General features: G+C 42.1%; 1 protein-coding gene and 1 pseudogene across 2 annotated transcripts in view; one reads left to right on the forward strand and one right to left on the reverse strand.

The window, feature by feature from the left end:
- The window catches only part of FOXP1 (forkhead box P1), a 1,279,200-nt gene extending 1,268,100 nt beyond the window's left edge, over positions 1-11,100 (forward strand). Inside the window, exons 20-21 of the mRNA XM_082265551.1 lie at positions 1,760-1,926; positions 9,445-11,100. Coding sequence (XP_082121677.1) covers positions 1,760-1,926; positions 9,445-9,589 — 312 coding nt within the window. The 3' untranslated portion in view covers positions 9,590-11,100. The remainder of the gene's footprint in view (positions 1-1,759; positions 1,927-9,444) is intronic.
- Positions 11,101-43,079: 31,979 nt separating this feature from the next.
- On the reverse strand, positions 43,080-102,744 carry LOC309561628 (large ribosomal subunit protein eL32-like; annotated as a pseudogene). The gene is made up of 2 exons: positions 102,475-102,744; positions 43,080-43,488 (listed from the first exon to the last, which is right to left on the reverse strand). The product of its transcript is annotated as a large ribosomal subunit protein eL32-like (transcript).
- Between the last annotated feature and the right edge of the window lie 41,435 nt (positions 102,745-144,179).

Below are 144,179 nucleotides of genomic sequence, written 5' to 3' on the forward strand. Positions count from 1 at the left end.
GACTTTATAATTTGTTTGGTTTGTTAAAAAAAAAACATGATGAAACATTAACTACAAAATAAAGCAGGGAATGTTTTTTTTTCTCTTGTGTTCTCTCTGATTATTAGAAGTCAAACAGTGACAACACTGAAAGGAAGGAATTGTAAATACTGTTCATTAGTTGCTTACTGTCCCCAGAGTCTTGTGAAATATGATTTTAAAGGCTGTTCTGTCTGTAGAATACTATTAAGATTACAAGCACAATTTACATTCATGAGGCTGAAAGGCAAAATGAAATGATCCTATATTCTATCAGATCCCTTCCTTAACGATGACTAATTCCAATTAGAAGGCTCAGCAGATTTAACATTGCATGTTTTTGAAAAAGAAATGCAAGCTTTTTATTGTTAAATAAAAAAAAAAAAAAAAAAAAAAAAAACCTTCTGTATATGTAAACCCCAAATTGCATTATTTTTGTATAGTTATTTTTCTTATTGGTTTCCATTCATTCAGATAACAGACTGAAAATGTGTCCTTGCCTTAGTTGCATGTATCATGGGAATTTTAGAATGCATGGAAATGCGCCTTTGGTTTATATATCTCCTGCAAAGTTAATGGAAAGATGCCATTAAAAATAAAATATCTAAAACAGATATATATGCAATACCACAATGTATAATGATGAGAGATTACATGAATGTAACACCAAAGCAATATGTTAATACTGTTAGCAGACATTGCCCAGGCTTTAGCAGCTGAGGCTAAAGAGTTATGCCCCGTACACACGTGCAGATTATCTGAAGACTTTTGTCTGCAGACTTACCTTTTCTATGTAGTGCAAGGGCCTGCTGGATTGCATACAAATTGAAAGTGTTTAGATTTGACCTCATATTATATGGTTTTGGTAAGTCTGCAGACAAAAGTCTTCAGATAATCTGCACGTGTGTATGAGGCATTACTGTGTCACTACTAAATGGTCAGAATTTTTTTTTTGTAGATTTGTTATGTTGAAAAATTTAAGAAATATCTAAAACAGTTGTTCCATGTTGCAGAAAATCCCAATACACGCCAAAAACGTCACCAGTGTTGCCACGTGTTTAGTTTATAACTTCCATGTTACTTATATTAGTAATTATCTTTCTCCCTTAAAATAGATCTAAACAGTAAACTAATGACTTGTAATTTTGTAAAGCTTAGTGAAACAAAGTTTTATTTTCATAGAATACAATTTTTTTCACCCTTTAATGCATCTCAGTGCTGTTGATCACCTCCAGCCTCTTTCAAACACTTCCTATCTATATGAAATTGCTTCACATATGGCTGTTCTTGCCATGGAATGGCTTCACAATAGTGACAAAAGAGGACCATGACTACACAGTGTGTACATGACCATTTGCTCTCTCCACGAGTAGCACACATGACAGGGTAATAATGCAGCACAATTGGGAGACAGTTGCCACCCTATAAGGGGAAGTGTCTGAACAGGGACTTTCATGGCAGGATCACCAGGTATTATTTTAATGAAAGATGCAGATTTAAAAATATTCAAAACAAATTTAGAAATACATTAACATAATAAAACTTATATGAAAATGTAGTGATTGGCTTTAAATCTATGTTAACTTCAGCTAGCATTGTGGCACATATTTGGTGTATTATCTAGGTGCAGATTTTATTGGATTCTGATACATGTGTTCCTTTTAAATAGTGGAAGATTTTTTTTCAGTCTTGGTTAATATCTGAAATTATTATTTTTTTTTTTTACTGTCTTTTGCTATAGGTTTCAATGGCTGAGAACAGTATACCTCTATACACTACGGCTTCCATGGGAAACCCAGCTCTGACCAGTTTAGCCAGTGCCATGCGGGAAGAACTCAATGGTGTAATGGAGCATGGCAACAGCAACGGCAGTGACAGCAGCCCGGGACGTTCCCCTATGCAAGCAATGTGAGTATCAGGCCTTGTGCAGTGAATTGTTAAACACTTGATTCATCAGTTTATGATAACTTACATGTGTACAGATTCTGCTGTATCTCTCACAGGCCAAGGTATGAAGTAGGTGGTATGGGGGATGCAAGGGTCACAAATAACTTATGATTTTTAACCTGAAATATAAGGAATCCAGGATTTGATGTTGGATTCAAAAGGGCCTGATTTGAGCAATGTATGTAAGTGAATTGGGGAAGAAAGGGATGTGGGGGCCCATTCAATTCTAGTAACAGGTTCTCTTGATAGCTCACCTGCTACTGACCATTACCTTCTTTATGCTCACCTGTTGCCCTATTCACCTATAGAAAACTCTGTGTAAGCATAATGTTGGTCTCTGTTGTAGCTTACATAGGGCTAAGGACAATCCTCTTGCCGCTATGTGACAAAATTGGGACCTGGTAATTGGCTTTTCAAACTCTGACAATCTCTTCATGAAAGAAAAGGAACGAGGGCCACAATCCTTCTATATCTAGAAGTATCTGTTATATTACAGTGTTTTGACTGGTGGATGGGCTGGCAGCAGTCTCTGTTGACACTCATACAGGGTTAAGGATCGTTCCCCTGCCGCCACACAATAAAGCTGAACCCAGGCAATAGGCCATTTAGACTAACCATGATATTGTGGAAGGAAGAGGAGAAGGTCATGCTTCTCTATACCTGGATGTACAAGTTGTATCAGGCTGGTTGATGGAGTGATATGAACCTCTGTTGGAGCTTACAAAGCTCTAAGGACCCTCCTGCAGCTGTCGCATTACAAGGCTGGGGCTTAACAATTCATCACTTACTCTCTGACCATTACATTATGGATGGTATGTCCTAGACACTCTGAACTAAAGAAGTAGCTTGCATAAGCTAGAGCATGCCTACATTACCAAACTAGTCTAGTTGAATGTGACTAACTACTACTAACAAAGTTCTACCATGTGCCCCAACTGATGGATGGGGTGGCAGTGGACCATAGAAAGAAAGTATCTACAATTTAAGTTACTAACCATAACTTACAAAGCCATCCATAAGTTGGCACCCAGCTACATCACTAATCTGTTCTCAAAATACCAACCAACTCATTCTCTTCGTTCCTCCCAGCACCTCCTGCTCTCTAGCTCCCTTGTAACCTCTTCCCATCCTCGCCTCCAGGACTTCTCCTGAGCCTCTCCCATCCTCTAGAACAGTGGTCCTCAACTCCGGTCCTCGGGGTCCACTAACAGGCCAGATTTTAAGTATTACCTTGGGGAGATGCAGACTAGAATACTAAAATCACTGAGAAGCAAATGAGATCACCTGTGATGTAATTTAGTTATCTTGCAAACCTGGCCTGTTAGTGGGCCCGAGGACCGAAGTTGAGTACCACTGCTCTAGAATGCTCTACCCCAATCTGTCCGACTATCTCCTACTTTGTCCACTTTCAGACGATCCCTGAAAACACATCTCTTCAGAGAAACCTATCTGGCAACCACCTAGCAACTGTACTTTTATTTTCTCCATCAGCCATCCCCCACAGTTATTACCTCTTGTATCTCTTGACCCTCCCTCTTAGATTGGAAGCTTTAACGAGAAGGGCTCTCTGATTCCTACTGTATTAAAGTGTATTGTACTTGTATTGTCTACCCTCAAGTTGAAAAGCGATGCGTAAACTTTCGGAGCTATATAAATCCTATATAATAATAATAATAATAATAAATTGAAGGCACATGCCTGTTACATTATCCTAAAAGGGTAAAGTGACAGGTTTACGTGGTGGAGGCTTGATAGGAGTTTTAAATGAGCCACAGTTCTTCGTATTTCTTATTGGTACTCTTCCCCAGCTGCCTAAATTTCTAGAAATAAACCAAAACTCAAATTTATACAAAAACCTTTAGCAACGCTAGTTGGAATGGTTTCAGCTTATGTCAGCCCATGAGAGATATTTACAAAGGTTTAAAAGCCTAACAAAATATTTTAGAGTTTTTATGTGCCCTTAAACTGCTGCGGCGTAAATGAAAATAGCACACAAATACATCTTTAAAGTTACTGCTTTCTGCAGGAAAGAAAGCTTGATTAATTGCAACAGCAATTTGTTTTTCCCTAATGCCGCCAAGATACATTTGGCGTAAAACCGCCACGCTGCATTCTCTTTAAAAACTGCAGTAAACAGTTATGATGCGTCTAATTTTTGAGCATCCCAATAAATTAGACTCAATCAAGCTTTAAATGCTAACATTATCTCGGCATTTACCTTGTTAGCATGGAAACTGTAGAATCTCTCTAGAAATTAAACAGCCTACTATGTTCATATGCATCTTTATGATGCTATAATGTTATGGCTCTTTTTATTCTAAGATCCAGCTTGCAGAATATATCTTAATGGGGGTTTGTAGGACTTTCATCCTTAAAGCTTCCAGCGCTATTTGAGGAGCAGCGTACTTCATGCTGTGTACGCCAACGGAACCCATTCCTTTTAACAGCTCTGAGTTTCACTGCTCTTCTTCCAGAGTGGACAAATAAGAGGATTATTGAGATGTGCAAAATTAAAAACAAAAACCTTTTCTCGACAAGGATGTACACTACAAAACTAATATTGACACTAGCTTATATAATGCAGTTAAACAGCATATATAGTAATAAATATGCTGCTTTTTTATTTGCTTATTTTTTGCTTCAGCAAGGGTTGAAATACCCTGTGCTGGCAGCATGTTGAAGAGTCAGACAGCTGCTCCCACACACAAGGCAGCCCGGGTCTTTAGCAGAGCTAATTGGTACTTTAACCACTTTAAGACCGGAAGGATTTTCCCCCTTAATGACCAGGCCCTATTTTGCGATTCGGCACTGCGTTACTTTAACGGACAATTGCGCAGTCATGCAATGCTGTACCCAAATAAAATTGACGTCCATTTTTTCCCACAAATAGAGCTTTCTTTTGGTGGTATTTGATCACCTGTGCAATTTTTAATTTTTGCGCTATAAACAAAAAAAGAGCTACAATTTTGAAAAAAAAAAAAAACAAAAAACAATATTTTTCACATTCTGCTATATAACATTCCCCAAAAAAAATTTAAAAATCAAAATTTTTTAACATTTTAGGCCAATTTGTTTTCTGCTACATATTTTTGGTAAAAAAAAATAGCAATAAGCGTATTTTGATTGGTTTGCGCAAAAGGTATCGCGTTTACTAACTACGGGAAAGATTTATGTAATTTTTATTTTTATTTTTTTTGTTACTAGTGATGGCAGCGATCTGCAATTTTTAGCAGTACTGCCACATTACGGCAGACAGATCGGACTCCTAATTGACATTTTTGACACTTTTGGGGGGACCAGTGAAATTACTACAGTAATCAGTGCTAAAAATATGCACTGTTACTGTAATAATGACACTGGCAGGGAAGGGGTTAACCCTATAGTTGATCAATGAGTTAAATGTATGCCTCATGCTTACTGACGTGTGTTGGGGGAGGGGGTTCTGTGACACAGACATAGATCACAGGTTCAGCTATGCTGAATCCTGTGATCTCCTCCCGTCTGTCACTAAGAAGATCCGCCTGCTTTGTTTACATAAGCAGATGGGTCTTCTCACAGTTTCCCCGACGATCGGGGAAGGGAGGCGCAATCCCCTCCTCCGACCCGACTCCCACTGTGCGGAAACGCGCCGCCGAAATCACTAGGAGTCCAGCGACGTAGGTCTACGTCGCTGGACCCAGGGGAGCTGCACTGCCGCAGTAGGATTACTGTAAGTAGTCGGCAAGTGGTTAAAAGCTTCAACAAAGCTTGCTAAAAGCTCTGCAAATGCTTTGTCAAAGCTTACTGTTCATGCTGCTCTAAGCTGAGGCCCGCCTGAAACAGGCCAAAGTGCGGCAGGCTATAGCTGACCTGTTGCAGCTTCTAATACATACTGTGAGAAGCACATAGTGTGCAGTGAAATCAAATAAAACAATTTCAGTATAGGAGTGGAACCTGTGCAAGCGGGAACGTTTTAAAGGGCTCTTTCACACAGTGAAGTCCGCCGATCCCCCGCTGAGCAGGAGGATGACAGCTGTTCTCCGTGCTGTGTGCGGAGACACAGCTTTCAGGTCCCCATGCATCTCTATGGGGGAATCGGATGGGAATGGACCGTTCTCATTCGATCCCATCTGATCCGATCCGCTGGACGGATGGAAAATAGGGTCTCCAGATTTGACGAATCGGATCGTATGTCAGCGTACATGTCTCCGCTGACATCCAGTGACCCATAGAGATGTATGTGGTGACCGTTCAGATCCGAACGGCCTGTGTGAAAGGTCCCAAAGACTTGGAAAACACTTTGCTAAAGCTTCCTGTACACACTGCTCTCATACAAACTGAAGCAAAGGTGAACAAGGTCTCATAGTTTCAGACTGATTCATATGGCTCCTGCATGTTGGCCATCGGCTGAGATTTAAATTTAAACAAAAAAATGGTCCCTTTGATTAGTAATTCTTTACCTAGCATTTGGCTTCATATAATATAATAATACTTTGCATCTTTTGGAAGAGTTATTGTTAACAAAGGTAAGTATGTGGTTGAGGGGGTGCAACCCAGTAAGCAAGGGGAGTAGGAGTTTAATTCATTAATGCTTCCTATTTTTAGGCATTGCCTTGGAAAGTCAATTGTATCATGAGCGAACAGGAGCTTTTCTTTCTGCTTCTCATCTCTAATGTTAGATAATGTCAATAAAATGACACTTCCCTTCACCGTTTCAAAGGCCAGGCGGTGTTTACGCATTTGCCGTATTTTGCATGACAAAAGCCACTCAGCAGTGGAAAAGTAATTGCTGTTTGTAAAGTCAGGCCTGTAAATATGATTTACGCTCGGCGTTTCTTTCTTGTTATCATAGCTGTTATGTACGATCAGCCCTATTCCCCCGTGGGTTATTCATATGCTCTTCCATAATGGGGAATTTGGCAGTTTGCATCTCCCAAGTGCGTCCTTTTTTGCCCACCATGAGCTAGGGATCATGTTTTCCCTTGTTTACAGCTGACAGTGTTATTATTCTCGTTAAGACTGGGCTCTCTTATCACATTGTTGTGTTGAGCGAGGCGTTTTTTTTCTCCTTTCTCCCCTTCTCCGTTTGTGTTTCCTGGCAGAGCTTTTCTTCCCTTATTGACAGTTTGTAAAAATATGCATTAATTTGGAGTTTAAAGCATGTATCATGGTGTCTCCTCGTAGTGTTGTGCTTGAAGTTGATTAATGATAGAACCTCACTTGGGGTCATCCTCTAGAGAGTTGGCTCACAGGTTCTGCATGTTAACTAGAGAAGCAGAACACACATTAAGCAATGATTACCCCCAGCCTCGGCAAACGGCTCCGTGGCCCGATAATTCCCACTTTTACTTTATGAAGTCTTGTTTAATTTGTCTGCCGAATGTTTGGTTGTGTCATAAATAACATTAATGAGTCTTTTATATTAATGACAATGATTAAATATGAATTATTCCTACTATAGCAATGCTACCTGGTATAATGGTGTTGTTGAAACCAAAATGTGAAAATGTAAATGTCCTGTGGGATCTTAATTGTTAAAACACATTATTTTAGCAGACTAGTCAATCCATATGTATATAGGTAGACTGAGGGTACTTTGTGATTAAAAAGAGGTAGCTGCATTGGTTGAAAAAATGTGTTAATTAATTTGGAAACATTAAAAGGAACCTTTCAGGAAAGAAACGGTAACTGTTGTTTTGTTTTTGCAGGTGCATGTTCCAGGGCTTCTATAGTTATCTTTGCCTCACTGCTTGATAGTCACTGATCTGGAACAAGCATGTGTATATTAATTTCCGTGACACCTTATATGTTTAAGCCGGTTCTGGTTTGATGATGCACCAAGCAGTGAGGCAAGGATAATGAGCCCTGGAGCGTATACCTACAAAAATAAGTCTCCAAATCCAGGTCCCATATTTTTGTCATAAGAGGTGTCTTTTGATGTACATGATTTAGAAGTATTTGAAATGAATCAATTAATACGGCTCTATATATCTTATTATAAATTAAGGCCTGGTTCACACTAGATGCGGTGCAAATTCACAGTTTGCAAATTGCAGCGGATTTGCAGAATCGGATTGCATGGCTGTGAACACCTATGCGATCTGATTCTGGCGCAGACACAAAAAGGGTCCTGCACGTGTTTAGTCTGAATGCGATGTGAATGTAGCCATACAGTTTTGTATGGCTGAATTTGCATCGCACAGACATTGCATGTGATCTGTACAGCAATGCGGTGCAAATCACGTGCCATGTCTGTCATCACACTAGTGGGAACTGGCCCTAAATCCTTGACCCCAGGGATGCAGTATGCTGACATTATATGCAAAATAAAGTGTTTTTGCAATCCTAACCTTTTCCCCGGGATTTTATCTGCTGTTCAAGCCTCTGGTATATTTGTAGGAATTGACAAAAATGTGTTCAGCTTGATTTAATGTTGACACTTAAGGGTCTAAACAGGAAATCCAAATACGTATTTATGCATGTCATATGAAAGGACCCAAGGTTCTTTTTGATGGCTCTTGTTTAGGCATTTTCTGTAATGGGGTGACAATTGTCTACTAATTATGCTCCCATGTTTAGCACACTAAATGTCAGGAGCTGGATCACATGCTGGTGGCACTGTGGTTCCCAGGGCAGAGTGTTGTATTTTGTGTCCAACAGCGAGCAGACCCCAGTAATTAGTTTTCACCTGATGCTGGCTGCTGGAAGGGTATTTAGGCCTCTCGCTCCAGTGTTTTGCTGCTGCTAGATCCTGTTTGCCTAGATCTTACTCTTGCTTCCTGCTCTGTACCTGCTCCCGTCTTTACCCCTTCTGCCCTCTGCACCTCCAGTTTTCCCCTGCTTTTCAGTGTCCCCCATTTTGTGTATATTGTATATAGTTAGTTTTTAGTTAGGCTTCTGTTTGTTAGTCATTAGTCAGGTATTATGTCACTGAGTTTCATGTTTGCTGTGTGCTGGTGTTTGATAGGATCTTGTTTTCACTTTAAATAACTCTCACTTAGGCTCGGTTCACAGCTGCCCGCAATCTGCAGATTGGTTGTGGGTGCGGGAACCACCCGCAGCCAAATTGCACTACTCCACAAGATATGTGGGGCTACCCCGACCCATGTCAGCCCACAGTGCGTTTGCGGGTGCAGGAACTGCAAGGAAGTTGCATAGACAAAAAGACCATGTGGTTTCCCTGTGGCTGCATTTTTTAAAAAAGGTGCATGCACCTTTTTCCTGCAGAAAACGCAGGCACAGCAAATGCGAATAGCACAGCCCACACTGGTGTGAACTGAGACTGAAAGTAAACACAGTGAAAGCATTTCTATAGTGAAAGCATACACATTCTCTTAGTGTAGCCATGCAGAACTGGCCAGCTCTGCTGCTGATTCCTGACTCTAAAGGTTTCAGGTTTAGATCTACTTAAATAAAATATATGGAAAATTACAATGTAATATTGATAATGTGCAAACATAACAATCTTATTACATATTTCCTTTCTTTTCTTCCCTTTAGGCACCACGTACATGTTAAAGAAGAACCACTGGATCCCGACGAGAATGAAGGGCCACTATCGCTAGTAACAACAGCTAACCACAGTCCTGACTTTGACCCTGACAGAGATTATGAAGATGAACCAGTAAATGAGGACATGGAGTAAAAAAAATAACCCATGCATTATTTCACAATCCTGAGAATGAAGACAGTTCAAGGCTTGGGTTACATCTCCATTATTGTACAGTCTGGAGATTTCCCAGCCTAATCTGAAACCTTTGACATGTGTTAACTCTTAGTGCCATCAAGTTTCCCATTTGGGAGTATTTTTGATTTTTCTACTTTTTGTTGAAGAAAAAAAGGAATTTGTACTCTGTGCATTGGATCGACTTGTTTGGTACTTGCAACTTCCTCTCTCACAGTCAACATCAGTGTTGTAAATTTGCTAAACCGATTTCACTTCTTCACATACAGCAGACTTTTTGGACTGTTGTTCTGCCAAAACAGACACTGAGGACATCGATATAAGCATGTGCGTCTAATCTGCAGGTCATCCCCTTTGCCCAGATTTTAAGGATTCCAATGGACAATGTATTTGCACAGTACTGCATGTAGTTCTGATTATCACTGCCTTTAAATCAATTCTTTTGCTTCCATATGGGATGGGAGGGGTGACCTTTTTATATATGTATGGGACAGAGGGAGAGGCATAGTAATTATCCCAAACTTCTTAATGTATTGCTTTTATTTTTATTGTACTACACCAATTTAAGTTCTGACCTCAGGCCTCTGCTTCAGGCCCAAGACCTCTTGGAGGCATAATGTTTTCTGTACTTTGTGATGAATGTTAATAGTTGTTTTTATTATATGATGCCGAATGTCTTTCAACTGTTCAAACATTTTCTGTCATGCATTGTACTTTGCTTAAGTTGCAATCACATTTCTTTCAGACACTCAAAACAAAAAAAAAAAAATCAAAGTATAAAAAAAATAATAATATATTTACCATTCCATCATAAAATTTCCCAAAACAAAAACTGCCCTTATAGGGAAAAGGATGATCTGGTAAAATTTGGTAAAAACAAGAATGAATAAAAGCCATAGAAAATGCCACAAAGTGGCACAAAATTCATTCCTGGATAGCAGTATTTACTAGCATAGTCAGAGCGAACCCAACTGGTCACAATACACATTAACCACAGCACAAGGCATTATGCAGCTCTCAACTTTCTCCATTATTGGGTACTTAAGATCTGGGAGAATATAGTATGTTCAGTACCGAAAAACACTTGTAAATTTAAGAAAAAGCTGACCTTGATCTACAGGTAAATGGCGTGGCTATCTCCTCCGCTTCTAGGATTCCCCGTGGTTGGGACAAGGACCTGGAAGGAAATAGTGGTTGAAGAGAAATGTCCATGTTATATATAAAAAGGCCTTAGATCTATATACAGTATATATAAAAAATAAGGCCAACAGGAGGTAAGATGTCAATTTGGCATACCTAGAAAAAGGCACCACTAAGGAAAGGAAATTTTTGGCAACAGTTCTTCTGTTTAAACATAAATTTTGTTTCTTTACTGCATCATTGTAAATCAGCCAATAGCAGAAGGAGGTCATTATCTACATGTAGTGCAGTAGTTGAAGCCGTGAGCAACATAGAATATTATTCCTAAGCCTTTGTGTGTATACAAAGCACTTTGTACTGTGACTCGAAAGGAGGAACGTAGATCAGGACAGAGCTTAGGTAGAATTGTGCAAGTGTGGATTACAACCTGTACAATGTAAAAAATAAATCAGGTGTGTGTTTTTCATGGTAAAACCAGATATACATAACGCTGTGCCAAATCCAAAAATGTAACAAGTGTCTAGGCAATCCCGTAACCAATAGTTTGTTTTGGTAAAAAAAAATATATATATAAATATATATATCTTTTTTTTTTGGTAAGGTAATCTTTTGAATGGCTGATTTTGTTACTGTCCATAAAATGGTAAATTGCAGGGCAAAACGTCGACCAAAATTAAAAAATTGGGAAGGCCTTTAACTGAAAAACTGAGAACAAAGTCTGAATACCTTGCCTTGGTTCGAACATGGCTGGTGGTCTTTATAAGCAATCAACTTGTGTTTTAAAGTGTTTTATTGTAAACACATAAAGGATGGCATAGCTAATAGAACTTCACACTTAGACCGCTTGGGTTGTCCACAGGTAGGCTTTTCAAAGGAGCCCTTTAATTATAAACCTGACTGGTTGGTGTGTGTACAGAACATAAAAGCTGGGGAACAAGAATGGGATACATGCATTTTGCACTGTTCAGGCTTGTTATGTGACCCCCCTGGATCTTACAACTTTGTCATCTATTTAAGTTATGCAGTGACATTAAAGTTGTTGTTTTTTTTTTTATTTTTTTTATTTTGCAGATGCAAAAAAAGTCATTGTTAGATTTTTTTATTTCTTTTTTGTAACATTATTGGTGCCATTATTAGGTGATACTTCAAGCCATATCTGCCCAGGATCTCTTTGCAGCTCTGTTGAGGAAGGTGTGATCCAACTGTGAACAGTTTTCATGGGACTGCCCTTATAAATGATATAACGCTCTAGTCTTTCACCACTGTCTTGCAGCCCTTATAGTTTTTTTTTTTTTTCTTTTAACCACTTTTTCAGAAGATTTTTTTTTTTATTTTCTTACATTTAAATCTCTTTGATGCTGGAAGTACTTGCCGTTGTTTGAGGGAAACAATTTAGGAGCCTCTCATAACATGTAGCACTTTTCATTAAAGTGTCCTGGCGAAAATGTTTTTGTTTCGACCCTGCAAGCATAAAAGGGATCTTGTTGTTCCTGGTAACAAGGGTTGTTCTTCCTTCAGACACTTTCATACATGAGGCGCCTGTTGTGAAAATCCAGAATTTAAGAACAGTTTTCAACAGCCAAGCTTATTGGTAGGGTAGGATTCTTAATGTGCATATAAATGATTTTATTGTTCATATTTCAGCAATGGCAAATGGATTAGTTTTATGGTTGCCCTTACAGTTCATGACAGCCCTACAACTACCAAAGATTTTACATAAAAGTAAATTATGTTGTTTGTGTTATGCTTTACCTGTATTTTAGACAAACCAAATATCCTCTTGTTGTTGATCAAAGGAGACACGTGAATCTAGAGGGGGATATTGATCATGTTTATGATTTCTTTAATAAGATTCTACTCCCATTTGTTCATTCCAAAATCAACCTATTTTCAAACCAAAGTATTTTTTTCTTTATTTTTTTTTTTCAATTCGTTTTTTTTTTTCCAGTGTGACAAAACCATCTACAAACTAATATTGATTGTTGGGAACAGTTTTACTGTCTTTTAGAAAGTTGGCATACTTTAAATTGTATTGCCCAAATTAACTTCCAGTTTAAGTCAGCCAAATGCATTCAAGGTGCATGAAAACAAAAAGGTGTTGAAGGCCCCTTTCACACGGGCGATCTGATCTGATCTGCCTGTCAGTTTTTCAGGCGGACTGGATCGGATGCTCTATGCAGCCCTATGGGGCAGCGGATGTCAGCGGACATATCTCCGCTGACACCCGCTGCTATCCGATTCCGATCCTATCCGTGAAATCCGGACGGCTGGAAACCCGTCTGGCGGATGGGATCGGATGAGAACAGACAGGCGGTCTCCGATCTCCCCATAGAGGACAACGGGGATCTGATAGCTACCTGTCCGCACACAGAGTGGAGACGGAGCTGTCATCCGCCTGCTCAGCAGGTATCGGCGGATCGATCCCCCCCCTGAGCAGAACAGACTCCATTCCGTGTGAAAGGACCCTTAAAGTTCTTTTCTCTTAGCAAGCAACCACTCCAACTACCAACCAAGCTCCCTTCCAACAGGCCATAGAGAAGAGGACCCTTAATCAGTGTGTGGAAGCAGAAGTCTCTCTGCAGAAGTACAGCACACTTCAGAGCTTTAGCCCTGCAATCAGCAAAGCTCATGTGTCCTGCTGATTGGAGAACTCAACAGGGGGTATGTCAGATCCTCTGCAGAGAGACCACCACTTCCAGAGCACACAGGTTCTTCTATGCAGTATACTGGCAGGGGACTGGCTTTTCCACTTAGACTGAGGCTGTTTTCTTTAGAAGACTTCTCACACCTCTTGTTTTGATGCACCTTGAGTGTATTTAGATGATTAAAAACTGAAAGTTCAATCGGGCTTGAGGACCCGTTGTCACTACGTGGGAAAGTCGCGTTCCATGCGCGTTTCCCGCACCGCGTTTAAAATACATCCCACTTGCGGTCTGCAGAAGGTGTCAGTGTTAGTCCCGGTTCACATATATGCGATAACAGACATCGCATGTGATTTGCAGCGCACTGCTCTGAAAATCACATGCGATGTCTGTGCGATGCAAATTCAGCCATACAGATTGTATGGCTGAATGTGCATCGCATTCGGACACAACTCACACAGGACCCTTTTTTGGGTCTGCACCAGAATCGGATAGCATGGGTGTTCACACCTATGTGATCCGATTCATGTCCGAACTGACAGTTCGTACTGCGATATGCAAACTGATCTGGGGGTGTCATTAACTTTGTATTGACACCCCCAGCGATTCGTATATGGCAGTGTAAACTGCCTGCGAGTTGGATGCGATGCAGGAACCTGCAGTGGATTTGTATATATGTGAACTGGGACTTAACAACACCACAAACACAGTGCATTTGCCTGCACTGGGTCGCATTGTACAGAAGTTGCTGTACGTTTGGTGCAGTCTGCCTCAATTTGAGCCCATTCAAATGAATGGGCTTTAAATCACACTGCACCCAGATCCAATGGGAATTGCAGTGCGTTCCTGCCCAATTCATGGTGCGAACGGGCCCTGAAACCTATAAAATGATGGCATCCGACCATTTACGATATTAACAGCCAACACATGCATTAACCACATGACATTTGTAATAGGTTATTGAAAGCCCTTAAAAAATACTACACACATTGCTCAACTGACAACTTCTTGTTCCAAAGAATACACAGATACAAGGTTATTTATGGTAATATCGGTTTCAGTTGCAGGATAGATGTTGTAACTCCTAGCAATTAGACTTTAGCTTCAAATGGTTTAACACAAATTCGATCAATAATGCTTATGTGTTGTTTTTTCAGCTAAAGTGGCTTTGTGCAGTTCAAACCCTCTTCATTTTTAAAATTGTATTTAATATTAAATGCATGTTTGTTTTCCTTTTTATTTTCTTTAATGTATATAAGCTATTTAAAAAAAAAAAGTTAAAACAAACAAAATTCCCAAAGCACTTTTCCGAAGATACCAAAACACAATTTGATGCAAAATCCAAATTTAATCAGTTATCTCATAATCTAAAAGGCAAAAAAGTTCTATAAATAGATTCATTTAGAAAATAGACATTTAGAAAACAGATCCCATACATGATACAAACAAATTTGTATTATTTTAAGTTTAAATAGTGGATTTAAATAATTGAATATATCAGCATACGAGTGGAAGTAAATTTATTTAAGAACCCCCTTCACCCCACTATGCCTCCCCCCCAAAAATATAAAATTTTCAGTTACTTTTGAGTTAGCGTTCCCTCCATCTAGTCTGTGTATGAAGGGTATATATTAATTTAAAAAAATATATATATACTTACTTTTAATTTTATTTTACAATGGAGTGGCTTGGTTTAAGAGAGAAAAGCTCAGATTATGTTAAAAAATATAGGCCAGTGTTCTTTTTAACAGCTGGTTCACTTGGTTCTTTCAAAACTCAGAAGAGGGGATAGAGAGTTGGTGGACTTTTTCATACTTGGCATGAATAGCTGGGCGTAAAAATAACTCGGCATGAGTAACAGTAAGCATACCTCAGTTCAGCCCTTTATGGAATGACTAAAACACAGTTACATTTCACTAAGTTGCACTTAAATGTATGTCTTGCATGCTTACTTTACAACAAACGTATAAAAAAAATATATAAGCATTCACTTTTACATATCATGCAAGTGTTAAGACTTGTGTAAAGACCAACTGAAAAACTCAGGCTTAATCATACAGCAATCTCCACTATGTGTGTATTTTTTCAATTTTTGCAAACATTTTTGCCATTATTTTAAGTTCCTCATAATGTACATAAATTGTCAACATGTCTGTGTGACCATTTGTATTTAAAGGGGGGGGAGGGCAAGGTTGGTAATATATATTTTTTTTCTTTTATTTCTTTTTACAAAACATTCCTTGCAAGGAATGGACACATATTTGTTTGTCAAACACCATTGCTTTGTTGTGCAACTGCTTTATATTAACTATACTAAAATAGCTTTGAAAAAAAAAACTACTGTATGTAACAATTGCAGAAACAAGCTGCATATGTACAATATTTAGTTATCCCTGCTTAAAAAAAAAAAAAATATGGATGACTTTTGCTGACAAGGTGGGAGAAATTCCCTGACTATTTTGCTTTCAATTTGTAACATAGTTGACAGGATTTTTTTTTTTCTATCATTGATCAATGATTTTGTACAGTTCTTGTGTTTTTTGCTGTTTTTATTTTTTATAATTTCCAACCCTTTTATGTTATTCAACCACTGCCTTTTCTGGCCGTCTTAAAAAAAAAAAAAATAAAAAAAAAAAAGGTTCATATGTTTAAAAAGTAAAAAAAAAAAATGTTTTAAAGTGTTTTCTCCTCCTGCAGTAAATATTTTGCATGATGATTCCTGGGCTCAGACATTCAAAAGTTTATCAGTAAAGTCTTGAACAATTATTGGGGAGTGTCATACTATTAAACTTTTGTATTAAAAAAAATACTTTACAAGGTGCCAAGATGTAAAGACAATTTGTTACATGTTCTTTTTTTTCTCAAAGAAAAGCGTACATTAGCAAAGTAGTACCATGTATCAGGTAAACTGCTGTCAGGAATGAGTCAAACAAGCCTTCTCTTATTTTTTCTGCCTTGTTAACAAAAAACACACAAAAAAAAAAAAAAAAAAAAAAACAACAAAGAAAAAGTTGCATTTCTGAATCTCACAAAATGTGAGATTTGAAATCAAGGCTTAGGTTGATTTATATCATTGAGACAATTTCTTTTTTAAACCCATATAGAAAATAAATTGATTTTTGGAGAAGACATGTCACATCTCAACAGAAAAAATAAATAAAAAAAAATGATGTGATTTATAAAACATAAAAAAGTTGCTTATATGTGGTTTTAATCCTGACATTGTTTTTTAATGTAATATTCTGTAACATACTTGTTTACTTTTATTATGAAGCACTTGCTTTAAGGTTTGCAAAACCAGATTTTCCAGGGTATGCAAAAATTGGCCCAACCCAAGTACACAGTCTTATGACAACTAATAAGCCTTGATGACAATGGTACAGTCTGGATAGTTAGCGTGGTGCTTCATGTGTATGTGCTGCCAGTAAACGAGATAATTTTGTTTTGAAAAGGCATAAAAAAAACTCATTCCTTACATCAACTGTAATTTCATCATTCCATGTCTGTTGATACAGACAATAAAAAAAAAAATGTTGTGTAGTCAGTACTGATTACTGACAGTATAGCATTCTCAAATGCAATAAAAATGCTGGTTGTTCACACTGGTAGTTTCTGTTGTCCTGTCTTTTGATGTTATTTAGTGTGCAGTGTTAAAAGAGCTTAAAAAATACTATATGCCACATAAATGGAATTGTAGGCATCCATGGCTACTTCACTGGTAAAGAAATCCTGTCAATGACTTATGCCTCGTACACACGCATCGATAGTTGGCCGTTTATTTTCGGCCAACGTCCGATCGGCCGATTTCCGGCTTGTTAGTATGATGCTTTCGACAACCGACTCCGACTTTTCGGCCGAAAAAAATCTGGTGTGCAGGCTATAAGATTTTTGTTGGCCGTCAACACAACGGCCGATTTTCCGTCAGTCAGTACAGATTTCGGCAGACAAAGATCAGATGAGCAAGACTGGGCATGCTCAGAGAAGAAAAAACACACGGAAAGTAAACCAGCACATGACATCACTTCTGAAGTTGGTTTTTGTTGGCCGAGAAAATTTGTGCGCAGTCTAGAGCACATTTCAACCAACACCACAACACTGGACAAAAGACGGCCGATCGGTCGGCCGATAATCGTTGCGTGTGTACGAGGCATTAAAGCTGAACCCAACTGTATCTGAGCACCACAAGCTGAAAACACTATTCATATCACTTTTAATTTTCAGCAAACCCACCATCCATGCTTTATTTCCTTGAGAAATTGCTTTAACAAGCACCCTCCCCCTAACTGTTGCCGTCTTAAGTAAGGGCATTTGATACACATTGCATTTACTTCCTGGAATCCATCTACTCTTAGACCAGACATGCAGGCAGGAGGGTGAGCTTAGCTGAGAAAGCCCCTCCTACCCATGAAAGGAAAAAAAAAATGTCAATGAAGACTCCTGGGATGTATGACAACATTCTGGCCTAGGCCAGGAACCAGGAAGCAATAGAAAAAAATATGTAAAAAGGATTACAAATGTTGATTGAGAGGGTTTAGTTCCACATTTAACCACTTTAACCACTTTACCACCGGAGGATTTTCCTGCTAAAAGACCAGGGGGATTTTTGCGATTTTTTACTGCGTGACTTTAACGGACAATTGCGCGGTCATGCGACGCTGTACCTAAACGATTTTCACGTCCTTTTTTTCCCACAAACAGAGCTTTCTTTTGGTGGTATTTGATCACCTGTGCGATTTTTTGATCACGCACTATAAACAAAAAAAGAGCGTAATTTTTGCAAAAATAACAATATTTTTCACTTTTTTTTATATGAAATTCCCCCCCCCCCAAAAAAAATGCAAAAATCAAAATTTTTTAACATTTTCGGCCAATTTGTTTTACGCTACCTATGTTTGGTAAAAAAAATTGCAAAAAGCGTATTTTGATTGGTTTGCGCAAAAGTTATCGCGTTTACTAACAAAGGGAAAGATTTTTGTCATTTTTGGTGTTTTTTTTTTTAACGAGTAATGTCGGCGATCTGCGATTTTTTTTTGCGGTACTGCGACATTGCGGTGGACAGATCGGACCCTTGACTGACATTTTTGACACTTTTGGGGGTACCAGTGACATTACTGCAGTAATCAGTGCTATATATATGCACTGTTACTGCAAAAATGACACTGGCAGGGAAGGGGTTAACTGTATTGGACAGGGAGGGGTTAAGTGTGTCCTAGGGGCGTGCTTCTAACTGTAGTGGGACATTGCTATTGGTGTAAAAACAAAGATCAACGGTTCTACATAGTAGAACTGTCTGATCTTCATTTTTACACAGGGAGAACTGACAGGCGGCTTGTTTACATAAGCCGCTCTGTCTTTCTCCCGCTGTACCGGCGATCGTAGTGTGTCACACTCCCGCACTCCTCCGTGAACGAGCCTCGGCGGGCGCGTGCTTGCCCGCTATTGGCTCTAGAAGGAGTGACAGGCGAGCGACGTAGACCTACGTCACTCTGCCTGGCCGGGGCCGACTGCCGCAATAAATATACTGTGAGCAGTCGGCAAGTGGTTAAGACCGGAAGGATTTGCCCCCTTCCTGACCAGGCCCTATTTTGCGTTTCGGCACTGCGATATTTTAACGGACAATTGCGTAGACGTTCAACGCTGTAGCCAAACAAAATTGATGTCCTTTTTTTCCCACAAACAGAGCTTTCTTTTGGTGGTATTTGATCACCTGTGCGATTTTTATTTTTTGCGCTATAAACAAAAAAAGAGCGACCATTTTAAAAAACAAAAACAATATTTATCACATTCTGCTATATCACATTCTCAAAAAAAAAAAAAATTAAAAATCAAAATTTTTTAACATTTTAGGCCAATTTTTTTCTGCTACATATTTTTGGTAAAAAATAAAAATCGCAATAAGCGTATTTTAATTGGTTTGCACAAAAGTTATCGCATCTAGTAACTACGGGAAAGATTTATATAATTTTTATTGTTTTATTTTTATTTTACTAGTAATGGTGGCAATCTGCGATTTTTTGTGGGACTGCGACATTGCGGCGGACAGATCGGACCCCTGACTGACATTTTTGACACTTTTGGGGGGACACGTGACATTACTACAGTAATCAGTGCTAAAAATATGCACTGTTACTGTAATAATGACACTAGTAGGGAAGGGGTTAACATTATGGGTGATCAAGAGGTTAAATGTGAGCCTAGGGGAGTAATTCTAACTGTGGGGGGACGTGGCTTGTGAAATGACCATAGAGACCTGTGTTTCTATATAGAAGGATCACATGGGCTCAATGATCATTCCAGGGAGAAGAACGGTCAGCTGTGTTTACAACAGCTGACCGTTCTCTCTCAGTGGGGAACGTTCACGGGTGTCAGGCGGCAATCCGAGCCGCCTGCTCGCTGCATCGGCTTCCCCACTGAGGGCGCTAGCCCCCTAACCTCCTGCAAGCAAGCGACGTACAGCTACGGCGATTCGCCTGGGAGTGGCTGCCTGCCATGTTATACGGCATAAAGAGGTTAAAATGCTCATTTGCATTGTTTTCTGTTCCAAAAGTGTTTTTTTTTTATGTACTTGCAATGTGCCTTTAAACTTGCTGGAATATTTACCTATTAGAGGAAACTACAAGAGTCAACACAGAACATCCCCCTCTATACGTGCAAATCTTAACTCTCTCTTCCGGGAGAGTCTGTGTTTTGCCAGCTCCCGAAATGCCCCCCTCACCTCCCTAAATAACCTTTTATGTAGATGGTGGTTGGAGAGTGAAGGGCAATACTATATACACTTGAGAGATATCTGTGAGTCTGCTGGGGCTGCACACAGTGCATCCAGAAGCACAGTGCTCACAGCGGTCTCAGAACTTTTGGATGTCTAGTCAAAGGAGGTTTTTGCATGTAAATAACATAACTAAAATACATGAAATGCACATAAAATCTTATGGGAAGATTTCTGTTGAAATGGTCCACTGACAAGGCCTCTTAATGAAAACAAAAGTGATCTAGGTTCCTGATTATTATGAATCAGTAGGGGAAAATGTGAGAGATTCCGTTGCTCACTAGCTTTTGAAGATACCTTGGGGGTTGCCATCCTTTCTTCAAGCAGAACTATACTTACCTCCATTCCAGCAATGCAACATTCTCAGGCTTCCTCAGTGGTGTCCATATCTTCTCGATGGCTGCTTCTGGATTTGGGATCTTCACCCAACTTCATTGGCCTGGCCTGGATGACATAACTCCTACACATACACATTAATGTGTGCTGGCACCAGACAGATGCCAAGAATTGTACGCTGAAAAAGAAAAAGTGATAAGAATTGGGTTTTAAAGGCCACAAAAGGAGGGGTGCTCAGTCATATAAAAAGTATAAATTTATTAGATCCACAAGGATAAAATACAAAATATATAAGACAAGACAATACATGGTAAAACATATATTCCTAATTGGAATGTTGAAGGAAATAAAAGGTCCGAAATATGCAATTGGGGTCTTCAAAGCCGACGCATTTCCCCACAAGCTTCTTCAGGGCTATATGGACCCTACATTGCGTATCTACAAAGATATACATACATGTATATATCATTCAAAATACATTTCATATATCCATTATGCGTTGCTACGGTGAAGAGCATATGGACACAGACCTGATCGGCTGCGCAAGCAAGAAGACATTTTTTTGATTGTACACTGAACTGCACATATGCAGGTCATTGTACAGTGTACACTGTTTCGATGAGAAAGGCAAGAATCTTTTATTGTAGAGGAGACAAAGTAAGGGCTCTTTCACACGGGCGATCCGATCAGATGCGCCTGTCAGTTTTTTAGGCGGATCTGATCGGATCCTCCATGCAGCTCTATGGGGCAGCGGGTGTCAGCGGAGACACCTCCGCTGACACCCGCTGCCATCCGTATCCGATCCTGTCCATGAAATCTGGATGGATGGAAACCCTATTTTTCCATCCGTTCAGTAATCGGATCGGATCTGTTGAGAGCGGACAGGCGGTCCGCTCTCATCCGATCCCCCATAGAGGGCAGTGGGGGCTGAGACACCTCCCTCTCCACTCTGCAAGCGGAGACGGAGCTGTCATCCGCCGGCTCAGTGGGGATCGCGGATCGATCCCCGCCGAGCAACACGGATCCGCCTACGGAGGCGGACCGTGTGAAAGAGCCCATAGTCTCTTCTGCAATAAAAAAAAATAATTTGGCAGGCATATTTGTTTTTTTAGTAAATCAATCACATAGCATACTTTAGCAACCCCAGTACACACATTAAAACCCTTTACATAAAGATGTGAAAGTAACAAAAAAGTCCCAAATTATCTAAAATTAGATGAGAAGATTTTATTTAAAGCTATTTCTAGAGGACACCTAAGAGAAAGACCCCTTTCATGTGGCCAAGTTGGTGCAGCCGCCGGATTCTTGCAGCTGGAATGATCGGGTGATGCCATCGGCAGCGACGCAGCTGGCTGTATCTCGGCTTGAACATCTGTCCCTAACCGCAGCTAACCGCTCTGAATGCAGCTATATGAGAACAGCAGTGGCCACTGCTGATTGCATAACGCAGTCATTCCAGTAGCAGGAATCCGCAGAGTCTTTTGAAGGGAATCTCGCGGCTGCACCAACCTGGCCATGTGAATAGAGCCCAAGGATTGCTGCAGAGTAGGGATAGACCGATATGGTTTTTTCAGGGCCGATACCAATATAGATATACTGGTCCCAACGTATTGGTATCGGCCAATATGGGCCGATATTTTGTACAACCTATGTCAGGGTCCAAGACTAGTGTTCTCCTCCTCCAACCATTAGGCAGTGATGCTCATGTAAGGGTAAAATGATGTCACATAGCATAATTCCATTTACAAATGTTATTGAATATGCCACTCACATATGTACAAAAGATATAAGCAATTCCACATTAGCAGATCTGCTGGCAGATCGGTATCTCTCACCCACTTGCCGTACGCGATACCCAGGTGATACCGCTCCGTCTCACAACCACTTCGTCTCTCACCCGCTCCGTCTCCCACCCACCCGGGAAGGGAAGTTGCAAGTGAATTTTCCCCAGAGCTTAGTGAATGAGGTGTAGCTTTGCTGACTTCAACAAATCACGCGCAAGCAAAAAAGGCAATTTTTTCTATTTTCCATGCGCGTGATTGGGTATTCTTTGCGAAGTGAAACTTCCTCACACTTCCTGACTTCCTTGCAAAGTACGTCCCTTTCAAAGTGAACAGCCCGTTTGCCTTTAGTAAATGTACATATACTTCGGACAAACATAGATATCCAGTATACTCAGACAAAAAGGTTAAAAAAAAAGGGCAGACTCAATTTTCTTCATTTCTGTTTCCATATGTTTCAATAAGTGGAGGTAAAAGTCGTTGGGAGTGATAGAATTGCTGCCATGTTATTGCAGTCCCACCATTATAGACTGAGACCCAATATGCTTCAGTTGTTGGCTGCATAACAAGAATGTAAAGCTCAGCCTGTAAAATAGGTAGTTAAAGCGGTATTAAACCCAAAAACAGATATTTATTGTAATTCAGTTTACCAATTCTTAGATGTGATGCATTTGTTTCCTTTTTTAGGCTTTTTTTCTTCTATTTTTATCTGCTGATCCAGCCAGTAAGTCTGTTGCTTTTTAACAGAAATGTTCTCTTGCAGTTACAGGGATGAGACAGACCATTTAACACTGACGGGTACTTAAATGATCAGCTTTATTTATGTAAAACCTTTATCCCAAAAGGAAAAAAAAAAAACGCGGTAACAGATTTACAGGAGCAGGACCCTTCTAACCCTCTTGTTGTGAATTGCGCTATTGGTTTATTGTCTTTCTTTATATTGTAAAGCATGGTCATATATAAATCCTGTATAATAATAATAATAATGTATTTACCACTTCTGGACCGGAAGGATTTGCCCCCTTAATGACCAGGCCATTTTTTGCGATTCTGCACTGCGTTGAATAAAAGACGAGGACCAGTGCGCTACCCGAAGGGTCTGATTCTAAATAAAATGAATAAGTGAAAATGTGAAACAGAAAAAGCTGCCAATCTTAATCGGTGTCCCCACCGTGAAATGCAATGTGTATAGTGAGCAAGATCGGCGCTAATTCAAATAAACATAGCTGAAGTCATCTCAAATAAATCGTGCTGAATATAAACCAATGTGAACCAATAATACTGCAAAGATCCTAATGGTGTCCAAATCTTTGCATATATGGTGCATAAACAGATGCAATCATAAATGACAGTGTACAAAAGGTTTGAATAATGATCCAAAATAAATCATGCTAATGCAAACCAATACAGTCTAAAAATGGTGAAAATATCTCAAACAATCGTGTGAATCGATCCTAACGATGTCCCAATCTGCACATGTATGGTGCAAGTGAAAATTTAAATATAAATGGCAATGTGCAAAAAGTTCAAATAAATATCCAAAATAGATCGTGCTGAACCAACAATCCTATGTGTAGCAAGAAGTCTTCCAATATGATATAAACCTTGATGGTCAAATTAGAATAATTGCAAAAACAAATCTTCTTCTCATTCAACTACAGATGGGTGTGTAATGGCCGCTTACCTCAAAACACACCAAAAAACGCGTGTGTGTAATCCACAAGATCTTTGACACTGTTGCAGACTGGATGGATGGTGGGATCCCTGAAGCCATTGGTCACTGATCTCCTCTGTTAACTGGCCACATGTAGATCCTTCGCTGTATGGACGTGCATCAAGTGCACCAATCGTGCCTTATAAGGTTGATAAAAAAACGCTCATGGTGCAATAACTTCCAGCTTATTAAAATAAAAAAATAGTAATGCACTTACATGTAGAAGATAAAAAACGAGCAAACGCTGCAAGAGCAGTACAATACTTGACTTCAGGTTACGTCACCCGGCTCCTCCCAAACTGCACTACGTTACATTAACTGACAATTGCGCAGCTGTGTGACGCTGTACCCAAATAAAATGTTTTTTTTTCCCCACAATCAGAGCTTTCTTTTGGTGGTATTTGATCACCTCTGCCATTTTTATTTTTTGCGCTATAAACAAAAAAAGAGCGACAGTTCTGAAAAAAAAAAAAACAACATTTTTCACTTTCTGCTATATAACATCCCCCCCCAAAAAAAAATTGAAAAATTAAATTTTTTCATCCTCTTAGGCCAATTTGTATTCTGCTACATATTTTTGGGGATAAAAAATCCCAATAAGCGTATTATGATTGGTTTGCACAAACGTTATCGCGTCTACTAACTAGGGGAAAGATTTATGTCATTTTTATTTATTTATTTATTTTACTAGTAATGGCGGCGATCTGCGATTTTTAGCGGGACTGCGACATTGTGGCGGACAGATCGGATCCCTAACTGACATTTTTGACACTTTTGGGGGGACCAGTGAAATTACTACAGTAATCAGTGCTAAAAATATGCACTGTTACTGTAATAATGACAGTGGCAGGGAAGGAGTTAACCCAGGGGTGATCAAAGGGTTAAGTGTGAGCCTAGGGGGTTTTTTCTAACTGTATGGGGGAGGGACTTGTGTAATCAACACAGAGACCTGTGTTTCTAAATAGGAGGATCACAGGCGCTCTGTGTTCATTCCAGAGAGAACAACGATCAGCTGTGTTTACAACAGCAGACCGTCAGTCTCTCTCAGCGGGGAGCAATCGCGGGTGCCATGGATCGGCTTCCCTGCTTCCTAATGGGGGCGGGTGCGCATCCGCTGGCGTGCGCGTTCCCCCCAGGAGCACTATCACAAACCGCCGTACAGGTACGGCGATTCGCGCAGCCAAGCCAGCCAGCCACAGTATATATGCAGCTGGCGGTTGGCAACTGGGTAACTGGAGTTCAGCTTATATTTCTTAAATCTGCAAGGACTTTTAACACTCCCAGACTGACAATGCTGCTGTTCAAATCTGCCCCCTGTGCTACTTCATCCAGAGTGTCTCTGTATAATACAGGAGGTGTGTTACTGGCCAGATCACCAGGGAAAACAGAGGGAAAAAGCCTAAAAAAGAAGCCTAATGCAGCCACCACATTTAATGACTGGTAAGCTGCAATATATGACTTTTGTAGTTTAATAAAGATGTAGGCCTCATGTACACTGTTGCTGATAAACGGATGTTTAGGACTAGTTGGGCTTTTTTTTTTTTTAGCAGCCCCTGAACTCTATCTGTTATCTTATCTGTCCATGTACACTAAGACGTTTAACCACTTGCCAACCGCCGCACGACTATTTACTGCGGCAGTTAGCTACTTACAGGCAAAGTGACGTAGGGGTACTACCCTTGCCCACAAACCTGTAGGGGGCGGGCGCGTGCTGCCCCGGCACGCTCCCGCCCCCGCTCGTTCCCTGGGGAGCCAGAGCGTGTGACCGGCGGCTCCGATGGCTGCCGGCCACTCGCGATCTCCCGCAGGAGAGGGAGAAAGACAGACGGCTGATGTAAACACAGCCGTCTGTCATTCTCACTAAAGTAATGACAGAGGCTATGCGATCCTGCTATGTAGGATCCTATGTCTCTGTGATTACATCACAAGCCACGCCCCCCCACAGTTAGAATCACACCCCTAGGGACATACTTAACCCTTTGATCACCAGTAAAGTTAACCCCTTCCCTGCCAGTGTCATTTTTACAGTAACAGTGAATATTTATAGCACTGATTACTGTAGTAATGTCAATGGTACCCCGAAAAGTGTCAAAAAATGTCAGTCAGGGGTCATATCTGTCCGCCGCAAAGTCGCAGTCCTGCAAAAAAAAAATCAAGGATCGCCGCCATTACTAGTTTAGAAAAATAAAAAATAAAAATGACATAAATCTTTCCTGTAGTTAGTAAATGCAATAACTTTTTCACAAACCAATCAAAATACGCTTATTGCGATTTTTTTTTTACCAAAAATATGTAGCAGAAAACAAATTGGCCTAAAATGTTAAAAAAAATCATTTTTACATTTTTTTTGAGAATTTCATATAAAAAAAGTGAAAAATATTATTTTTTCAAAAATGTGGCTCTTTTTATGTTTACAGCGCAAAAAATAAAAATCGCACAGGTGACTAAATACCACCAAAAAAAAGCTCTGTTTGTGGGGAAAAAAGGACGTCAATTTCATTTGGGTACAGCGTTGCACGACCGCGCAATTGTCCGTCAAAGTCACTTAGTGCCAAATCACAGAATAGGGCCTAGTCTTTTAGCAGCCAAACCCTCTGGGTCTTAAGTGGTTAAAGTCGTTTAGAGGCAGTTTGAAAGCAAAAAAATGCATTCAGACGGAAGTTTATTGGCATTTGAAATTCCAAATGCTTGTAACAGCGTGCAACCGCGTCTAAAGGCCGTAACTCACATTTATAAGCGTTTTGCTGATAGGTGTTTTGAACGGGGATACATTTCTGACCATTTTACAATGTAAAAACGCTTCTAAAGGCAAACGCCGCTAAAAGCGCATAAATGCGGCTTGTAAACGCAGCAAAATGGACGTTTTTAACCGTCGGGTACTAGCTGTCAAGTTCCAGCGTTAAGGAGAGGTTTTCAAATGTCCCGTGTACATGAAGCCTTACTGTAAAGATTCACTTTAAGGTAAGATTTTTGGTTTGGATTTTTTCATAGTGAGGGGAAAAGCTGCTCCAAAGAGAAAGAAACATACTGTATAGTGAATCAAAACTAAAATCTCATGTGCAACATATGAGGAAAGTGCTAGTGCAAATATGTGCTATCATAAAGTGCCTGTGTTCCAATAAATTAATATAAATCTATAAATAATAAATATTAAATATTCATAAAACCCCCAACTAATTATATGCCAGTGAACAATTGATGTGATGCGAAAAAGCAAATTAATCAAGATACATATTTATATATATCCAAAAATACAAAAAAACTCTAAATATTTTTTTAGTGCACCCAAAGTGCAGGTGCAAAATAAAAAAAAATAAAAATAAAAAATGTTGTAAAAGTGCAATGCATAAAAAGAAAAAAATCACCAGGTTAAATAATGCAATATCAATTTAAAGTTCATTAAACATAGTCCATGTTGTAATCCTCCTGTGACAGAAGTGCCAATGTGCTGATTAAAACAATTCCAAGGTGCTTACAGTGTATCAGTGAAGATCCTTTCACCACAATAATCAATGCGCCTGGGTAATCTCACCAGATATTTTGCTGGTAAAACCAGCAGCCATGCCTTATTCACAATAAATTCCACTCTGGACTCCTCTCTCCTTAATCTCCACCGCTCAGCTCAATCAAATGTAGAATCACATGGAGGAATAAAGAGGAATGCCACACATAGTGTTACACTGTATGACTATAGGTATTTTATTTGAAATATAAGTTCAAAACACTCACAATAGTTGGTGTCTACCAGACACTAGGTTGTTATATTATGTCCGCTGCTCTGACTGTCTATTAGCAGGGATACATTGTAGCAGTGCTTCCTTCCAATCAAGCGGTGCTGTCTCAGCGTCCTATCGCCACGCCCTACCGGTTTCGTCACCTGACGTCTTCTCCGGGGGTCCCTTGGTTTTATGAATATTTAAATTTATTATTTATATATATATATATATAATAATTTACTGGAACACAGGCATATATTATATATATAATAATTTATTGTTAGCACATATTTGCACTAGCACTTTCCTCTTATGTTGCACATGAGATTTTAGTTTTGATTCACTGAATATCCAATATTTAAAACACTACACAAATAATTATTATTAAGAATTATCCACCATTTAAAATAATATATAATTAATTATTTTTAATAATTCATTAACAATTCATTCAACAGATATTGTGCCCTAATATATTTCTTCACTGTTCACATAGCCTGCTATGGATTAATGGCTGCATCTCTGTTTATTTATTCTTAAAAACACATTTTTTGCAATTTTTCATTAAAAACCTGTATAAAAATACTGTATACCTTGAGACTCTCTTTTTGTATACTGTATACCTTGAGACTCTTGTCTTTAGTAAAATAAATACTAATAAATGTTATCTGCTTACAGGTTTTCTTGAAATGTTCTTGTCAATACCAAAATCCTAAGCTGTTGGCCCCATGCCCTCTATCACAAATAAGACTAGCATGTGACAAAATATAAGAGTCATTTATAATGTAATTTTCCAGTGACAACACTCCATCAGGAGCGGGTACCAAATATATCTTCATTTTATTTCTGAAGCCAGCAAACAGGAAAAAAAAAAAAAAAACGGGAAGAACAAAACAAAAGCATTGTCATAGGTAGTGCTCCTCGCAGACTCTAATGAAGTTCAATTAAGCTCTGCACTGAAGATGCTAAAGGTTAATTAATAGTGGAATCACTGGTGCTTATCTGATAACAAGAGAGCGTTTTCGCAAGATGAATCTGTGCCGCAGACCGTGTGTAGTTAAATACATAACCAGTCTCAGTTTTTTTTTTTTTTTCTTTAATTAAAATTAAAGGACAAGTAAACCCTAAGCATTTATGCAAGAGCCATATGACAGACGTGGACATAAACAGCAGTACTACCAAAATAGATCAGTCAGCATGGAAGCAACTAGGAATTCTCACTTGTTTAAAGACACACATTTTAGGCCCCCTTTCCTCATATGACTCATCTTCTTCCCCACCAGAGAGTTGGACAGTACTTTCACCTATACTACATGTAACAAGATATACATTGTTCTGGGTACCCCTAGTGTGTGATAGGTGTAGTCAGGGCCGGGACATGAGGGGCAGAAGGGGAGTGTGCCCTGTGTGCAGTTCTGAACTGTGGTGGTAAGGGGGAGGGTTGGGAGCTTTGGCCGTTCTGTTCTCCTGCACCTCAATGGCAGCAGGGACTGCAGAGTCACTCCTGTCTGAAGGAGCATGGGCCCAATAGCTGCTGAAAGGAGTATTCTGTGCTCTCCTTCCTCCAATATCAGCCTACTGTAGGTGAAAGAGAGCGGGTGCCTGCTGAGAACAAGCCTTCCAGGGTAGTGCTCTCCGGGTAGTGCCGCTGGGTACTGAGAGCAGACTGCCCTTCTTCCGGTCTCCCCTTGTCAGGTGACATATCCCACGACCAGAGCTGTGAAGGAGGAGAAACTGCCTTCATTCTCATTGGACACTGTACTGAGGAGGTCTGAACTGTGAGTATATATTGGCTGGGGAGACAACTCAGCCCTAGACCTCCCCTCTCTTCTTCAGAACCCCCCTCCCTTCCTCAGACCCCCCTCCCCCAAGAGCCTCTTAGCCTCCTCCCTCCCTTAGAGCTCTTCACCTCCCTTCCACCAGCAGAGCCCACCACTGACAATGGGAAATTTTCTCCTTCTAGTGACAGCACAGACATAAGGAACACTTTTACTTTCAGTGACAGCTCCGACCCAGGGGCATACTTTCCTTCAAGTGGACACTACAAATGCAGGGATAGTAACTGTTGTTACTATTTAAGCACATGCCACAAACATTACATACATTTTGGTGCATCATTCGGTATCACTATTGATCCCATTCCCCTCCTCCATCTGGAGGGTGGGAGCCCAGTTTACTATCTTTGCCCTGGGCAATGATGATGACCTTGTCCCAGCACTGGGTGTAGTATACTGTGTTGGAGCACAACATTTCTGGTCCAAGCTTGAATATGCTAAAAAGTTCCCAAGGACAGAAAAGTGGATTTTGTGGATAAAGGCTGAGAGCCCCTAGAAGTGGGAGGCCATTTTCCAGCCACCAGCCACTCAGTTGTAAAGAAAAAGGAATTGTAAGAAGTGGTTACTGAGGGGTATATTCTGCAAAGATGGCATCAACTTGAAACAGTTGTTGGTTGAGAGCAATGCCACATCGCTCAATCATTATTATGTACTTGTCACTCCTAGAAGGACTGCTGATGAGTAAGCTGTGGATGAGCTGTAGCCAAACAGAATGTGAACCAAGGACCCCATGTGCCACTGTGCTACAAAGGGCTGTGCTATTTATGGGAAAGTACAACATGAGGAATACCATGAGGAACTGTAAAACATATGGACAAAGTGCAGAAAATCTATGAGAAAAATCGATTCATACCTCTGCGTGATGTTTTTGCAAAGGGTCAATTCCTAGGTCAAAGAAACACTTGCAGCTGAAAATTGACTTGTGGGCCATGGACACGATACATTTACTGAAGAGGTTACAGCAGGCATTGTAATCTTATAACGCTAACAGAAGTGGGGGTGGTGATAAAGGCGTAAAGATAACCTGGGCTTTGCCCATCAGGCTTACATAATGTAACCCTGTTGCCAAACTGAAAGGGCCCATAAAAGGATACATACCTCTCCTGCCATCTATGTTGTGGAGTGCTAAACTGTTGAAATGGGATCCTCCTCTGAAGCCTTGCTCAGGAGCAGACACCTTTGGGAGGGTCAGTTTTCTGGTCCTCTGCATCTCTCAGTGAATTCTCCTGTAGACCCCTATGTCACTATAGAATACAGTACTTAGGAAGATGTCAGCAGGAGGATGCACTGAAAGCAAAAACGGGAAGCAGGAGAGATAAGTATTCTCTTTCTTCCTTACAGGCACGTTTTATTAGCACATTCAGGATTGGTGACTGTGACATTTTTACTTGCTTCATTTCTGAGATTCACATACCTTTCTTCCATTCCCACTATCATTTGGGTAAAAAGTAGCAACAAGAAAAAGAGCCAGGACGTCTGGGTAAGGGGGGACAAATGACTCACTCCCTTTTTCCAATATGAAAGATCTTGTGCTTGGTGGATGGCTGCTTAGGCACCAGCACTGTATCATGGGGCAAGGAGCCTCTTCAGCCTAAACAGGGCTTCCTCCCTCTGAGCAGTGAGGGAACATATGAAAGGTAAGTATGTGAAGCAGAAGAAGAATGGACAGGTTACAAAAGCAAATACTGCATCGGTGTGGAATTTCTGTTTTAACTCATGATTTAAGTTTTGAAAATGTTTACGGAACGCTTACATACAAAATACCCCAACAATGAAAACAAAATGACATCCTGTGGCAAATTGACCAGAGAGATCCGTGTGATAAATAGTTCAATGGATTGAAAAATTTTAATGAATACATGAACAAAATTAATATAATTAGCTCTATTTATTAAGGGGGCCAGGAAGGAGGCAGGGGGATTTTTGCAATGGGCATAGATAATACAACATCCCAAACCCTGGGGACACGTCAGAGTATGTACAACACCCCACCCCTTGGGGCACTTCAAAGTTTATACAACATTCCACCCCCTGGAAGAACTTCAAAGAACTTACAACACCCCACCCACTTGGGGTACATCAGAGGATAACACCCCACTCCCTTAGGGCACTTCAGACTATATATACACACACACACAACAACTCACCTCCTTGGGGCACTTCAGAGCAATACAACACTGCAGCCCAGCTTGGCACTCTAGGGAACATAAAACAACCAACCACTCCATGTTCTTCAGTGCTACAAAACTCTATTATCTCTGGTATGTCAAAGTTTATACTACACCTCAACCCTTGGGACACTTTGGAGAAAACAAAACACTTCACCCTTTGGGACGCCTCAAAGTGTATACAACACCTCACCCCTTCGCCCAGGTTCACACTGAGGCCGTTTTGAAATTGTGCGATTTCAGTGTCCAACTTTTCGGGGGTTTTTTACAGACATCTTATGAAGGTTCCAGCACAGATATCTCTGCAAATTGCCTCCCGAAGTCACCAAAAGTAGTACAGAAACTACTTTTTGGAATCTGTGCGGCGTCGCAAAGTCTGTGTCACGCCGATTCATATGGTGCAATTGGCTCCGATTTGACATGCGATCTGACATGTCAAATTGCATGTCAAATCAGATCAATGCAAACGTGCGGGTAAGGACATTTTAAAATATATACAATACCTTAACACCTTGGGAACTTGTAAACAATATCTCACCCTCAACACCTCAGTGCATACAAGACTCCAACCTCTCAGGGCACTTTAGAATATATACAACAGTAAGACCCCTTAAGACATTTCAGACCATATCCCAATTAAAAACCTTTGCATGTTTTTGTTCTATTTAATATTATCCAAGACCCTATTTTTGTAAATATAATCACTATCATGTTTGACTTTCAACCAGGGGCTCATAGGCAGCTTTTGGCCCAGGGGGCAAATACAACCCAGAGCCCCATGGTGCAGTGACTCTCCCCTGCCTCCATCCCAGGCTGAAGCTCCTCTCCTGGGTACTTTCTGCTCACAGTGCCTGCTGCACCGACTCTGGGTTCCTACACTGGCCGGGAATGGGCTGCAGGGGGGAGCTGGGGCAGCTCATTCAGGGATGGCCTGACAGGAGAGCTTTCAGTGGGGCATGGAGCCAACCTCTGCTTGGTCACGGCGTACACCATCCATGCCAGGGGCTGCTGCGGCCTGCGCTCTGTGCTCATCTTTTTTCCAAACTTAGTAGGACACCGACGGGGACTTTTTACTCACCAGGAAGCCTTTAGGCATGTCTGCGGTGGAAGCAATGCAGTCTTTTTATGGACCATCAGAGCAACCCTGGGGAAATTGCCCCCCCTGCCCCCTGGTCTAATCTTCCCCTACTTTCAACCATATACCAAGTTCTTAGGAATATCTGCGTCCACTGGCCAAGTAACTCCACCAGCTAGTTCAGCTTCACAATCTAAATATGGCCTCACAGGCTGCTGGAGCAATAAATGTTTAGGCCTCATACACATGGCTATTTAAACAATGCTTTTAGAAGCATTTTGTGTTTTTTCTTTCAGCCTCTAAATGCCCCTTAACACTAACCTATGTATCCATGCACACACAGACATGTATAGGTGTTTAGAGGCAGAAGAAAAAAATAAATTGCCAGCGTGTACAGGAGCAGATGCGTGTAATAGTGGCCAAAATTTGTTAAGCGCTGGGCATGTCAAGCTTTTAGGGATTCATTTATTTCAATTGCCAGAATAAATGAATATTCTGGTCAATGAAATTAGTAAATGCCCAAGTGCTTGAGACGCTTAAACCTGCCTAAATGCACGGCTATATGCACATTTTCCACCATATGCCTACTGAAGTAAAAGCTTTCTTTCTATGTTTACCGAGGATAACCTCAGCTATAACATGACCCACTGCTACACAGTCCCATGGTCGCTGGGAGCACATTCAAAGACCTAGCAGGTGATGCACATCAAAAATAGACAGCAACTATCTTATAACCTACTGGTTTCGGCTAAAAACATACAGGCCCACTATACCAAAAAAGATTGTATTCTTTTAACGTTATGTGCCCAATGCCTGCAATGATAAGATTTAGCAATATGAATACCTTGCTTTCATTGCTTTAATTGGTTTGTAAAGACAGACACACTGCCAGAGCTTAAGTGCAGCTCTGACGAAGAGGGCTTGTCTGTCGAAAATGTGTTAGTAGACCTGCACCCATTGCATTTTGTTGCAGATGCAGAGGAGGTCTTTCTATTCAGTATCCAGCTTCTGAAGGTATAAAGAGAGACTCTGGATCTGGGATACGATGTTAAGCTTGTATATTTAAGAGGTAATGTAGGAGGGGCTATGAACAAAGATTACTTGAGCCCAACTGATCTGTCTTCCTCACCATACCACAAAGAGGGGGACCCCCCTAGGAGAGGATGTTCATCCTAATGAGACATCCAAGTTTAATAGGTCAAAGAGAATACCAAATGAAAAATCTTTGGAGTCCAAAGTCTTCATTGTTCAATCGGTTACAACAAGCAGGGCAGAGGACTTTCAGTGCATTTTGGGGGCACATACTCCTCTTCATCAGGGCTTGGTGAAATAGCAGAATGTTACAGTAAATGGATTCAAAAGTACTCCTAAGCAAAGGAGGCAGAAGATGTTAAAAACAACAGTCAGTGCTGCTTTTCACAGTAAACGTAGTAAGAGCTCCCCAACCCCAACATTTCTCCCCACTGACCCCTTCATAAAGTTTCAAAATGTATTATATAAAGAGAAACTAAATGAATGCTACTTTAAGTGAAAGTACTATGAATAATAACATTCTCGAGAAATAAGCAGTCACTTCTTGGCACCAGTGGCTGCCATTACAGCAATCAGTTCTTTGGCGCCACTCCTCACCCTATAGTGTACTATAATGTATAGTGTACTCACTGGCTCTCCAATAGAGTTTGAGGCAGGAATACACTCCATACAAGACGTGTAACTATATATGTCTCAGAATGCAGAGAGTGAAAGGTTGAAGGGCAAACAATGCAAAGCATACTGGTAAGTTAAAAGAGACAACTCAAAGCCACTCCCGCTGGCGGCTGACCATCCAACCCTGAGTATTACGTTCTCGCCATTAGCCACCTTCAGGACCTAAGGAGAGCTCTACAGAGAATTCAATAGTTTAATTGGCGTCAATCAACCTTCCATCTTTTATTAAACACACAGTCTTTTACTGACTCCCAGACTGTTTTTTGACCACTTGGGAGTCAATATAGGCCACTTTGGAAAACCATGAGCCAAGACTTATATGTTCACAGGGAGACAATGCTACTGCAGAAAGAACTGTGTGGTCACCCTGTTAATGGATGGGGAAATATAATGGATCTACTGGCAGATTCAACAGGTAATAAAACTAGGATACTGGGGGATTCCGAAAAACAAAACAGACATGATAAATGCCATTTTGACTTTGCCTTTAGCCACTTTAAAGCAAATCTCTTGCTTTGCCCTGAATGGGAGTCTGCATTAACTGAACATGTCATTTTTGATTTTGCCCATACATCCACGTTAATTAAATATAATTTGCTTGTACACAAGTGTTTGCATTACAGTATTATATTATTAAAACAAGCTTCATGTATTAACGTACTGCAGCTAATTAAATCCTTGTGCTTCAAATAATCTCTTTTTCCATGTTTAATTTGGGTCTCTCACATTAAACCTGACAGTGAATACCATTAAATTAGTTTCAGAAGCAATTTTATTTTATTTGTCTATTTATTACAAACTGACCCCCCCTTCCTCCACACATTTTACCCTCGTAAACTTTCTCTGTAGTTATTGAGGGTCTGGCTCCCTAATGCCTTGTAGAAAGATCTGCAAAAAAAAAAAATAGGACTGCTAAAGATTTTATTTATTCGAACGAATAAAATGGACAGCTTTATGTGTACGCCAAACATCAGAAAATGGCTTAAATATAATTCTTCAATGTATATTGTTAATTTGAAGGTGCGCGGTCCTCTGGGATTAATCACGCATAAAACATGTAACGTTACTCACAGTTAAGTGACACTTTTATCGCATCATATTACCAAATTTCCATTGAAAATGCTAAAACGACTCGTCATTCCCTTGATAACGGCCCGAACCGTAAAAATGACCAACACAAGTGCCGGTGCTCCAGCCTTAAATTATGCCGTAATTAATAAGGACAGTTAAACTGTCGACTAGCAACAGCAATTTAGGTAAGCACATTTGATCAGCAATAAATTGTCACTACATTAAAATCCCAGAAATATTAACAATATAGATTCGTTGATGGACATAGGTGCTGATTACCCACAATACAATTTTTTTTCTCGTCTTAAACTACAGAAACGTGGGTCAATCAAGACTGGAGACCATGGTCTAAGATCACAGCTAAGCACTTTTAAGCCTGTGAAACAAGCTCTTGCTAATAGTTGCATCGATTTGTTAAAAGGCTTTGGGTGACATAAATTGTTTCCTGTTTAGCTCAGATACTTGTTCTAACACAGAAATGCCAGGGTGTATATTAATTAGGGACTGTGGAACAACAAGGGTCAGAGGGACGTCAAGCCAGGAGACGATAGGAGTTGGATGATTACCCTCTCCGGTTAGCTGTGGCATTTAAAGTTCTTCTTTGTTCAAATTATAACACGTTTGCTTCATGTTCATTTTCTCAGCTGTGTGTAATGAACATTTCTTTTTCCCCATTCTTGTAATGTTTTTCTTTGTCATGTCCTTCTGGTCCTGCTACCTCTTTTGGATTTTTGCAGATTGCCCTAGGCGGATGGCTGATGGAATCAACCTCACCTGATTTAATGGGTAACTCTTGGACAATAAAGTTCATGGCAGCCTCAGAAAAGAAATGTGCAAGGAATCTTGTTTTTTTTTTTTTTAACATAGATGGCCAGTCCACCAAAAAGTGAGGTTCGATTAAAGGTGGAGAGACACTGATTTAAACAAGTAGAAAAGTAAAAAATATTCATACTGACACAATTGGCAGATTATTCCCACTGGTATTAACAGTCCGCTCTCTTCCTCCCATTGACACTAATAATAGACAATTTTTCCTCCCCCCCCCCCCTCCTTCCTGATGCTGGGCATTCCTACTGTCATTGGCTAGCAAACGTAAGGGGAACTATGTTACTTACCCCTGAATACTGCACTCTGTATGCTGTGCTGTATGTTACATACTGTTGACCCTCTGAACCTTATACCTATAGCATAGTTAGTTAGGTTGAAAAAAGACACAAGTCCATCTAGTTCAGTGGTTCTCAACTCCGGTCCTCGGGACTCACTTACAGGCCAGATTTTAAATATTACCTTGGGGAGATGCAGACTAGAATACTGCAATCACTGAGCAGCAAATGAGAACACCTGTGATGTAAACCTATCTTGCAAACCTGGCAAACCTGGCCTGTTGGTGGGTCCCAAGGACCGGAATTGAGAACCACTAATCTAGTTCAGGCAAGAGAGGAGATTAAGGGGGGGGGATATGAGCCCCTTAACCCCCCCCCTAAAAGAAAAAAAAAACACAACCATGCAATCCCATATACACAATCCTATACCCACAGTTGATCCAGAGGAAGGCGAAAAATGCCAGTAAAGCATGATCCAATTTGCTCCAGCAGGGGGGGAAATATCCTTCCTGAGAGGCAATCAGATATTCCCTGGATCAATTTTACCTATACATGTTTCTTATGTACATTTAGGAAATAATCCAGGCCTTTTTAAAGCAATCTAGTGAGCTGGCCAGAACCACCTCTGGAGGGAGTCTATTCCACATTTTCACAGCTCTTACGGTGAAGAAGCCTTTCCCTATTTGGAGATGAAATCTATTTTCCTCCAGATGTAAAGAGTGCCTCTTTGACCACTGTGATGACCTTAAAGTGAATAACTCAACACCAAGTTAACCATATGGACCCCTTATGTATTTGTACATGTTGATCATATTCCCCCTTAATCTTCTCTTCTTAAGAGAATAAATTCAGTTCCTCTAATCTTTCTTCATAGCTGAGCTCCTCCATGCCACTGATTAGTTTGGTTGCTCTTCTCTTCACTTTCTCCAGTTCTCCGATATCATTTTTGAGAACTGGTGCCAAAACTGAAATGTACATGTTCTAGATGAGGTCTTACTAATGATTTGTACAGGGGCAGAATGATATCTCTCTCTCTGGAGTCCATGCCTCTCCTAATACAAGAAAGGACTTTGCTTGCTTTGGAAACCGCAGCTTGGCATTGCATGCTATTATTAGGCCTATGATCTACCAGCACACCCAGATCCTTCTCCACCATTGATTCCCCTTATTGTTATATGTTACATTCTACTAACCCTTGCAACCTATACATTATTTTGTACATTACATACTCATGACACCTGAACACCTTACATTATGTTGTACATTACATATTCCTAAAAATGTTTCCTTGCCCAAGCTATCACCTAAATCCTAACTTGGATAAGTGGCATTTTTCACTTTTTGTACTACTTCAGCTCTTAGATGTGTATATATAATCAGCTTCTAACTTCAGCTTGTTCAAATAAGCTTTGACAATAAAACCTGGAAGCTGATTGGTTTCAATGCAGAACTGCACCAGATTTTGAACCCTAAAGGCTCAGTAAATTTACCCCATTATCGGTTTGTATAATATTAGATTTGTTATGTATATAGGTACTGTGTGTTTAATCAAGACTTACATATTAAACCCGCGCTAAAGTGATGCAAACTAATATCACCTGCAGCTGCTACTCACTTAGGTAAAAAACCAAGAAATGTATAAAATATTATAAAACAGCGCTTTATAATGAAGTGATTACCTCCATGGTTGTGCTGTGATTGCATAATTCCCAGTTTTCAGTATCTAAAGCCAGGCTTGAGACTTTTATTCATAGAAACGCGCCTTCTCCAGTTGCAAGGAGCCCTATTTACTGCACCCTCTGTGAAACCTACAGAGACCAGGTAACCTTAAATGCTGATAGCTTCTAATTAACTTTTCACTGGTGGGAGATGATCTGTGCTTTCCAGTATTAACAAATTCATGAATTAGGAGCATCTGAGCAAGGAGGAATTATAGAGGAGACTGGAGGTGTATTGGAGGCTCATCCATTCCTACTAGTTATTCTGGGGAACATCACTGCAGATCTGAGGCTGTATTATATCCTAAGTCTGAGGTTGGAGGTTTATTTGGATGCTCAGCTGCCATATCCATCCCTACTGGCTATGTGTTTGGATACATATATAAGGCTCAGATGAATCCTAAGTCTGGTGAATGGATCCCCAAAAGGGTTTCTCCGGAAGCACTTGGCACTTGTGTGGAGCACTTCAAGCACTGTATTCAGCACTTTATTTAAATTTGAGTGGACTGTATATATATTTTTTGGACTGCACTGGATTTAGCACTTTGGCACTCATTGCACATTCTTGCACTTTATAACATTTATTGTTTTTTATATTTTTTCGGCACCTTACAATATTTATTGTCATTAATATGATTGTATGATATTAGATTTCTGTCACTGGTGCACTTTATTACTATTATCAGTATTACTGAGTGGTCCAGATTTTTGTCACTAGTGCACTTTATTATATTATGGATTTGTAATTCATGTTTATTTAGTATTTTCACACGCCTGGTATCGCTGTTTTATAATACTTTATAAGACTTACATATTGTGTAGTTGCAATATGTGTGTTTGTTTTTGAGAATGTACGCATGTGCACATATTTATCTACAAGCCCAATTTCAAAAAAGTTGGGACTCTATGTAAAATCTACATAAAAACAGAATAAAATACTTTGCAAACCTCATAAACTGATATTTTATTCACAATAGAAAATAGAAAACATTTCACATGTTTAAACTGAGAAAATGTAGCATTTTAAAGAAAAAAAATAAGGTAATTTTGAAATTAATGGCAACAATACCTTTCAAAAAAGTTGGGGCAGGGCCATGCTTACCATGGTGTAAATGTCTGGGAACTAAGGAGACCGGTTGCGGGTGTTTTGGGAGAGGAATGTTGTCCCATTGTTACCTGATATAGGATTTTAACTGCTCAACAGTCTTGTGTCTTCTTTGTTGCATTTTTCATTTTAAGATGCCCAAGTATTTTAAATTAGTGAAAGGTCTGGACTGCAGGCGGGCCAGTTATGCACCCAAACTTTTCTAATAGGAAGCCATGCTGATGTGATAGATGCAGTATGCGGTTTAGCATTGTCCTACTGAAATATGCAAGGCCTTACCTGAAAAAGATGTCATCTGGATGGGAGTATATGCTGCTCTAAAACCTGGATATATCTTTCAGCATTAAGGATGCTTTTCCAAGCTGCTCATTCCATATGCACTAATGCACCCCTATACTATCAGAGATACCTCTTTACTCATGGTTGCCAAAAAAGAATGTAAAATTTCAATGCGTCTGACCACAGAGCAGTATTCCACTTTGTAACAGACCATTTTAAAAGAGCTTTGGCCTAGAGAAGACAGCGACATTTTTGGATCATGTTCCTATATAGATTCTTCTTTGCATGATAGAGCTTTACCTTTTATTTTTGGGTGGCATGCAGAATTGTGTTCAGAGTGATTTTTGGAAGTATTCCTGAGCCCATGCAATGATGTAATTCACAGAATCATCCCTGTTTTAATGCAGTGCCATCTAAAGGCCTGAATATCATGAGCATCCAATACTGCTTTTCGGCCTTGCCCCTTGTGCACAGAGATTTCTCCAGATTCTCAGAATCTTTTGATTATAATATGTACTGTAGATAATGATATATTTAAAGTCTTTGCAATTAAAGGTTGAGGAATATTATTCTAAAATTGTTCAAAAATGTTTTGATGCAGCCTTTTACAGATTGGTGAACCTCTTTGCTTCTGAGACACTCTGACTCTCTAAGAAACTCTTTTTAAAAAGCCAATCATGTTACCGTCCTGTTGTCGTTTAACCTAAATAGTTGCAAAATGTTCTTCCAGCTCTTCCTTGTTATCACCACTTAATTTGCAAGCTTTTTGTTGCCTTTTCCCAACTTTTTTGAGACGTGTTGCTGCCATCAATTTCCAAAGGACCTTATTTTTTTTTTCTTAAAATGGTACATTTTCTCAGTTTAAACATTTGATATGTTTTCTATTTTCTATTGTGAATACATTTTAGGTTTAGAAGATTTGCAAATCATTGCATTCTGTTCTTATGTAGACTTTACAGAATTTCCAAACTTTTTTGGAATTGGTGTAAAGTACACTGAACGCATTTAAACATTAAACCAAAAGACAGGTTCCTTGTATTCCTGGGAATACTTGACCATTAAAGTTGATTCTGATGCGCTAAATAGTCCCTGCTGTATGTGCTATTGTCCTATCCACTGCACTCTGTAAGCTGTGCTACATAGTACATACTTCTGACCAAGGTGTATTGTCTCAACAGTTGCTGGTTGCTAAGTAGTCCTGTTTAATAACGTTCTTCTTTAGGGCCCATTAGCACCAGATATGGTGAATTGTGCTCCATGTAACTCCCCATTTTTCTGATCAGTGGAACTAGCCCTTAAGGTGGGCTCAGATTTATGTTTATCTGTGAGATGCTTGCTTATGGCAAGATTAATTATTTTAGGAGTATTTTGCAAGTAAAAGGACTGCTGAATCTGAATGCAGTGTATTTTGTAAGTAGGCTTGGCCTCTATTTAGCAATGCCCATTTCTTCACTTCCCCCCCTCACTCCATTCAGCCCCCTAAAACAAAGTGAAATATCTGATACTTCTAAGTATAGGTAAGAATGTGACTCACTCCCCGGTGACTCATTCTTCGGTCATGTGATAGCACTGATGCATTGTGATTGGCCCAATTACGTCCAATGGAGCCAGGAAAGAAATCTATAACCTTGTGTTAGCTGCTTTGGAGCTTACACACGGTTTTCCACATGCACCAATGGTACAACTGAGCCCCAAAGCTAGCCGGCTGAAGATTTAAGACTAAAGACTGTCTCTTTGCAGCTGCTACACAGAGATCTTCACCTATTCCTTATGTTAAGAGGTACCTCTCAGGGGACATTGCAACATATCCTAGCTATTCTCCTAGAGTGCACTCTAGACTAGTTATAGTATTATTAGTATTCACGCAGCAGGTAATGCTTATATGCACTATTTATTTCTGTCTTTGCTGATTCATGAGTTAAGTGCAATCTAGTGTTACAGAACACTATTCTAAGTTACCTTGACATAGTGTTTATACTGTCTAGCTGACTGTGTCTGAACCTATCTTCTGTGTGTTAATAAATGCTCAAACCACCAATTATTCGAACCCGTTCCAATACATTGAGGTAATTTACCATTAAACCACCTCGTATCTATTTCCTGGTACTAATTTGCAGCTGAGTTTAAGGTATTTATAATACTTATGTTCTTATAAGTGCTTTCAGTAAGGTTGTTCTTGGAGTAGAGGTGTAGAACAGAGAACCCAAACTACCAAGCGGCTCCTGCGGTAGTAGATCTACACATATTATACATATGTATATTATTTTAAAGAAATGCACAATTGCATTAAATATATAGATCTTTTTTAAATATCTGACTAGACTAGGCTCTTTTAGGGCTCCTTCACGCCAGGTACATTGGCAGCCTTGCCCAGTGTAGTCCCAGTCCGAAATAAGTAAAAAGCATTGTTTCCAATAATGTCAGTTCACACCACAGCATTGTATTGGTGGGCACTGAAAAAGGTCTGCTCTGCATGCAATAATTTTTTCAGTGCAGCGGGTTGTGACACTTTGTAATGCTGGTGTATAATAAGAACTTTATGAAATTTCACTTTGACATTTCAATAAAGTACATTAAAAAAAAAAAAAATGTATACACTGTAGAGGGGATGGGATCAGCACATTGGTGCTGTTCCTGCCCGCACACACCAGCAGCCATGCCATGCATTCAGTACAGTAATGAGCCCATAACTACCAAAGGATTTGCATTTCTGTCCATCCAGTCCTGGATGTTTACACAGCTCTTCGATTCAGTATAGTCCTGTTGAGCAGAGGAGACTTGATTTTTCTCTGCTGCAGCTATGTATCACTTAGAGGTCTTGTCCCTTCCTAGGCTTACTAAACAGTAAAAGGAGAAGCAGCAGACTGATGAGCTTGTCTCTTTGCAACTCTGCTCTCTCCTCCTATCAGCATGTTTCTTGTTGGGGCATGAGCACTGCAGCACTGACCTGCTCCTGTCCTGCAAGTCCAGGTCAGATACTAACACCCCTGCCTTTCAGCTCTAGAAGGTTTACCCCCCTTCATGATCAGGCCATTCTTTGTGATATGGCACTTTTTTCCCTACAAATAGAGCTTTCTTTTGGTGGTATTTGATCACCTCTCTTTTTTTTTTACACTATAAACCAAAACGACCGACAATTGTCAAAAAAGAAAACACTTTATATTTTACTTTCTGCTCTAAAACATATCCAATAAAAAGTTTTATAAAAGTCAAATTTCTGCATCAATTTCGGGCCAATATGTATTCTGCTACATGTTTTTTGTGAAAAAAAAAAAATCTCAATAAGCGGTTATTTTTTTGAAGTTTACTTTTTATTTTATTTAACAAAGTTAAAGGGGTTTATTCATTCTCCTTGCTGCGCAGTCTGGCGTTGGGATTTGTCACTTTGATGGCAAGCTGTGCTGCTCTTTCCACAATAGTCTTGCGGTTCTTGGAGGAGACGTTATGAGCGATTTCAGCGCTGAATGACTTGTTGCTCATCATTAGAACTTTACGTTGTGTACAAGGAACTTCTTGAAGCCGGTGGGCAGCATGTGCTTGGTTTTCTTGCTGCTACCGTAACCAATGTTGGGCATCAGGATCTGACCCTTGAACCTTCTGCGGGCTCTGTTGTCAATAACTCTAGGCTTGCGCCAGTTGGGCTTAATCTTAACATAACAGTCTGACTGGTGGCGGATGAACTTCTTCATCCACTTCTTAACAATCTAGGTCTAAGAGCCACCATGGTGCTGATCCGGAACATCCGCCTTCTGCGCAGACAGCCCGAGAAAGAGCAATAAGCGTATATTAATTGGTTTGCGCAAAAGTTATAGTGTCTACAAACTATGGGATAGATTTGTGGAATTTTTATTTTTTTACTGCAGCGGCAATCAGCGACTTATAGTAGGACTGTGATATTGTGTTGGACCAATTGGACACTAAGGGGGTTATTTACTAAAGCTAGAGAGGACAAATTTAGTCAAAATTCTGCAGAGAAACCAATCAGCTTCACGGTTTTATTGCTAAAGCCTAATTAAACAATCTGTATTTAGAAGCTTATTGGTTTCTCTGCAGAATTGTGACTAATTTTGCCCTCTCTAGCTTTAGTGAATAAGCCCCTGACACTTTTGACACTTTTTTGGGGACCAGTGACACTAATACAGTGATCAGTGCTAAGAATATGCACTGTCACTGTACTTATGACACTGGCTGGGAAGGGGTTTACATCATGGGCGATCACATGGTTAACTGTGTGCCTAGCCAGTGTTTTCGTGTACTGCGGGGGTTGCTTTTAGTAGGGGAAGGTATAGATCCCTGTCCCATGCCTTCTCTACCGACAGAACGACGATCTGCCTTGTTTACATAAGCAGACTGCTATTCTGCTTGTGTACCGAATGATCAGCGGGTGCTGGAGGATTTCGAGTCTTCGGCGACCCGCTAATCAGCTCCCACTGTGTAGAATCATAGAGGGAGCCAATTGTACAAAGATCTGGTGCCTTGGAGTTTGTTAGGAAAGAGAGCTTTTAGTGATACTTGGATAAAAAATCAGAAGGGCAACCAATCAATTATAGCTATACAAGCTATATAGACAGTTAGAGAAAAATAAATTAGCGCAATTTCTGTAAGTTTATCGATATTCAATTTAGTATTGCAGTATGAATCACTGTGGGTGGAAGGATCCTCACATGTGAACACCAATTCCTTCCACTCACAGTGGACCACAGCACCAATTTACACAGTTATTTAATCAACTACCTTTGAAGCACTAGCTCTTTTTTCATTATTGATTAATTTTTATATATTAATGATCTTCTAATATTATTGATTTAATTTATTTAACCAATCCACGTCACACTTAGTCAAGAGTTCAGGATTCATACTGCAATACTAAATTGAATACTCAGAGAGGGAGCCAGCCGTCGGCAGGGTGCACCTGCGTCCACTACCTGTAGACGCAGAATCATGTATATATATATATATATATATATATATGTGATCCTGCGCAGCGCAGCCGCCCTGTAGCAAAAAAACTGCTATAGGGTGTTCGGCTAGTGGTTCAGGAAAATGCATTTAGATATGTATTATTAATACAAACCTATATTAACTTTTTTTTTTTTTTTTGCCTACATTTCAGTTTTCTTTGGAATTGTGTACAACACTACCACTGGGTTTGGTTGGGATTCTTTAATACAGGGCGGAAAAAAAAAATGTATATTTTTTAAGGTTCGCTAGTTGTTATGTTAAGCTTACTGGTATAATCTCTCTGTTTTCCATAACCGATGGCTCATCCCAAGTACAATTTCCCCCCTTCTGGCTGCCTGACATTGGGTTACAATTTAAAATATACCATCAGGAATGTTATTTTTTCTCTGCTCTGCTCCACGTTGTTTAGAAACCCTCTCTGGTGCTCTAGAATAACACACCTTATTTTGGTCAAGGGAACGGACCGGCTTTGTGCCTGCTGTGCAAAACGTATATACGTGAAATAACAGCAAAAGCTGTTTTCTTAACATAAATTAAGTCTCTTTAATGCCAGGTCTTTGGATTGGCACTTAACTTACAAAAATACATGCCTTGCGTTAAAAAATAAAAAAAAGGAGAAAATTTATTAAATATGAGGTTTTTACTGTAATCGAATATTAATGTAACCCAACGCTTATTCCCCATTAAGTTGATCCTGTTTTAATACACACATGCTTTTTATTATTTAGCACTCACGCAGGATATTCCACACACAAACTGTTTCCACCCTGAATGGAATGTCTAGGGAAGCTGAAACTAAATGTTTGGAAACAGAACGACAGGCCAGGTTTTTTTTAAATAAGTATTCGACTTGTTTTTAGAGGAGTGTTTTGTTGGGGAATTTTAGGGTTAAAGGGTATCCAAAGCCAAAATTTTTATTCGTTTTGAAAGGAAATAAGGAAGGGTTCGTACCTGTCATTTTGTTTTTTGTTTTTTACATATTTTTGTGATGGTGAAAAGCAACCACTTACTGACTGCCCCAAAGCAGATTTACTGCTACAGGGCAACTGTTCTGTGCAGAATCACACACACATATATATATATATGTGATTCTACACTTCCGCCTATAGGGGCGTGCACTTTTGGCGGGTCGCTTCTGCTGTGATTACACAGAAGCGACCCGATCACAGCAGAAGCCGATCTGAGGGTGCCGGTGTTCTATCAGAATACCACTACCTATCAGATTCTGCAACTGGAAGTAACGCTCGGATGAAAACAACTTACTGTGCAGGCGCCATACATTCCAACATGGTCACTATGCGTTCCAATAGGTTTCCTAATGTGACAGAACACAAAGCAGAGGCGGACATCTTCTTACACCCACGCAAGTCTTCAATTTTACATTTATTTTAGCAGTAAACTCACCTTAAATACTGAAATAGAATATTTCATTGTGACCGAGTGAAATAGTCTATTCACTATATAATCAGTTTGTCGCTGAGCAGTGCGGGGTGTACCAAGATGGCCGTCGCCACTTTCTTCTTGCAGGTTTCTCGCTATACTTACTAGAATACAATCATAATACAAATGTAATACTGTGATTCAGTCTATAAAGTGAGTTGTGTTGATGTAAGAAGATGTCCGCCTCTGCTTCGTGTTCTGTCACATTAGGAAACCTATTGGAACGCATTGCGGCCATGTTGGAATGCATGGTGCATTCGCAGTAAATTGTTCTACTCCAAACGTCACTTCTGGTTGCAGAATCTGATAGGTAGTGCTATTCTGATAGAACACCGGGCACTCAATGCCTGCCGATCGTTGAGCGGACACAGGACAGAGCTCTGCTTATGTATACAAGACAGAGCTCTCTCCTGTCAGTGGGATCAAGTACCACATAAAGAAAGCTCTGTCTGTGGGAAATAACATACATTTTTTTTTGGGGTACAGTTAATGCAGTGCTATATCGAAAAAAAAAAAAAAAAAGGCCTGGGCACGAAGCCGGGGGGGGGGGGGCGGTTGTGGGGGTAAATCTTTCTGAGGTCAAGTGGTTAAAGCTGGTTTAGAAAAAAAGAAAATAATCTACAGATTTAGCTACAATACTTACCTGCAATGAAGCATGTCCCATGATGTGCAGGCTGCTGGATTATGTAGAAATCTTCACTGCAGGGATGCCCTGTCCTCTTCATGTTGCTGCATAGGTGAACAGCATTGGGTCTCCAGGCTGAGCTACGCTAAAGTTGATCTGATAGGGATCCCCTCTTTCCTTCTTCCTTTTTGAGAAAATGTTTTCCACAAATTACATTTCCTGCAACTTGATCTGTGAATAGAGGAGAGAATCCAGTGATTGATCAGACCCATTCACAGATCATGTTACAGGCAGTGTAAACAGTCAAAGAACTTCTAACATTGGAAGAGAGGGCAGGAGGGGGCATGTTCCCTTCGGAAAATCTTTAGTGCAGCTGAGCCCGGAGACCCAAAGCTATTAACTCCCACAGAACCAGCTGTTAAGCTGCAGTGAAGATTTCTACAAGCAGCCTGCACATCATGGGACATACTTCATTACAGCTAAATAAAACTTTAGAATTTTTATTTTAACTAAACTTCAGCTTTAAAGGATATGGATGTATATTGTTCCAAATAACATGTGGTATAATAAGGTACTCAAAGAAATACTAATACATAGCAGTAATCAGAGTGAAGCAGAAAATATCAATCTCACAGCATCACAAGTTTATAATAATCAATAGATAATCTATATATGAATTTTATGTGGGAGCTACCCGGTAGGACTCTTGTAAATGGTCCTTAGAGAATCAGGCAGACAAGGTAGGGAACAGCAGGAAAAAAAGCACATTTCAGGGAGTGAATGGCTTTCCCTTCTTCGGGGCTATCAACATATTGGAGTGTGAGGTTCTAAACTCAGGCAAATATTAGGTTCACACAAATAAAAATACCTGTCTTTTGACACTTCCGTCCGGCTTAGATTTCTTTCCTGTGTTACTTTTCATAGCAGACACTGATTTGCTCATAGCCCTGAAAAAGGGGACAATTTCAAACCCCAATAGCATACAATAGTGCTATCTGTAATGGTTATGAAAGTATAATCCCACTTTATAAAATGGCAAATATCCCCTAAAAGAGGGCAAAGTGGCAGTGGGGATCTGCAAAAGCTGCACCCTCAACTACTGTATACTCACCTTACCCATTCCCAAAGCCACGCTTGTCCTACCCTGCAGCCGGCACTAAAATGACTGGTGTCAGTGACCCACGGGTGTGATGACACGTCTAGGTCAGGGTTTTTCTTGACCTTTTTCCAGTTAAGGCACCCTCATTCTAAGATGTAAATAAACTAAACTAATATTTTTTACGTATTGCAACAGCATCCATACACATAAGACACCCAACATTGGAGGCGATTTATTCTTTGAAAACAAATACACTCTTACACACTGGTACTGACTAGTATTCCAGCTTTTCTCTTTCCTCATTTTCTCTGCCCCACACAGCTCACATGACCCCAGTGCTGACATAGAGGAGTGGGGGAGGGGCAGACAAGGAGGGTGTGTCGGTGCCCAATGTACTCCTTTTCAACCAATGATGTCAGTACAATGCCCAAAGTTGCAATGCTGCACATTGAAAAGCTGTGGCTTGATGTATCAGCACTTGCTGCTACACAATTCTGGGGCAATTTAGGGAATTTTTAGGCATTTTGCCAAGGCACCCCTGAAGAGCTCAGAAGGCACCCTGGTTGAAAAAGACTGCTCTAGGTCATATGACAGTATGGACCTAGTGATTGGATGCTAGAACTGGCACAGGGCAAGAGGTTGCATGCATGCCTCTCTATAAATGGAAGTGCTGGGTAGTGTTGCCTGCTGCAGAGGGGGAAGAAGCAGTGAGGGGGCACTGTTAAGGTGGGTCTATGGGGCTTAGGGAGGGGCCCAATGCAGAAACACTTTTCCCTGCATGGGCATGGTGATGGTGTCTCTTTAATTTTACTTTCCCCATTGACTTCAGTGCATTTATTCAAAATAGTAATATTTCACAAAAATTTTGGAAAACTAAAACTCTCAATTTTGCTTATCCTTAGCTATTGGGATATAACCCCTGAACTGTAATTGCTGAGACTTCAAGTAATCATATGTTGAAAGAACAGAACCTGATGCTGCTGTAATATGGGCTGATCAATTGTGATGACCATCGGTAGAACTTAGTACCGTATGTATCATTTAGCTTTGGCTGTATATCCCCATGATCTGGCATTAAGAATCTTGGAACTGATTATGGAAAAGTTAATATCCCCTCCACAGCCCTCCTTTTAATTATTGTCAAAACGGCAAAACCCATTTCTTTTTGTGTGCAAAAAGGTGTGTAATTAAACTAGAAGTATAATACCTATCAACACGCAAATCCGACACTTATGAACTTTAACTGCAGAATAAAACCTCCTATTACATGACCATTAAGTCTTATGAATAAAGCTAGTCATTGTAGTACTTGATTAATTTTTATACACTATATAAATATAGTTTAATCATTGTGTAACTGTTTTAAAACCGGCTCCCTAATATTTCCGATAGAATGAGAAGATCAGTGATGTAGAGATAGTTGTAATGAAAAAGAAGAGAAAAAAAAGGAACCTTTTTATTGACTTGAAAGAAAATGGAGCCATTGATGCTGTGCATTAACAAGTTTCTATCTGATTATGCATTGACAACCTTGTTGATCCACTCTTCCTGTAGTAATAAGGCTGAGAATTCCAAAAAAGTTGTTTTATCACGGGGCTTAAGCATGAAAGTGGAGCAAAGCAAAGTTGGTGTAGCCTCCGATAATGAAATTCTCAATAAATTTCCAACTGATTAAAGTATATAAGATACGTTTTTTTTTCTTTTTTTTAATTTCTTTTTTAAAGGAGTATTGGAGGATAGTAACCCCCTCACATTTTTATTGCTGTCTTTTCCCCCACTGGGTAAATTCACCCTCTCCATTTGTCCTGGTGAACCATTGCCTCTAAGCCTGAAAGTGATGGCAAATCTAAAATTTTGTAGGTATTCGCAGAAGAGGAATAGAAGGGAAATCTTTGAATAGTGACCCCTGTTTCTAAGACAAATAAAGAAAAATGTCTGAATTGTTTTATCGTGATAAGTTGTTTTATCACGGGGCTAAAGCATGAAAGTGGAGTGGAGGAAAGTTGGTGTAGCCTCCGATAATCAAATTCCCATTAAATTTCCAACTGATTAAAGTATATAAGACAAGGTTTTATTTATTTATTTATAGAGTAGGGGAGCGTTGTAACCCCATCACATTTTTATTGCTGTCTTTTCCCCCACTGGGTAGATTCACCCTCTCCATTTGTCCTGGTGGACCATTGCCTCTGAGCCTAAAAGTGATGGCAAATCTAAAATTTTGTAGATATTCACAGAAGAGGAATAGATAAGAAGAAACATTTCCTGATTATCGAGAGATTTTCTCCCACTTCCAGGCATGTCCTCAGTGCAGGAAAGGAGGGGAATTGTCTATAATAGGATTTAATGGAGTTGTAAACCTAATCCCCTTCTCGGTTAAAAACTAATAGTAAAAGTTGAGCTAAACATACACATCTGGCCTGTCTTATGGTAGGTTCACATCACTCAACAGCCATATTTTGCAAGCCTCTCTAACCCAGAGAAGAAAAGGAGATGGTGTAGCCCATGGAAAACAAAGTCTGATTGAATTTTCAGCTGAATGAGTAAGAAAATTCAGGATAGTTAGAAGGAGCTACCTTAACTCTCAAGAGCCATTTAAAGCCCATTGCACCCTTAAAACTTTGCTTCTCTAATTGATTGCATGGATTAACCACTTCAGCTCTGGAAGATTTATCCCCCTTCATGAGCAGGCCATTTTTTGTGATACGGCACTGCGTTACGTTAACTGACAATTGCGCGGTTGTGCGACACTGTACCAAAATAAAATGTATGTCCCTTTTTTCCCACAAATAGAGATTTCTTTTGGTGGTATTTGATCCCCTCTGCGTTTTTTTTTTGAGTTATAAACAAAAAAAACACAGGCAATTTCTGTTTCTGCTATAAAACAGATCCAATGAAAAAATTAAAAAAATCGAATTTATTCATCAGTTTAGGCCAATATGTATTCTGCTACATGTTTTTGGTTAAAAAGAAATCCCAGTAAGCGTAAATTGATTGGTTTATGCAAAAGGTATAGCGTCTACAATCTATAGGATAGTTTTATGATTTTTTTATTTATTTATTTTTTTTACTAGTAATAGCGGCGATCAGCGACTTATAGTGGGACTGCGATATTGCGGCTGACAAATCAGACACTAACTGACACTTTTTGGGGACCAGTGACACCAATACAGTAATCAGTGCTAAGAAATATGCACGGTCACTGTACTGACACTGGCAGGGAAGGGGGTTAACATCAGGTAATGTAGAGGGACACAATTTCACCTGTAGGAGCCACTGCCCCGCAGTACATATAGGTGGGGCTTTGAGCAAGTGGTTTAATACACTCACTTGGATTTGCGCCTTTAAACCAGCCATGGTGTATTCAGAGAAGGCTGGCTTCACTCTGGAAACCGGAAGCAACATGATTTCCAAGGACAGGATGTTACATCACCAGGAAGTGACGTAACGACCAAGAAAGCACCACCTCAGCGTGTTTCATCCCGATCAGACGTCTTTAGGTTTCACATATATTATTACTGATTGATATAATGATTTACATGCATAGTGGTGTTAATATGCAGAAAAGGTGTGATTAATCATGGTTACAAAACATTTTTATTTGTTTAAGCAGCACAGTTTATTAATATATAAATAAAAACTAAGTGTGAACTCACAATAATTATTTGAAAGCATTTCTTGAGTTTACCAAAATGTCAGAGTGGTAATTTAAAATGTATTTGATGAGCTCAGTTAAGTAACATGTATCTTTAGAAAGAGTTTGCACAGTGAGAGCAACAAGTTATTCGATGGGAGAGGATGGCGTGGTCTTAATTTTTGGATAATCTGATGGAATGTTGGAAATTATTTGTACTCAAATGAAACTAATACAGACTCACTGTACATTGAACTGAGCTCAAAGTTATATAGAAAAAGCAAATCTAACACCTAAAACCTATAACTCTGTAGTAAATTCTCTTGGTAAAATAAAGGAGGGATGGATTTAGCAAAATTAGCGAAATACTGTAAAACAATCTGGACTAGTTTGCTAATAAAACTGAGATATAGGTGGTCTATCTTTCAGCAACATATTAGGGTAATGCCAAAGTAATGCTGGAGTAACTCAACGGCATGTTACCCTATCATTTGGCTCTAAGAGTCCAGCATTGTAATTTTGGTGCTGAAAACAAATATATGCTAAAGTGGGCCTGGCATTAGATATATTTTTCATGTTAAGAGCATTGTACATTGTAGAATGGATTAATGGATCACGGGTATAATGTCAAGCTTCTGCAGACACGTTCTCTAGCTGTCTTGCCCATACCTCTGTATGGACATGCTGTTAGAATGATGGAGGAAGTATCAATGAACTACAAGGGTGCTCATCGGTACTACAAGCCATCTGACACAGTGGCAGACTGGACTTATAGTTTTCCTCATTAACAGATTTCTATGAGTGAATGAATGAATGAGGCGGCTGTACGGGCAAAGTGCCGCACAGTTGTGCCGACTGCGGTGCGGAGGAGAGGAACCTCAACTGTTGTCACAGGAGGTTGGGAGGGGGAGACAGGGAGCGTAGGGAACAGAAGCTGAAGAAGGTTACATCCTAAATATAGGTGTAATGTGTAACACGCTTCAAAAGGCGATCCTAGTCTTTAAAGCTGAACTCTAGGAATACGATCACTATGACTGCAGCTACAGAAGCTGAGACAAGAAGTTCCAGCTTTGGAGCACCGGAAGTATAGTAATAGCTATGCTCCCAGTCCTCAATAAACATGTAAACTGTATATTAAAGAGATAAGTTCAGGAGGTGGCATACATCTTGATGGACCTTACCCATAGTAATCCAGCACATTGATTAAAGTGGCTGAATTCCTGCAATTCAGCTTTAAGGGCAAAGATGCTAAGCAATGTCTAATACCTCCAGGCATTTTTTACCATTTGAACTAAAAATAGGAAGTGAGTGCTATATGAATTGCAGCAGCTGGCACGCAAGAGTGATCATACAACTCCCAAAAGTGACAAATAATACCAATGGTGTGAAACGCTCTATAATAACAAACAGTAAACAAAGAAGTTAAATGTAAAATCCAGAATATTTTAGTAAAGTTCCAAAATAATAGTGTAAAAACAGTTGTGACGTGACTTGGGTATCCTCCGTGTGTTTAAAAGAGCATCCAGTGGTACAATGTAGTAAATCTTTGCACTCACCAGAAACAAATGAATATACAGCCTTAAAATTGCCATTACACTCTACCCGGTTTAGTGAAAATTTGAATCAATATCCCTGAGCCTCCACCAATCTATGCTCTTACCAGAAGTCAGGCAAAGATAAGCCTTTAATTGCTCCTATGGAACGGAGAAATCTATAGACCTTGCTTGCCAATTGAATAGCGAAATACAGAAAGCTTGTAAGCTGTGTAAAAAAGCTCACCACCGGGAGCCCAAATAGTACTGATATAGTGTAGTATTTTATTACTTTAAAAAAGGAAAAGCAGATACAATGCTGCAGCATTGAAAAATAAAATAGGCCAAACTTACAATGACGGCACCGTTCCTAGCTTGAGTGTTGATGACATAAGCACATAGGCCCCTTCTGATGGATAGGGGGATCCATTAATAACGTATATGCGGGAGGGTCCTACTTGCTGATGTCATCGCCTCCATGACCAGGTGCTAGGATCAGCGGCCATCAGTATAAATTTGGCCAATTTGATTTTTATTTTTGTGTACTGTGTAATTGGAATAGTGTACTGTACACCTACTCCTCTAGTTGTCAGTTCCCGATTACACTGATTAGACAAACTGTCTCTCTCAGGCTCTCCAGGGTTGGTCTACCTTGTGTTCGTATGACTTCTAATCTTGTTCGTGTGATGCAAAGGCTAACTAGTTGACTCAGAATGGCTGTACTGTTACAAGGTCAACTGGCCCCCAAGGTGAAGATGCCAAAGAATGCCACCCCTTATCCTAATTTGAGTTTTGAAGTAACAACATCAGCAAGAATTGCAAACTCAACATTTGGTCATAAAATAAGTTTACTAAATACATTCATAAATGAAAAAGGTAAAAAGTAGCCATGCTAATTAAACTGGGAGAGAGGTGGAATCAGTGGAGCTCTGATGTCACTTTGACATCTAGTCTGCTGAATATCAGAGTAAGCGTTCCTTATACAGAGTAGGACTGGTTGTCACACTGACAGTGGAACCCTGCTCATCACCCTGGTAGGGTCACTCTCCAAATGTAACCAGCTGGGAAACACTGTTGACTTCTACAAAGGGCAGGAGAGTCTCCCTCCCAAGCTCTGCCCTCCTCCACTGTTTCAGTACTCAAGAGGGTGGAAACCTCTCCAACCTCTGCCACGGACTATTGGTCCAGTATGAGGGGAATTGTCTAGAGGGGCCAGAAAATGTAACTCTGACCTTGGTTCCCAACAGTTGACCCAAGAACTAAATTCCAACATAAAGAAAAAGCACATTCTACTTCTCAGATTAGAAAAGACAAAAAAAAACACACATATTAAAAGCTCTCAGACTCTTTTCAGAGTAGACAATAAGCTATATATAATGGGGATCAGTGACAAAATAAAGAACTTGAGCAATATCTAAGAGAGAAGCGGTGGCCATTACAAGCAACTTAATGATACATACTTTTTTTGGCTATGGCTTTTCTTTAACGGAGTTCCTCTCTTGCAAATGTTTTCTCCCTGTTGTGCAAATCTTTTCAATCAGTTGCACAATCGGCCATTGCTTGATTTCAAGCATCAAATAATTGGGGAGAAAGCAAGTGACTCTGTACACCCCTCTCTTAACCAGAGTGTTGTCTGGGCATAATAACAGCCATTAAACTAAGTTTGTTTTGAAAAGTACAATATTTCTGCCGGCGTGACAATCTTGCCAGGCGAAGTCTGTACAATTTCCATAATGCCTGTACAGTTGAGCTATACAGTCAAAATTGTAGTAATTTTTGCAGCTGGAGAAAAAAGTTTTAACAAATAACCTTCCACTGTGCAATTTTCTCTTTGAGATTTTTTTCTCTCCTTTTATACAAAAAAGGAAATGTACTAATTTTCTGAACATTGTATAAGGTACACAACCTACTGTCTACATGAAAAGACTATACTTTATTTCTAGAGCCTTTAGCGGTTTATGCAGATGCTCAGGAGTTGTGCATGTGTTAAAGACATGAAGAATTAAATTGCTCAAAAAAGAGGGGAACAATGAATTATTTAAAAGTTTGGTTGGACATTTCAATGGAATTAATGCCTTGTGTGGCAGTCAATCAAATTCCTTTCTCCATTGTTCAGCATTCAATCAAGTTTAGAACAAGGTTTACAATGTGATACAATAAAATTATACTTTCTGTAGCAATTTTTTTTAAATAAATGTATTCAAAGAGCTTGTTTGTCAAGATCAAAGTTACGTGACAATAGATTGCTCTAAGGGGAGAGATGCTTGCTGCACAATTAAACATTGAAAAATACAAAAGCCTTGCAATATGATTTATAGCACAGAAATGTGGGCATGTTTTTTTGTTCACCTTTTTTTTGATAGTATCATTTGCAAACCACACTGCTGGAAAAGAAATAAAGACATTTTGCTAATTGGTAAATGCTTTCTGTATTTAGTACAAAGCTGATACATTAAAAATTATAGATAAAAACAAGACAAAATAATGATAAAAACTATAAAAGCTATAATAATAGTTATAGGTCACATTTTTCGCACTTTTTGTATAGCAAACAATATGTTCAATTATAATAAATGTTACTGTGTAGAATTGTACTAAGGAGTTTTTAAATATAAAGAAATGCGACAAAAATCTAATCCGTTACAAAAATAAAAATACAATTTTTATATTTTATAACCAGGTTTTTATTGAAAGTATATTAGCATATTAAATACATTTTTCACATATGTTTCTTATTATCTTACTTTTTTAAATATATATCTGCTTTTTCTCTAAATAACAAGTAAACAAATTGTCATATATTGCTACTATATTTTATAAAAGTTTTAATAATATTGAATTTTTATTTGTATTGATTTTACATAAAAATATAAATATATACTTATAAACATACTTTTGGACTTTATTTATAATAATAAATCACGTATTTAGCTCTTTATTTAAATGATTGGAAAATAAAACAAAAGAATTCAAGCATTTTTTCAAGTATACTTGAGGCTACCAAATGAAAAAAAAAAATAAAAAATAACTATGAAAATATGGTCTGCAGATTAAAGTTCATAGCAGCTTGAGAATGGAAAAATATCTTCCTCGCTTGTTATCAAATAGCACCTTAGTAATTAAGAAATATACATTCGTATTAAATGGAAAAAAAGATGGCAGTTCCGGCTTGTAAATTAATTAAACGAAGCATGGTGTTCTTGCCAAACGTGTATCTAGTGTTTTTTGTTTAGGAGAGAAACATAATTTCGGGAACTTGAGAATTGCAACATATAGGAAAAAATTGTGTTCGCCACATTATCTCGGCAGATGTTGTTTTGATTTAATTATGAAGAAAGCGACTTGAGAAAGAACTATTCTCACTTTGCTTAGAACCACTACATTACTTTGTGCAATGAAAGATATGTTGACAAATAAAACAAGTGCTTTGTTAATTAGCTTTAACAGGCGTTAAGGTTTTTTTTTTATCTTAATTGCGTGACAGTGTTTTTGTGGAATTTAAATGTCACGTGGTATAATAAATGCGGCACATGCAAAGGTATGTACGTTGAAAGGATATTCAATATTAAAATTTCAAACTATGGGTTTTGGTTTTGGTTGATGTGTTGACTTCCCATCAATCTTGGGGACTCTAGCAGTGAGATTTCAACAGAAAAGAAACCCACCCCTGCCCATTTTTCCTCCAATACATGGGGACCCTGTTGGATAGTTCAGGTACATAATATGCATAATTCAGAAGAGGCATGAACCACTACCTCTATGCAGCTGGGGGAATTCAACATCAAAGCAGAAGAGCAGATTCAGGAATTATAGTAGCCAATGAAGATCTTGCCAAGGGACACATATCACTTTTGGGTGTACTGACTCTTAATAACAAACTGTTTGACACATCAGTGACAAATTGGAGCATACCTTTCATGGGAGAATAATGTAGGCAGCCATAGCCTAGCCCTCTATACTTCTCTTAGGACAGGTGTACTAAATTTAATTACTGTATTTTCTGGCGTATAAGACGACTGGGCATATAAGACGACCCCCCTAATTTTCAAGCTAAGACATAGGTTTTGGGCTATACTCACCATATAAGACTACCCCCCTTCCTAAGCAAGGCAACGCCATTGAAAAACATCAGATTTCTCATAGATCTCCAAGGTACCCTAGTACTGTAATACATGTAATCTCTCATAATATCTCCAAGGTACCCTAAGTATTACCAGTAATCTCAAGACACTGGCTGTGCGGTGATCCTGTACCGGTATACCGTATGTACCGTAGCTTCGGCTACATACAGTATACCGTGCTGAGCCAATCACAGTGAGCAATGTATTCTATTATTGAATGCAAAGCCAGAGAGGCGGGCTGATGTTACTCCGCCAATCCGAGCAGGCTTTGCATTCAATAATAGAATACATCGCTCTCCCTGATTGGCTCAGTGCGGTACATTGTATGTAGCGGAAGCTACGGTACATACGGTATACCGGTAAAGGATTCCCACACAGCCAGCATCTTGAGAGATTACATCTACTGGTAATACTTATACTTAGGTTACCTTGGAGATATTATACTCGGCGTATAAGATGACCCCCCATTTTTGGGGGATTTTTTTGAGGTTCAAAAGTAGTCTTATACGCCAGAAAATACAGTATATGTCTTGTTCCTTTGGCTTGTACAGACTCTTGTACCCAATAAGAGGTATCAAACAGCAGACGCAATGGCCTAACCAAATTTGATAAGTTATAAACTGCCTAAAGAGGACTTGAACTGTCAAAGTTGTGCTCAAAAAAAGGCAAGCAGAGGACAAAAAAATTGTCACCACCAGGATTGCCTGAAGACTCCTTGCATTTGATCATTCTTCTATTACTGACTAAAAGCCTGGTACAAATTATCATTTTTTTTTTCTCGTTCAACCCAGTGGGTTGAGCGAGAAAAAAAACACTGTCAGCTCCAGTCATAGCCACTGTACAAACAACTCAATGTTAGTACAGCAATCTCCCCCACTGAGCTATTGTGTTCTGATAAGGAGAACACTCTGGTCAGAGCTGCTGGTTTTCCAGCATGCTCATCCTACAGAAACTGGCCAAACTAACCGGCTGCCATATAGAGGGGCCGAATGTCAGCTAGTTTTTATTGAACCAACTGATGTCGCCCGACATTCACCAGTGTGTACTAGGCTTAACTGTCCTCCTGATGACAGGTTACTTGAGGACTGAAGAATAATCAAACAGCAGCAGAAGAGGTTCCAAAAGCACAGATCCATAGAGTGAATGAAGCAGAAGCAAAGGGGATCCTTGTACTGCAGGTCTTCAGGTAAAGCTTCCTCTCCAGCAAGGAGAACAGTGAGTAGCAAGTAGTGACATCATCAAACATCACTCTAAATATCATGCAACTAGCAGTCAGGGGCCTCAAAAACCTTGGATTATTTCTCACTGCAGATATACATCTACATGGCTCAAGAAGGAAGTGCACTGCTGTATTCAGAAGCCATTTAAGGAAAAAGGTAAATTTTTAATTGTGCTGCTAAGGCCAAATTAACATTTCTAAGTGTTCCCTATAACATAGCTAATCTTCAGGTCCATTTTAACAATTTATAAACTGCCATTATAGAAAGTGGATTTACCGCTACAGTGTCTTCTGCAGCTAGGACACGACCTGCTTCCTGCATGTTCACTAAGCCAAGTCAGAAGTCTGCAACTCCTTTATGAACATCAATATTCAAAAACTAGAGCTCTTATGTTATACAATAAGGCAACAGATATAGCTGCTTCAGACTAATTAAAATCCTGATTACTGCTCGTTAGTATCCCTGAGATTTTAATGCATTTTCATGAGTTATTTAACACCAGAAAGAGCATTAAAAATAGAACATATTATCGCCATTTCATTCACAACCTCTGCTTAGCTCTTCGGAATTTCTAGCTATTAAACCATACTGGCAGAAAAAATTTAGACCTAGTATTCTGAACTTGACCAGGCATAAAACAAATCTGTGCCAAACAAAAATACTAAACTGCTAACACAACTTTGGAAAACTTAGAAAATCCAACTGTGGCTGTTGAAGTTAATATTTGGACCCCATCTTTATTCACCTTCCTATTGGCCAACGAGTCTGCCCTTCATCAAGGCACTCCAACAAGCTGGAGACAAAGACGTGAAAGGTGGGACCGAACTTTGCTTCTTCTGAATTCTAAGTATGTTGCACAATGGTTTTTGGGACTGCTGAAGATTTCCAAAGTATTGTACAGACGCTTTTATATGTCTGATATTATACAAGTAATGACTAAGGGTCAAAAGCAATGTTTTGTGATTGCAGTGGCTTTTCCAGTAACATTAAACATTGCTAAATGAAGATACCCAAAGACATTAGCTGATTGTTCTCTGGTCTTGCCAAATAGGGCAGCGCTGAGGAATGACAACCCAGAAATATCTATATATACTTCCAGAACTTGTCAAATTTACTTAACTGGCGAATCAGATGTCTTAAGTCAGGTGCTTATTTTAAGTAAAGTATGTCTGGGGAAAAAAAATAAAAAAATATGCTGCATGGGCAGAAAAAATACCTTTTGATCCTCCTAGAAATCCAGCAAGCTCCTAACTTCCTGTACTCTAATTCTCCTGCAAGCAGTGTTATCACCCCTGCCCAGTTCACCTCTGGGAATTACAGGGCTGTTCTAAAAGAATAATATACCTGATATATAACAAATTAATGGTACATATCCATATTCCCTTATATATTACTTTATTATAACTAAACGATTATCCCAGAACTGCAACTGTATCTATCTACCTAAGGGACTTATATTATCTGTCTAATCTTTGCTGGTGTATCTTTCCATTCCACACGTCCAGACTTTCAGGCCCTGGAAGTCACTCATTCACACCCAAGAGCATAGTGAATGGGTTACTCAATTTTAATTTCAGTCCTTGACTATACAGTATACAAAACGGGTATATTTCCAGTCTATACACGTCATTATCCAAATTATATATATATATATATATATATATATATATGTGTGTATATATCTATATAATAAAAATAGAATCATGCATAACAGGAAAAAGTCCTTTGCCATAAGAGACCCTTTAAAATATGCCTTTACATAAAGGAAACAGATGTATATACAAAAGGAAAGCAAACTCAAGAAACAACTTTTCAGAATAGCAAAATATCCTGCAAACAAAAATGTTCTCACAACTCAGATTACAATAGGAGGCAAATATACATCCTCAACAACAAGAATATCTAAGTTGCAAATAGAGAGATTTTCAGTAAAATGTAGTTAAAGTTAAAGTAAAACTCCAACATTCAATTAAGCATGACTATATAATATTTAAATAAAGCATAATCCTAACATGCTCGCCCAATGGTATGGAGATAAGGGGGGAGTTCTGTAGTCCTAAACACACTGCCTCTCCTAGGAGAACTGTGTTTTTCTATAACAGGTATAGCACAATGAGTGAGCGTTGTCATTCTAGGACCGAAGTGTGATACTGGCAGGATCACCAGGTGAAAAAGCCTTATAAGTGCAATTACAATTCATAGAACTGTGGCCAGGCTATGCGCATTGTAATAGAATGTAGAGGGGGGGTGGGGGGGGGGGTTAAGTAGGAGAAATGGCTTGCCAGACAAGGCAAATATACCACCTTTTCTAGCTACCTTGCTAGCAACTGATAGTTGCATTTCTTTAGAGACTTGACAGGGTTTCATTAGAGTAGCACAACAATAAATGCTATATTATCACAAGGATACCAAAACACAACAATACCAGTGGCAAAACTGATGTTACATTTAAAATACTATGCAATCAAGGGTCCATTCACTCCTTAATGTGTTTCATTGAGTGCAGGTAACTGCATGTGCATTCACAAAGGTTGGCATGCTATGTTGGGTTTTAACATATATTTTTCTCCTGATTTCCTGAAAAATGCTGAGGGTCTACATCATGGCAAAGGAGCCAAACTTATGCCAGCCTGCCTCCTTTTCCTGTGCACTGATGCACATTGTGTTTTGCTGTCATTTTATCTTGCGCTGTGTTCCTGTGTTACATTGCACTGAAAAAAAGTAGGGCTTACGCTACTTTTTTCTCTACTGCAAACCAGCACATCTTAGCGCAACACACTAGTATGAACTGCTCCAATTCACATACCTTACTTTTTTACCATGCTCTTGCATTGGCAAGGCTCTTCTACTGAAAACACGTAAGCCCTTGAATTTTTTTACTCACTCATGTATCAATATAGCTATTATAAAGATTATTGGAGTAGCTGTCTCTATCTTCTGAATTACTGCATCTGGTGTGAATGGACTCTAAAATGATGCATCTGGTGTGAATGGACTCTAAGGTAGATGTGTGTTTTTTATTTTATTAGGATTCCATTATCGGATGAAAATTAGCTTTCGGAGACTTGGATGTATCCGGATTTCCGAATGGACATAGTAAAGACTGTAAACAAATCCAAAAAAGTTATGACAAAATTAATGAATGCATTTTTAATTGAGAATAGCTGGTTGTTAAGGAGGGGACGGCCACAGCATCCTTAACAACCATGACTCATCTGTTGTAAGTGGGATTCCCCACTGAAAGTAAAATGTAAATAAACAAAGGCCGGAATTAAAAAATTTATAAAAAAAAACTGTGTGGGCCCCTCCACCAATCCATATCAGGCCTTTGGGTTTGGTATGGATTTTGAGGGTAACCCCACGTTAAAATAAATTTAAAAAATGGTATGGGATCCCCCCCAAAATCCATACCAGCATACCAGACCCTTATCCAAGCATGCAGCCAGGCAGGCCAGGAAAGGGGGAACAAGCCAGATAAGATATGGCTGTTAAGGACGTGGCTATACTGAATGAAGCTAAATGAATGCCGAGAATCCAAAACTAATTTTGAAAATGAATTGGTTTAAATACCGAATGTATCTAAAACAACATTCTTCACTTAACGAATGCATCCAAAACTAAACAAAAGCACTGTTATATACTACTTGAATATGAAATGTATAGATTATGTCTGTGACCACCAGTGTGGAAATTATATTTTATCTCTTTTTATAGATGGTTACTGTATGGTCTTTGTAGCCCTGAGGAAGCAATTGGTGAAACGCGTCGGCACCAAAGACCTACATTTATATAGTACTCATTACTATAGTTACAACAATTTGCCTCAATGATTGTTTTTATTTACCTCTCACACTGTATTGTTTTTATAATTTTTTGATACAATAAAAAGATGTATTTTATCTAATTATGGATATCTCTCTTTTCGGCCTGTACAGTCCGAATTTTTTCTTCCTTTTAAATAAATACAATTATGGATGATGGCCACATGACTCACAGTTATCTTTAATTTTACCACCAAAATCTATGCTAGTTTTTGGATCATGGGAAAGAATGCATAAGGCTGATGTCAAGGGGTTTTGGGCTTATGCAGCTTGCATTTAGGTTAATGATCGACCAATATAGTTTTTTAGTTGGCGATACCGATACCGATATTTACGCCAATGCATATCAGTATCGGCCGATATTGGCCGATATTTTTGTACATGTAAAAAAAAATTTATTTTTTTTGACAGGTACTCTTGTTGAGGGATCTGGGGGTCTAAAAGATCCCAACCCCCTCCTCTGCACTTAACCTCCCTGGCGGTATGATTCGGTCAGGAATTCTGTACCAAAAACGGTACAATTTTTTTCATGGAAATTTGGCATTATGTATTATAGGCCTACAATTCTTAGTAATTACTGACTTAAATCTGACCAAAACAAGACTCTAGTAGACATCCCAGATGTGATAAATTTGAAACACAAACGCATGAATTATAATCAAATCAATAATATAATTTTATTATATAATATATATAATAAAGTTATATTATTGATTAGATTATAATTCATGCATTATATATTATATATATATGTGTGTATATATATATATATATATAAATATGTGCGTGTGTGTATATATATATATATATATATATACGCATGAATTATAATCGAATCAATAATATAATTTTATATATATATATATATATATATATATATATATATATATGTGTGTATATATGTGTGTGTGTGTGCATATATATATATAATATAAAATGTGTTATGTGTCTGTGTTTTGTGCAACGTTTTTTGAATTTCCCTCCCTAGTTCCGCTCCCATGCAGCATTGCTGCTGCAGGGAACGGAACTAGGAAGTCATCACACCGACGGAGGACGGACGAGGGACGGGACTCTCGGCTGGCGGTCACAGCAATGAGAGATCATCACTGGATCGCCAGGAGAAGGTAAGAGAACACTGCTGCGCTCTCTGCACATCCACCCCGAGCGTGACTCGGGGTTACCGATCCTGCACTGAAAAATCCACCCCGATTCACGCTCGGGGTTACCGCCAGGGAGGTTAAAAGCATTCAAAACGCCAAGCTGTGCTGTTTTGAATGCAGTCATTTTTTTTTAATCTGGCGCCAGACAGTACCTGGAAGTGATGTCACTCATGACATCATTTCTGGGTTTTTGCATAGAGACCCGAATGTGGCTTTGATCGGATCTTCAGCGGCCGTGGGATGAGAGACCCGGGTGAGCTGCGGAAGACGGCGTGAGGCGTTCCCATTCTGCTCCTTGTAATGACAGCCGAGCGGCTTCTCAGCCGCATCGGTTGTCATTACAAAACAGCCGACCGTCGGCTATGGACGCCGGTACCGGGTGATGCCTCTAGCTGCAGGCATCACTCCGGTACATGCACTTTCTGGAAATATCGGTAATATTGGTAACCTCCGGGGCCGATTCCGATATATAGGGAAAAGTGCATATCGACCCTCAATATATCGGCTTTGCCGATAATCGGTCGATCCCTAATTTAGGTATGCTTGCATTTGACAACATTTTGAGATGGTTCTGAGATCCTTGAAAGTTCATTAGTGGGTGCATTTGATCTGCAGTTGGCCTCCCTCTGACCTCCTTCTGAACCTGCAGTTGGCCTCCTAAGCTACATCAACCTTCATCAAGCTGCTTTTGTATTCTTGAGTAGCGGTTATGATAGGTACAACAACCCGTTGACACAGGCCCTCAGACTGATTTTAGAATGCAATGTAGAATTCACAATTACACTTTTGGTCCCAGGCGCAAGAAAACTACTGTATAACACACACGTCTTCATGGCATTTTTTGCCAGCGACAAAATGAGTGTACGATAATATCAGCATGGTAATGCACTTAAATCTGCCGGTATGAAACAAATTAAATGCACATTTTTGCATTCAGGTCCCGTACTTTCCAAAACAACCAGACTTGATACGCTAGTGTTTAATTTTCACCCGATACAGTATTACAGAGACAGAGAGAGAGAGATGACAGTTGTAAAATGTATCTGATTACAGAGCTCCCATTATCTTTGAAATTATGGAGGCAATTATTGCTTTTCCTGTGGCTGCCCTCCTCATTAACACTAATTAAAAGTTGATCTACCTCTTAATAGCTTTCCTCCACTTTTTAAGAAAGGGGAGAAATATGTTTTGCCTTTTTTGTCCAATTAGTGCCGAGTCTATACAACAAGTTTAATATTAAACAGCTGATACAATTCGTAATGATGATACTTCTAATTATGTTTGACCTTTTTTCAGGGGGATGATGTGCAAAGTGTGTATTTTTCCACATTACTGAGCTTGGCGCGGAATGCCGGTATATTAATAATTATCAATACATCAGTACATATTTACATTACTACATGCAGCTCGTAGCAATAATGGCGGTAGGCCGTTTATTCACCTAGTTAGTAAGTGTGGACAAAAGCTAAATATCTGCGATGCTAGAAGATAGCAGAGCTGTTCTTGTAAAAAAAAAATAAAAATAATATTAATAAAAAATAATAATAATAAAATACAGCAATAGAACAAAAGAAACAAACCTAAAGGACAAATCTAATTTTAAAGAGTTAATTAACATTAAAATTCTCCTATATGCTCCCTTTTGGTCTGTTAAAATATTATTACTTTATTATATTAACACACTGACCAGAAAAAAAAAAAAAAAAAAACATTGCCTAGTAAACAATTTATTTAAAAAATTCCTACCCCAGCACTTGCAGGTTACAATTTCATTGCTGATGGCTCCTGCTTTCTCAGTGTTGCTTCCCTGAATTTCCGGTCTTCACAGGAATGCGTGCTGTCTTTAACCAGTCTGTTAGTTAGAAGGAGGGGGGGGGGGGTTGGGAGGGGCAGGGGAGTGCCTCGTCATCCTAGGCTATAGGGCTGTGTGTTTCTATTGATGCACACAGTGTAGGGAGACACAATTCTAATCCCTGCATACATACAGTGTAGGAGACACAATTCTAAACCATGCATACATAAGATGCTGCAAAAGAAAGGAGCTACTCTGAAACAGGAAACCTGTAAAGATGGTCATGGCGCCGGCTTAACCCCTCACATCCGGAAGAATCACCCCTTTCATGAGCAGGCTGTTTTTTAGGATACAGCACTGTGTTACTTTCATTGACAATTGGGCAGTCTTGCGACCCTGTACCCAAACAAAATGTATGTCCCTTTTTTTTGCCACAAATAGAGCTTTCTTTTGGAGGTATTTGATCACCTCTGCGGTTTTAATTTTATGCCCTATAAACAAAGAACTACTGACAATTAAAAAAACAATATTTTTTTCATTCTGCTACAAAACACATCCAATAAAAAAAATTAAAAAATGTAACTTCATCAATTTAAGCCAATATGTATTCTCCTACATATTTTTGATAAAAAAATCCCAAAACGTATATTGATTGATTTGTGCAAATGTTATCGTGTCTACAAACTATGGGATAGATTTATAGACTTTTTATTTTATTATTTATTTTTTTACTAGTAATGGTGGCGATCAGTGATTTTTAGCGGGACTGCGACATTGCGGCTTACAAATCTGATGCTAAGTGACACTTTTTGGAGACCAGTGACACCAATATAAAATGCTAAAAAAAAAAAAAAAAGCACTGTCAATGTATAAATGACACTGGTAGGGAAGGGGGTTAACGTCAGGGGCAATCAAAGGGTTAACTGTTTTCCTAGGGGGTGCTTTCTTACTGTGTGGGGGATGGACTGACTGGAGAAAGAGAGACATCTGTGTTCCTGATTAGCAGGAACACAGAATCTCTCTGATAGAACAGCAGCCTGCCTTGTTTACATACCGTTCTGTCTCAGCGGTAGGAATCGCCCGATATCGTTTTTTCAATTGCCGATACCGATACTGATATTTTGGTCATATATATGGGCCGATATTTTTGTACATTTAAAAAAAAAATTTTTGTTACATTTTTTTACTTGACAGGTACTCTTGTGGAGGGATCTGGGGGTCTAAAAGACCTCAAACCCCTCCTCTGCACTTAAAAGCAATCAAAACGCCAAGTTTGGCTGTTTTGAATGCTGTCATTTTTTTTAATCTGGCGCCAGTAAAATGTCATGACATCACTTCCGGGTTTTTGCATGGAGACCCGATCAGACCCGAATGCGGCTTTAAATGAGTCTACGGCGGCCGTGCAGGCTGGTTGCCCGGGTCCCCTCCCGCTCCTTGTAATGACAGCCGAGCGGCTTCAAAGCCGCATCAGTTGCCATTACAAGACATCTGACCATCGGCTATGGACGTCGGTACCGGGGTGATGCCTCTAGCTGCAGGCATCACTCCGGTACAGCACTTTCCGAAATATCGGCATTATCGGTAACCTCCGGGGGCCAATTCCGATATATCGGGGAAAGTGCATATCGGCCCTCGATATATCGGCTTTGCCGATAATCTGTCGATCCCTAATCGGCGGGTCCCATCGGCCGACCCACTGATTGGCTCCCGCTGTGTCCAATCACGGCAGGAGCGCGGCTCCGGCGGTGCATGCCCCAGAGCCGTCAACGAGAATCACGTACATTTACGTGATTTTGCACTTAAGGGTCACTCTGCCACAGTAAATGTGCGGGGGGGGGCGGTCCTTAAGTGGTTAAAGCAGTGGTAAACTCTCTCTCCAGTCCCCTGCAAGTTAAAGTGGTAATGTACAGGGATATAAGGACCATAGGGCGCTTCTGTGGGAGCAATCAGTCTTTAAAGCGGAGTTCCACCCTCTGAAGGTTTTTTTTAATAAAAATACCCCCGGGACAGTCAGGGCTAGTGCATTCCACAATGGATAGCCTCTGTACTGTCCCGGGTCGCACTTACCTTTTAGAAGAAATACTTACCTTAAAAATGTCTTGTCCAGCGCTGCCATCTCAGATGTGGGCAGCTGAAGCCAGAGCATCCTCTTCGGCGTCCTCTTCGTACCAGAATGCCCTGCACCGGCCCCGCTCGTCATGTCCGGTGCAGGCACATCATTCCTGCACAGCTTCTGGGTATGCCCAGAAGCTGTTTAGCAGTGAATGACGTGCCTGCACCGGAGTTGACGAGCGGGGCCGGTGCAGGCGCATTGATTCCTGGTAGCGATGACGTTCAGCTCCCAGGAATCAATGCAAGCAGTAAGTGACGGCGCGGGCCACGGCCGAAGAGAGAGGAAGAGGAAGTAAGGTGAGTATATTTTCTTCTAAAACAAGGTAAGTAAAGAAAAAAAAAATCGTGATTATCTATTTATTTTTCAGGTGACAGAGAGCAAGCAGATGGGGAAAAATTACTTTTAAAGGTGGAACTCCACTTTAAAACACACGATATTGGCCTCCTGTGTGGGTGAATGGTTTCTTGGCTGTCCCTAGGGCCACTCTTCTAGGGAGCAGAAGCACGCTCCAATAGGTAAACATAAAAAGGAAAAAGGAAGGCGCCTCTACGTGCAGTGTAAAACCATTTTAATAACACACAAATAAAGAACACTTACACGATCATTTGTGAAGAGCGGGGGTTCATTCCATAAACTCCCTAATGGCTCCCTTTCCCTGAAGCCATCCAGCAGCGTAGGAGGATAGAGAGGAGAGGCATGGAGCACTATGGAGGAAGGTCCCGAGCCGAGGTCACGGTGGAACTCACCCCTTGCTAGTGGACCGCAGGAACGTGGTGACGTCATGGGGGTGGTAACGCGTTTTGGAGCATACGCAGTAACCCTCCTTTGTCAGACCATAATGTGCTCATGTGCATCGTCACAACAACTTCAAAGTAGTCCAAAAATCCAACATTGATGTGCTTTGAGGTCCATAGACCTCAAAGATTACACAGACAATGCTTCAAGTCTAGTCAAAATCACGGCAAAAAATTGCGCTTCTTTTAGGTCGCCCAAGGGGCCTAAATGTTTACAGTCCAGATTGGATGCCAAGGGACAGCAGCCTGAAAAAAGAACTTGTTGCAAAAATAAGGCTACTATTCTCATCCTCAGCCAGCCGCTACCCCACCAGGTCAGGTTTGTGTGCATTCTTCCAGATGTAAAATATCAGTCTTTGGGATGAGAAAAAAAAAAAAATTCCCTGGCGGTCGCTGTTGTTGGTTTTACCTAAACAATAGGATAATCTTTCAACAATGAAACTCGAAGATTAGAAAAAAAAAAAATCCTCGGTTACTAAAATAAAGTGACAGATTCATAACATGAAACTTTAAATAAAAGGTAGACCAGAAATAGAGCGGGCAAATTTATCACGCACGTCTTGGCGAGTAACATTCCTTAAATGACCTGGAGAGTGTTGCAGGAGCATATGGATTTTAATGTAAGCCAGCGCTGATTTTAGAAAACTGTGTTTTGTAAAATGTGATAGTCCCAGAGATAATACGCTGAATTGCGTCCAGCCAGACGGAGATTTAGCCTTGAAACTTTTAATCAGGTAATAAAAGGTAATTGTAAAAGCTTAATTCTGATGTAATTGAAGATGGTATTTATTTTACTTGAATGCTTGAGCCCCGTCAAATAAAACAAAAAATGTTTAAATGCCGTTTTTATAGAATGGAAAATGCTACAAAATGCCGTACTTCGATAATAATTCCGCACACCCAAACCGGCCATGGTGTGCCATAAAAAAATGTAAAGAAGTTGTAATTCTTCACAAAATGTGTGCAAAAGGTGGGCAAGCTGGTGCAAGATGTTTTTCCAATTCTTAGTGGACTGTGACTTTGTAATGCTAAACATTGAAGAATTTAAAGTGACACTAAACTCTGGTTTATAGAAACAAAAAAAACTTGATTTCGGTATGTATGCTTAAAGGATAAGTTTACTTTTACAAGGAAAAAAAAAATAATAATGAATGCACATTTTTTGCAGGTAAAAAAAATATGCATTGATTATTTTTTTTGTTAGGGACATGTAAAACATTGCACCCCGGATCAGCAGATTGTAGGTGTAATACCACAGTCCTGCAGACTGTCTGGGCAGCGGTCTGCTCATACCTCTGACACGGGCAGGCAGTTACACTCTGCCAGGAAGCTCAATGAACTACCTAGAGCGATAACCAACTCCCCGATAGTTCATTGAGAACTACAAGTCGACAGCCGCAAAGGCTGATGGTGCTTGTAATTTTCCCATTCACAGAACACAGTGAATGAATGACATGGCCAGACCATGTTTTTTGTAGATTGTGACAGTGAACGGGGGAGTAATACCCCCTGCTCACTGTCAAAATAGGAGATGGGGGGGGGCAGTGCCTTTGTAACATGTTACATGTTACACCCTAAACATGGCTGTAACGTGTTACAAAAGGTGAACTTATCCTTTAACTAAAAAAAGCCCCTTCTACTGCTCCCAGCCTCTTCCAAATCTCCAAACTCCCCCTTTTTTTGCTGCTGTTCCTGTTTGTAGGCAAGTTGCCTGCTGTAGTGTGTGTTTGAGTTTGTTATGTGGCTGCCCAGGTCCAGGGGAAAGGGTAATTTTTTTTTCCACCTTCCCGGATCATGTTCTCTGGCTTTTTGGGATCTCCCCTCCTATGACATATTTAAGGGTCCCAGGAGTGAAGCGGGCAAGAGAATGGGAACCTTGTAGAAGCTTGCTGGGACCTGTGGTCCACCGTTGAGTCATTGAGCACTGACTCATAGGGATCCATGTAACAATGGACATCTCTACTCGAGATCTTCTAGTTATGGACTACACCCAGATGAACTTTACCCATGCAGGTATGTTGGGGCAGCCACAACTAAAAAGATAGCTAGGGAAAGCACGTTTATTCTTGTTGCACATGTTATGCTGGATTTTCAGTAAAAGTTGTTCAACTGCCATGAGCCTGGTCTGAGGATTAGTCAAGGGGTGAATGTGGGTTTTGGTGAATTCCTAAAGAACCTGGGTCTGTAATAGTACTCAGGGTCATGCTTAACACCATTACAAAAAGGTTAACTCACAAGGCAAGGAAGAGATTGCCATGGGTAACGGAAGAGAAGAACAGTTTGGTGTGGTACCTGTCTAGGTGACAGGTCCTCCAGTAGCAGGTGGGCTGATGCTCTGACTCCCTTCCAGCTGTCCATCTCCTCCGGTCATCAGGAGCAGACTGGCGTTACGGAGATCTAAGGCCTGGTCACTGGGTACAGGAAGGGAAGAGTTAACATAGAACATGCATTAGACTCACCTTTTGTGTTCAGCTGGGGTTTATTTCATTACTGGGAGGGAGGTAACGGAGGTACACTGGACTTTTGGCACGGGTACGGGCTCCTTATGTCCTTCTGAATACAACACATACATCAGTTACAAATGTGCATTAACTGAGACATCTTACAGGGGGACTCTGTACATCAGTGCTGCACATAAATGGTTCATCTCCAAGTCAGGAATTGGCTTAATGTTTGATTCTTCACATGACTGCAGCCTCCACCTGGTCCCGGACATTGGTGAGCACGCTATTGGATGAGGTGTTACCCCACGTGCATGGGTGCCGTAGACCCCACCCACATGTTAGAACAGGGGTGTAAATCTCAAATTTGATGTGGGCCACATCAGCATTATGGCTGCCCTCGAAGAGCCAGTTGTATCTGTAAGACTGTATACATTTAGTACAGGGCTTTTTCTCAAAGAATATGTGCACAAACTCAACCACGCCCCCAGCTGCTGAACTGCTTTGAATGGTGGGTGTGGCCAAATTGCACTGTGTGTGCAAACAGTGGGAGGATCTTAAAGGGGCAATAAATATCAGGAGTGGATTATGTGTGGAGTTCCGGGGTGGCCTATGCACAGAGTGCAGAGTTCAGGGGTGCACAATGTACAATATGCAGAGTTGAAGGGTGCACTTCATACCAAGTGCAGTGTGTGTTACATACAAAGCACAGAGTTCAGGAGTGTGTTGTGTACAGAGTGCAAGGTTTAGGAGTGTGTTGTATACAGAGTGCAAGGTTTAGGAGTGTGTTGTATACAAAGCGCAGAGTTCAGGAGTGTGTTGTATACAGAGTGCAAGGTTTAGGAGTGTGTTGTATACAGAGTGCAAGGTTTAGGAGTATGTTGCATACAGTGTGCAGGGTTCAGCTCTCTTTCACAAGCTGTCCACATCTTACTTCCACTCCTTCTCAGATCTAAACAGTACATCTTATCATGAGATGCCCCATCCCACACTGCTCCTGCATCTCCCTTGTAATCGAAGTGAGCGTAGAGCAGACAGGGAGCTGTGAGTTTCTTCCACGTCTGGCAGAAAAAAAGCCCTAAGTTCGAGGGCCACATGAAATGGCCTGGAGGGCTGGATTCAGTCTGCAGGCCTTGTGTTTTACACATGTGTGGTAAAGTGTGGCTAAGTTTGTTCTCCATGGTCCCACTGTATGTAGGAACATAGCCACCCTCTATTGCTCGCTTTAAAGATGGACTATGGGATTTATAGTGTGAATAGAGCAGTGTACATGACTACAACTAACATGCAGGGCTTATTCCAAAACAGAGGCAAGGGGGAAAAGTAGGGGTTCAAAAGGAAGAAACACACAGTAAGAAACAATTTCATAAAAAATAGATGACAGGACCATCAAGTAGTGGATGTGTATGGATTATTTTTGGAGAATAAATATATTGTTTAGTGTCACTTTAAACCCCATTCCACCCAAAACCTATTTTTTAGATTAAAGTAGAGTAGGAAAGGGTTCAAATCTTGATGAGGTTTTTATTGCTCTGTGTCCCCTTTAGGGGATATCCCTTCATTTCCTGTCCCAGTGACCACACAGGAAGCAAGGAGAAACTCCCCAGAAGCAGAATGACAGCAAAAAAAATTGAGGGTTCTAACCATTCCTCCAGAAAGGGGCGTATTGGCGGTCATCCAATGGCCAGCACCTGCTGATCGGCTTCTGCTGTGATTAATCAGAGGAAGTAGCGGCTTGTGTGTGCCCTACCCAGTAATGCAGAGTCACACATATATATATATATATATATATATACATACATACACACACACGATTCCATGCAAATCGGTCTCCCTGTACCAGTAAAGCTGCTATAGGGCGGCCGGCAAGCGTTTTTTGTCAAAAGGCAATTTTGCATTGCGGGACCGTGCCACAAGTCCAAGTCAACATTTGGCTCATGGTTGTGACGCAGCCTCAATCACTTATGTGGGAGAGTTTTCCAATTGGTACTGCCTGTTAGGATTGGAATGTAGCGTCAAAATTGTTGTGACAATATCTGCCCATCTGGGTGGTACATGCCCACTTGGAGGTGGGTGGTTGGAGGGGGGGGGGGTCATAAAAATGCAGGTAACCCACCTGTTTTTACCATCTCCTGGTCAACAAACCCCCCCAAATCTCAAGGTGGTAGGCAGTGTAATTGCAAATTGAGTTTTTGCTCCCTCTAGTGGCCAAAGTACAATTTTCTATATTTAACTCAATGATAAAAATATGGAAATATGAGCATATCAAAAATATTTCATCAATCCTTACTTTGAAGGTAAATGCTGAAAAAAAAAACTCAAAACCTTTTCTTTAAATGAACAAAAATATGCCCCCTTGATGTCAGCATTTGTACATAATTTGTGTCTCCTTAACAATATCTATAGTCTGACCCTTGACTTCTGCAATACTTCAATACTTAAAATCTATACAATCTTGCTTTTATGAAATTGTGAAGCTACAACCGGCAAAAAAGAGTTATTGTTCGGTTTTTCTCAACAAAACTCCAGCTCTGACCTTCCTCCTCTTTTTTTTTTTTTTTCATCACCAACAAAACTAATACAATGTGCTATCTGTTCATTACAGCTCTGCCAACAAAACTTTAAAAGGTTGCCATACTTCTTAATATCTGAGTTACGTAACCGCAGAACAATATCAGCTATGCAGACCTTGAATCTGCATTCCGCCGCTCCATGCAACCGGCGGTGGAACGGCTTTCATGGTGTCGGGAACAAAGCGACTTGCCATTATTGTCCGCTCTTATTTTACATAGCTGTTTATCTTGTACAGCTGAACACGTGAAGGTAAAATGCACATAAACACATTCCTTCGCCTGCCGTTGCAAGCTTGATCCCCGCAGCCTCCATCATTTTACTTTAAATTTAAGTCTGATTTGTATGCATGCGAATGTTTCGAAGTCGGTAGGGTGTTATTACCGCATAATCAAAACATTGCTAAGCCCAGTGGCTGAAAGCATATTATCTTCAACCACTTGCTATTTCTTTGAAATGAATTCTGATGCGAACGTATAAAAGCTTATTTGTCAATGATAAATTATTTGTTACTTGAGCAAAAAAAAGGAATACTACTATTTTCTTTTTTTCTTCTTTGAGCTTCGTACTCCTATCATTGCAGACTGTAAACAGAATCAACAAGTGTTCAAATGGTTGTAAAATTCTTCGTCTTTTATCCATTCAATAATTATTTTTTTATTTGCAAAAGTTTTTATTGTTTTGTAAGTAAACATAAATGATACAAAAAGCAAATGCTCTCAAATAAACATGAGTTTACAGAGTGAAATCTAACAATGCAGCAGTGGTGGCTGGTGCATTGGGGGCGCAGGGGCACCGCCCCCCCTATCCATGCGTCTGGCCCCCTAATCTACATGCAGGGCGCCGGACGCATTAAGGTCAATGGGGCTTTTTTTTTAACCATGTGATTAGAGCCACAGGCTTTAATAGGCTAAAAATAAGGGTGGGCTTGGGGGCACTGCGCCCCTGAGCCCACCCAGTTATGTGACAATAGCGAATTAATATTCGTTATTGTCACACGGATCCTCCTCTTGGCCAATCAGGAAGCTGGTCCTGAGACCCGTTTCCCGATTGGCCGAAAGGAGAAGCCATGCCATTGGGCATGGAGGAGAAGGGAGAAGACGCAAGAAGACTGAGGGGGAAGAAGCCAAAGCCGCCACCTCCGCCATTTGCTGCTGCAGCTGCACATGTCCAGATGTCCAGGCAGGGTGAGTGAGTCGGGGAAGGGGGGGGTCCTGCTGTGGTCCTGGTGTGGTCCTGGGGGGGGCGGTATGGTGTGGTCCAGGGGGGGTGTATGGTGCGGTCCGTCTGATGCCCCCCCGACCCATGGAGCACCAGCCGCCACTGCAGTGCAGAGAACTGGTCAACAGAAAGAGATAGGGTAGACAAGATCCCTTAAAGGGCTCTACAAATGCTGATGTAGTTTCATAGATATAGAAAATTCAATGTATACTTGTTTGTTAGTCCCACCTTGCCGGACACCCCTAATGGGAACTTACTGTGTTCTGGGAGGGTGGGTGTAGTCTAGACCATTACCATCCTGCCATGTAAGGGTTGCTAAAGGGTATAAGTAAAAGAAGTAAATCACACCCTGTTTAGTTATTAGGTAACATATAAACTACCTGAACTTGTCCAAAAACTTTAACAAGAATTAGCGAACTGATTGTCAATCCCTGACATAGGTATTCAGGCTATATTGATCCGGACGGACCAAAACACACCTAAAATAAAAAGGATGAACCTTGAGGTTTTGGTGTGAGGTACCACCTGAGATATCTAGGGAAACAGACAACTTGGACCTTGTTAGGGTTCCAAATTCGTTGTGGTCTGTTAATTCTAGTGGAGCATAAAACATGAAGATGTAAGGTTAAGTAGAAAAGATGAGGAGGGTGAGGAAGAGCGTAGAAGGAGTAGAGGGGTGGGAGGAAAAAGAAGGGTGTAGAGTCTGCGAGGGAGTTCCGATGACCCACCAATAGGCATAGTCAATGTGACGGTGTTCACCGTCACTGGAATTTAAGGACAGATGGGTGATGGTTTGGATTGCTTCATATTTGTCAACAATGTCTCCATGTAGAAATATTGAGATTTGTTCCCATTTGCCATGAGGTCTGTGATTTCTGAGTGCTGTGTGTGTTACATATCTTTCAGTGTCAGAGAGGCTTTCCTTTTGTTCGTGTATTGGGAGGGAATGTGGATTGCCCTGTCTCATGCTGAGTGCTGATGACCTCCCATTGTTCCATGTCTGGCTATTGTGTACATTGATTGCTCCCTGGGGGCTTCTGTCTCATTACACATAACAGTCCTTCTACTCAAGCTAACGGACCAATCCCTGCTGACTCATTTTCAAGTCCTCATTTGCATGGCTAAGGAGGACCTGAAGGAGAACTGCATGTACTGTGCAATTGACCAATGGGAAAGCGGTTGTTGGGGGCAGGATGTTCCAAATTCTGTATAAAAGTGTGCTGTTTACGTCCAATAAATTGTCTTCCTGTTTGAACTTACATACAGCCTGCTTGGTGTTTGTTCTACTGGATTCCGAACGGCACATAGCTGTAGTTCGGATCCCGGAGCCTTGGTTGACCGAACCATCAGAAGTTGCGATCTGCAAGCTGACTCACTAGAAACAGAGGAGTGTCGGGAGAGCTGAAGCGAGCGAGCAAGGGTCTCGTTACAGTCAATAATTATTTATTTTTTTAAAGGGTTAGTCCTCACAGTGATTGCTTTGGGGCTCGAAAGGCAAAATTTCCAATGTTCTTGCCCACCTTGGGGACTTGGGTGCTCCCCATGCTTTCCGTTGCATTGGCAAAGCAAATTTTTTAAATAAAAACTATTTGCTCCACCCCATATTAATCAACCTCATCTCAAAATATCACTCCAAATACATCCTCTTCACTAAACCCAGACCTAATGCTCTCTAGCTCTCTCATTTCTTCCTCCTATGCTCTTGCAACTCTCTATGCCAGACTGCCTAGATACCAACTACCAGGGCCGGGACAAGGGGTAGGCAGGATTGGGCAGCTTCCCTGGGCACTGTGGTATCACGTGAGGTGTGGGGGGGGGGGGGGACCACAAGAAGGTTGAGGGGAGGGAATTTGTGTTGGGAGGGGGAATTTTGGGGGGCCGCAGGGGATATTAATTTTTCTAGGAGGGGAAATTTGGGGAGGTGTGCTAAAAGTTGTGATTTGAGGGGATTTTTCTTGGGAGGAGGGATGGGGGGAAGAAAATTTGTGCAAGGAGGGGGAATTTTGAGATGTTTGTGCTAGAAGAGGTAATATGGCAGGGTTAAGAATATTTGAGCTAGGAGAGAATTTTTTGTTTTTTGGGGAGAGGGGGGTTTTGTGCTAGCAGGGATGATTGGGGATATTTGGGCTAGGAGGGGAAATTTGGGAGGATCTGTGCTAGGATGGGGGTTGGGGAGAATTTATGCATGGGGGCGGGGGGTTGTGCTTAGAGGGGAAATTTGAGGGAGAAGGGGATTTGTACGGGGGGGGGGGGGGCAGATTTGTGCTAAGGGCATATGGGCAATGAGAGGATTTGTAGTGGGGGAGTTTGGGGGGCGGTGGAGCAAAGATTACTGGGAAGGGGATTTCAGTAGAAGGCAAAATTTGTATTGGGAGGAAGGGTAATCCATGCTTAGGGGGTAAGCAAGCAGGTTATTACTCAATTTTTTTTTTTTTTTTGGGGGGGGGGGGGTGCTCATTGAGGCATATTTGCCATGGACTCTAGATGACCTTGTCCCGGCACTGCTACCCACTCTGTCCACCTTTAGGTGATCGCTGAAAACTCTTCTCTTCAGGGAGGAATATCATGTCTTCACCTGTCAACTGAATCTTTTTATTTTTTTATTTTTTTTATACACATTTTTTTATTGTTAGTAGATATCAGAAGGTACAAGCCACAACAAGAACATCACAGATTTGGTCAATAGAAAAGAGTACAAAAAGACAACAATAGATCCAATAATGGGTACATAATATGAAGAACATGAACAAACAGCATCCAGACCCAAAATGGCAGGCGTAACAACTGAACTTTACTTTCTCCATCAACTCACCCCCCCCCCCTTATAGATTGTAAGCTTTCATAAGCAGGACACTCACAAAGTGGGATTAACCACTTCAGGTTCAGAAGTACCCCCCTTTGTGATCAGGCCATTTTTAGTGATACGCCACTGCTTTACTTTAACTGACAATTGCCCAGTCGTGCGACACTGTACCCAAAATAAAATTTGTGTCCTTTCTTACCACAAATAAGAGTTTTCTTTTGGTGGTATTTGATCACCTCTGCAGTTTTTATTTTTTGGGTTATAAACAAAAAACAGACCGACAATTTTGAAAAAAAAAAAAAAACACAAAAATAATATTTTTTACTTTCTGCTATATAACATACTCAATAAAAAAAATGTAAAAAATTGAATTTCTTCATAAATTTTGGCCAATATGTATTCTGCTACATATTTTTGGTAAAAAAAAATAAATAAAAAAAAATCGCAATAAGTGTATTTTGTTTGGTTTGCGCAAAAGTTATAGCGTCTACAAACTAGGGAATATTTTTTTTACTAGTAATGGGGGCGATCAGCGACGTATTGGGGGACTGCGATATTGTGGTGGACAAATCAAGCACCTGACACTTTAGACACTTTTTGGGGACCAGTGAAATTATTACTGTGCTCAGTGCTAGAAATATGCACTGTTACTGTACTAAGGACACTGGAATGGAATGGGTTAACATCAGGGGCGATCAAAGGGTTAAATGAGTTCCTATGGAGTGCTTACTAACTGTGTGTGGGGGGGGGGTTTGACAAGGGGAAGGCAAAGGTCTGTATTCCTGCTTAGCAGAAACACAGGATCAGGACCTTCCCCTCTGACAGAATACAATCTGCCTTGTTTACATAGGCAGACTGCCATTCTGCTTCGTTCCTGAATGAACAGCTGATCCCGGTGGACATCGAGTCTGCTGGACCTGCTGATTGGCTCCTGCTGTGTCCAATCACACATGAACCCCAGACCCTGGAAGTGCAGGATCACGTACAGGTACGTGATTCTGTGCAAGAGAACCATCCTGCCGCTGTATATATACAGTATATGGTCAGCAAGCAAATAAAGGGGTTGTAAAGTCAGAAGAAGTCATTCTATGCTACAAGATAAAAAGCCTTCTTTGTGTAGCAGCCCCCCTTAGCCCCCTCTCCAATACTTACCTGACCCCCCTCTCTATCCAGCTATGCCTCAGCCGCCCGGAAACCTCTCTCCTGATTGGCTGAGACACAGCAGCGGCGCCATTGGCTACTGCTGCTGTCAATCAAACTCAGTTAGCCAATTAGGAGAGAGAGGGGGCAGGCTGTATGGCAGCTCTGTGTCTGAATGGATAGACGGAGCTGCAGCTCGGCTCGGGTGCCCACCATAGCAAGCTGCTTGCTATGGGGGCGCTCAACAGGAGGGAGGGAGGGGCCAGGAGAGCTAAAGAGGGACCCGAGAAGAGGAGGATCCGGGCTGCTCTGTGCAAAACCAACTGCACAGAGGAGGTAAGTATAATATGGGGGTTCCTTCATCCACTTTGTGTGGATGGGGGAATCTGTTCATTTTTTTTGTTTCCATTCAGCCCACTGGCTGACACATACACACACATTGGTCCAAGCTGGAAATCACTTTAAATAGTCCATTCAAATTATATCTATATTAGGCCCTTGCTAAATCTAAAGGAGATTAAACAAATCGGATTGTAATGTGTATAGCCGGCTTTCAGCGCTCTCAGTGGTTTTCTTCACATTCCCTAACATGCTGTATAGTATTATATCAAATCTCTGTTCTATGTATATCAAAATCTGTATATTATGAGCAGAGAGCTTAACGAGTTACAAATGCAAATAGCGAGATAAACAAAATCTTGCTGTGAGATGCATTCGGCATCCGCCTGATGCAATTATTCTCCACCTCGCTGATCCCTGTTAAATATGCTTCTGATTTAGAATTTGTAGCTCTTAAAAGAGCAGGCACCAAAGGTGATATCTTTATTGCACCATGTATAGCCGCCTCTTGACAAATAACAGTAAGTTCACATACTGCCATGGTAACCGGATACTTCAAGAAAAATGGGTATTTATTATTTTCTGTTGAGATTATTTGACTTAAATCTGGCTGCCCTGAGTCCTGGTAGGATTGAAGTGTTACTAAACCCACAACAGTAAAATCAGTCTGTATATGCAGTAAAACATGCTTGTTATATTCGCGGTGGAACCTAAGGGGTTAATCCTCCGCATTGCATAAAAAGGCTGTTTGATCCTGTCTTCTCTTATCCTCCCTTTCTTTTACTGTCCCCAATCCATCTCCTGATAGCACAGAGACTAAAGCCCCATACACACGTAGCGATTGTCAGCCGTAAATATTCGGCCGCCGAACGATCGGCCGATTGTCGGCTTGTTAGTATGATGCTTCCGACAACCGACAGCGAATTTTCGGCCGAACAGAATCTGGCGTGCAGACTTTAAAATTTTTGTTGGCCGTCACCAGAACGGCCGATTGTTCGCCAGTCAGTACAGAATTCGGCCAACAAACAGCAGATTAGCAAGACTGGGCATGCTCAGAGAAGAAAAAACACACGGAAAGTTAACCATCACATGACATCACTTCTGCAGTCGGCTGTTGTTGGCCGACAAAATTCGTTTGCAGTCTTTTTTTCACTTTTCAGCCGACAGGACAGCACCGGACAAAAGACGGCCGATCGTTCGGCCAACATTCGGTACGTGTGTACGGGGCTTTAGGGGCCCTCTGCACATGCTCAGTTTGGTGTGTATTGCTAGAGTTTTTTTTTTTTCCTTGGGAGGGTGCATGTGATCAGCACAGGGCCAATCAGCACTGTCCATTTGTCCAAGGTTCTAATTTCTGTTCGGTGGTTAATATTAGGCAGTAAGTATGACATTTGCATCAAAAGTTCAGCCTTTTCCACATTCCCAACCCATGACATATTGTTGGTGCTTTTTTATAGCTTAGTGATAATTAAAGGGAAACCATTTTGCCTTTTGTTTTTCTGTTTTTAAATACTTGTAATTTTGATAATCCTAAAGTGAAATAGGTGTACACAATTCAGTCAGATGATCCCCTGTGTCAGTGAGCTGTGGCTGCAGGGGAGAAGAGTGAGTGTTTGACAATGGCTGGGAATTCCCAGAGCCCTGTTGTCACTCATAGGTTCCCATGTCCAAGGACAAACATTCCAGGGGATGGAAACTTTTGATTAGGGCTCTTTAGGTGATTTCTGATGATATTATGATTTAAAAAGGACCCAAACAACTATGTGATAATAAATGGCTTCATACGAACACTATCCTTAAATAAAAGACAGTTTTTTGACATGATAGATTGTCAGTCATATATCATCAGCCCTATTTGTAATATCAATGGCAACATTTAATGATTCTTGGCAAGGTATGCAAAATTTTGAGCTCAACTGTATATACAGTATCTCACAAAATTGAGTACACCCCTCACATTTTTGTAAATATTTTATTGTGTCTTTTCATGTGACACCACTGAAGAAATGACACTTTGCTACAATGTAAAGTAGTGAGTGTACAGCTTGTATAACAGTGTAAATTTGCTGTCTCCTCAAAATAACTCAACACACAGCCATTAATGTCTAAACCGCTGGCAACCTAAGTGAGTGCACCCCTAAGTGAAAATGTGCAAATTGGGCCCAATTAGACATTTTCCCTCCCCGGTGTCATGTGACTCGTTAGTGTTATAAGGTCTCAGGTGTGAATGGGAAGCAGATGTTTTTAAATTTGGTGTTATCACTCTCACTCTCTCATACTGGTCACTGGAAGTTCAACATGGCACCTCATGGCAAAGAACTCTCTGAGGATCTAGAAAAAAAGAATTGTTGCTCTACATAAAGATGGCCATAAGAAGATTGTCAAGACCCTGAAACTGAGCTGCAGCGCAGTGGCCAAGTCCATACAGTGGTTTAAAAGGACAAGTTCCAGTCAGAACAGGCCTCGCCATGGTCTACCAAAGAAGTTGAGTGCACGTGCTCAGCGTCATATCCAGAGGTTGTCTTTGGGAAATAGACACATGAGTGCTGCCAGCATTGTTGCAAAAGGTTGAAGGGGTGGGGAGGGCAGCCTGTCAGTGCTCAGACCATACGCCACACACTGTATCAAATTGGTCTTCATGGCTGTCACCCCAGAAGGAAGCCTGCACAAAAAAGCCTGCAAACAATTTGCTGAAGACAAGCAGACTAAGGACATGGATTACTGGAACCATGGCCTGTGATCTGATGAGACCAAGATAAATGTATTTGGTTCAGATGGTGCCAAGCGTGTGTGGGGGCAACCAGGTGAGGAGTAAAAAGACAAGTGTGTCTTGCTTACAGTCAAGCATGGTGGTGGGAGTGTCATGGTTTGGGGCTGCATGAGTGCTGCTGGTACTGGGGGGCTACAGTTCATTGAGGGGACCATGAATGTCACTATTTCCTGTGACATACTGAAGCAGAGCATGATCCCCTCCCTTCCGAGACTGGGCCACAGGGCAGTATTCCAACATGATAATGACCCCAAACACACCTCCAAGACGACCACTGACTTTGCTAAAGAAGCTGAGGGTAAAGGTGATGGACTGGCCAAGCATGTCTCCAGACCTAAACCCTATTGAGCATCTGTGGGGCATCCTCAAATGGAAGGTGGAGGAATGCAAGATATCTAACTTCCACCAGCTCCGTGATGTTGTCATGGAGGAGTGGAAGAGGACTCCAGTGGTAACCTGTGAAGCTCTGGTGAACTCCATGCCCAAGAGGGTTAAGGCAGTGCTGGAAAATAATGGTGGTCACACAAAATATTGACACTTTGGGCCCAATTTGGACTTGTTCACTTAGGGGTGTACTCACTTTTGTTGCCATTCGTTTAGACATTAATCGCTATGTGTTGAGTTATTTTGAGGGGACAGCAAATTTACACTGTTATACAAGCTGTACACTCACTACTTTACATTGTAGCAAGGTGTCATTTCTTCAGTGTTGTCACATGAAAATGTGATAAATATTTACAAAAATGTGAGGGGTGTACTCACTTTTGTGAGATACTGTATGTGTGTGTGTGTGCGTGCGTGTTTGTGTGTGTATACATATATATAAATTACCAGTAATTACTTTTATCTCCATTTAAATGTCCACTTTTTGGTCACAATCTTAATATCCATTATCGCTGCAGAAATATCAGCCTCTGATTCAGCGTTATTTTAATTTCCTCAATTAAAATGGACACCGATCTGATTTTTATTTTCAGCTGAAAAAAGTGCTGTAGTAGGTATATATATATATATATATATATATCTCTTTTCTCTATTCTATAGTATGTATATAGATTGAGAGTGTAAGGATTAAAGTTTTTATGCACCTTTGGTGAAAAATACTGAGAAGTGGGTGAATGATCTAGTATGTGACATCTCACTGGATCAGGGTCAGGTGAGTATTAGACTAAAGGCTGGTACACACTATAAGGAGATCGGGCGAACATTTTCATTTGAGGAACTTTCGTACGATTTTCTGATAGTGTGTACACAATTTTTGATTTCGACCTTCCGATTTAACATTTTTTCAAAAGGAACAAACACCAAAATTTTTCACGTACAGGAACAGAACGAATTTTCATTTATTGTGGACCATTTTCGTATAATTGTCGCAAGAGAAAAATCAGAAACGAAAGACTCAGCATGATCAGAAACAATAAACGATTTTCTCATATGAGAATTTTTTTACATTGTTTCCTTCCTAGGTTCCGACCTACTGTAAAACCAGGAGGAAAATCGTTTGCCTGATTTTTATTCTAATGTGTACCCCACGTAAGGGGTTTATAGGCAGGATCTGCTCTGATTTTCTTAATTTATTTAACCAGTTCAGGATCGGAAGGATTTGCCCCCTTAATGACCAGACCATTTTTAGCGATTCGGCACTGCGTTACTTTAACGGACAATTGCGCGGTTGTGTGACGCTGTACCTAAATAAAATTTAGGTTCTTTTTTTCACACAAATAGAGTTTTCTTTTGGAGGTATTTGACCACCTCAGCAATTTTTATTTTTTGCCCTATAAACAAAAAAAAAAAAAAAGCGACAATTCTGAAAACAAAAAAACAAAAAAAAAAAAATATATATTTTTCACGTTCTGCTATATAACATTCCCCATAAAAAAATGTAAAAATATAATTTTTTTTTTTACATTTTAGGCAAATTTGTTTTCTGCTACATATTTTTGGCAAAACAAAATCTCAACAAGCAACTGTATTTTGATTGGTTTGTGTCAAGGTTATCGCGTCTACTAAGGAAAAGATTTATGTCATTTTTATTGTTTTTTTTTTTACTAGTAATGGCGGTGATCTGCGATTTTTAGCGGCACTGCGACATTGCCGCGGACAGGTTGGACCCCTAACTAACATTTTTGACACTTTTGAGGTGACCAGTGACATTACTACAGTAATCAGTGCTAAAAATATGCACTGTTACTGTAATAATGACACTGGCAGGGAAGGGGTTAACCACTTAAGCCCCAGAGGATTTGGCTGCTCAAAGACCAGGCCCTATTTTGCGATTCGGCACTGCTTGAATTTAACAGACAATTGCGCAGTCGTGCGACGCTGTACCCAAATTAAATTGACGTCCTTTTTTTCCCACAAACAGAGCTTTCTTTTGGGGGAATTTGATTACCTGTGCGATTTTTATTTTTTGCGCTATAAACAAAAAAAGAGCGACAATTTTGAAAAAATAACAATATTTTTCACATTTTTTTTATATGAAATTCTCAAAAAAATGTAAAAATCTAAATTTTTTAACATTTTCGGCCAATTTGTTTTTTGCTACATATTTTTGGTAAAAAAAAAAAATCGCAATAAGCGTTTTTGGATTGGTTTGTGCAAAAGTTATTGCGTTTACTAACTACGGGAAAGATTTATGTAATTTTTATTGTTTTTTTTTTTTTAAACTAGTAATGGCGGCGATCTGTGATTTTTTTTTTGCAGGACTGCGACATTGCGGCGGACAGATCGGACATTTTTGTTACTTTTGGGAGTACCAGTGACATTACTACAGTAATCAGTGCTATAAATATTACTGTAAAAATGATACTGGCAGGGAAGGGGTTAACTTTATTGGTGATCAGTGGGTTAAATGTATCCCTAGGGGCGTGATTCGAACTGTGGGGGGTGTGGCTTGTGATGTAACCACAGAGACATACAATCCTACATAGCAGGATCGTATAGTCTCTGCACTTACATCAGGGAGAATGACAGACGGCTGTGTTTACAGCCGCCGGTCACACGCGCGGGAATCACTGTAAACGAGCAGGGGCGGGAGCGCGCCTCCGGCGGCGCACGCTCACCCCCTATGGTGCACGCTTACCCTACAGGCTCCTGGGCGAGTGACGTAGCCCTACGTCAGTTTGCCCAGGAGCGGCTGACTGCCGCAGTAAATAGTCATGCGGTGGTCGGCAAGTGGTTAACCTAGTGGGTGATAAAGGGGTTAAATGTAAGGCTAGGGGAATGTTTCTAACTGTGGGGGGGGGGGGGGTGGGCTTTTGAAATGATCACAGACACATGTGATCCTATATAGAAGGATCACAGGCGATCTGTAATCATTCCAGAGAGAAGAACGGTCAGCTGTGTTTACAATAGCCGACCGTCCTTCTCTCTCAGCGGGGAGCGATCGCGGGTTACCAGCGGCAATCGGAGCCACCGGCCCAGTGCATTAGAGTCCCCGCTGTCGAGTGGGGGCGGGAGCACACCGCCTGCCGGCACGCGCTCGCCCCCTACCAGCAGGCGCGCGACCGACGTAGGGGCTACGTCGGTTCGCGCAGGAGGGGCCGTCTGCCGCAGTATATCTGCGGCGGGAGGTCTGGAAGAGGTTAATAAGTACAGTTTTTTTTTTTTTTTTTTTTTTAATAGCGCTGACAATTTAAACAGCACTTTTACATATATTTTGTACATTCACAATAGTCCTTGCATTCAAGAAGCTTACAATCTAAAATCCCTAACTCTCATTCATGCATACACATACTGGGGCCAATTCAGACAGGAGCTAATTAGCCTACCAGCATGTCTATGGAGTGATTGAGGTCCAAATGCCCAGGGCCCCATACATACTTATTTCCTCTCATGGCCTAAATTGGTATGAATGCATCTAGGTTCACTATAAATTGCTACAGAGTATGACGCTGTAAAAAATGATTGCTACTTTGTTTCACTCTGTTTTACAATACTGTGATCATGCTTCAGATGTGACAGAATCACTTTAATGCCAGCTACAAACGCAACATTAAGACAGAAAAATCTGTCGGCGGAATGGAGAAAAAAATCCTGCCTATTATATGAAGGTGCTGTACAATCAGACCACTCCTGTCTTTATCACAGCGGGTAAGGTTAGACTCTGAAATATTTTCACATTTTCAGCCTTGTTTGCCGCTGTTTGCAATGCCGTTTCAGACATGATGTATTTAACAGAGGGAGGACCTACAGTCACAGAACAATATAATTTGCTTAGACTGGCAAGCACGAGTCGAGAATAATATAACAGGGAAATGTCATCAAAATGAAATGGGCCTTTTCAGATAAATAATCAGAATTATTTTGCACGGCTTGATGGGAACTTGCACTGGGCGTAACCGTTAACTTTGGTTATTCAGCACATTCCTGTGTAATAGAATTCTGCTCCAGTTCAAACCAAAAAAAAAAAAAATGGAATGTCAAAGCTGTATTAAAATAAATTGATCTCAAGAGTTGAACAGTGTTGCTTTTACAATGCAAATCACTTTCATGTTTTTGTAAAAACACTATATGACCACTATGGATCAACTTTATTAATATAAGGGGGGCCTCAAGTGCGGGCCCTAACATCACAAAAGGGGTCGCACTGTCACAAATAATATTCAGTGAATAGAAAGCTGTCAAGGCACTGAAGGCGTGCAACAGATAGTCAGAGATTGCAGACATGGTACATGGGATACCCAGAGACTACAAACATGGTACACGGTATACCCAGAGACTACAAACATGGTACAAGGGATACCCAGAGACTACAAACATGGTACACGGTATACCCAGAGACTACAAACATGGTACACAGGATACCCAGAGACTACAAACATGGTACAGGGGATCAGGGCTGCTGTTAGAAATCGCAGGGCCCCGTACAGACTACCTGGCAGGGCCCCCCCAAGAAAATGTTAAAGATATATTTAGCTAAAATTACAACAAAATCACTATTAGCAGACACAAATATAACATAACTCGCATAATTCCTGCTAAATCTAAAAAAAAAAAACTATGTTAAATAAAAAAGAAGAGATGAGAAAAATATCCAGGCTGGGCAGTTGGAGCTCAGTGATCAGAGAGACAGAGAGAGAGAAACAAAGTTACAATTTACAAATAAACTCCTGAGCAGAGATAAGTGCTGGGAGGGGGGCCCACACAAGGGAGGGGGATTAGTGAGGGACGACTGTCTCTTTCTCAGCAGATAAAAGCTGATAGCAGGGAGAGGGACAGATCAGATTCAGGTGCTGGAGGAAGATTTCTGTATTTGTTGTCCCTCACTAATCCCCCTCTCTGTGTGGGCCCCCCCTGTGAGCTTGGGTCCCCTACAAGAGGGCTGGTGGTCCCCCCCTATCAGCGGCCCTGCAGGGGATACCCAGAGACTTCAAACATGGTACAGGGGATACCCAGAGTCTACAAACATGGTACAGGGGATACCCAGAGACTACAAACATGGTACAAGGGATACCCAGAGACTGCAAACATGGTACAAGGAATACCCAGAGAAATGGTACAAGGGATACCCAGAGACTGCAAACATGTTAAAGAAGTTGTTGGGAGACTGAGGCTATCCTTTTGAAAAAAGACATAGACATACATAGTCGTTGAGGTTGAATAAAGACAATAGTCCGTCCAGTTCAACCTGTGTATGCCTGTAATCATCTCTCATACCCCTGAATGTTCTGATCCTTGAGATGTACGTACAAGAGTCTTTTAAAAGTGGCCATACTCATGTAGTCCTAACAGTAAAGAACCCCCTGCGTTGCCTGAGGTTAAAACGCTTCTCCTCTAATCGCATTGTATGCCCTCGAGTCCTCATGCAATCCTTTCGACTGAATAGCTTTTTTTCTATGCTGAGATCACCATTCAGGTATTTATAAATTGCTATCATGTCCCCTCCCAGGCGTCTCTTCTCTAGGGAGAATAAATCAAGTGATTTAGTTTAGCTGCCCTTCTCTGCACTCTCTCCAGCTCCAACACATCCCTCCTGAGGACTGGCGACCAGAACTACTGATCCCGTCCTCAATGCTGTTTAAGAATAAATTGAACAAGGTTGGTCCCAGGACTGAGCCTTGGGGGACCCCACTTACCACCCCAGATCAGTCTGAGTATGCGCTATTTATTACCACCCTTTGAACATGCCCTTTTAGCCAGTTCCGTATCCAAGAGCAAACCTTGTGGTCGATGCCTGCAGACCTTATTTTATAAATTAAGCGCTTGTGGGGAACTGTATCAAACACCTTAGTGAAGTCCAGGTACACCACATCCACTGGTCTCCCCCTATCTAGCTCACAGCTCACCTCCTCGTAGAATGTTAAGAGATTGTTTTGACAAGAACGCCCATTCGTAAACCCGTGCTGATTACTGCTGCTGATGATGTTGTTGTCTTTAGCAAACTCTACGATATAGTCCCTTATCATCCCTTCCAGAAGTTTACATACTATCGATGTCAGACTGACAGGCCTATAATTTCCCGGGACATGCCTCTGCCCTTTTTTGAATATCTGTATCACATTAGCTTTCCTCCAATCCCCTGGTACATTTCCTGTCATACTACTGTCAGCAAAGATCAGGAACAGTGGTCTAGTCTTACTAAGTTCTTTGAGTACTCTCGGATGTACGCCATCCGTGCCTGGGGATTTATTTGTGTTAATTTTATCCAGCCTTTCCCTGATTTCACCCTCTGTTAGCCATAGCGGCAAGTCCTGTGTATTACTACTAACCATACAGTCATGGTCAGTGTTCCCCTCCTTTTCCTGTGTAAAGACTGAGGAGAAAAAAGCGTTCAGCACGGTTATTTTTTCAGTGTCCTCTGTAACCATCCTCCCATCATCATTAATTTTGTGTGCAATATGCTCTGCCATAGTTTTTTGCTGTTGATATATTATAGGAGACTGCTAGAGACCACTGTTCTTACAAATCAGTGCTTTCACATTTGTGCTTAATACATACTTAAAGGGTATCCTTTTTTTTGTGGGGGAAAAAAAAATATCAAACAAAAAATAATATAGCATTTAGAATTGCGACACAAGTCATATTGTAATTGAATTAAAAATTACTTTTCCTTTTCAATCTGCAGCCCCTGCAATTTTCTGAAAATGCAATGCAATATGGTGTTCTGTACACAGAATGTGTACTAAATGCCCTCCAGAAACATTTTTTTTTTTTTTTTTTTTGCTGCTTGTGTGTAAGGATGATCGAACTTTTGAAAAGTTTGGTTCGGCCAGAACATCCGAACTTCCCGAAAGTTCGGCCCGGATTTCAGAACCCCATTGAAATCAATGGGACCCGAACTTCGGTAATCAAAAAACACAATTTTTAAGCCCTAAAACCCAATAAATGCCCCTAAAAAGTGCCTAGGGTTCTGGGTCATGCCCCATTAACTATTAATCACACAAAAAAAAGTTCTTAAAAATGGTGTGCATGTGAAGTTTCAGCTCTGTAGCATGTCCAGAACCATAAAAAAAAAGATAATTTTTCAGTAGAACAGGGATGTGGGACCCTCCTTTAACTTTAACACCTATATGATCTTTTTTCTGGTTCTGGACATGCTACAGAGCTGAAACTTCACAGGTACACCTTTTAGACCCCCTAGACACAAAATCACACAAAAAAAGTTCTTAAAAATTGTCATTTTTGATAAAAAAAAAGCCAATTATTGAAAAATTAAAAGAAAAAAGAGATTTTTTGATTTTTACTTTGGATTTAGTATCTGGGGGGTCTAAAAAGTGTACATGTGAAGTTTCAGCTCTGTAGCATGTCCAGAACCATAAAAAAAGATCGTTTGTATTAGAAAACTTTCAGCACAGGAATATGGCTTCTCTGCTGTAACACCTTGCCGGTAGGGATGATCGAACGGTTCGGGTTGACCATCGGTTCGACCCGAACATTGGATGTTCGATATTCGGCCGAATACCGAACTTTTTGCGGCAAAAGTTCGGTATTCGGCCACCAGAACCGCCCAAAATGCACTGGGACAGGAACTGGGCTTTAAAAGCCCGTGATTGGCCCAGAAACGTCTGCAAAAGCCAATGAGGGGGCAGGAGTCTCCTAGGAACGTGATTGGAGTGACTATGGGGACCAGAGGCCAATCAGGAGTGAATACGCCCCACACTATATAAGATGGCCCCGCCTAACCCCTAGCACAGTTATCCAGAGCCTGTTGAAGAGAGTTGAAGCAGTTCTGTCTGACTCCTGCTTGCTACACTACATTTCCTACATATCGAGTGGTTCTAAAGCTCCATATAGCAGAATTGTATTTAGCTTACAGCCAGTGTAGTTAGATACAGCGATTGTGCTGGTTCTTAGAGTTAAAAAAAAAAAAAAAAAAACTTAAGGGACAGTGTCAGTCTTCTGCTGTATGGAGCTTTCTATTTAGTGGAAAGGGATATCTAGTGTAGTTAGGGAACTTTGTACTACATTAGTTAGATTTGAAAATTTAGTTTCTGTAGGGAAAGTGTGAGGGTTCTGTTTAGTGAGCACGTGGCACAGTGCTGCTGTATCACAGCAGGTATACGTGCTTGCTAGGCAGCAAAATACAGTGACAACTTAACGCCTGTTGTTCAAAGCGTTAGCTGCACTGTACAAAAGCCTTTGCAACTGTGCGTGACACGCAACTGCTGTGCTGTATCCAGCGACAACTGTGGGTCGCATAGCAGTGTGCGTTTTTCACCGCACACAGTTGCCAACGCATCAGTGACAACCTAACGCCTGTTGTTCAAAGCGTTAGGTCCACTGTGCAAAAGGCTTTGCTACTGTGCGTGAACCGCAACTGCTGTGCTGTATCCAGCGACAACTGTGGGTCGCATAGCAGTGTGCGTTTTTCACCGCACACAGTTGCCAACGCATCAGTGACAACTTAACGCCTGTTGTTCAAAGCGTTAGGTGCACTGTACAAAAGCCTTTGCAACTGTGCGTGACACGCAACTGCTGTGCTGTATCCAGCGACAACTGTGGGTCGCATAGCAGTGTGCGTTTTTCACCGCACACAGTTGCCAACGCATCAGTGACAACCTAACGCCTGTTGTTCAAAGCGTTAGGTCCACTGTGCAAAAGGCTTTGCTACTGTGCGTGAACCGCAACTGCTGTGCTGTATCCAGCGACAACTGTGGGTCGCATAGCAGTGTGCGTTTTTCACCGCACACAGTTGCCAACGCATCAGTGACAACTTAACGCCTGTTGTTCAAAGCGTTAGGTGCACTGTACAAAAGCCTTTGCAACTGTGCGTGACACGCAACTGCTGTGCTGTATCCAGCGACAACTGTGGGTCGCATAGCAGTGTGCGTTTTTCACCGCACACAGTTGCCAACGCATCAGTGACAACCTAACGCCTGTTGTTCAAAGCGTTAGGTCCACTGTGCAAAAGGCTTTGCTACTGTGCGTGAACCGCAACTGCTGTGCTGTATCCAGCGACAACTGTGGGTCGCATAGCAGTGTGCGTTTTTCACCGCACACAGTTGCCAACGCATCAGTGACAACCTAACGCCTGTTGTTCAAAGCGTTAGGTCCACTGTGCAAAAGGCTTTGCTACTGTGCGTGAACCGCAACTGCTGTGCTGTATCCAGCGACAACTGTGGGTCGCATAGCAGTGTGCGTTTTTCACCGCACACAGTTGCCAACGCATCAGTGACAACTTAACGCCTGTTGTTCAAAGCGTTAGGTGCACTGTACAAAAGCCTTTGCAACTGTGCGTGACACGCAACTGCTGTGCTGTATCCAGCGACAACTGTGGGTCGCATAGCAGTGTGCGTTTTTCACCGCACACAGTTGCCGACGCATCAGTGACAACCTAACGCCTGTTGTTCAAAGCGTTAGGTCCACTGTGCAAAAGGCTTTGCTACTGTGCGTGAACCGCAACTGCTGTGCTGTATCCAGCGACAACTGTGGGTCGCATAGCAGTGTGCGTTTTTCACCGCACACAGTTGCCAACGCATCATTGAGAAATATGCCTGGTAGACCAAGAAAAGGCATACGTGGCCCTGCTGCGGAAAGGGGCACAGCTTCTAGGGTGTCTAGAGGCAGGGGTGGACGTGGTGGTCAGTCCTCAGCCAGGCCACCATTTGGATTGTTCTCCGGCAGTGGCCAAGCTATACGTCCACAGTATGTACAGGAGGTGGTGGACTATATGAACAAACCCTCATCATCGGCATCATCTGCAACTACAGTGACCCAGGCAGAGAAAAGTGGTCAGTCTTCTGCAGTTGTCAGAACAAATACAGATGAGTCCATGTCCACCTCATGTCCTCCCTTAGACCCAATTTCAGACATGGCAGAGGAGTCAGCTGAGCTGTTTGACCACAGTGTCGGCCATCTACTCCAGCCTGATGCTCAGTCCTTTATGGAGTCTGATGTTGGGTCTGAGTTTGAGGAGGAGGCAGAGCAAACAAGAGGGGAGAGCAGACGGCCCGCTCCATCTAAGGCCGCACCTGTTGTCTCCCAGGCCAGGCCTGATGCTCAGTCTTTGATAGAATCAGATGTTGGGTCTGAGGTTGAGGAGGAGGCAGAGCAAACAAGAGGGGAGAGCAGACGGCCCGCTCCATCTAAGGCCGCACCTGTTGTCTCCCAGGCCAGGCCTGATGCTCAGTCTTTGATGGAGTCAGATGTTGGGTCTGAGGTTGAGGAGGAGGCAGAGCAAGCAAGAGGGGAGAGCAGACGGCCTACTCCATCTAAGGCCGCACCTGTTGTCTCCCGGGCCACTATACACACCTCATCTTGCTGGGCCTTTTTTGAGACATCCCATGCAGATAAAACAGTTGCGATCTGCAAGATTTGTAAGAAGGGTATAAAACGTGGCAAAAATGTCAACCACCTGGATACAAGCTGCCTAAACAGGCATTTGACAACCCACCACTCGGCCCGTTGGCAGGAGCATTTAAAGAACCCACAAAAGGGCCAAAGATTGGTCAGTCGGCCTCCTAGTTCTCCTCGCGCTCCTCCTCATGCTCCATCTGCTCCACCTGCTCCACCTGCACATCAGTCTGTTCCTGGCCCTGCTATAGTCACTCGTCACCTGTTGGCAGCCTCCACTGGCAGGGATGATGATATAGCAGGCAGTGTCGCATCTACCTCCAGCACACCACCAGCTGTATCATCTAGACGCCAAATTTCGATTCCACACATGCTGGAACGAAAAAAAATGTATACTCCCCGCCACCCACATGCCCAGCGTCTAAACAGTAGTTTGGCTAAACTACTGGCTCTGCAACTATTACCATTTAACCTGGTAGAGTCTGCTCCCTTCCGTGACTTCGCAAAATGTGCAGTTCCACAGTGGCAGGTGCCAAGTCGGCATTACTTTTCCCGTAAGGCCCTGCCATCCCTATACCAACATGTGGAAGGCAATGTAGTGTCATCCCTGGCCAAGTCAGTCAGCCGTAAGATACACTTGACGGCTGACACTTGGTCAAGCAAACATGGGCAGGGACGGTACATTTCTGTCACTGCTCACTGGGTGACACTGCTTGCCAGTGGAAGGGATTGTAGCCAGGGCTCGGTGCTGCAGCCAGTGTTGCCCCCACGTCTGCAAATAGCTGGTGGTGTCGCTGATCCGGGTAGATCGATCACTTCTACCCCCTCCTGCTCCTCCTCCTCTACCTCCTCCATGCCCTCCTCTGCAGAATGGTCCTTTGAATATGATGAGATACCACGTAAACGTTCAAAGGGCTATTCTATGTCTCAGGCCAAAAGGTGTCACGCAGTGCTGCAGCTTGTGTGTCTAGGGGACAGGCAGCACACTGCCCCTCAGATTCTTGGGGCTCTGCAGGCACAGGCCCAGAGGTGGTTGACACCACGCCAGCTGCAGCCAGGGATGGTGGTTACTGATAATGGGTCAAACCTCCTGGCCGCCCTTCGTCAGGGAAAGTTAACCCATGTGCCATGCCTGGCGCATGTCCTGAATCTCGTGGTACAGCGGTTTTTGAACTCGTACCCGGGAATGCAGGATGTGCTAAGGATGGCAAGAAGGGTGTGCAGTCACTTCAGGCGGTCGTACAGTGCCACTGCACGTTTGGCCGAAGTGCAGCGCGAGTTTCACCTGCCGGTACACCGCCTCATCTGTGACATGCCCACCCGCTGGAACTCCACCTTGGCTATGCTGCAGCGCCTGTACACGCAGCAGAGGGCCCTCAATGAATACCTATGCGAGTACGGCACCAGCACTGGCTCTGCGCGCCTGGGCTTCTTTTCACCACGGCAGTGGCTTTTGATTAAGGATGCATGCGCTGTCCTCTCGCCATTTGAGGAGGCCACAAGGATGGTCAGCCGGGACAGCGCATGCATCAGTGACACCCTACCGGTACTGTTTTTGTTGGAGCACACTCTGCGTGGCATTATGGACAGGGCACTGGAGGCAGAGCAGCAGGAGGAAGAGGAGGACTTCCTTGCCTCTCAAGGCCCCCTTTATCCTGAGAATCCTGACCCCATTATGCCTAGCTCCCAGAGGCCCGAGCAGGATCCAGGGGTGGAAGAGGAGGGGGAGGACGATTCTGCGGGAACTTTTGCAGGGTTTGAGGAGGAGGAGGAGGAAGACATGCGGCAATCTGCAAGGCCTAGTTTGACTCCCTCGGGACACTTTGGAGTAGTACGTGGCTGGGAGGAGGAGGAGCCCGTTGAAGATAATGTCGTTATGAGTGACCCCGAGGAGTCAGCTTCTCAGGCCTTCGCTAATTTGCGACGCATGGGAAACATCATGCTCCAGAGCCTGCGAAAGGACCCCAGAATCAAGGTCATTAAAGAGACTAACCACTATTGGTTGGCCACCCTACTTGACCCCCGGTACAAGTGTAAAGTCTCGGAGCTTTTCCCATCCACCCATAGAGTCCACAGGATCAAATCCCTTGAGGACAGTCTCAAGAGGAATCTGGTGAACATGTTCCCCGACTCCCGTAGGGTGCAGGGGCGGGGACAACCTACCATGGATTCTACTGGTGGTCACGAGAGGAGCGTTGGAGAAGGCGTGCGGTTGACGGATGCCTTTCGGTCTTTTTTTAGTCCTCACCGCCCAGGCCTCTCAGCTGCCACATCGCATCGACACCGTCTGCATCACATGGTGGACGATTACGTGAGGGCACAAAGTGACACAGAGGGCTTTTCATGTGACGAATCCGATCCACTGGCATACTGGGTCTTAAGATTAGACCACTGGCCAGAACTGGCCCAGTATGCCATGGAGTTGTTGGCCTGCCCTGCTTCCAGTGTCCTATCGGAACGGGCATTCAGCGCAGCAGGAGGATTCGTCACAGACCATCGAACTAGACTCTCCACCGACTCAGTCGACCGTTTGACATTCATTAAGATGAATCAGTCGTGGATATCAAGCTTTGATGCACCTGATGCAGACCTTGTAGACTAGGCTATCGTTGTGATGTGGCAGTTGAGCCTCAGTTTAAGCCTGGACCATGGTGCCACCCTCAAACCCTCCTCTCATTCTCTTTACGTTCACAGAACCTCATTTTGGTTATGACAAAAACGACAATGTTTGCGCACCTGTTCCACAGGTGCACACCTTTACAATTTTTGGGCCTCCTTCAACACCAGCTCTTTGGGGTTAAGGTGGGGAGGCTATGCTAAAACAAAAACGACAATGTTTGCGCACCTGTTCCACAGGTGCACACCTTTACAATTTTTGGGCCTCCTTCAACACCAGCTCTTTGGGGTTAAGGTGGGGAGGCTATGCTAAAACAAAAACGACAATGTTTGCGCACCTGTTCCACAGGTGCACACCTTTACAATTTTTGGGCCTCCTTCAACACCAGCTCTTTGGGGTTAAGGTGGGGAGGCTATACTAAAACAAAAACGACAATGTTTGCGCACCTGTTCCACAGGTGCACACCTTTACAATTTTTGGGCCTCCTTCAACACCAGCTCTTTGGGGTTAAGGTGGGGAGGCTATGCTAAAACAAAAACGACAATGTTTGCGCACCTGTTCCACAGGTGCACACCTTTACAATTTTTGGGCCTCCTTCAACACCAGCTCTTTGGGGTTAAGGTGGGGAGGCTATGCTAAAACAAAAACTACAATGTTTGCGCACCTGTTCCACAGGTGCACACCTTTACAATTTTTGGGCCTCCTTCAACGCCAGCTCTTTGGGGTTAAGGTGGGGAGGCTATGCTAAAACAAAAACGACAATGTTTGCGCACCTGTTCCACAGGTGCACACCTTTACAATTTTTGGGCCTCCTTCAACACCAGCTCTTTGGGGTTAAGGTGGGGAGGCTATGCTAAAACAAAAACTACAATGTTTGCGCACCTGTTCCACAGGTGCACACCTTTACAATTTTTGGGCCTCCTTCAACGCCAGCTCTTTGGGGTTAAGGTGGGGAGGCTATGCTAAAACAAAAACGACAATGTTTGCGCACCTGTTCCACAGGTGCACACCTTTACAATTTTTGGGCCTCCTTCAACACCAGCTCTTTGGGGTTAAGGTGGGGAGGCTATGCTAAACAAAAACTACCATGTTTGCGAACCTGTTCCACAGGTGCACACCTTTACAATTTTTGGGCCTCCTTCAACGCCAGCTCTTTGGGGTTAAGGTGGGGAGGCTATGCTAAAACAAAAACGACAATGTTTGCGCACCTGTTCCACAGGTGCACACCTTTACAATTTTTGGGCCTCCTTCAACACCAGCTCTTTGGGGTTAAGGTGGGGAGGCTATGCTAAAACAAAAACTACAATGTTTGCGCACCTGTTCCACAGGTGCACACCTTTACAATTTTTGGGCCTCTTTCAACGCCAGCTCTTTGGGGTTAAGGTGGGGAGGCTATGCTAAAACAAAAACGACAATGTTTGCGCACCTGTTCCACAGGTGCACACCTTTACAATTTTTGGGCCTCCTTCAACACCAGCTCTTTGGGGTTAAGGTGGGGAGGCTATGCTAAACAAAAACTACCATGTTTGCGAACCTGTTCCACAGGTGCACACCTTTACAATTTTTGGGCCTCCTTCAACACCAGCTCTTTGGGGTTAAGGTGGGGAGGCTATGCTAAAACAAAAACGACAATGTTTGCGCACCTGTTCCACAGGTGCACACCTTTACAATTTTTGGGCCTCCTTCAACACCAGCTCTTTGGGGTTAAGGTGGGGAGGCTATGCTAAAACAAAAACTACAATGTTTGCGCACCTGTTCCACAGGTGCACACCTTTACAATTTTTGGGCCTCCTTCAACGCCAGCTCTTTGGGGTTAAGGTGGGGAGGCTATGCTAAAACAAAAACGACAATGTTTGCGCACCTGTTCCACAGGTGCACACCTTTACAATTTTTGGGCCTCCTTCAACACCAGCTCTTTGGGGTTAAGGTGGGGAGGCTATGCTAAAACAAAAACTACAATGTTTGCGCACCTGTTCCACAGGTGCACACCTTTACAATTTTTGGGCCTCCTTCAACGCCAGCTCTTTGGGGTTAAGGTGGGGAGGCTATGCTAAAACAAAAACGACAATGTTTGCGCACCTGTTCCACAGGTGCACACCTTTACAATTTTTGGGCCTCCTTCAACACCAGCTCTTTGGGGTTAAGGTGGGGAGGCTATGCTAAACAAAAACTACCATGTTTGCGAACCTGTTCCACAGGTGCACACCTTTACAATTTTTGGGCCTCCTTCAACACCAGCTCTTTGGGGTTAAGGTGGGGAGGCTATGCTAAACAAAAACTACCATGTTTGCGAACCTGTTCCACAGGTGCACACCTTTACAATTGTTGGGCCTCCTTCAAAGCCAGCTCTTTGGGGTTATGGTGGGGAGGCTCCGCCAACACCAAAACTACCATGTTTGCGCACCTGTTCCACAGGTGCACACCTTCATAATTTTTACGCCTTCTTCAACACCAGCTCTTTGGGCTTACAGTGGTATGGCTCCGCCAACACCCAAACAACAATTTCTTGTCACACAGATGCATATCATTGTAATTTTTTTCCTTACAAAGGCAATTATTGCTTTCATTACCAGCACTTTCATAGGGATATGGTGTCAAGGCATCGTCCGCACCACCAAATGCCCAATTTTTAAGCATCCTTTACTTCTATTCAAAGTCAAGAGACAACAGTATTCATCCAAAACATCTCTAATCTTGTTCACTCTGCACTACATTGTGGCCCCTACCCCTAACCCTCAATGTATCCGTGCATATATGTCTGTTTCTTGTGAGATTTCAAGTTAAAGTGCACCAAACACCATTTTACATGAAATAAAGTGCAATTACATACATCTTTGGACTTCTTGAAACATTTGGTAATAAAAGCCCCATTGTGGAAATACACCCGTTAATTATATGCACATTTAAAGAGACAGCACCTTTTTCCAAAAAAACCTCTAATCTTGTTCCCAGTGCACTGCATTATGTCCCCATCATACACATTGGCTGAGCCGTTGATTAGGAGCAAAAGAAAGGTGCGGTTAAGCAAAAAAGTCATTTTTGAAGGTTTGGTATGCTGTAATTCTGGTTCTGGACATGCTACAGAGCTGAAACTTCACAGGTACACCTTTTAGACCCCCCAGACACTAAATCCAAAGAAATCTCTTTTTTTTTTTTTTTTTTTTAATTTTTTCAATAATTGGCTATCTATCAAAAACGACAATTTTTAAGAACTTTTTTTTGTGTGATTAATAGTCCCTGGGGCATGACCCAGAACCCTAGGCACTTTTTAGGGGCATTTATTGGGTTTTAGGGCTTAAAAATGGTGTTTTTTGATTACAGAAGTTCGGGTCCCATTGATTTCAATGGGGTTCTGAAATCCGAACCGAACTTTCGTGAAGTTCGGGTGTTCTGGTCGAACCGAACTTTTCAAAAGTTCGATCATCCCTACTTGCCGGTTTCAAAGCAGGCATTTTTTTGGGTTCTTTGCAGTCAGGAAAAACATCTGAACTTGTGTATAGTGGTACTGTGCACAAGTTCTGATGTTTTGCCTGCCTCCAAAAACCCCCAAAAAATGCCAGCAAAAACACACCTGGGCATTTTTTTTTTGACGCTAGCGTTTTTTTTGGCATTTTTTGGGGTTCTTTTGAGGCAGGCAAAACATCTGAACTTGTGTATAGTGGTGTATATACACACATCCATATATTTATATACACACCTAGACATATATAGGTGTGATAGTAGCAGAAATATATGCTTGCGCTAATGAAATCATTTACAGTAATATATTTCTGCTACTATCACACCTATATATGTCTAGGTGTGTATATAAATATATGGATGTGTGTATATACACCACTATACACAAGTTCAGATGTTTTGCCTGCCTCCAAAACCCCCCAAAAAATGCCAGCAAAAACACACCTGGGCATTTTTTTTTTGACGCTAGCGTTTTTTTAGCATTTTTTTGGGTTCTTTTGAGGCAGGCAAAACATCTGAACATGTGTATAGGGGGTATATATACACATATATGTCTGAATATATACCCCTAGACATATATAGGTGTGATAGTAGCAGAAATATATTACTGTAAATGATTTCATTAGCGCAAGCATTTATTTCTGCTACTATCACACCTATATATGTCTAGGGGTATATATACACATATATGTGTATATATACCCCCTATACACATGTTCAGATGTCATGTCTGACATCAAACATGTCCTCAAAAAAGCACTGGCAGTGGCAGCCCCTGCAGCATAAAAAATGCTTGGCTGGTGAGAAGCCATATGGGTGTCCCGAAGCAATTCAGAGAAATGATCATTTCTCTATAGCGGTCACCCTGCTATGGAAGGGTTTTGTCACCCTGCCATAGCAGTCACTGCCAGTTAACCCTACACTACACTACGGTCCCCTGACACTTAACACTTTCCCTACAGAAACTAAATTTTTGAAGCTAACTTAAGTGTAAAGGAGCACTCTAACTACACTAGATATCCCTTTCCTCACACTAACAAATGCTAAATGACACTTTTCAAGTAAAATTAACAGAACTGCTTCCACTCTCTTCCATGTCCAGTATAACAATGCTAGGAATATGGCAGGGGCAATCTTATATACTGGGGGGCGTATTCACTAATGATTGGTCTAGGGACCCCCTAGTCACTCCAATCACATTCCTAGCATTCTCCTGCCCCCTCAATTGGCTTTGCTAATGATTCTGGTCCAATCACGGGCTTTTAAAGCCCATTTCCTGAAGCATTGCATTTTGGTCGGTTCTGGTTGCCGAATTCCGAACTTTTTGGGCAAAAAGTTCTAAATTCGGCCGAACCTCGAACACCCAATGTTCGGGCCGAACCAATGGTGGACCCGAACCGTTCGATCATCCCTACTTGTGTGATTGGCTCACTGATTTTCCCAGAAGTCTGCACTAAGATACAAGTCATATTTCAGGCATTCCCTGCAACACAAATGTAATTCTTGGTAAGATACTCCCAATAGGAACACGTCTAAAGGGATGCAGGGCCAGCAGCTTTCCTCATTAGTGCTCTTCAGCTGCACAGCTGACTTATAATTATAAAAACCACTCCCATTAGGCTCACTGGGCACAGAGGAACAAACAGTGATTTCTGCAGAATAGCAAGAGGTAGGAATCTGCACCAAAGTTTGTTATACTCCATGCAATGTACATAGATCACCCAGAGGGAATGTTTTTTCTCAACAAAAGTGGAGTTACGCTTTAATTGTTTGCATCACATTTGATATTATGATAATAATATTATTGTATTTTCATTTGTAGAATTGTGATCAGGCCTTTTTGCAATGTAATGAGTGGTGTGAACCTATCCCAGAAAACTAAATGTCAACTGTCAGCTAAACAGGTCAAATTGGAGTACCAGTCATTAGGTAGGTTCAATGGTCAGAACAAACCAGGGGTTGTACCCAGTAGGAAATTAAGTGTGCCAAAGGGCAGGACATAGACACAGCAAGGATTAAAGCCAAAAGCAGGGATGCGCTTTAGGTCCAGGTTAAACATAAATTTGACCTGAACTCCTGTTTCCAGTTGTTACAAAATGTTTGAAAAATGTTACATAGTTGGTTAGGTTGAATAAAGACACCAGGGGAGAGTTCAGAGGGTGGTGATTAATGGGGAGTACTCAGATTGGGCGGGAGTGGAAAGTGGGGTCCCCCAAGGGCCAATCCTGTTTAACTTATTCATAAATGATCTAGAAGAGGGGATACCTAGCACAATCTCGGTATTTGCGGACGATACTAAACTAAGCATGCCAATATCTTCTATGCAAGATGTGGATTATTGGCATTTGCCGATACCTCTGTTTTTGCTGATGTTCAGGAAGTTCAATATCTTCCTGCAGGCCTATCGGACTATTGTCCTTTACCCTTTTCACTCTGGACTGGTCAGCGCTGCAATAACTCCCTTTGGAGACTAGTACTACAATATGTTTCTCAGCCCGTTCCATGAAACTTATCCCATCTTTTATATAGGAATACTGGGATACCATACCAATGCTGAGTCATCCTTTCCAGAGATGGTATGGGATACTTTTAAGGCTTTTGCAAAGAGTCACTACATATCTTTGGTTTTGGCCATCCAATTGGATCAAAACGTTAACCTTAAGTCTGCAGAAGACTGTAGATGACGGGACAGAGAAGTATGTCTCCTCTGCCACCTTTGACATTTTGCTCATCTCATGTCTAAGGAGGAAACTGCACTTGACCGAAATATCTAGGCTGGATTTCCATAAGCTTTTACAGGAGTTCTTTGAGCGGGGAGATGAAAATGATAGATTTCTTGCCATGCTTGCACAACATGATAGACCACTCACCATTGTCACTGCAGTTAGTAGGCCTGATGGTTATGTAGTTACTTCACAGGAGGAAATAATGGCAGAATTCACAGCTTACTACACTGCCCCTTATGCCTACTCTAAAGATGTGGTAGTAGCCTGATTGTTTCCATTCATCTTGGAGACTTTTTCATCTCCCTTTCAGCTCCTCTTCAGAGCTGCCTGCTCTCTCCAACACTTTTTGCTATAACCATAGATCCTATAGCGGATGCCCTTCGAGTCTCCCCGGATATTTGAGGTCTCAGGATAGGCTGGTTGGAGGAAAGGGTTGCTTGTATGCTGATGACCTCCTGCTGTTTTTAAAAGATGTAGGCTCTTCTCTTCAGGGAGCTCTCCAGGACCTGAATGTTTTCTGCCAAATTACTGACCTTCAAGTAAATTGGCACAAATCACATTTTCCTATTGACTCGAGACTGCCTCTGGGTTGAGAAGTTTACATATTTGATGGTTACTATATCTCGACAAGCAAAAAACTATGTTACATAAAATCTATGCAAGATGCTAATGTTAAACTGAGGACGGAGAGCAACCTGCCATTTTCTCTAGCTTGCCGTATTAATTTACTAAAAATTAAAATTCTCCCCAAAATATACATATCTGTTCCGCAAATCCTCCCAGTGGGTTTTCAAATTATTTTTCACCCAACTCAATCAGTTATCCTCAATCTTCCAGTGGGGATCTTAACCACTGAGATATAAATGTTTTTCTACCTTCACGGCAGACTGGCCATGCAAACTTGTCAGAAATGTTTTCTAGGTACCAACATAGTAATGGCACGCTGGTGGCTATAGCCTGATATCGCTAATGTCTCCACCAGGTTAGAGACTGCAATCTCTTTCTGTTGTGTCAAGAACACAATGCCCCTTTTCCACTCAATAAAAATGGGACCTAATTTGGAGTCCTTTCCTCCAACCTCCCTTTCTACCTTTATGGATCAACCAATTCCTCTCTCACTTTTATACCCTTCTTTTTTTTGGCATGGTTGGGCCAAATACAAACTTAAGACCTTCAAGCATATAGTTTGAAACTGCTGTTTGCTCCCTTTTAGATGTCCTTTGTTCCGAAATATAATGTACCCTCTCATTACTACTTTTGGTACCTTCAAGTTCCCCAGGCCTTCAGTAGCCAATTTCCCCATTGCCAGATGAATCTGGCCTGCTCAGACCTCAAACTTTTACTTTAATCCCCTAATGTCCGGAAACCAACCTTGACTTTATATCTATACCTTATTATGCTGCCATCCCTGCATTATCTATTCTGAGACAGAAATAGCAGCTAGATGTCTCTGATCTGGACAAGCAGGGCTGGTCAGACATATGGGACATACCCTTTAAACACCTTATGTCTGACAGAATCAAGCCTAAATACAAGCTAAAACCCTGCACCATGCATACTTCATCCTCTCCAGGCTTCACAAGTTGAATCAGGAAAACTCCCCAGCCTGCTGGTGGCATTCCCATGAGCCTTGCGACTCCTTTCATATATTCTGGGCTTGCCCAGCCATTTCCCAATACTGGATTGCCATTATCAGTGCTATCAATGCTGTGGCCCAGCTCACTATTACCCCGTTGCGTGTGGACACATTGCTCTACAGCTACAGCACTACAGCTTTGACAATGTACATTGTCCTTCATTGCTACTGTGGTCTGTAATGTGTAAACCATTCCCTATTTGAATTGGGGCCTTGGCTGGCTTCTTTTCATTGGGGAAATCTGTCACCTCCCAGGGCATTGCTTTATCCTGAATGTATGAAATGTATTGTACTAACCTGTCTGTTTTTTTTTTTTTTTTGGGTGCTGCCCCTGGGTGGACCTATTTCCTAGCCCTTCTATTGTTCTTTTATTATGTCTAACTGAAAATTAACAAAACAGGTTTTTAAAATAAAAAATTACTAATGGCTGAAAAGAATGTAGGATCGGTCATACTGCTGACGTCAGTGGAGCCCCCCTGAACTTTAGTAACAGCACAGTCACCTTTACCCCCCTCCTTAATTGCCTCATCTGGTGATTCCCCAGAAACACCAGACCCCCTCAAGTGACCAAGAGCCTATGCAGTGGCCCAGGCAAAACACTATTGTGCAGCTTGTAAGACAGGGAGACAGGAGCCACATAATATCAGAGATTCTGGCAGCTGTTAACAGACAGGATGAGAGGTGACTTACCCCAAGCCATCTTGTGCCAGGTGAGGTCACATGTGAACATTGCACCAACCTGCTGTCCTTTGGAAATGTAAAATCACACAAGTCTTGCCTGGTACACACCCTAAACTTAGTGGTTAAGTGGTACCTAGTTGATTACTCTAGCTTCTGGATGTTTTGCAGCAGGCCAGAAGAGTGTGTGATCACGGTTGGTTGTCATACTCCGTGAGTGTTTATCTGGCCAAAATGCAGTGGCAAAACAAGGTGCCTGCCAACTGCCTGGTATTGAGATATGCCTACATACTTGACTATGGCCATGCTGCAGTGGCTGAACCTGCAGCAGCGGGCCATCAATGAGTACAGGATGAGGACAGGCTTTGGGTTTTTTGCCACAATGTTTGGCCCCTGGACTTGTGTGTACCATCTTTTCACCATTTCACCAGAATAGTCTGCTGCAATGAGATGGTGATTAGCCACATGAAGAGAAGAACACAATGTGTGGTGTTATAGACCAAGCACTGGAGACATAGCAGCACAGCAGCAGGAGGTAGAAGAGGACTGCTGTCCCAAGGCCTGCATCCTTTTACAATCGACTTTAGCCTTATGAGGCAGAGACAACAACAGGCAGAGTATGAGGGAGAGTGCTGGGGTGCCAGCGGGGAGGAGGAGGACCCAGGACAGGCTTACAGGGGTAAGTTTCACCCCTCCCAAGCCTCAAAAGCTGTCCTTAGTGACGCCAAAGGGGGTGCTCTGCTTCAGGTAATTTGTGGCAAATGGGCCTATTTATGCTGCAGCGCCTGTACAAGGACTCCAGCTGTAGCTAAAAGGATGAGCTCCATTTCAAAATAAAACAAAAATTACTTCAGCAATGCTAAAACAACATTTTAAGTCATTTGATGTTTTTTATTAAAACCTAAAGAATTTGACTTGAAATTTTGTGTATAGATTCAGCATAATATTTTTCTACCTTTTTCTGTAAAGTAATATACTCTAATGTCGAGTTCCTGATTAAAACTTGCCTGGAAGCTGCTGAGATGTTGCATCCTCTTGCTCACTTCAAGTGGCGACTTGTCCCGAAGGGCCAGAGCAAGTCCTGTAAAGGGAAGATCAGCCTAAGCAGATAAGATCAGGATGTATAAAGAAAACAAAAGAACACCAGGGGTGTAACACTCAGTATGACCTATCTACTGTTTTTAAGCCTATCTAAACCACTAGTTGGTGAGGGATCAAATAAACAGGCGGGTTCTCTAATTTCTCGATTGAATACTTATTTTCTAATAAGAGTACTAGTAATCCACCAGTCAACAACACTATCAAACATTCTGGGCAGATTCTGGCAGCAGTTAGGTTCAGCAACAGCAAACAAGTTTCGCACAAGTAAAAGGGGCCAAACGCCCTCTAAGCACTGAAGACGCATTGATGTCCTCCCTGGAGGCCAGGCAAGTGGTCATCTTTGCAGTAGCGTTTTCAGTGTTTTTTAGCTTTATTTTAGCAAAACTTTACTCCCACAAACGCTTATGGCTCAAAAATGTGGATAAACGCAGAATATCCAAGTTTTTTATCTTTTTTTAAGCATTTATAAGCTTTTATCAGGGTTAGAGCATTTTTACAGCTGAAAAACTCCTCTCAAAACCCACTAGTTCTGTTTTTTTGAGCCAGAAAAAGCCTCTGCCAAAAACTGCTGATAACAGCCTATGTGTGCATGGACACTCAGGATAACATGCTGGCTGCAGAAGAAAATGCCTGATGCCAAAAACAGTAGCTGTAAAAATGTCCAGTGTGCATGAGGCCTTTAAGTATGTGCCACTGACTTACACCCACATGAATCCTCAGGCATTCTGTTCTGCGCAGTGCAGCTCTCTCCAGGATCTTAATTCTACAGCTTTCTTCTCCAGACAACTCTCTCTATCCCACCTTCTGCTAGTTCAGGTTCAGCAGCTCTTTCTGAAGTAGGTTTCAGTTGTCTCTCTGCAGCCTTGCTTCCTCATAGCTACTAACTGTCCCTGATTTTGAGGGTCTATCCCTGATTTTGAGGGTCTGTCCCTGATTTGGAACAAAGTTCCTCTGTCCCTCTTTCGAAATCATTTGTCCTTTATTTTGGTCTAATCTATATAGTTGTATATAAAATGAACATTTTATCTTTCAAAATGTTTTTCAGTCTTTTTTGAGATGGGAACTAGGGACACACCCCTATCACACCCCATTAAAGGAGAAATATACCAAAAAAATGATTTGTTAAACCCACAAGTGTTTTTTTTTTCCAATACTATTACTTTATACTGGCTTTTGAAAATGACAAAAGCCAGTAAACAGTAATAGCATTGGTAAAAAAAAAACACTTGTGGGTTTAACAAATCATTTTTTTGGTATATTTCTCCTTTAATGGGGTGTGGTAGGGGTGTGTCCCTAGTTCAAATCTCAAAAAGTTGGAAGGGATGCTTTCTGTCAACTCTGTCTCTCTTTCCTCAGTTCTGACAGCTCAAGCAGCTCACCAAAGATTTCCTCTGTTCCTAACTGAAATAAGCAGCTTTTCTCTCTAGCACTTATCTCTCTGCTTATACTCCCCCTGCACCACTGCCCCCGGTGGCTCTCTCCTCAATTCATGCAACCACCACTACAGCCTAGGTCTCCGAATTCTCTCCCCTGTCCTCAAGACCTTCCTTCCTCCTTCTTTGCCCAGCCATCACTTAGCTCTTATCCCAAGGGCAGGGACAAAGCCCTGGCTGGCTGCCACCAACTAGGATCTTCCTCTCTCCTCTCCCTGCCAAGCATTCTCATAGTGAGAGAGAGAGAACGAGAGAGAGAACGAATGAGAGAGAGAGAGAACGAACGAACGACAGAGAGAGAGAGAGAGAATGAACGAGAGAGAGAGAGAACGAGAGAGAGAACGAGAGAGAGAAAACGAGAGAGAGAGAACGAGAGAGAGAGAGAACGAGAGAGAGAACGAGAGAGAGAGAACGAGAGAGAGAGAACGAGAGAGAGAGAACGAGAGAGAGAACGAGAGAGAGAGAGAACGAGAGAGAGAGCGAGAGAGAGAGAACGAGAACGAGAGAGAGAGAGAGAACGAGAGAGAGAGAACGAGAGAAAGAGAGAGAACGAGAGAGAACGAGAGAGAGAGAAAGAGAGAGAGAGAGAGATGCTGCCAGAACACCCATGCTGAGCAGCTCCTGCTTCTCAAAAAGACTGCTAGTCAAGACAATACGCATATGAGGTCAATACAATATTTTACTAGCTTTACACTTGAATGCTGACTGGTAATCCTCCCTTTCAAAATGCAGCCTAATAAAACTGCATAAATATTATTTATGGAGTAAACACAATATTTTACTAGCAATAAATATGAAACAATAAACTCAACATTTTTTTTGGAATAAAATTTGCCTAGTGCCTCTGCTTTTCAATATGTTGCCTAGACAAAAAGTTAACCACATTGTAATGTGCATCGCTAGTGAATTAAAGTTTGGAAACCGATAAGTTGTAATTTCTGTAAAATCCGATCGCGGCCACCTAGGCGATTATGTCACCAGCCCCGGCGCATTGGGCATGTAATGTGGGTCCCGTCGTGAGATTTCCTGACCAGAAGTGATGCAATCGGTGCCATTTTAGAAGAATTGCCATAGCAACCTGTAATTAACAAACTGCGCCGCACATTGTCAATAATGCGCAAGCGTGAGATTGGGAGGTGCATGCTGGGTAGTCAGCTGTACCTTATCCCGGGAATACACACGAGCGGGCTTCAGATGCCCACATGCTCAATGACCCCGGCCTGCTTCCGAGATCATGTAAGGTATTACAGACTTTAATGTAACAAGCATTAAGACAGTTAGGACAGTTTCCAAATATAAATGTACTAGTACTAACAATCACAAAGGAGCTTTAAAAAAAAAAAAAAATGATTATGGGGACTGGAGCTTTAAATTGTTTGTATGTACAAAAGTTTTTGTGACATAATTTCACTTTAATGTTGATTTAAAAGCAATCTGGTGTTTTGCCTTTTTCAAAATGAAGCCTAGTAAAACTGCCTAAATATGATTTATGGAGTAAACACTGGCTTTTTCCATGAAATACTTTACACCACAAAATTATTATTTTTTTTTTTTCAAAATGTGGCCTAGAAAAATTGCTTTAATGCTAAGTATGGAGTCAGTACAAAATGTTGCTGTTTTTTTCTGTGATATATTTACACTCTAATGTTGATGCTGCCTGGTATTTCTCCTTTTTAAAATGCGATCCAGTAAAATTGCCTAAATGATGTGTGTGGAGCCACAACAATATCTTGCTGGCTTTTTTAAAATCAAAAGATACAATCCAATGCTGATATCTTGATTAAAAACTGCCTGGTATCTCGACTTTTACAACTACTTAGAGTGGAACTACACTCTCTCAATTAACATAACTTCTTTAATCCTTATGCTGTTAGCCTTAGTAAATAGATAGGACGGTATTATATTTACTTATTTAAAAAAATGTTTTTTTACATTTTCTTCTGTTGGTTCCTGGTTTGTGACCTAGACCAAAATTATGTCATACATCGCAGAAGTCTTTATGCAAATTTTTTTCTTTCATCTGAAAGAGGGGCATTCTCAGCTATGCACATTCTCCTGACAGGATGCCTGAGCTAATAGCAGATGGATTCCAGGAAGTAAATGCTACATGAATCATCTGCCCTTACTCAAGAAGGTCATGACTAGAAATGCTAGGGGGATGTTTTTCAAAGTGAATTCTTAACAAAATAAAGCATAGAGACGTGAATGGATGGGTAAGTTTGATTTGAATATTGAAAAATGAAAGAGCTTTTTTGGTTTTAGGTGCTCAGATACAGTTAAGTTCTGCTTTAAATAAATGTGTAAAAAAAAATCATTACAATAATTTGCTGGCTTTTTTCTGTGATGTATTACTTGTAAGCAGCCCATTGTCTCTCCTTTTCAAAACGTGGCCTAGTAAAAGTGCTTAAAGTGGTAGTAAACCTAAAAGCAAACCATTTTTTTTATTTTGCAGCTTACAAATTCTTAGATGTGACAGCTGTATGAATTTATTATTCATGTTTTTTTTCCCTTTATTTTTACCTGGTGATCAGGCCATTAAGTCTGTTGTTTTTAACTGAACATACTCTCCTGCAAATGTAGCAGTTCAGAGTGTTTAACCATTTGCCACTGGCAGGGGGCTTACAATGATCAGCTTTTATTTATTCATGCAAAACCTTTATCCCCCCCCCAAAAAAAGGTTTAGGAGTGTGTCTATGGGAATATTTGACCATTCTTCGAGAAGCTCATTTGTGAGGTCAGGCACTGATGTGGACGAGAAGGCATAGCTTGCAGTCTCCACTCTAATTCATCCCAAAGGTGTTCTATCGGGTTTAGGCCAGGACTCGCTAATCCATGTCTTTATGGACCTTGCTTTGTTCACTGGTGTGCAGTCATGTTGGAACAAGAAGGGACCATCCCCACACTGTTCCCACAAAATTGGGAGTATGAAATTGTCCAAAATGTCTTGGTATGCTGACGCCTTAAGAGTTCCCTTCACTGTAACTAAGGTGCCAAGCCCAACCCCTGAAAAACAACCCCCACCATAGTACCCCCTCCACCAAATGATTTGAACCAGTGCACAAAGCAAGGTCCATAAAGACAGGCGTTCATAGCCTGGGTTCACACAGGTGCATGCTGAACACTGCATGTAATTTGCCTAAAAAATGCACCACATTCCTGTGCACATGATGTCTGTGCGATGTGATTTGAGCCATATATTTTGTATGGCTCAAATTGCATCATATTTGCACCAAAATGTTGTAGGATCCTTTTTTTCCCCGCACCTAAATTTCATGTGATGCAATTCTGGCAAGCACTGTCTGGCAAGCATTGCATTGTGGGAAAGAGGGAGTTACTAAAACAGCAGAGAGGTGCTTTTTAGTTAAAAACGCCAAAAAGCGCTATTGTCAAAAAACGTCAATGCAAAAAAGCTGAAAGACGCTGATAAACTCACTACAAAGCTACTGGCATTTTTATAAACGTCCAGTGTGCATGAGGCCTTAAAAGGAAGTTACACAGCCATTTTAGATACTAATATTACTAAGTGGAGTTCTTCTTTAACTTACCTGTAGGAAAACACTCTGGTGTCAGCCCAGTCTAATGCTTGGCATTATGATGTCTTTTTGGGATGATGACTGATGATACCTTCAGTGAAATTTGCTGCCAATTGACCCCAAAGCATTTTACCTAAAATAAATAAATAAATAAAATACAATGAATGCATACATAAATAAATAAACTAACAACATTCATTTTTTTCGTCTGTAAAAGTTTGTGAAATTCTTTAGCTCAGGTTTGGGGGATCTCATAAATTTTGTGAAAATTGTAATGCTCATCCCTGACCTCTATGAAGTAAGAGAAATGGACATTCTGAATTTTTCCCCTCCCATTCATCAGAGAATATGTAATCAATAGACATAATGTCTAGGATTTTGTGAGCAACACTAAGCAATATTTTTTATCACGCAATCTAAGTATTTCTGCCTCTCTTTTCTTTACTTTCTTATACCAGTCCTATATAAAATACAGAGTTTTTTTTTTTTTTTTTTAAATAAATAAATACATAACTGGATTAAACTGTGTTTTTAATATCTGCCAGGAGTTCAGCTTTAACCAATTAACCAGAACAAATTAGGCCTTGCTAAAACTGCATGTAATGTTCATGTAGTTGATTCACGCAGCGATGCGAGTAGATCAAAGCAGGCGTTCCCTCAACAAAACATGGCAGTGGTACAAATATAAATTGTATATCCATTGCTAGTTCCCGGGCAGCACTAAACACTCCATTTAAAATATCTTGACTGGGTGGAATAAAGGTTCTTTGTGCATCCGTTTTTTTAAACCATTCACAGCCCTATTTGTAAAAATCGTTATGCCTGTGCAGAAAAAAAAACACAGATTTTACATAATTTATGGCAAAGTAATATGAAGGATATCAATACAGACTTCTCATTCTGAAAATCATGGTTGCCTGGCTGTCATGGCCATTCGAATTAGGCTAGGTTTACACTTAGCGTCAGTTGAATGCGCAGTTTGTGGGTGGCTACATGCATAGGGCAGCCCATTCATTTTGAAGATAGACAGCTTCACGACTTGTCAATATATTCATTGCTCTGTATTAACTACTGCCTTAAAACAGTAAAAATTTGATTTTTGACTTGCCATAAAATCAATTTCTCCCACTTCTGATATTCTTGACCATTGGGTTAAGTTGCCCCCTACAGGCTTGGACACTAGACAGAAAAATCTTCTGGCTACACCCATGGGCAGTCCCAGGGGGTATACTCCCTGTCTCTGCTATAGTCACTCAGTTTTGTTACAAGCAGTGTCAGGAAAATTTTAACTCCACAGAGGGGTGGGTGCTGTGTCCGTCAACGAACATCAGGGAAATGGATTTTACGGTAAGTCAAAAATCCAATTTTCTCTTTCTTTCATTGACGGACACAGCTCCTATCTTGACCATTGGGACATTTAAATGGAGTGTTAAACATGAGGGGTGGGAAACAGCAAAATATTTCCAAGTCTAAAGAGTAGCCAACCAGGCAACAGGGGCTCAACCAAATCAACTGGAGCCCACCTGAAAAAAAAAAAACACCCTCAAAGAGGATCAGGTTCTCTTAAACAGCAGCCTGCAAAACCTTGCAGCCAAAGGAAGCATCCGCAGATGCCAACACATCCACTTTATAAAACTTTGTAAAAGTATGCACCGACGACCCGGTTGACGTCTTGCAAACCTGCATCACTGACGCCTGATGACAGAAAGCCCAGGAGGCACTAAGCGCCCTAGTAGAGTGCGCCTTGACAGGGAAAGGAGGAACCTGGCCCCTGATGGAAATAGGCCTGAACCACCGTCTGTCTGATCCATCTGGAAATGGTCACAGAGGAAGCCTTTGCGAGGTCCATACGTGAGCACAAATAGAGAGTCTGTGTGTGGCAAAAGGCCATTAGAAAAAGGCCGCCAATGCCAATACCTGGTCCTTGATGGTACTCAAGGCTTATTTCTGTCCAACCCCCCCATTGAAGGAAGGTTAAGATCCGAGTCACCGAGAAGGAGTGAGGATGAACCCTGAGAGATTCACACCACGTGATGTATGTCTTCCACGTACAATGTTAGATCTTACTAGAAGTAGATTACCCAGCTTTTAACAATGTAGGAATCACCGACTCAGACAAACCGCTATCCTTTAGCACCTGGCTTTAAACAGCAAAGCCGTCAAAGCCAGCGACTGTAAAGCAGGATGGAAGATCGGTCCTTTGGACAGCAGATCCTCCCTGAGAGGAAGCTTGCAAGCAACGTCGCGACCAGCTCCACTAGATTGGCGTACCAAGCCCAGCGAGGCCAGTCAAAAGCCACTAAGATGACGGCAATCCCTTGTGCCTTGATCCTGCATAGAAGTCTGGGCAGAAGCTTGAGAGGAAGAAAGGCGTAGATCAAACGATACTGACCCCACGAGACCACCAGCGCGTCTGTGGTGTCCGCCATTGGATCTCTTGACCGAGCCACAAACCTCTGCACCTTTCTGTTGAGCCAAGACGCCAACAGATCCACCTCGGGGGGTGCCCCACTGGAAACACAGCTGATGAAAACACCTCTGGATAAATGGACCACTCCCCTTGGTCCAACACCTACCGACTGAGGTAATCCGTCTGCCAGTTTTCCACCCCGGAAATGTATACGGCGGAGAGGGCTGGAATGAACTGTTCTGCTCACCTTAGAATGCCGGCTACCTCCAGATACGCCAGGGCACTTCTTGTGCCCCCTTGGTGATTGATTGACATAAGCCACAGCCGTGGTACTGTCCGATTGAATGCGCACAGGCCATCCCTGAAGACGATCATCCAATGATTCAGACACATTGCTCGGAGTCCAGATCAACTGAGCAAAATGCTTGCCGAGGATGCCTCCCCAGCCGGACATGTTGGCATTCGTGGTGACCACTGTCCAATACAAAGGGAGAAGGACTTTCCCAGCCGAAGCGCCGGAGAGCGAAGCCACCATATCAGGGATACCTTCATTCCCCGACTCAGCCAGATCTGATTGTCCAGAGACTGCGAAGTCTTGTTCCACTTGGACAGAATCTCCCTTTTACAGGGACCTCATATGGAACTGTGCAAACGGAACCGCCTCAAAAGGTAGATACCATCAGGCCCAGCACCCGCAAGTCCAATGCCATGGATGGATGACCATTTGTTGGATAGCAGGAGGCAAATTGCAGTCTGCACGTTCTGGAGTTTGTCCAGAGGAAGGAGCACTCTAGCTAGTGGTCCAGAGTCAGGCCCAAATATTGCAGCTTTGTGGATGGAACTAGGGCAGACTTCTGAAAACTTCTGAAGAATCAAGCCAAACTCCGGCAGAGTTCCTATTGTGATCTCAAGGTTCTCCACCAGAGCAGAGTAACCCAGTACCGCGATCCCCCTTTGGCGTAGCAAGGCTAGCACCGGAGCCAACACTTTTGTGAAAACCCAAGGAGCGGAGGCGAGACCAAAGGGTAACGCGACAAACTGATAATGCTCCTCTCCCACAGCAAAGCGGAAAAAAACGCTGGTGAGTGGCACTTATTGGAATGTGAAGATAGGCATTCTTGATATCTATAGAGAATATCCCCCAGGGATGCCACCATCGTTCGAAAAAAATGTTTTTAAAGCGCCCCGTCCCTCCGAGCTTAGGCGCAGTAGTAAATGGTCTGTATCAATCCTCTAACTGCCACTTCTGCTGGACAGCTTGGTCTGTTACAGGAAATTACAGGTGAAAATAAAGGAAAAGGAGCCAATAAAAAAACCAAAAAAAAACAAATGCAGCCCCCCATATCTAAGAATTTGTAAACTGCAATATATTACATTTTTGCTTTTATGAGTTTAGAAAATGCTTTTACCACTTCAGTTCCGGACCCCCTTAATGACCAGGCCATTTTATGCGATTCGGCACTGCGTTGCTTTAACTAACAATTGTGCGGTCATGCTACACCATACCCAAATACAATTGATGTCCTTTTTTCCCCCACAAATAGAGCTTTCTTTTGGTGGTATTTGATCACCTCTGCAAGTTTTTGTTTTTGTGTTATAAACAAAAAAAGAATGTCATTTTTAAAAAAAACACCAATATTTTCTACTTTCTGCTCTAAAACATTCCCAATAAAAAAAAAATTAAAAAATCAAATTTTTTTTATCAGTTCAGGCCAATTTGTATTCTGCTACATATTTTTGTTAAACAAAATCCCAAAAAGCGTATAATAATTGGTTTGCGTAAAAGTTATAGTGTTTACAAACTACGGGATAGATATATGGTCTTTTTATTTTTTTACATTTCTTTTTAGTAATGGTGGCGATCAGCGATTTATATCGGGGCTGCGACATTGTGGCAGACAGATCGGACCCCTAACTGACATTTTTGACACTTTTTTGGGGACCAGTGACATTACTACAGTAATCAGTGCTAAATAATATGCACTGTTACTGTAATAATGACACTGGAAGGGAAGGGGTTAACACTGAGGGTGTTCTAGGGGTTAAATGTGTTCCCTATTGTGCTTACTAACTGTGTGGGGGGATGGGTTGGACAGAGGAAGAGAGAGAGATCGGTGATTCAGCTTACCTGAATCACACGATCTCTGTGTGCCTCTCTGACAGAAGACATGTCTGCTTTGTTTACAAAGGCAGGCGGCTCTCCTGTCACTGTAGCTGAAGATCGCTGGAGGCCGGCGGCGATTGAGCCCACTCCTCCCACGGTCTGCCTCCCTCTGTGTCTAATCGTGCCAAGTCCCACCTGAAGTCGCACTGAAATGCGGCTTTGAAATTGTGTGATTTCAAAGCCGTGTTCAATGTGAAAGAAAGTTTAACGTGGTTCTAAGGGCAGAAGTTTTTTTTTTTTATCTTAATGCATTCTAAGTATTAACATAAAAAACCTTCTGTGAGCAGCAGCCCCCCTAATACTTACCCGAGTCCCATCTAGATCCAGTGATGTTGCACAACAGACTTAACTGTAAGGGACTCTCCCTCCTCATTGGCTAAGACAGCAGTGGTGTGCAATTGGCTCCCACTGCTGTAAATCAAAGTCAAGGAGCCAATGAGGAGAGAGGGGGGGCAGGGCCGAGCTGCAGCTCTGTGTCTGAATAGACACACAGAGCAGCAGCTCGGCTTGGGTGCCCCTATAGCATGCTGCTTGCTATGGGGGCACTCAGGAGGGAGGGGCCAGGAGCGCCGGCGAGGGACCTGAGAAGAAGAGGATCAGGGCTGCTCTGTGCAAAACCACCTGCACAGAGCAGGTAAGTATAACATAAAAAAATAGAGCTTTAACAATAAGGCTTCTTTCACATTTGTGCGACTTGGGACTGAAAAGTTGCATGACAAGTCGAACTCTATGATTTCTAATCAGTACCATTCATATCTGAATTTAAAGTAGTCCATGCACTACTTTGGTCTGACTGATGCATTTTGAGGTCCATAGACCTCAAGATTAGGCAGGCATTGCTTCAAGTCCATTCAAAATCGCGACAAAATTGCAAGTGTAAAAGGGGCCTAAGGCTGGGTTCACAATTGTGCGATCACAGACATCTCATGTGATTCGCACTGCATTGCTGTGCAGGTCACATGGGATGGCTATGCAATGCAAATTCAGCCATACAAACTGCATGGCTGAAATCGCATCACATCGTATTCGCACCAAATGGTGCAGGACCCTTTTCTTGGTCCGCACTGGAATTGGATCGCATGGGTGATCACACCTATGTGATCCGATTCCTGCACCATTTGACAGTTAGCACTGCGATCTGCGAACCGATCAGAGGATGTCATTAACTTTTTACATTGACACTCACGCAGGGGTTCGCAGATGTCAGTGTGAACCTCTGGCGATTCAGGTGCGATGCGGGAATCCTCACAGGAATCACGCTGGTTCCCGCATCGCACAAGTCAGGGCCATCTTACCGAATGGGCACGCTGGGCAGTTGTTCCGGGGCCCCACATGCCCAGCAACCCAGCCCTAGCCAAGCATTAGTCCCGATTCCTGTGTGCATCCCGCCTCTAAACTTAGCAGGTGGCAAGCACCTATCGGCCCTGCACTGCGGTCAGGCCACTTGGGCCATGGAGGGGGAGCCCACAACTGCAGGAATGTCTGTCAGCCTCCACGGGAACAGGCATACACAGGACAGTGGAGTCTGACTCCCGTCTGTGCGTGTGTTCACCGGACCCGGCCACTGAACTTGGAAGCTGTCATTAGCCTGGCACTGCTGTACCAATAAATATCGCCTTATCCATAATTTGCATTTTTATTCTCGTGGGTGATTGTGTAGGCTGGGCCTCAGTGCACTGCATTGCCCGGGCCCTTTAATGCTCTTAAAGCGGAATTCTGGGCACAAAAACAAAATTTCAATAAACATACCCCCGGGACAGTCAGGGCTAGTACATTCCACAATGACTAGCCTCTGATCTGTCCCGGTTCGCACTTACCTGCAAGAAGAAATACTCACTTTTAAAATTTCTTCTCCAGCGTTGCCATCTCTGTTGTGGGCAGCTGAAGCCGGCGCGATCCTCTTCTGCGTCCTCTTCCGCGTCTTCTTCTCCCAGAATGCGCCTTCACCGGCTCCTCTCGTCACTTCCGGTGCGGCGCCGCATTCCTCCACAGCTTCTGGGCATGCCCAGAAGCTGTTTAGCAGGGAATGCGGCGTCGCCCCGGACAGGGCCAGATTAACGTAGGGGCTATTGGAGCTGCAGCTCCAGGCCCCTACCTTTATATAGGCCCTAGGTTGGCCATATTCACTGTTACCGCTCTTCTGTCACTTGTAAACACAGAAGTCTGGCTTCTATGCTCGCTTCCCCAGGCAGCTCCCTCAGAACCTCCCCACACAGCACGAAGGCCGGACAAGGAGGGACAGTTGCCGATGCATGGATGTGTTTATGGGCTTCAGAGACAGCATCCCATGTGGAATTAGGCATGAATGGCTGCACCCTTCCTCCTCTGGGTGCATGCCAAGGCACGGCCCTTAAGGCCCTTCAAAATCCTCAGCACCAAGCCCATGATGCTCTTAATCCGGCCCTGGCCCCGGAAGTGACGAGCGGGGCCGGTGCCGTCGCATTGATTCCTGGGAGCGATGACGTTCAGCTCCCAGGAATCATTGCAAGCCGGAAGAGACGGCGCGGGCCGAGGCCGCAGAGGGAGGAAGTGGAGGATAGGTGAGTATTTCTTTCTACAATTACAAGGTAAGTAAAAAAAAAAAAAAAAAAAAAAAAAAAAAAACCTAACTATCCAATTCCTTTTCAGGTGAAGGAGACCAAGCGGATGGGCACAAAAAAAAGGTTGATTTTGTGCCCGGAACTCCTCTTTAAGATGGCACTGGCACAAGTGTGAACCGAGTCTAAAACCTGGAAGCTGATTGGTTTCTATGCAGAGCTGCACCAGAATTTTGCACTCTCCAGGTTTAGTAAATCATCCCCTTTATGTCTCCAGGTAATGAAGCACTAGAAATCCCAGCATGGCCAAAGCAAACTTTTCTCATGTCTTTCCTGTACATCACAAGCAACTCATCATGTACAGACAAGCCTAGTTAGTAATATTATCGTTAATTCTTGCCTGTAGAGATATCTCAAGAAAAGCGATGTCAATCATACAAAGTTTATGTAAGGAAAACTAAAAAAAAAAAAAAAAACCCGACTTGTCAATTGTTTAAGTTTCATGAACCTGTCATCATCCCTTCATCCCACTATCTCTCTCAATACCTGACATGTTTTTGTTAACAGCCGTGATTGGGACTCTGAACTCTTGTAATTGTGTGCATTAAACTTGCCATTTACGAATCAGTTTAGGCTATTACCGTAGTTTATTCTGTATTACAAATATAAAAAAAAAAATTGCATCATTTTTTTTTTTTTTTCATACGAGAATTGCAAGTGACATGCTGTCAAGTCTATACTTGTAAAGTCAGAGACATATAAATAATACTTTGAAAGCTGTCACTTTCAGTCCTCTAGTAAACATTACAGCGGGATTTTCTTCTTGCTGCGGTTTTGTTTGCTTTCTCGCAATGCAAGGATAGAACTGCTAGGATGGGAGTTGTTGCCGCCTTGCGCATTTCTTTTTCTTTTCCCCAAGTCTGACTTCGTTAGTTTTTTTTTTTGGGAGTATTGGAGAGCCTGCAGGCTCAGCAGTGTATCGTGGTCTTATTATGTGCACCTGGCAAGCGCAGCTGACTGTTTACTGTTGACTATTGCTATTAACGTCAATTTTGGGAAGTTCTGCGCAGCGGCTGGGAAAGCCAAGTTTGTTTGTTTCAGGAGATAAAGATCAACCAGCACTTGTTTACTAGAAAATAACAAATAGAGTAAATGCATTTTTGTAGGTTTGGAAGCACGAATTTAGCGTGAGTAAAAATATATTCAGGTTATTTTATTTAGCTGGAATAGATGAGGTTTTGGATGTTTCTAAAATAAAAAACTAAATAAATAAAAACATATAAATTACATTTCTGCAATAAATGCAGGCTTCCCTATGTTTTTACCTTTTAAAAAAATGCTGCAAGTACAGAAAAATACCAAATGATCCTGCCAGAAATCCAGCGAGTTCCCCATGTCCTGTTGTTAAAAGAGAATTTTTTTTTTTAAATCATACTTACCTAGATGGCTGCCGCATCGGTCTGATGCTGCATCTGTCCACTGCAGGCTCTAGGACTAAGAACTGAGCGATCAAACACTGCTGATCCCTTGGTTCCCAGTGCTCCATGAACAGAGAGTCAGTGACTGTCGGTCTCCAGTTCTCTGATCTCCCCCCACCTCCCTCTCTAGACTACTGAGAACTGAGCGATGTAACACCGCCAATCGCTTGGTTTCCAGTGCTCCATGAGCAGAGAGCTAGGGACTGTCAGTCACCAGATCTCTGACCTGCCCCCCCCCCCCAAGACTGAGAACTGAGCAATCAAACACTGCTGATCCCTTGGTTCCCAGTGCTCCATGAACAGAGAGGTTGTGACTGTCATGCTCCAGTTCTCTGATCTGCCCCCACCCCCTCTAAGACTGAGAACTTGACGATCTAACACCGCCGATTGCTTGGTTTCCAGTGCTCCATAAGCAGAGAGCGGGGGACTGTCAGTCACCAGCTCTCTGACCTGCCCCCCCCCCCCCCAAGACTACTGAGAACTGAGCGATCTAACACCGCAGATCGCTTGGTTTCCAGTGATCTATGAGCAGAGAGCTGGGGGGGACTGTCAGTCACCAGCTCTCTGACCTGACCCCCCCCTCCCCAAGACTGAGAACTGAGCGATCAAACACTGCTGATCCCTTGGTTCCCAGTGCTCCATGAACAGAGAGTCAGTGACTGTCAGTCTCCAGTTCTCTGATCTTCCTCCATCCCCTCTAAGACTGAGAACTTGACGATCTAACACAGCCGATTGCTTGGTTTCCAGTGCTCCATGAGCAGAGAGCGGGGGACTGTCAGTCACCAGCTCTCTGACCTGACCCCCCCCCCCCCAAGACTACTGAGAACTGAGCGATCTAACACCGCCGATCGCTTGGTTTCCAGTGCTCTATGAGCAGAGAGCTGGGGGGGACTGTCAGTCACCAGCTCTCTGACCTGACCCCCCCCCCAAGACTGAGAACTGAGCGATCAAACACTGCTGATCCCTTGGTTCCCAGTGCTCCATGAACAGAGAGTCAGTGACTGTCAGTCTCCAGTTCTCTGATCTTCCCCCACCCCCTCTAAGACTGAGAACTGAGCGATGTAACACCGGCAATCGCTTGGTTTCCAGTGCTCCATGAGCAGAGAGCTAGGGACTGTCAGTCACCAGATCTCTGACCTGCCCCCCCCCCCCCAAGACTGAGAACTGAGCAATCTAACAATGCTGATCCCTTGGTTCCCAGTGCTCCATGAACAGAGTGCAGGTGACTGTCAGTCTCCAGCTCACTGATCTGCCCTCACCCCAACCCCTCTGAGACTGAGAACTGAGCGATCTAACACCGCCAATCACTTGGCTCTAAGTGCTCCATGAGCAGAGACTGGGGACTGCCAGTCACCAGCTCTCTGATCTGCCCCCCCCCCCCCAAAACTGAGAACTGAGCGATCCAACACCGCCGATCGCTTGGTTCCCAGTGCTTCATGAGCAGAGAGCTGGAGACTGTCAGTTGCGTTTTCCAGGTGTGTTTTGCGTGTTTTCACACGCATTTTTTTGGGAGGTGTCTGTTGTCATGCAAGGGAAACTAGAAAAATTCAGCATAAACACATGCATCCATCAGAGATGCAAGCAGTGCATTTATGATGAGTTTCCATTGAAGTGTATGGAAGCATAAACACAAAATGCTGCAGAGAAAAATCTCCCTGACCCTTTCCAAAAAAATACACCATTGGAAAATGCAGAGAATGTGACCCATAGGAACCCATGGTAAATGGACTGTTGTGCGCTTCTGCAAAAATGAAAAGGCACTGAAAAACGCAACCTAGTCTTACATGCTCTTGCAGGGCTGTTGCGGTATAGCACCATTCTGTTTAGGTGGGCAGTCGGGGTGCACATGTGAACGAGCCCTAGGGGAATTTCTATACGCTGTAAGAAGTATGTCACCAGCCCACCAAGGATCTCCAGAATGGGTCCAAAGCTTTAGGGTCAGCTCACACCATCTACGGTGACAGATGTTTTACTGCATTGTAAAAAGTCTGTTACCGCAGGGACACATGGGGAACAATGGTTTCCTAAGTGTCCCATTCACATTGCAATGCAGCATGCTGCGAAAAAAATGCAATCATGCTGCATTTTATTGCAGCGCACTGGCCTGAACCACACTGCAATGTTAGGCGGCATAGTGCATCGCACTGCCCGAAATTGCAGCAAAGGAAGTGTATGTTTTGTACACTTTAAATAAAGCTAGTACAAAACAAGAGGGAGAGTGCGGTGCGGTGCACTGAATCAGGCACCACACTGCCCCCTAGCCAGCCGTCAATGCAGTGTGAATTCAGCCTTATTCAGCTATAAACAGGGGCAGACCGGCAACTTTTGGCCCAGGGGGCAAGTAAAAGCCAGAGGCCCATGATGCAGTGACTTGGCCCCCCTCCCACTTCCCCCCCTCCCACTCCTACTCTGCCAATCCTCCTCCTGACCCCCATTCCAAACTGAAGCCCTGCTCCAGATACTCTCTACTTACTGGCTGAATCCGGGTTCCCAACCTGGCCAGCAGGGGGAGGTTGGAGGGGGCTGGGACAGCTCGGTTGGGGCTGGCCGGGGCAGAAGAGTCTCCAGTGGGGCATGGAACTGGCCTCTGCTCAGACACAGTTTACACCAGGTGTCTTCAAACTATGGTCCTCCAGTTGTTCGTGAACTACAATTCCTAGTATGCCGAATCCTGTCTGTGAATGTCAGAGTTTTACAATGCCTCATGGGATGTGTAGTTCTGCAACAGCTGGAGGGCCGTAGTTTGAGGATCCCTAGCTTACACCATCCATGCTGGGGAGGGCTGCGATTTTTCCTTGTCTTTAACCTGCACTTGGTAGGTCAGCAGCAGGGACTTTTTACTTCTCTTCACCAGGAATCCTTTAGGCATGTCTGTGGCAGAAGTGGTGCAGCCTTTTTTACGGGGCACCAGAGTGGCCCAGGGGGCAATTGCCCCCCTTCTCCCTTGCCCAGTCAACCCCTGGTGACATTTCAGAGCCTTGCAGGACCCCTTCATGAGACATGTAACACATCATCCCTAATGATCTGGCCACATAGGATTGTTATTTCTACTTAAAATACATTTTTAGGGTTCATACACACTGTGCTTTAAAAAAACTCCAGTTCCCCTGGCAAGAAATAACGCTCATATAGAGCATTTTTTACAAGTGTTTAGGCGCTTTTTTTTTTTTTTTTGCTGCCAAATTACTCCTCCCAAAAACGCAATCCAGAAGGTTTTTTATTCTGCCTCTAAACGCTGAGCTTAAAAATGATGCCTCTAATCGTCCTAATGTCCATGCTACAAAAACAAAATAAAAATGGAAGGCGCATGCACCCAGTGCATTGCCATAAAACATTTATTCAATAGTTTGGACAATAAAAAATGGGTTCTCACAAAAAGTGGTAAAAGGAACAAGCCACAAAACTACACACAAGGCTGGACAGTGGGGACCCACATTTGTGGCATTCACATTGGGGGGTAAATAGATCAGCTTCTGTGCTCTGTGTGGTCAGTTTAGAACAAGGAAGAAAGATAAAGTCCTAATGTTCATGGACAGGAATACATGGATGGTCCTGTGTGTCCATGAACATTAGGACTTTATCTTTCTTCCTTGTTCTAAACTGACCACACAGAGCACAGAACCTAACCTGCCTCTTTTACCTTCAAAATGCAAACCCACTGCACTGCAACTGCATGCATTTCATGTAATTTTTAGGGCTGTTGTGGCACCAGTTCAACTACCAACTAGGGTTGCCACCTCATCCCTTTGAACCAGGACACACATTAAAGTGGAGTTCCACCCAAAAGTGGAACTTCCGCTCTTTTGTTTCCTCCCCCCCTCCGGTGCCACATTTGGCACCTTTCAGAGGCGAAGGGGGAACGGTTACCTGTTTTTGACAGGTACCCTTCCCCACTTCCGGGATATGGTACCGCCCCTCGGAAGCTCGGCCCCCTCCTCCGCCGCCGAGCCAGTAGGAATGCACAGCGTGCTTCGCGCATGTGCAGTAAGGACCCACCCGTGAAGCGGCAAGGCTTCACTGCCGGGTTCCCTTACCGGCATTGGTGGCGGCAGCACCCGACAGCCGATGGAAAAATCGGCTGCAGTGCCGACATCGCTGGACTCCAGGACAGGTAAGTGTCCTAATATCAAAAGTCAGCAGCTACAGTATGTGTACAGTATGTGTAGCTGCTGACTTTTAATTTTTGGAGGGGGAGGCGGAACTCCGCTTCAATTCTGTGGCCGATTAAGGTGGTAATTAAACTCACTTGGTGCCTTATGTGCATTATATCAGCCTCAGAATCTGTGTAATTAATGTGTGTCGTGGAATAAAGGGATGAGGTGGCAACCTTACTACCAACACAACAGATGGGATCAATTTTGCCAACATATTTACACCCCTTTGCAGCATAAGGGGGTAGGGGCAGTTTGGGGGTGGTAAATATGCAGGTCAACTACAGGTTTTAACCCCCCCCCCCCCAAATGTGAATGTTAACAATCCCATATATTTTGCATCTTTAGGGTCCATGCCCACTGAGCTTAAAACCATGGTTATACAGACGTTATGCCTGTAGATGGAATAACTCCTGTATAACCATGATTTCAAGTCCAGTGGGCATGGAACCTGAAGATGCAAAATGTGTGGGATTGTTAACAATCGCATATGTCGGCAAAAAATGTACCTTCTGTTGTGTTGGTAGTTGAACTGGTGCCACAACAGCCCTAAAAATCACTTCAAATGCATGCAGTTGCAGTGCAGTGGGTTGGCATTTTGAAGGGTAAAAGAGGCAGTGAGGAGGTGACATATCATTCTCACCGCCTGTCAAATGCTTCTGAAAAGCTATTTATTGTGAATTACTTTTCAGAGGAGCAGCAAGCTCTGCCGTTAGTGTAAATCCAGCCTATGAGGTTTGCTGCATCCAACAAGTGTAAATAGACCCCAATAACAATTGCAGACACTTTTTTCATGTCTTACCTTTTGATCCGTTCAGTTGTATTGCAGGCAGAGCTCCTGGTGGTCTACACTCAGCAATCAAACACAGTTGGGTGACATAACGAGCATCAGCTGCTCCCACAATCCTGTGTGTCTCTTCTCCTAAATGAAAGGAAACCTGTCACAAGAGAAATATATAGGCTACCATTGCTGGCCTGTCCTTCTGGAAGGTGCGCCCCTATCCTGTAGAGGGTAGACTGTCCTGTGAGAGAGCCAATCTTGTCTGCCATGAACAGCCTTCTGCCCACCCTCCTAGGAGCCCCCTGACTGTGTCTTGTCACCTATGATGTCACCACAATCAGAGACCTCCTGGGAGGGTTAACAGAAGGTAGGAGGAGCTTCTATGCACAGTTGTGCATGGCTGGTAAGATGCCTGGGACCTCATGAGCATGAGATCCCGATGGTTTTGGGATGGGAGGAAGGCACAGGCTAGCGGGTAAGTGTGCTGGGAAATGTTTGTGATGTGTGTTGCCCTATGATATGCACCTTACTTTAAAGGATAGTTATAGGTTGGGGTGAGTGCAACTTTTTTATACAGTTGGTTGAGTTTGATGTGGGAATGCACTGGATGCCTTCAACTGCCATTGTGCTCTTCCTGGGCATCCCGTGTATCTTTAGGGCCGGTTCACACCACAAAAAATGCACTCCAGATCTGTTCCGGATGTGCTTCTGCATGCACGTTTTTTGATGCGTTGCGATGGGTTTTTGTTGGGTTTTTGATGCCTTTCCAGATGCCCCACTTTACTGGGGTCTGGTGCATTTGACGGTTTTTGGTGCATTCCAGTGCGTTTTAGATTACTTTTACCATGTTCCAGTACAGTTCTGTGCAGGACATATGCAGCATATTCTACTTTTTTTTTTCTGGAACTAGAATCCGGGCTTTTTTTCAGGGGGAACGTGGGGGAACTCAGTTGCGGCTCCTCCGGCACTGAATGCATGTAAAAGCAAGGGGTGCTAAGGGTCTATGATGCTGGCTGCTGGGGGATCTATTGTAACTGGTAGGGATCTATTTTTGCATGGGGGTCTGTTGTTGCTAGGGGGCTTCTTATGTTGCTGAGGGGTCAATTGTTGCTGACAAGGATCTACTGTTGAGGGAGAGGTCTATTGTTGCTTGCTGCTGATAGCTCTGTTGTTGCTGCTGGGGGGGATATTGTTGCTGGGGTGGATCTATTGTTGCTGAGGTGGTATTTTGAAACAGGGGACCGTTGTTACTGGGGTGTAAAATGTTATGTGAGGAACCTATTGTTGCTGGGGGGGGGATCCAACATTTCTGGGGAAATATATTGTTGCTGGGATTGGGGATTTCTGTTGCTAGGGGGATATATTGTTGCAGGGGTGGGGTCCATTGTTGCTGGGGGGAGATGCTTTGTTGCTGGGTGGATCTGTTATTGCTCGGGGGATTTAGTGTGCTTGGGATGGGGGGTTTATTGTTGCTGGGGTGGGGGTCTATTGTCGCTGGCTTCAGGGGATCTATTTTACTGCTTTTTTTTCTTGTCGTTAACCAATTGCATAAAAATTACTTAACACCAAAAAATAATACTTGTTTCTGTATTCTCTAAAAGGGGTGGTAGCGGGAGGTGGGTAGTGGGTGGAACCAAGAGACATGAAGGTGGGTAGGGGGCAGGGGCAAGGGGTGGCTTAAAAGGGGAGAGTTCCTGCACCTATTCTCTGAGAAAAAAAGCCCTGACTAGAACACACTGGAACTGCAAGCACTGGTGTGAATTATGCCATTGAAAACCATGTAACCTACATTCTATATGTTTTGGATACAGAAAAAAAGCACTGAGATGCATGTGGTGTGAACTAGCCCTGAGCCCCCGTTCACGTCGTCAAATCGCATGTCAAATCGGAGCCTATTGCCACAACGGCACCGTCCGAATCGGTGCGATGCCTACTTTGCGGTGCCGCACTAATTCCCAAAAGTAGTTACTCAACTACTTTTGGCGACTTTGGGGGCAATTTTAATAGACATCTGTTCAGGAACCCACACAGATGACTTTCAAATCACTCCCGAGCTCGCATTGAAATGCAAGTTTGAAATCGTGCAAGTTCAGCTGAAATTACACGATTTCAAACCCGCCCTCAGTGTGAACGTGGGCCGAAGAAGGAGTCAGCTCCTTCCAGGCAAACCTGACCTTGATATATCCACTGCTTTATGTGCTTCAACTTGGGAGATTCTAAAAGGATAGAGTTCGGTCCGCAGGACACAGAGGAGCCATACCGTGGGTACTGCAGCTTACACATATATTTGAAAATGGGTGCAAGCAAAACTCTCTGTCTTTAAAGTGAATTTTTAGACAGGGCCAATTTATTTTTTTGCAGGCTGGCTGGTAAGTGTGCTGGGAAATCTTTGATTGTGATGGGAGGAAGGCGCGGGTCCTGCTGCCGGCAGCCAGAAAAACTCCAAGAAAGGCTGAACGCTGCTTTGGCTGGATGGGGCACCGAGTAGAGCAAATGCTTAGGGCAGTATATGCCAAGGGGCAAATGTATTATTTATTACATGTACTTATATAGCGCTGTCAATTTATGCAGTGCTCTACATATATATTGTACATTTACAACAGTCCCTCAAGAAGCTTACAATCTAAAGTCCCTAACTCACATTCATACATACACATACTGGGGCCAATTTAGACAGGAGCCATATACCTACCAACATGTCTTTGGAGTGTGGGAGGCAGAGCTGGGGCAAGGGATGGACGCGGGGAGGCTGCCCAGGACACTGTGATATCATGTGAGGTGGGGGGGCACTTAACAGAGATTGGGGGGAGGGAATTTCTGTTGGGGGGACGGCAGGGGCTAAGAATTGTTCTAGGAGGACAAATTTAGGGAGGTGTGCTAGGAGTGGTGATTTGGGGGGATTTGTGTTGGGCGGGAGAGGATTTGTGCTAGGGTGGCAACTTTGGGGGGTTTTGTGCTATAAAAGTAATATGGTAGAGGGGAAATATTTTTTTGGGGGGGATTTTTACTAGTAGGGATGATTGAAGGATATTTGTGCTAGGAGGGGACATTTGTGGGGTGGGGGTTATGCTAGGATAGAGGATTGGGGAGGGGAATTTGTGCTGGAAGTGGGGATTTGGAGTGGGGGGGGGGATTTGTGCTTGGAGGGGAAATTTGAGGGGTAGAGGATTAGTGTTGGAAGGGGGAAATTTATTTTGGTGTGGGGGGGTATTTGTGCTGGGGTCATATGGGGAGAGAGAGGACTTGAGCCTGGGGGGGATCTTTGTGCTGTGTGTGTGTGGGGGGGTTTCAGCAGGGGGGTTTATTTGTACCGGAAGGAGGACGGAATTTATAGTTAGGGGTGAGCATGCAGATTAGTGCTCAATTTTTTAAATTTTTTGGGTGGGGAAGGGATTTTCGTTGACACATAACGCTCATACATCTTGGTAGCAATTTGGCATGTTCGTCCTGGGGTCCCGACACTAATAGGGGAAAACCCACACAGGCACAGAGAGAACATGCAAACTCCAGGCAGGTAGTGCTATTATTGGGATTTGAACTATGCTGCCCCCCCCCCCCCCCACTGACACCAATTTATTTATATTTTTTTACTTTTTTCTTTTAAATAAAACTGGAGTATTACTATTGATGACATATTACAGCTATAAGATATACATGGCGCATTTCCTCGTCCAGATTCTCCAATCCAGTAGGTCGCACAGATGGCTTCTTGATAGCTTTCTTCTGCAGCTGACGACGTAAGAACAATCCATTCTGCCGAAACATATTGGGAAGAGGTCTAGTGACATTTGTGGTGTGGGTGTTTGTTGTCATACTTTGAATGCAATCTTTAAAAAAAGATGCGCAAAGAAGACAATGTGAAGTCATTACAATAAAAAATAAGGCCTATTGTTTTCAAGGAATTCTCGCAATGTCTGTGACAATAGAGGAAATCATTAGCATATTCACCATATCATTTTTTTTTTTTTCCCTAGGAGTAGGCCTTATGGCAGTTGCTGATGAATTCGCCTCCATAATGTATTATTAACAATTGATCTGTAACCTTCACTTTTTTTTTTAAACAAGATTGCTCATCAACAGGGAAATTAAAAAAAAAAAAAAAACATCTTGTTAATCCTTTTTATTTTAATATATTATTATGTTTAGCTCCAACAATGGCTGTTTAAAAGGCACCTGTACTTATATTTATGACAACTGTGCATTGCCTTACTAGATATAAAAAAGTACCTGTAATGAGTAATCGCTATCCCCCCCATCCCGTCTCCCACTCCCCTCTCCCCCTCCCCCCTCTCCCCCTCTCCCCCTCTCCCCCTCTGCCCTCTCCACTCGCTGCTTGCGTCCAGAGTTATAAGAAATGCTTTAGGACCTGCATTAGTGTAGGTGCGTTATGTACAGTATGTGTGGTGACATATAAAATACTGTACATGGCAATGAACATACACATGGCATAGCTGCATCCCGTACCGTACGTTACCCCAGCGCATCATGGGCTCAATTAATAAAAGCTAACACACCAATATAGGTGTGCTTGTAGGTGGGTGCAGTCTATATTCTCCACTGCAGGTGGCGCTCATCTGCAGTGACAATGCAGATGGGGAAGTTGAGAGGAACCTAGTTCCTCTACTGATTCCTTGGTTACAGGGGGGAGCTATATGATTAAATGTTGGCGCCCCCCGTGGCTTTAGCGGCCATCTTGGGTCAGGCAGAGTCTATTAAGGACCTGACTCCCGGATTTGGTGCGCATTTTTGCAAGTGACTAGAGTAGGGACAGGTCACCCGTCTGTCAGGGAAAGAGCAGGGACTACGCCAACCTTCCTGGAAAGCTCCCCTTTGGGTACAGACTGGCCAGGTGAAATTCCGCTACTCGTGGCAGACGCTGTTGGCATCTTTGGGCCTCCATTCTTCTGTTCCTTTAGGGTCCATGTACACGGGACGCTGGAAATGGTCGTTTAGGAGCAGTTGGGCGTTTTTTTCAGAAGCCCCTGAACCCATCTACATTTTATCTTATCTGTCCATGTACACCAGGTCGTTTACAGTCATTTGCAGGCAGTTGCGTTCTGGGCCTTTTTTTAGAACGCAATTATTTGCGTTCGAACGTGTGTTTCCCGGCGTTTCAAACGCACAAACGCGTCCGAACGTGTCTAAACGCGTCCGAATGCGACGACCCGCGTTTAGCGTTCGCGTTTTTCCATTTTAAAGGGGAATAATTTTTTTGACCTCTAGGAACGCTTCTAAACGCAAACGCCCGCAAACGCTGCTAAACGCCCGCTAAACGCGGGTACAAACGCGACCGAACGGACGTTTCAAACGTCCTAAAAATTCCAGCATTCAAAGGGACTTTTAACAACGTCCCGTGTACATGGAGCTTTATTGTTGTAAGTGGTCCTGGTCAGGTTGCCTTCCTACCATGTCTATTGTGTACAGCTGAATTTTTGTTACAATATACTGCTGTTACTGCACTTGGACTCTGTGTACTTTCTGCCCACCGCATCACGCTGCACCTACCCACATGCTTATTTTAAGAATAAGTTACAGTTATTTTTAGCTCAAAGCAGTGGGTTAACTCTGGTGCATGCCACAGTCCTAATAGATCAAATTATGTGTTCCCCGTATGGAACTGTAAAGGCAATTTATAGCACAAGCTCCTTAAAATACATGTAGTCAATCTTTATTAATACAAATAAAGTATGATAAAATCAGTATTACGGCTCATTATTACATAAAAACAATTGACACTATACAATCATTATTATACAATCATTCCTGCTGTGTATCCCCACCTGATGACATGATACTCTGCTCTCTTACAGAAGTCTGATTGCAACAAGACCTTTATAAATTCGACATTCTATCCATCTTATTTACCTGTTGAATCTTAGGCACAGCAGGATTGAGTCCTCAATGTCTCAGTGATACCTTCTCCCCTGTTTGAGGGCGGTCTACTCCAAGCAGCTAAAACCTTTTTACTTGCTGTTCGACAGACAATGTTATGTACCATGTTAAAGGTTGGGCGGTCGAGTAGAATTATCAAACTTTGTTTTTATTGAATACATGGAATGTCCATCTGTAATGCCACGTGATTGGATATTAGTGATTGCTCCCACACCCCTGACGAAGGACAGACTCATTCTCTGAAATGCGTCGGGTGGATGAAGTCACAGCGTATCACCGTTATCTCTCACAGTTGTTTTTTTTTATAGCTGTCCACACCATGTATACACTGTTTTTTGTAGTCTTTTATTCTATGATGTACCAAAAAAATATTATTTTATAACTATTATTCTCATATGTTGTATGATCAAAGTGCCTTAAAAGTCCCAACAGCAGGGGAATTGTTGCTTTGTGTAGCATATCTACCAACGCTGTATCTTGGCTTATGCCAACAAGGCCCAGGCCCAGGATGGCACTTTGCAGGGGGCAACAAAAAAGCTGCCTCCCCATGAAAAAAACAGCCTCCTCCGGGCTCCTGCACGAAAAGAGTCCCCACCGCTTGTGCTACACTTAGTGTAGCACCATTCTTATGGGCCGGACTGGGCCGAGTGGCAGGGCCTAGGAGGTAAATTGGTCTGGCGCCTCCATAAAGCGGCCGCACTGCTGCCAGTATGATAATACTGGCTGGCGGCCGATGACTGGCCTGATGTTTGGACAAACTGGCGGCTGCACCTAATATAACTGGTGGCCACTAATACTAGTAAGTGTAGTACTGGCAGCAGGTCTTAGCAGCCTAATGATCTGCCTACCCACCTCTGCAGCATACCGGGCTTTGGTGAAGCCTAAAGAGGAAGGGGTGTGGTTTGCAGATGACAGGGGGGAGGTCTTAAACAGGAAGGGGTGTTGCCTTGGTAGGAAGGGGTTGATCATATTTAAATTAGGGGGGGTGCATGAGTTTAGTCAGGGATAGGACAGCACAAAACCTAAATACACACTGATATCTACATGCACATAAATCCTTGTATGTTCATATGTATATGTTACTTAAATTAAACAGCAAACAATGATTTGATGGTTTCATCTACATAAACCTATTACATATATTTATTTATTTTTTGTTTAAATAACTTCCCATGATTCCTTCCTGTGGGACCTTTACTTAAGAGCTACTTTGGATATTCTCATTTTAGGGGTAGGAACCTGATCTGTATTTCTATACATTACACATATGAGTAGGTTATTGCTTTCACTCATTATTAGTGACATTTTGGTGGCCTCAGTGATCATGAAGTTTTCCTCTGTGTTGTTGGGGATCCTGGCTTCTTCTGGCTGGCGTGGCAGACAGTGACAGCTGCATATGTTTTTATGATTATGACAACATTCTTTATTGTTTGCTGTTATTGTAAATAACACACAGGACCGGCCCTATTATGGGCCCCACTGGGTCCATTGGACCCAGGCAGAACTTTGAGAGGGGCAGCAAATTGACGCCCAAGATTTTTTTTCCAGCAGTTTTGTGTGTCATCAGTTTGCGGCGCGTTATGGGCAGCATTTCCCCATCTCATACTGCCACCATAGTGCAAACTGATGAGTATGAGTAGGCAGAGCGTCTCCTACAGGGAACATTCTTTGCATGATTGTGGTGAGCACAATGATGTCAGACATCAGTGAGCTCCATCTCAGGCAGGGCAGGCTGGATCTTCTAAGGTGGTGGGCGCGGCGGACATAAGAGTGACAGGAGGAGTGAGGACAGACAGTGGGTGTTTGGTAGACCGGTCCGATGGTAAGTTATGGAAGAAGATAATAGTATATATAATTTTTCAAAATTTCTTAATTTAATAAAGTTATTACTTTTTTTCATTTCCCATTTAGACAAGGTGCTTTTGCATGTAAATCTGACTTCCGGGAAAATGTAATTTTAGGTTTAATTAACATGATATAAAATAATGGATGTGAGGGCCTTTTGGTGGGCGTGATTTTTTTGGGGGGTTTGGGGGGGCAGCATTTCATTCTTGGACCCAGTCAGTACAATGTCTTGGGCCAGCCCTGGTAACACATACATATGGTCATACAAGGATTTATGTACATGTATATATGCTATGTAACATGACTTTTTATTGTAGAGATGTGAACTGATCTTTATATGACATCCCGGAAGAAGGAGCTATATGCCTCTGAAACGCATTGAGAAGAGATCGAACTGCATCCTACAAATTTGGATCTAAAGATTACTATACTGTACATTGTCAACCTTACATTTTTTATGTAATAATGAACCGTACTACTGTTTTCTCATACTTTGTATTAATAAATATTGACTATATGTCTTTTAAGTAGCTTTTGCTATATATTGCCTTTAAAGTCCTGTACATGGAACACATTCAGTAAGTTATTTTCAGCTCAGTCCAGTAACTTTGAAAATTACAGTCACATGACTAAATTAGAGAGCCTTATCCTTATGTTAAAGCTTTGTGAATTGTGCCTTATGTGGGAACGGGACTTATAATGGAACCAAAGTCTGATATTAAAAAACTCTGATCAAGTGGGCTCATTGTTGCAGAAGAGACATGCACTGTCTCTCCTGTAATCAAATAAACCTACCTCCCTGTTCATGGTCTTCTGTAGAACATAAGCTGAACTGAGCATAAGCAGCTCAGTTTACATTCCGGCACAGTGCCCGTGTGCCAGGAATGACTGCACTCCTATGTATGCCTGTTCTACTTTAATTTTCTAAATATGTTTGTTAAGCATGTGGGTATTTAGTCTGGGTCATTTATGTCTCACTGCCTTATCTCGATGGTGAGTTACAAATGGATGGAGATACAAGGTTTCAAAAGAGTGTTAAAGCTAGAATGCACACTTTTAATTAGGTTCTTCCTGGCTCTTATGGCCAACCATTGCAGGAAAAACATACAGTCAGGTCCAAAAAAATTGGGACATCGACACAATTCTAATCTTTTTGGCTCTATACACCACCACAATGGATTTGAAATGAAACAAACAAGATTTGCTTTAACTGCAGACTTTCAGCTTTAATTTGAGGGTATTTACATCCAAATTAGGTGAACGGTGTAGGAATTACAACAGTTTGTATATGTGCCTCCCACTTTTTAAGGGACCAAAAGTAATGGGACAGATTAACAATCATAAATCAAACTTTCATTTTTTAATACTTGGTTGCAAATCCTTTGCAGTCAATTACAGCCTGAAGTCTTGAACGCATAGACATCACCAGACGCTGGGTTTCATCCCTGGTGATGCTCTGCCAGGCCTCTACTGCAACTGTCTTCAGTTCCTGCTTGTTCTTGGGGCATTTTCCCTTCAGTTTTGTCTTCAGCAAGTGAAATGCATGCTCAATGGATCTCATATTGAGAGTTGACAGCAACAGATTCCAAATGCAAATAGCACACTTGAAATTAACTCTGGACCTTTTTATCTGCTCCTTGTAAATGGAATAATGAGGGAATAACACACACCTGGCCATGGAACAGCTGAACAGCCATTACTTTTGGTCCCTTAAAAAGTGGAAGGCACATATACAAACTGTTGTAATTCCTACACCTTTCACCTGATTTGGATGTAAATACCCTCAAATTAAAGCTGAACGTCTGCTGTTAAAGAACATCTTATTTGTTTCTATTCAAATCCATTGTGGTGGTGTATAGAGCCAAAAAGATTAGAATTGTGTTGATGTCCCAATATTTATGGACCTGACTGTAAAAACTGGCTTCCACCAATGCATCTCTGTGTATTTTTTTTGCTTTGGGCATGTAGGTTGTCATGCATTGCTGCATACCACTTATCCTATGTAAAGACTTTATACGTGTTTTTATGGATGAAAAACAGACATTAACTTTTTTGGCCAATGCTGGTTAACACATCACATATTTGTGAATCAGCACATTAAAAACAATGGCAAACATTTGCAATATTGATAATATGCACACAAACAAAAGGGTCTGCCTTCACTTGTCCAGGTGATTCAGCGCTGTAGTCTATGCCTATGCCAGATAGCGCCCTTATCATGATCTTATTCCACTGCTGCAATATTAGGAAATCTGAAAGGGCCCAGATGTTAAATAACCGTAGAAAGTGTACACCTAACCCAGGCAGTAGTGTTGGTATCAGAAGAATGACCTTCACACTCTGCAGTGAAAAAGATAGAAGAATTGCATCACATGACTAAAGCTTTACAAAAGTAAAATAGGCTTTTGGGTATATATATTTTTTCAAAATTGGAACCCTTGAAATAACTTTCAGGTCTTAGAATACTCCAGCTAAAATGTAATAATCAGTGTGGGAAAAATGGCCCTTACATTATTGTTCAGTGAAAAGAATGTCTCTTACCTTGGTGGCCAGTAGGAAGAATGTCCCCCATTCCAGTGGTCAGTGGAAAGAATGTCCCATACCTTGGTGGCCAGTAAGAACCTATTGGTTTTCAATTTGAGATTAGCATGCAAAAAAAAAAAAAAAAAAAATGGACGATCTTTCGTCTGATATTCTCATTGTGTATGCTAGGCTAAAGGCTGCTAAAAAGATAAAAAGAACATTGGTCATTGGTATCATGATGCTGGCTCTGCTAAGTGGCGATGGACCCAGAATTACGCAGGCACCATCAGATAAGAGGTCAATCAGCTTCTGGAGAAACACTAGTCATTCACAAAACTCTTTAGAATGGCTGAGTAAAGCTTCGTACACACGATCAGATTGTAAGGGTCCTTTCACATGGGCTTTCCACCAAGGGGACTCCCTTTTGCTCAGTGGGGATTGATCCCCGTTGAGCAGGCGGTTGTCAGGTCTGTCTCCGCTCACTGTGCTGAGACAGACCTGTCAGAGCCCCGCCCTCCTCTATGGGAGATCGGATAAAAACGGACATCCAGATGGATGGAAAATAGGGTTTCCATCCATCTATATTTCACGGACAGGATCGGATCAGATAGCATCGGGTGTCAACGGACATGTCACCACTGACATGCGCTGCTCCATAGGGGAACATGGAGCATCCGATCAGGTCCGCCTGATAAACTGACAGGCGGACTTGATCTGAAAGCCCATGTTAAAGGGCCCTATAGCTTCGTCTACATGATCAGATTATTGGGGCGCATTTTTGTTGTTTGTTGCATGTTAGTCTCATAAGGAAAGTGAAGAGGTTACTTTCGTACGAAAATTCTCATACGACCAAATTCAACTTCAGAAGTGATGTCATGTGTTGAATTGTCTTGTATGCATTCTTTCATTGCCGAGCATGCCTAGTCTTGCTCTTATGATTTTTTTTCATTTGAAAACTGTACGAATTAAACGAAAATCGGACGATGTGTTCACATACGATAAAAATTTTATAGCCTGCACATCCAGTTACGAAAATTCGTAATCGGCTGTCAAAAGCACCATACTAACGATCCGAAAATCGGCAGATCGTTTGTCGCAACAAAATTTTACTTCCGATTTTCTTATCGTGCGTATGGGCCTTTAGAGGGGGTTCGGGAGGATGGTGGGGGGGGGGGGGGGTCAATAGCATTCCCAGAAATAAGCTTTAAAATTCCAGCTTTTGCTGTTCATACCGATCGTTGTTTAGGAAACCTATGTAGATGGCATGACCGCAATCCAGCCATGAAATAATAAAAAATGAATTTTGTGGTGGGGTACGGGTTTATATATTTTGGAAATTCCCCTTGTGATATATGGAACATACCAAAGTTACAAGGCGTGGAGGTGTGGATAGAGCATGTAGTGCTTCATCACATTTCAGGGATTGAGTATGGTACTGAGACAGCAAGTGTGGTGCACTCCCATAAAACAGTTAAATTATCCAGAACTGGTTTAGCTCAGTAAGTCATTATGTTTATACAAGCTTTCTCTTCTTTGTTTGCACAGTCAGGAAGTGAGGATTGAAACTCTGACATTTCTTTCCAATTATGTCATTGTTTGAACTTCTTGAGTACACAGGTGTGTTGCATATAGATAAACACACTGAGCGGCAGCTGTATACAGGTAACCATGTTTGTATTTATTGTCTAGTTCCTGCTCTGCAGGAATTTCGCATGTCTTTAATCTGTAAAATGTTCCGTTGCATGCATCAGCAAAATACAAACAATTGTCTAATGCCATAGGGATTTTATTTAAAGTACACCTGTCATGAGAGATATACCGGGGCTGCCATTTCTGACCTCCCAAAAAAGCCTGGCTTGGACTGTCTTCCGTTCTTTCAAGTCACAGCCCCAGAACAAGCATGCAGGAAGTGAAAGTTGTAAAGAAATCATAATCCTGCATCTCAGTGCTTGTTTAGGTTTAGCGACTAGGAAAGAATTGAAAGTGCACTGGTTTACATTGCATTGACATGCTGGTTTCTCGGGTAGATTTGTGAGGTTGCAAATTGACCACTTTCTCAGGATTGGTGAAATCGTGAAATAGCCAAAGACATGCAGAAAGTAGATGTTGATCTCCTGCAGCCTTTTTAAAGCCCCCTTTTGTCTGCATGTATTCACTATGTCTCCTTTATGCTTAGGCTGTCTCTTGGCTAAATTCAAATTATTTGTGCTCAGTAGTATTTTTATTATTATTATTATTATTATATATACAGGATTTATATAGCACTAACAGTTTGCGCAGCGCTTTACAATATGAGGGAAGACAATACAGATACAATACAATTCAATACAGGAGGAATTAGAGGGCCCTGCTCGTTAGAGCTTACAATCTAGAAGGGAGGGTCAAGTGAAACAAAAGGCAATAACCGTGGGGGATGGGTATATATATATATATATATATATATATATGATGTGAATGATGCTGAAATTTGGCTTCAAGTTTTTAATATATATACATCTATTACCATATGTCAACAAATGCCCAATTATAGGAGTATCGGGCCCATCACTTCCGGTGTCAAGGTTGACATTTAAATAAAGTTATTTTATGAAAGATTTTATCCCAATTTTAAATGTGGACAGGTTATACTCTCTATTGAGGAGTTTACACTTTACCCAACATTGAATATTTAAATTTTAGCAGATGGTAGATCGAGATGAGATATATATCGCTAATAGTAATTTGTGATGTATTATAAATATTGATGGGGAACGGTTTCAGTTTCAATTCCCACCAAATCATCTCAAGATTCGATCACTATTATGGTAATTTGAGGTATATTTGAGAATTTGAAGCCGAGGGACCCGTAAGAGACTTCCGGCGCCTCCTCTGCAGACACCGGAAGTGACGCGGCTCCCTTCAGAATAAAAAGGACGGAAGTGACGGCGCGCGAGAACCTCCTTTCTCTGAAGATAGCCAATCGGCGGAAACGCGTCAGGCAGGAGGCGTGCCGTCACCACGTCGCCTGGGATCCGTGCTGCAGCCGGACCCAGGCAATATTTAGGAATCCCTCAACGCTTTTTAATCCTATGTGAAGTCTATTCCTCATACATGTAAGTGCAATCTTTTATTCTAATAAAGAAATATCAAGGGTAATGCACCATGGACAGTTATTCTTTTACATGTAATGTTGGAGCCAAACGATCCTCTTAATCACCTATAATAAGTGGCCATGAGCACCGTCTGAAATCTACCCGACTGTGAACAGTGGAGTGGTATATGACCTCTATATCCATTGCGGCTGCCAATATCGGTTGGATCTGAGATTAGTGAGCAGTGCATGATAACCTCATTTATCCGGTAAGAGGCCTGACGGGCTCTTGTGAATGCACGGTGGGGAGCACTTTGTTCAGTTTGGGCACCAGGATCGTTTATTTTCACCATAGAAAAGCACTTATTTCATTTCGTCCGGTAAGGAGGAATTCCAGCAGGTGGAGGGAATTTCAACTCACCAATTGAATTAACCATCACTTGTCACCAACACATCACCGTCGGTGGTCCTATTATTGACACAGTTGTGTCTTGGGACTTCTTGCATCATATAATTTTGCACCTATATATTTTATTTTATGTATTGATTGATTGGTATTGTTTGGAATATATTATCACCTGTCACCAACCCACTACTGTTGGTGGTCCTATTATTGACACAGTTGTGTTTTGGGACCTTTGCACCATTTTGCACCTACACATTTGTTTAAATTTGAGGTTGTTTTTTATATTGATTGTTATTGTTTGGAATACACTCATTATATTGATATAGCGCACCACCCATTATTTTATATATATATATATATATATATATATGATGTGTGTGTGTGTGTGTGTATATACAGTGGGTACGGAAAGTATTCAGACCCCCTTAAATTTTTCACTCTTTATTATATTGCAGCCATTTGCTAAAATCATTTAGGTTCATTCTTCTTCCTCATGAATGCACATATAGCACCCCATACTGACAGAAAAACACAGAATTGTTGACATTGTTGCAGATTTATTAAAAAAGAAAAACTGAAATATCACATGGTCCTAAGTATTCAGACCCTTTGCTCAGTATTTAGTAGAAGCCCCCTTTTGATCTAATACAGCCAGGAGTCTTTTTGGGAAAGATGCAACAAGTCTTTCACACCTGGATTTGGGGATCCTCTGCCATTCCTCCTTGCAGATCCTCTCCAGTTCTGTCAGGTTGGATGGTAAACGTTGGTGGAAAGCCATTTTTAGGTTTCTCCAGAGATGCTCAATTGGGTTTAAGTCAGGGCTCTGGCTGGGCCATTCAAGAACAGTCACAGAGTTGTTGTGAAGCCACTCCTTCGTTATTTTAGCTGTGTGCTTAGGGTCATTGTCTTGTTTGAAGGTAAACCTTCGGCCCAGTCTGAGGTCCAGAGCACTCTGGAGAAGGTTTTTGTCCAGGATATCCCTGTACTTGGCCGCATTCATCTTTCCCTCGATTGCAACCAGTCGTCCTGTCCCTGCAGCTGAAAAAAACCCCCACAGCATGATGCTGCCACCACCATGCTTCACTGTTGGGACTGTATTGGACAGGTGATGAGCAGTGCCTGGTTTTCTCCACACATACCGCTTAGAATTAAGGCCAAAAAGTTCTATTTTGGTCTCATCAGACCAGAGAATCTTATTTCTCACCATCTTGGAGTCCTTCAGGTGTTTTTTAGCAAACTCCATGTGGTCTTTCATGTGTCCTACACTGAGGAGAGGCTTCCGTCGGGCCACTCTGCCATAAAGCCCCGACTGGTGGAGGGCTGCAGTGATGTTTGACTTTCTACAACTTTCTCCCATCTCCTGACTTCATCTCTGGAGCTCAGCCACAGTGATCTTTGGGTTCTTCTTTACCTCTCTCACCAAGGCTCTTCTCCCCCGATAGCTCAGTTTGGCTGGACGGCCAGCTCTAGGAAGGGTTCTGGTCATCCCAAACGTCTTCCATTTGAGGATTATGGAGGCCACTGTGCTCTTAGGAACCTTAAGTGCAGCAGAAATCTTTTTGTAACCTTGGCCAGATCTGTGCCTTGCCACAATTCTCTCTCAGCTCTTCAGGCAGTTCCTTTGACCTCATGATTCTCATTTGCTCTGACATGCATTGTGATCTGGAAGGTCTTATATAGACAGGTGTGTGGATTTTCTAATCAATATAATCAAACACAGCTGGACTCAAATGAAGGTGTAGAACCATCTCAAGGATGATCAGAAGAAATGGAAAGCTCCTGAGTTAAATATATGAGTGTCACAGCAAAGGGTCTGAATACTTAGGACCATGTGATATTTCAGTTTTTCTTTTTTAATAAATCTGCAACAATGTCAACAATTCTGTGTTTTTCTGTCAGTATGGGGTGCTATGTGTACATTCATGAGGAAGAAGAATGAACCTAAATGATTTTAGCAAATGGCTGCAATATAACAAAGAGTGAAAAATTTAAGGGGGTCTGAATACTTTCCGTACCCACTGTATATATATATATATATATATATATAGTAGTATAGTTTACCTTTTTTTGGACCACTTCTGGACCGGAAGGTTTTCCCCCTTAAAGCGGTTCCACCCAAAAGTGGAATTTCCACTTTAAATACTGTCCCCCTGACATGCCACATTTAGCATGTCATATTTTTTTTGGGGGGGAGGGGGTTGCGGGTACCTAGATTTGACTTCCGCTCGGGCCGCCAAGGCATGTGAAGTGCAAGTTCTCCCCTCCCCCTCCCTCCCCGCAATCTTCTGGGACACGTCACAGGTCCCAGAATATTGCCCGGCCATTCACAACGCGCAGCGCGCACCTGGCTGTGAAGCCGCAAGCTGTCACAGCCGGGTGCCCACACTAGAGATGCCGGCAACGCCGAGAGGATCGAGGGTTCGGGCAGCCGCATCGCTGGTCCGTGGGACAGGTGAGTGTGTGTTTATTTAAAGTTAGCAGCTACACTTTTTGTAGCTGCTGACTTTTATTATACACAAAAATTAGTGGAACCCCGCTTTAATGACAAGGCCATTTTTTGTGATGCAGCACTGCGTTAATTTCACTGACAATTGAGCGGTCGTGCAATGCTGTACCCAAATAAAATTGATGTCCTTTTTTTCCCATCAATAGAGCTTTCTTTTGGTGGTATTTGATCACCTGTGCGATTTTTATTTTTTGCGCTTCATTTTAGGCCAATTTGTATTCTGCTACACATTTTTGTAAAAAAAAATCCCAATAAGTGTATACTGATTGGTTTGCACAAAAGTTATTGCGTCTACAAACTAGGGGAAAGATTTATGTCATTTTTATTTATTTTTTTATTTATTTTACTAGTAATGGTGGCGATCAGCGATTTTTAGCGGGACTGCAACATTGCGGCGGACAGATCGGACCCCTAACTGACATTTTTGACACTTTTGGGGGGACCAGTGACATTACTACAGTAATCAGTGCTATAAATATGCACTGATACTGTACTAATGACACTGGCAGGGAAGGGGTTAACACCAGGGGCGATCAAAGGGTTAAGTGTGTCCCTAGGGGGGTGCTTTCTAGCTGTGGGGGGGGTGTATTTACTGAATGAACACAGAGACCTGTGTTCCAAAATAAAAGGAACAAAGGAGCCCTGTGTTCATAACTGATAGAACAGTGGTCTGCCTTGTTTACAACAGCAGACCGCCGTTCTGTCTCCACGGGAGCGATCGCGGGTGCCCAGCAGCAATTGCAGCCACCACACCCAGGAATTAGCTTCCCCTGTGGCAAATGGGCACGCACACCCCCACTAGCGGTCCTGCAAAGCTACGTACAGTTTTGTCATTGCGCAGGACAGAGCCGACCTGCTGCAGTATATGTACTGCTGGCGGTCGGCAAGTGGTTAAATGATCTGCTTTTGTGTGGTGAATGAAGAGGGAATGTGAAAATGTATGACATCTAGTGGTGCATGCAGGGCCGATGCTACCTATAGGCAAGGTAGGTGCCGGCCTAGAGCGCAAATTAGTCAGGGGTGGCGCTCAGTGGTGTTGCTAAGGGCAGAGCCTCGCTAATTTGCGAGTGCGGTTGCCGTGGATCCCCCTCCCGCTTGCTTTCCCCGCTGCCAAGGAAAAACTGTGATGCCCCCCAAGCCGCCACTGTCAGAAGAGGGCTCTGTTTCCTGCTCATTCTCCCTCCTTCTATCAGCAGTGGGGAGAAGAATGCAGAGGATTGGAGTGACTGTGTCTTACACTGTTCTAGCAAGCGCCGTGCCCGAGAGCCTCTACTCCTCTTCGTGCTGTTGTGTTCTCGGGAGCAGCACTTGCCAGAACAGCCAATCACTATCTGTCTTTCCTCTCCTTCCTCTCCTATTGGCAAGAGGAAAAAAAAAAAGAAATAAAAAAGAAGCCAAGAGGAGGAGAAGAGACAGAGAGGGTGGCACGTAGCACACTGCAGGTGGAAAGTGACACGCGGCATCTGGTGGCAGGCTGCGGGTGGCATGTGACACACTGCATCTGGGGACAGGCAATGGTGGCAAGTGACATGCTGCATCTGGCAGAAGGCAACAGTGGCGGGTAACACGCTGCATCTGGCAGAAGGCGACAGTGGCAAGTGACAAGCTGCATCTGGAGACAGGCAATGGCGGCAAGTGACACGCTGTATCTGGCAGAAGGCAATGGTGACAAGTGACACGCTGCATCTTGGGACAGGCACGGTGCATCTGGCAGAAGGTGACAGTGGCAAGTGACACTTTCCATCTGCGGACAGGCAATGGTATTGGTAGCAAGTGACACGCTGCATTTGGCAGATTGCGACAGTGGCAAGCGACACTCTGCATCTGGGGACAGGCAATGGTAGCAAGTGACACGCTGTATGTGGCAGCAGGTGACAGTGGTAAGTGACACGCTGCATCTGATGGCAGGTGACAGTGGCAAGTGAAACACTGCATCTGGTGGCAGGCGACAGCAGCACACTGCATCTGGTGGCAAGTGACAAGCCCAGGGTTCCCACTGATTCTGCATTATGGTGAGTTGAACTATTTTATTACATATTACAATGTAATAATAGAAAAAATGTGCTTCAATCATTCTGACACTATATCAAGCATGGTGTTGGGATGATTTAAGTGCTAACACCAGCCATTTGCCCGACAAATTACAGCCACCAAATTCCCAATCAACCTTGAAACTACACTAGGACCATCAACTGTTATGTTAATGAAAGCTGCAGATTTTTTTTATTTTCAGTGGTTTACAACCACTTTAACATAACTTTTACATGTTAAAGCTTATATTAGATTTCAGTGACTGGGTTGATGTACACATTTATCCAGTTTAAGATACCTTTAACCACTTGCCGACCAGTCACTGGGACTGTACTGCGGCAAAGTGGCTCGATTCCATCCAGCGACGTAGACCTACGTCGCAGGACTCCTCCCCCTATAGGCGGCGCTCGCTCCCGCTGTTTTCAGTCACAGCGGGAGTAGGGCCAGGGGAGGAGCGGCGGCGATCGCCGCTGCTCTTCCCCGATCGTCGGGAAATCGAGTAGCTGAACATGCGATCTGTCCCTGTGTCACTCAGTCACCTCCCCCCACACACGTTAGTAAGCACCAGGCATACATTAACCCCTCCCTCTCCAATAAAATTAACCCCTTCCCTGCCAGTGTCATTTTTACAGTAACAGTGCATATATATAGCACTGATTACTGTAGCAATGTCAATGGTACCCCCAAAAGTGTCAAATGTCAGTCAAGGGTCCGATCTGTCCGCCGCAATGTCGCAGTCCCACAAAAAAAAATCGCAGATCGCCGCCATTACTCGTTAAAAGAAAACACAACAAAAATGACAAAAATCTTTCCCTTAGTAAACGCAATAACTTTTGCGCAAACCAATCAAAATACGTGATTATTGTGATTTTTTTTTTACCAAACATAGGTAGCAGAAAACAAATTGGCCAAAAATTAAAAACAATTTGGATTTTTACATTTTTTTGGGGGGAATTTCATATAAAAAAATGTTAAAAATATTGTTATTTTTTCAAAATAAACGCTTTTTTTTTGTTTATAGCGCAAAAAGTAAAAATCGCACAGGTGATCAAATAACACCAAAAGAAAGCTCTGTTTGTGGTAAAAAAAAGGACATAAATGTTGTTTGGGTACGGCGTCGCACGACCGCGCAATTGTCAGTTAAAGTCGCACAGCCCCGAATCGCAAAAAGTGGCCTGGACATAAGACAGCAAAATCCTCCGGTGGTAAAGTGGTTAAGTGAACTAACAAATATATATTAAAATGATCAGTGAACATTGGACAAAATTATTAGTAAGGAGCTCTACCATCACAGTTCAGGGGAGCAGTCAAGCCATAGCAGACTCCCATAAACAGATTTTGCCTTCCTAGGCCTGCAAAGGAGGCTCTCAACCTTTATCTTTCCCGCACATACACCTTTTCCGAACAATGAAAAGGAACCCTCATAATTGGTACTTAAATGGCAGCAGGGTTATGTGCAACAATATAGCACTCAAAATGGTGTCATGTATTCTAAAAGTAACAAAAGCTTTGTTATTGACAAAAAAGATTAAAGATAAAAACATTAAAAAGCAAAGATACCAATAGTTTATGTTGGATATACAATATTGCCACCAAATGTGGGTCACAGCTTGAAAGGTTCCAAAAAAGGAAGATACCAAACGCGTTTCGAGAACTGTATATTTCTGCTCTTCTTCAGGGGTATAAATACACCACAGAAAGGAACTATACTCTATTACAATGTGGGACAGTATACTGTCAGAATAAATAAAATCTCTCTCGTGCTAAAACTCAAATAATACAAATAAATACAAATAAATATAGGAACGCTGCTACTTCAATAAACCAGAAATAAACATATACTGAAATTCGCACCTAGTTATGTGAAACCACCAGCAGTGCAAGTGAACTAAATAAGGTATTAAAATAGTAAATAGATAATTGATAAATTATAAACCTAAAATGTGAAGAAGGTACTCCTATCTATGGGAGTACTATAATAGTGTTCCAAAAATTGCAAGTCCAGAGCTGTTAATAACGTGTTAAGTGCATAGTCCAAAGATAATAATAATGTAAATCAAGTGAGTCCAAAAAATGGATAGGATGAATATGAATCCGGTGAATAAAAATCAAATAGGTCACCGCAAATCACCACAACCGCTGTGTGACATCAACTTCCACTCCCATTAGATGGACACTCACCAAATATTAATGCCCCCCATTCGCATGGTTGGGCAAAAATGCTGATAAGTAAAGCGTTATGTGGAATCCTCTAGGTGGATTGAATCCTCTCCTGCCCTTTCCTCTAATAGTCACTCCATAGGTAACATGTAGAAAGAAAAGCTCCACTAGTGTGATACCAGGGAGCGACCACACGAGGAGTGGAGGAGAAGGAGTGGAGGTGCGGCCGGCTCATTCCACAGGAAGACGTGCTTCATTCCACCACCCTCAGGCTACGGATCTCCTTCTCCTCCACTCCTCATGTGTGGTCGCTCCCTGGGGTGTCCCTACAATTTGTGAGATCTGTAAGATGTTCCCACCTGTCTCCCAGACTTTCACCACAGGTATTGCCTATCGATTGGACATATCCTGTTAACCGGTATTTATGCCAAGTTTTACATTAAATGAGACATTTTATCATTGATACATTTTATCTGTGACTCCTGTGCCTACTTGCATTTGTTGTGGGGAGCGCTTACATTCCCATCCATTTGTTGTCCTTCTCCCATCTAGCCACCCATGGCTAGTTATTTGAGGAAGGACTCCTGTGGCATAGGAAATTTCTCCCACAGCTGACTCCTGCTACGTATGCTGAATGGCCCTACGGCCTCTTTAAATTATTAAAGAGGAACTTAATTCCTCCCATGCTTCTTCCCCCATCCCCTTCTGTGATCATGTGATAGTGGACCATCATCAGAACGTATATACACCTGTCCAGCAGATCCAGCGTTGTTCTGATTTGATTAAATGATCTTGTGTCACAGCCTGACCCCCTCTGCAATCTTAGTGCACTCAGTCATTGGGAGCTCAGTTGCCCCTTTTGGGTTCAGGCAGCCAGGTGCCCTGTGACCAGCTTCACCCACCTGCTGCTCTGTGAACGGGCTCCTACA

This window comes from Pelophylax lessonae (assembly GCF_965119305.1).
Source record: "Pelophylax lessonae genome assembly, chromosome: 8".
Classification (NCBI taxonomy): Eukaryota; Metazoa; Chordata; class Amphibia; order Anura; family Ranidae; genus Pelophylax; species Pelophylax lessonae.